General features: G+C 33.4%; 1 protein-coding gene across 1 annotated transcript; it reads right to left on the bottom strand.

Moving 5' to 3' along the window:
- Positions 1–66,655: 66,655 nt before the first annotated feature.
- LOC123528240 (G-protein coupled receptor dmsr-1-like) lies at positions 66,656–119,127 on the bottom strand. Its single transcript, XM_045307968.2, has 2 exons — positions 119,009–119,127; positions 66,656–71,107 (listed from the first exon to the last, which is right to left on the bottom strand). Exon 2 carries the CDS (start codon positions 70,505–70,507, stop codon positions 69,341–69,343), a length of 1,167 nt encoding a protein of 388 aa, XP_045163903.2. The 5' UTR covers positions 70,508–71,107; positions 119,009–119,127; the 3' UTR covers positions 66,656–69,340.
- Positions 119,128–144,179: the final 25,052 nt, after the last annotated feature.

Here is a 144,179-nt window from a genome sequence, read left to right as displayed (position 1 = left end):
GTGAAATGTTGTTAATTTTCCCATTATGCGTATGACGAACGTTAAGAAAGAATTCGTTTTAGTTTTTCCCGTTATGCGTCTAAAGGACAATACGAGTAAGGTTTCGTTAGATTTCCCGTTATGCGTATGACGGTCGGCAGGAGTGAAGTATTGTTAGTTTCCCTTTATGAACATGACGCACACTCGAAAAGTTTGTATGAAGAAGAAGAAGTTGATTACGAGTAAGGTTTTGTAGTATTCCCATGTATCACGAAAATTCGGAGAGAAGGTTGTTACGAAAAGGTTTTGCTAGTTTTTTCGGACTGCGTTTTTTCTGTGACGAATGGTAGACGTGATATGTTATTAGTTTTTACAATATGCTTCTGCCGTAACTTCGGAACGAAATGTTGTTAGTTTTTTCCATTACGTGTACGAAAAAGAATAAAAGTGAAGTGATAATATTTACGTTATGCGTATAACTTAAGTTACGAAAAAGGTTTTGTTAGTTTTGTCATTAGGGAAGGTCAAGCAAGTTTTTTCGGGTTAGACCGGCAGTGTGCACATGTTTGGCAAAATGTAAACAAACAAAAACAGAATTTAAAAAAAATACAATTTTACACTAAAACTGGAAATGATGAATGAAATTCATCTTGTATATGATCTTTAATCTAAAATCGTACATTGGTCTGCATCTGTTCTGTTTATTTTATTCATTTTGCACATTTATGCTGCATTTTCACATTTTAGCGAACATGTGTAGTAAATTGACGATTGACATACATTTTCACAACAGCCAATCAGAATGGTTTTATAATCTAGAACGGAACTTCACCAGGGAAGGTCAAGCAAGTTTTTTGTGTAACGTTGAAATAACTATAAACTACGCGTTGTTTTTTTAAGATAAGATGTATTGAAGAAATGTGACCGGTACACAATGAAAGATAAATTACAACTTGTTTGATATCCATAGTACACATTTACCGAACTGCGTGTTTTAAGTATGAAATGCACGATTGAAACGGGTTAGTAAATTTTCCCCATCATGACCATGGTTCTTATAGAATACCTAGGGGTAGGGTATAACATGTACAGAGACATTTTCTTTCTGATCTGGCGCCAGTGGTTTGGAGGAAATAGTTTATGTCTTATACGAACGTTCAGAGTGAAGTGATGATAGCTTTCACGGTTTGCCTTTGATGTACGTTAGGAGTGAATTGTTGTAATTTTCCTGATATGCACATGACATACGTTAGGGGTTGCGTGTTGAAAGAAGCATTGGTTGATTCCATAAGCTGCACCTTACGCACGCTAGTAGTGAAATGTTACAAGTCTTCAGAACGTTAAGGACTGAAGTTTTGTTAGTTTAATGTTATGCGTACGACGTACGTTAGAAGTGACGTGTTATTAGATGCGTCTGAAATTTTCAACATTAAATTGGATGTAGTTTCAAATATAAATGAAAAGATAAAAAATATGCGGAAGAACGAGACCCTTCTGCGGAGGCAGCCCACTACCTGAACAAATCCGCTATAACTTCACTATTGTCTTTCTATCTGCCGGAAGCATATTAAAAATAACCAAACGCACAATTAAAATTCGGCATGCATTTAGGTACCTTCAGCAATAACGTGTCGAAATTTCAATCAGACCGAGTTGTAACATCACAGAATTTAAGAATAAAAAAATCGTAACATAAACTATATATGATAACAATATCGTTGTCCTGCAAACGCACTATATTGGATTTCTCATGGCGAGGGTCATTTGGTTGTCTTAGTGGGAAGCATCATTAAATTCATTGTTTTCTTTTATTTTCTTCCTTTTTCGTTAGCAGCTCTGGCCGTAAAAGCTCATCCGTTACGCTGACAGTAGTGCTTTTCTTGCCATGTAATTATACATATTCGCTGTTTAGATGTCAGTAAATATATCGTTTTTGCCCTTATAACACAATTTTGATTAATAAATTCTTAACATTGCAATGTTTTTCCTTGAATTTCTAAAACTGAATCGGGTCCTGAATTGGATTCAATTGGAAATCTGGATAAGTTTTTGTTGTGAAAACTTCGATGTGCCATCAGTTGTACATTTTCTGAAAAGTACACAAAAGCTCTTCTGAATGCGCTGTTCAGCAAAATGGAAAAAAGTATCAAGTCGTAAGTGTTTATTTGTAAGCAATTATTGTGCTGACAACCAAAAGTTGTACCAAATATTGAAATGATAGTTACCTTACACATTTATTTTTTAAGATTCTTCTTGTTTATAACCCGTAGATAGAAAAAAACTCAAACACAAATATTTTTTTAGTGTTTCAGTAGGTTAAGTGGGTTTCCTTATTATAATATACATATCGTAGGCTTAGTGCAAAACGGTTGTAACTCCTTCTTTATTTCATATGAGTTACAACAGTTTTGCGTTGAGCCCGAGATATACATATAAAAAAGTACTTTTAATTATTAATCTAGAATGTCAAGATTTCAGTGGATACAATCCTTTAGAAGATCATGTTCTCTACGGCTTCGTTTATTTCGGATTTCACAAAGGGATTTCCAAGATACGGTTTTAGACATCACTCCCTCCTACTTGTTCGAGAAAAAGATACACTGACATTCTGTCGTCTTAGTACAAGACGCTTGAAATTGCGCACATTCGTCTAGAAATAGAAATACACTAGAGTATCAGGGACACGACATGCGAAGATCACGCTGATGGTAGACAGTATCTTTTCAGTAAAACCATGACCTTTAAATGCTTAACAGTACGTTTGGTGTTATCTAGACATATTCTCAGAATTTCTTCATAGTTTAATAACACAAAATTCCGCTTAATTACGATTGCTACAGCGACTTTGTAGTATTTTCTGGAAATTTCATCAGATTTTAGATGAAGTGTTATTGAAAGTATAAATGTAAATTCCTTCTAAAAAGGAATGGCTTTGCCAGTTGTAGAACTTGAGTCCAGAGAGGGAAATTGTTTCAAGCTAGTTTGTGTTCGGTGCTTGCAAACGAAGCATGTGTACATATATACAAATTTTAGCTAAACCTGTTTGAAGAATTTGGTTTTTCGCTTAACACTACCCCTTTACAAACTAATGTGGGATCGGCCACAATTTTAGAAAACATTTCCTCTGCGATTTGGCAGACTGCTTCGGCCAATATCATCTTCTGGTTAATATCACATCAGATTCAATGGCTCAAAATTCAGCTATTGTTTAATTATATCAAAGTTCCTTTTTAGGCTAAATGGTAGTAAGAATAGACAAAAATATTTAAATTGTTACTTTTAAACTTAATATATTCAATAAGTGTCAGGAAACTGTCATATGTAGGTCAAGTTGCTTTTTTCATATCGGGAACCTCTTTTAGTTAACAATTTTTATTTTTTAAGGATAAAGTCTTATTTCTTTGCTCATGTCGTCTGTTTTGCTATGCAGTTTGATAACACAAGTCAAGTAGCACTAAACTTTATTACAGGCAACAATGAATGTCAATTGGAAATAAATTAGCAAACAGTAAAAGAGGAAGTTGCTGTTTTTCATTTAACAAAAACGTTTTGGACAAAGCAGCGTTTCAAATGTGCTATTTTTAGACAATTTGTTACATAGGAAGAACCCAAATATGATATCTGAACGATATGATCAATCTATTTTAGAAATTTAGCAGGTTTAAGGTGAAAACAATAAATACAGTCAAACCTGTCCATAAAGACCACAGCTGGAAAATGATAAAATTCAATGGACTGCAAAGGTAACGTTGACCAACAGATAGAGGTTTAATGTTTTCCCTCTTGATTGGATTTTGTTTCTTGCGTTTCCTTTTACACTAAACTACGTCCAGCAAGATGCAAACTAAACGATAAAAATGGTCTAAGCTAATAAAGCAATAATGTTATTTGATCCAGTGTAACTTGTTTTCGTATAATGTTGATCTGACAGCCAATTTAAGTCTGTGGTATTTTATGTTTTACATTTGGACATGTCTTATTCGTTGGGCTATTCATAACATGTATTTTCGAAGGCTTTCAATCAATGTACAAACGATTGTTTGATGTAATTCATTGAAATAATAAGCTGATAAAAAATAATTTCAGAAGTTTACATCACACAATGGTACATGAGAAACAATTTGCTTTTTTTTTAGAGCTTTTATGTTGCAAAGAACATACATGCTGCACAAGAAAATTAACTAGACTTTATTCCTTTGCATGTAAATGTTTGCACAAAGTGTATCACAGAGAAAATTCAGCTTGTCTGTATAATGCATTGTTAATTTACATGTAAATTATTTTAAGCTACCCTATTAATCCACTATTAGCACTTTTTATAAATATGTTTGGTAGAGCTCCTTTTGTGATACGTTAATCGGCATAAATGTAACTGATTAAATTTCGGCTGAAATCTATTAAATATCATGTTTGTTTCCAAATTTTACACATTAAACAATTAATAACTTAACAAACTGTTAAGTGAATAAAAGTAAAAATAAAAAAAAATGAAATAAAAAAATAAACGAATATACTTACTTGTGGTGAGTGCAGGTAAAGTATACACGCTTTAGTCCGCAATGTTAGGTGAAATTATGTGTGGTGTTTAAAAGGTATAAAAACTTCGGAAGACAACAAATTAAAAAAAATAGATTGATTTGATGTGTTTGAACCCATTAAGAACAGTTACTCAACTACATATCGATTTTCATTTCCATATCTCAAATATTTGTCATAGCGTCCAACTATTTCTTAGCATAGGTAAATGACCTTACTTCATGATAACAAATTGCAAAGACACTAACCTTTGTGTTGTTTCTGGAAGTTTTTAAACATAAACACAAATCTGTCAGGTATTAACATTTGTCTTGTCTTGTTTAGTAAACACATTTATTCATTTGGCATACAACATGATCTCTTCATTTATTTCTCTTCTAAGGTATAAAAAGTATTACGTACAAGGCTTATCGTGATGATTAGTCTAATGTTACATGTTGCGTAGAACTGACACATAAAATACTGACACATAATGATAGACACTTATTTTGTCTTAATTATTTCGCTGGTTACGGTTGCTATTTTAGTCCACCCTCTATAAGCACATGTATTTATTTCACTATCTGATTTTGTTCACCGTCCTTAGTGACACATAAATATACTATATACTGATGCTATGTAACGAGAAACATATTGTTTAAGTTACTGGAAATAAAGAATATGTTCTGTTCTCTTTATTCCAAACCATTTTGTTCTACTTTGAACATTTCATTCTTTGAGAAGGAAAGAAAGTTACTGACGAAGATGTGATACATTATATCAAGAAAGTATTAATCATTTTCACCACAAATGTGAAACGACTTCATCATGTAATTTATACCGATTACTTATACAATGAAAAAGGCAAATATATTTTAGATTAAAAAATGCTGATCATTACATACCACAGTATGATATTTAAATTTTATTTAGCTGGTACCAATTTTAGATTTGATTAACTTAAATATTTCCGCCAAAGTGCCTTTCCACGCAATTACAGTTGCATTTTCCTAGAGCGCTTTCTTAATTACTGTCTATGTCGGTCTCAATATTGAAAGACAAATTATTCATATCATTTGGATTTCGGAAAACTAACCTGCAAGAAAAGCTTATGCTATGTATCAAAAGTGTATGTTTTTCTACCAAAAGTGTTCCAGTAGTACAATTTAAATATATTGACACTATCTGGTAATATCATCGCTTACAGAATGTCTTAAACTGTCGTAATCAAATGTGTCGGAAATGGTGTTTGTTGGCGTGAGTGGTTTTATACAATTCATTACCTCTCATGAACAATCTTAGTCAAACAGGGTCTGCTGGTATATAGTTATGCTGCTTTCTTTGCTTCGAAAAGATTTTTCGCAGCTTTTTTTATCAATATAACACTCTAATAGCAGGAACTTTGTTTTTTCTACTAGAAATGAAAAGCCCTGCATAAAATGATGTTTTGTCTTATTTACTGAAATATGCAAATTGAATGTTTGAGTGAGAGTTGCTCAAGACAGCAAATATCATAACGACTACATGAAACACTGGTATGGAAAACAATTGTTTAAAGTTTTATCATATTATCTGAACACCACATTTTATATACTTTCGTCGTGAAAATATTGCATGTTTAGTATTCAATCTTAAATTTTGATTTGATCTTACACTAAAACACATATTTATACTCGATATATTTTGAAGGCTGAGTGATAAATGTCGCTGGTTTCAAATCAACCGCCCGTGTATGCTGTGGGTTCGAAAACTCGCTAGTGTGTAGAATTCTTCGAGTGAAGAAGCCATCAAGCTGGCGTTCGGTAGGTCGGTGGTTCCACCTAGGCAACAACCCATGCTTGAAACAATTCCCGAAGGGACATAATGGATCTTTCTCCATAAAAAAAGCTCGAAGAATCGCCATATGACCTAAATTGAATCGGGCTTACTTTCTTTTGGTCTATCTACTCCTACATGTAAAAAGAGAAATAAATTATGGAACAAATGCAGTATTTTATTTTATTTGCTATCAATTGTCTTGTTTCTGATACAGTATAAAGCAAATAAATAATTCTGAAACAGAAATATTACACGTCAAAATTCCGCCTAATTTTATAGCTAACATCCTTAATAGTAACCAGAAATGACACTTCTTCAAGCGGCTTGCATTTTATACAGATTCATTAGTTCAATTCACCTTTCTTTACTAATATTTTTCCTGAAATAATTTGGTTTCAATTCCCCTATATTCTGTCACGAATTGATACAAAAAGAATGATACATGGGAAAGAAGGTCTATTCGACCGGTTATTAACTTGTTCTAAAAAGAAATGTTTCCTTACCGCCTACTTAATATACAATTTATGATGTTCTGCAATTCCTTAATATATTTATTGCTAGAAATTTTGGAAACCAGATCCTAAAAATTATATGCTTTGAAAATGTAATAATATTAGGCTATTAGGCAATAGTATCATTTTCAATGACTACATGAAATGATATTACATTTAGAGCTAAATGATAAAGAGCAGTTGGCCTACAAACAATGCTATTTTAAACTTGATATGGTGCCTGCTTTTTTAATTTTGTCTTTTGGTCGTTCCTGTGATATGCAGGCTCCAAAACCTCAGATCCCTTTTCTAAATTCCAGTTTGTTTAGTTCTGCTCATTGTTTTCTCGTTTAGGGCAAACCCATTACTTTAACTGGGGACCGTACGCCGCTTTTCATGGAATTACACGCTAGTGTAGCATTAAAGGGTTCCATGTGCACCGCCGTACGAACACATCTGCGGATGTCTCTAAATAGTTTTTTGTACTTTTAGCATGTGTAAATGTTGAGTTCTGCTCAACCCGGGGCTAGAGGGCGTGGACGGGAGCATGCATTTTAACTACCGTCCATGAACAGGCTCAATCAAACCGAGCCTGCAACATTTTCGTTTTTGTTGTGTTGAGCGACCTGTGGAGTTTCCACTTTTTCTATTTTATTATCTGAAGCCAATACGTCAACTTTTGTCCTTGTTTATATAACATTTACAAGAATACAAACGTTATCAACATAAATGTACACATTTTACTCGGTTTTATCATTTCATATATGCATGTATGTTAAATATAATTAAAGGATAAACGTAAACAAATAACCAAAACAAACAAAAAAGGCTCTGAACTTCTGCTGAGGGTAGGTGAGGAGTGGGTTGGGGTGGTTGGAGTGGCATGCGGGGTGTTGAACTTTGCTTTACCTATCATAAACAGATTCAGGATCAGTCAAACCGAGACTGTTGTTCTATCTGGTTGATTGTGTTCTATGTTACATTTTAAGAGCTATTCTTGTAGCTGGTTTAATTATATGCCGTCCAATTTCTTCCATGAAATGAGCCGTGCCATGAGAAACCCAACATAGTGGCTTTGCGACCAGCATGGACCCAGACCAGCCTGCGCATCCGCGCAGTCTGGTCAGGATCCATGTTGTTCCCTAACAGTTTCTCTAATTACTATAGTCTTTGAAAGCGAAAAGCATGGTCCTGACCAGACTGTGCGGATGCGCAGGCTGGTCTGGATCCATGCTGGTCGCAAACCCACTATGTTGGTTTTCTCATGGCGCGGCTCAATTATGATTTTGCAAACTTTCATTTATTACGGGCTCTGGTGTTGTTTTATGTTCAAACTGATTCGGAAGACTGATACACTTGTTATACTTTGGAAGTGACTTTCAATGACAAATACACAAATTTGGTACAGAATACATTTTTTTCAGCACAGATACGCGACATATGAGACACAAGATATGCTTATTATACGCTAGTTTAGAAAACACATCATGTGATGGTGCGCGAGTCTGCCCGTCTATTTGTCTGTTTGTCATGCCGTCATAACTCGTAGTCCGGAGCATAACCTAATACCCAATCAAGGTACTGACTTTTAACTTGGGTATATAGGTACATGGTGATGAGACAATACGCAGGACACATATATTAGGTAGGTAGGTTAAAATTCAAGGTCACAAAATGAGCCTAGATGTCAAATTTGAACCACATATTTTAAATCCGGTGCATGATCTATTAACTATTCAGACTTGAATCTTGGCATATACGTAGATGGTGATACGATGATGTGCAGAGCTTATAAAACTGGTCGGCTAGTCAAAGATCTTGGTCAAAATTGAACACAAAGGTCAAGTTTGTCCTTCGTAATATGTGAAACATAAGTTAGTAACCATACATTGTATCAACTTTAATCTTGGCATATATGTAGGTGGCGATAAGACGATGTCTGGAGTGCATAAACCAGAAATGCAAGTCAAAGTGAAAGGTCACAGCAAGGTCAAATCTCCAGGGCATAACTTGATTTCAATTCAATGTATTGACATCAAAGTATGATCAGGTGATTTGAGGAGTTCAATAATGCACGTTACTTCCCATCTCCTCCCCCCACCCCCCTACCCCGCCTTTATCTCCCCTACATCTGTTATATTTTTTGCCTTATTATTCAGTTCAATCGCATAATTTGATAACCCTTCAAGATATATTGTCTTCAAGCTTAGCATGTTGGTAAGTGGCGATGAGTTGATGTGCATAGCGCATGTACTTGGTCGGTATGTCAAAGGTCAAGTTCACCAATTGAATTCAGATCTGTCGTTTGTACTTTTTGTGTCTGAAGCACAACTTTAAAGTTATTCAAGGTATTGACTTTAAATGTTGAATAAATGTGGGTGATGTGAACAAAAAAGAAAAGAAATAAAAAAAAAAAACATTACCAGTTTCTTGTAGCTAAGTATTCCGTAACCGCTACCGCACCCACCTCCCCGAACCACAGCCACAGCCTTACTATATCCTTCTTCCCACAGACACACACACAAAAGAATTTCTCCTCCTCCTCTGATCGAGAATTTCGAGCGCATACTGCCTAGCTCTGTGGATCTCGTGTTTGTTCATGTACTTCAAGAATAAAAATACTTCGGTGGAAAGTTGAATTTTACATGATTCTGTCGATAGTTAAGGTCCGTTAAATGGAAGTATACTTAAATCATATACTCGTTTATATTTGTTATATACTATGCTGTTAAAGCAGAGATAATATATGATTTTCTAAAGAACAAAGAGACAAAGTAAAATGTATATATATATCAATTCCCATGTCAGCCCGACTTTGACAAAACCAATGTTATTGTCTTTGTATTTCCTTATACTTGTCATCAGCTTAGTTTTATGACTTCAGTTTATCCGTTTAGATGAGGTAAAAGCTAAAATAAACAGCTATGCGTTTACATGCCACACGCTTAGAAGAGCAAATGAAGTGCATTCAATTAAAAGAAATCGTAGAACCAAAATTATTGATGGTATGGGCAAAAAAGACATTTTGGATCAACACATTTAGATACTGGGTGAAACATTTACAATGTTATAGGTATTTCATTTTCTAGTAAAACAATTTCGATTGTGTTGATTAAAAGGAGGCTATATCGTTGATATAATGTACGATATTACTCTTAAAAGCCTTCACTCATTTGTACAGTTTTGGGTCAGTGTTAGAAACCTTAACTGATGGATCTCTCTCTCTCTCTCTCTCTCTCTCTCTCTCTTAGTATTATTTCATAATTCAATATACCCAGGCAAGAAATGTTCAAAATATCTAAACAATATACCAATATTCATTTATTAAAACATATATATGATATAAATGTATGTATCTTAAAATAAGGACATACGTTTCTCTTGAAATAATACACCTATTATTATATGTATATATTGTATGTGTATTTAGGTCTATCATAAATATATTCATTGAAGTCGTTGGACTTATAACTATGACATCGATATGATACACAGGACCGCCCCGGTAGCCTAGTGGTAGAGCGCCCGCTTCGAGTGCAGGAGGTCGTTGGTTTAATCCCGGGCCGCGTCATACCAAAGACGTAAAAAATGGTACTAGTAGCTTGCTCGCTAGCTTGGCGCTCAGCATTAAGGGGATAGTACTAGGACTGGTCAGCCCGGTGTCAGTATAATGTGACTGGGTGGGGTATCGTGCCACGTGTCTACGGCGTGATATTCCACTGACAGAGGCAGCACTATAAAGTTGGGCATTGTGCTCACTGCTACAAGTAGACATCGTCGTTTATATGACTGAAAAATTGTTGAAAAAGACGTCAAACCCGAACACACACACACACACACGCACACACACACACACAAACAAACACACACACAGGACTTCCTTCCGCATCTAGAAGGTAAAACAAAACGCAAACTACATTGTAAAAACACCAAATGTAGCAACAGATTTAATAAAGCACACGATAATTGTGTTCCAGTGCCCTTCTCTGTATAAATTATAACCACAAATCCAATTGCTTACAGCCGCCTGCATTTCACAAACTTCTTCAAATTTCATTAGTTCACGTCATTTAAATCCAGTTGCACATTTAAAAAAATCATCTCTTCCACAATAAGTCACCTTTTTGCGAATTCTATAGCATCAAGCTCGTGCTTTGTATAGATTTTGTTTCTCCAAATCCAATATCAATGAATTACGCAAATTACATGTGTTACACACTGGGTTATTTTCAACCAGCTTGCCATATCACAACCAAGGTGTTTCTAGTGTAATACCCTGTAGTGTTATGTCTAAATCTTTGAATTTGACAAACAGACCCTATTAGACCTTTGCTCTTATAACAATATTTCACCCTTTAATAGCATTGGGAGAGTGAACAATTTTCCACATGAAATACGATTGGAAAATGTTATTTTTATCAAAATGCTCGTTACTCAAAATTACGACCAAATAACGAGACAAGCATTATCGAATCATAAATGTCATTAAAACGATATTCCTCTTTTTTGTTTGTTCACGGTACAACTGCATTTCTTTGTAAAAGTAATACGTTGTTTGTCCTATAGTACAGTGCTGTTTTCACTAGTTTCTCAATAATGTAATGTTGCCAAGTTAACGTCATCAGCTTTCTTTCATGATTCAATAATTATAGCTCGAGGGGAATTTAAAAGTCATGCAACTGGGGTAATAAAAGCGCGCGTTTGATAGATCTTAATTTATTTACGCGTCATAACCTCAAAGTAATCACCCTTGCTACGTACACAAAGCTTTAAACGTTTGATCAAATTCTTAAAGGCATTTTCATATCACATTCAGGTATACCCAGCATACACTGATATACAGCAGATTCCAGTGCCTGTCGGGACCTATAATGTCTACGAGCTAAATGTTTTTTTTTTCAAGGGAACAAAAAATGTCACACGGGGCTAGGTTTGGGGAATATGTTGCATGTGGAAGAACTCGAACCCTTTTCTTATTTAAGAACGAGACACACCAGCAGACTTATGCGCAGGGGCGCTTTCGTGCAGCAGGTGGAAAGGCATGTGGGTGTCGTCTAAGACGTTGTTATTTAAGTTTCTTTAACAGTTTCTCTTTATAAAATATTTCAGTCACAGGTTTTCTATTTGGCACAACCAGTTACATAATCGTACCACGAATATCAAAGAAAATAACAAACATTGCTTTCACAGCACTAATCAAACTTTTGGCAATCGAGGGGCGGTGGCAGTTTTTTGGAAGCCCATATTTTGTTGTTAATTTTCCTAGGAAGCTCAAAAAAGTGTACCAATGTCTCATCTCCAGTAATAATGTCAGAAAATTCGTTCTATGGTATTTTGGAAATATTTTAAGCAGATTTCTGGCAGTTTTAAGTCGTGCACGTTTTTGCTTGTCCGACAATAAATGAGGAATCCATCTAGCTGTAATGCGTCTCATTTTTCAAATTCGGTTTTAGTATGCGGCTGAGATACCAACTACGGTAGACATAACCAAAATTAGACTGTGCGTGTACAGCTGCAGTTGCAAGTTAACTAACTGTGCATGTAGAGTTGCAATCGCAAATAAACTTACTGTGTGTGAAGAGCTGCAATCGCAAATAAACTTACTGTGTGTGTAGAGCTGCAATCGCAAATAAATTAGCTGTATGTTTAGAGCTGAAATTACAGTATGATCTAATTGTGTATGCAGAGCTGCAGTACTATTTATGTAGAGCTGGAATCGCTTCATAAACTAAAAGCGTATCTACAGCTGCAACTGACCTATAACTAACTGTGTTTTACTAGAATCACAATTTCAATTCCAGTGGTAACCCATTATTAAATGCATTGCACATAGTTTACATATTCATACTGTGGTGCATATAATACCAAGGTTAAAGAAACTATGACATAACTATATTACACGTGAATGTTGCCAATAAGTATAGGTAAATGCCAAAATTTAGACATGTCATAGTTGATCAAATCATCAAAAATTTAATATATATTTTGAATATTTGTTTTAATTAATGACGTGCTTTCGTCAAAATGAGTAGAGACATAAATATTTTTCTCTCATAAAGATAAACAAGTATTTAATGTACATAGCTTGACTTAAAAATAAATCAGGATGCGTTAAAATCTACTTTATGACATGAGACATCAGATTTCTTTTGACGTTTGAACGATTTAATTTCTACAATTTAATTTGTTTGGAATTAAAAGTATTGACCTGTCTGAAGTTTAGATGTAACTTACTAAACATAATAAAAAGTTCATGTTATGAAGAACATATTTAATCAAATAAATGTCTGGGGATCAAACTTAAAGATTCCTTTAGTCCCACATCTTCGAGTTAAAGTTAAGATAATGGCATATTTGCATAGCAGTATTCTCCTTTGTACTCTTTGTTGCAAGTCCCCCTAGGATTAAAAAACTAAAAGTAATACGAAGAATATCTAAATAGAGTTCATTGACCAATTTCTTAAAAAATGACTAAATGATGTTATGACGCTAAAGGTTAGATCATTCCCGTATAGTCGAAAAGAATAGAAACACACGAATTGTTACGTTTCATTATACTAAGTGACTTTTATATGGCAGCATTTTCAGCTGCTGCAACAAGTAAGTCTTAAATAAACACTAATTGACAACTTCCGTGTGGGTCATATTAAATATGTTGACATTTTAAAGAGCTACTGTAAAGGCAGAAATTTTAGCTAGGGTTTCATTTTCGCTATATTATCGAGACCGTACATCAAGCGAAACTTAATCCTCGCGTAAATATTCACCATTTGTATAATTGAAATTAAAAATAGGATACCACTTTTACAATTTCACGAATTTTAAACCTCGCAAACATACTCAAAGTTTCAAATTCGCGAATTATTTTAACCTACCAAAAATATTTGCGTTTACATTACTGGAGCATTGTACAGTAAAATTGCGTCATACAAATGTAAATACTTATTATCACAACCAAAGTCTGTAAAGCCTTTACTTTTAGTCTTGTCATCTACGGTCAGTACCATATTTAAGAAACGTGCATACAATCAGTCCTATCCATAAAATTATCCGCCTGTACTTCTGGAAGAGTTGCAGCTTTGCTTAGAAAAATAGTTCTACAAATAGTTCGTTTGTAATAAATCCAGCGAAATTACAATTGCATATCTCTTGGTTCATTTTATGATTATTACTTTAAATCCTACAGCCGTTGGCTAAAAATATTTACTTTTTTTCCTACGAACACACAACGGATAATTGAAATCTTTAGCTGCAAGAAAATAGTGACTATACTACAGTGTTCTGATGGGATGTGTTTATCGCTTGAAGTATCAGTTTTCAAAAAAACTTGGTGTATTACAATTACTGGATTATTTCAGTTTATCATTTGCGTCTGTGCATCCATATTGACTCTGATTGGAATAATTGACATTTACGTAGATTCTTGCCTTGCTTACATCCGTTACACGTGAGTCATATTGTGAATAAGCGCATACCGACCAGTATATGAAGAACTGTACGTCTCATGCAAATAGATATATCTTTAAATAATTGTGCATTATCTTTATTCTGAAACAAGAAAGGTTCTTATACATTGTGAAATATCGATTAGTTTTTAATAAGATTGTATCTAACTTAAAGTTTATGAAAACGTTACTTTAGTCATAACATCTTTTAAAGATTTCTGTAAGTACAGGTTTCTATATATATTATACCATAAACACTTTTATATGTGTATTACTGGTTAAGTCATACGTATTTTTAATCTTTGTTTTAACTACATTTTAGATACATGTATTTCTATTAATATATAAATTAATCAAGGGTTGCAAATATAGTTAAAAGAAAGATTAATAAAACACGGATGACTTACGTCATAAGTTAAATGCATTCTTTGCTTCCAAAGTATCTTTTTTACAGATTTTATTAACTATCACAATATCAATCTTTATTTAAGTGCCGTGTGGCGGCTGTAAAAGTTTCCCTGTACTTTGATTCAGTGTTGTTATATTTTCTGGTCCTTTGGAATCATGGAGTCCATTCAACATATGTGTAATAGAGTTCCGCTTAAGCCAGTGCTAGAGGGCGTGTGGTAACCCTAGACAATTGATTCAGTAATATTTTCTACTGTATTTCGCAATATTCAAACCATTGGGAAATACACCAGAAAGAAATTTTTTATCAAAATATAAGGTTTAATAAGAAAGAGACATATTAATGCTAATACCCCCTCCACCCTCCCCCACCCCACCTAAAACAAAGGTGACCAAAGAATGCCGCATTGTGAGCAAAGACATTATGTCATTGAGTCTTTAGTAGAAATGTGATGTAATAAAGAACATAATTCGACCGAGATTTTTGTATTAAACTGGTAAACAATTAGGAAGAAAATGATTCCTTTCAGTCATTTGAATGGAAATAGAAACAAAACATCTGTGTGACAAAAATAAACGTTTGTTTTTTCAAATCATAAATTTGGACAAGGTATGTGTCAATATTCGAGATCAGTTATAAAAAGGACAATAATCTACTTCACGAGCTATAACTAGTATTAAAGGGAATTCCTATAGTTTTTTTATGCGCACCTTTCTGCGCAGCCGACTCTTTCTATGGAAAACTGAAATGAAGTCAACATTTGTTGAAACATGTGACAGACAATCTTAAATATGAGGAATCTTGAATGAAATAACATTTTTTTATCAGTAACCAAATGTTGATACTGGTTTATGTTGTATTGACAAGTATCATGGCTGACCGGTATCTTGCCATTTTTGTTGTTGTGTTTTCACATCGCATTTTAGTACAAAGACAGTGTTGTTAATATAATGTAAGACAACTGACTTAGTAATGATAAGACAATATCACCTTTCAGATTACTTAGTATCCAATCATAGAAAGAATTGAGAAAATTAAAAAACTTTTTTTAACTTCTAGCAGGTATACATGTAATCAATTTGGTCAGGTTTGCGCTATTTCTTGTTCGAACAGGTGTTGTATTCAAGCGGTCTTAACATAAAATTTAGCCTGGTGACCCATGCATTTTAAGCCATTTTTATGCTCACAATACAGTTATTTATACACAAGAAAAACAGGATTTTTTTTCAAAATTTAAAAGTATATTCTCCACTATGGGTATTTTTCATTGAAAAAAGTTCACAAAAGTTAATAAGAAACATTTTTTTTTATTTGTACCTATTATTGCAAGGATATAGTATTACAAATATGATTACGATGTCAAATAAGTATATAATGAAATATGTAAAAAGGATAAATCTTATTGTGCTGTCTTGATGTATATTTTGGTTGGTATTTATAAAAAAAAGAAAATTATGAAAATGTCGAAAAATTGCTGGCAGTTTCAGCAACAGTGGGTGTATTCAAATTTTTTTTTGATGACCCATTGTTTTTATTTGTTCATTGTTTTCAGCACAAATTTTCCTATCATATATGTGAATTTGAAAAAAAAAATATAGGAAAGGAAAAACAACTATAGGAATTCTCTTTAAGGTACAAGAGCCTAACACCGTAATTAAATTTTGGTCTGTGCTAAATTAACTGCTTGCATATTACATAAATAAAACGTTTGCTGTTACAAATATGAATGTGCTGCACCTCCCTTTAGCACTCAGTAGAGGTTGTGTCTGTATGTTCTTATATAATATATTCCATAAAAAGTATCACATCTTATTATCACTGTATTAAGTTCATACCGGCAAATGACAGATCATTGTTAGTTTTGATAATACCCGCTCACATAAACTACTTATTTGGACTACGATAGTGTGCTACTATATTATATATTCTATAAATATTTTATTATATGTTCTAAAGAAAACCTAAATTTCATTGGGCGAAACCGCTTATCTTTTAAAATATATTTGATATTTAATGGTTAGTGGGTTTTCTCCATTAAACATACCTTTCTAAAACTAGAATGGAAATTAAACTGACATGTAGTTCCAGATACGATATGAACAGTGGGATAAAATCAGCTACATATGTTACTCCAGCCAATGACAACTGACCAAAATTCTCAGTTTACAATCAACTACAATATATTTCAGCGATAAGAAACTGTATATACAATGAATGACTCCGGGAATTTTAAGTGTCTTCATTTCGACTTTAATAAGTTTTCATACAGTTATTGTTACTTTCAAACATTAAATATGTTGCAACACATTTTTGTTACATGTTCATAAACCTGAACCAGTATAAGAAAATAGTCATTGACTCTTTAGCAGTTGGATATGATGTGATATTCACCGGAGAGAGCAAAATTGACCTCTTCATATGAATACTACATCATATCCAATCAAGTCAATAATTGTATAATATATATTTAGCATATGATGACCGGATTTTTTTTTATAGTGGAAAGGATGGTTCATTATTTGTTTACCACTTACGGTTGAAGTTTGTTTTTCTTAAAATTTCTAAATTCCTTTGACATTCTAAGACATGACAATGATGTTTCTAACATGCTGAATTCCTCTGACATTCTAAGACATGACAATGATGTTTCTAACATGTTGAATTCATCTGAAATTCTAAGACATGACAATGATGTTCCAAACAATCCATATATCGGCTCTTTCTTCTAGTCGATGTCTGTATTTCAAAGTAATTAGTGTGCAGCTGCACTTATGAAGGCAATCATAGGAAAAACACAAAGTAGCTTAAAGGCAACGAAGTGAAATCTTTAGCAGTAAGATAAAAAAGTAATGTTTCCTTCGCTCTTCCCCTTTTGAACACTTAATGCATTATATTTCACTTTATAGCCCATACCTTATACTTAATGCGTCTGCTCAGATCTATCACGGGACAATTTTAAGGTAATGGACTCGTATTGATGATTATCGGTTAATTCTGTGCGGTTACGATTTCTCTGTGTAGGACTTCGGCATTCTCCGCCTGGTTGCTCAAACAAGCTACAACAGCAGCCGGAATATGCCGAGTTGATATCGGGATATTTCGTAATATCACGTGAATTGCCGATTGTCATTACGGGTCCGTTATCATTACCTCAAAGTAAGTGAAAAAACTGTCATGCAAATTAGAATATCACGCAAATATGAATCATTCTCATAAAAATTCAATTTGTGTTGCCACTATCCGGACGTGAAAAAACATCATCATTAATTTAGTTGTATTGTTGTCTGCATGGGGTTTAACATACTCCTATTCGTCAAAAAAATAGTGTTTTATCGGATCACATTATCAAGGGACAGAAACATTGTTTGTCCATATAATATGCAAAGAAGACATGAAAACATGAGTGCGTTGAAACGTTAAACTTTTTAGTCTTGATGATTTCAGATAGTTTACTAAAATGCCAACCTTTTCGAAAATGACCTAAGAAAGCAAATCCTATTTACTATGATATTGACCTTTACCCTGCTAAATTCCAAAATAAACAGGTTCATCATTCAATTTGGACAATGCCATACATTAATCAAAGGGGTGTTAACTGAGAATTAACTGACTGAATAACGAACAGTGTAGACCATGATCAGACTGCACGGATTTGCAGGCTGATCTTGGTTTGCACTGACTGCAAAAGCAGACTTACTTGCCGCAAGCAGGCTAAAAGTTAACTATCATTGTTTGAAGATAAAAATAACTAAAACATGCCGACAAGACTGGCTTGAGTTGGACTATTTAATAACGAATATTTAATGTTTAATTAATTATTCAACATCAAGCCGAAAGTCTACCTTTAAAGTAGTCTGCCAATTCGGATTCCCTTCCTTGAGGATTCTTCCATTTATCATTAGGCAACATTACTACTACCTGTTTATATAGATATTTCTGCTAATAGCTAAACTGTTTTACCACAAATACCTTTGCATAGTTTTTTCTTGACATATTTGTTATAGTCATTACGTTCTCGTAATGCAGAATATTTAGCACTGTAGCAGTTAATTACCGTCGTTCCTGTCTGTGCATTTTTACAAGAAGACATAATATGGGTTTTTGTAATGCATTTAAATTGATACGATATGTATATCATTCTTAATGCCTCTAATAAAAAAATGTTTCACAATGAACGTTTTAATTATGAAAATTATGCATCTGGTTGAATATGAACAAAGTCTCAAAAAAAATCAAGACATTTAATGAACAGAATTGATATTCAATATGGAATGCTTTTGCTGTTTGCAGTTGTTTGTGAATGAAATTCAAATGACTCGCAAATGATCTATCATTAACAAGTTTCACGTAGTGAACTTTATTTGGTGTATATGCTGGCATCTGAATCATGTACTTTATCTATTTTGATGGCTTGATTAGTTGCAAAATACACTGAAACAAAGAAAAATATCAAACAGGGAGTGCCACGCACCAAAAGCGCTTTGAAGCCACATAAAACAATATAGAGACACGTGTTTCAGCTTATATATTAATTTGAATGTCAATTCGACCTTTGTAAAATCGATGAAACTTCCCAAGCTATTTCCTTTAACATGTTATTACCTTAGTTTTATGTCTTCATTATATCCGTTCAAACAACGTTAAACTTGATTAAACAGTGGCAATTATGTGATGTGCATCTGCCTGCTCAGACAGACGAGCCTTAAGATACTTAAAATCATGAATGCTATTTAGTCGTTTGTTGCTAAATAATGAAAAATATTTACAGTATGGAAATATTGGATGAATCTTTAAAAAAAACTATCAATGCCAATTTTATATGCACAAAGGACATCAAGAAAATGTGGACTGCTCCATTGCTCAAAATTTGAATTAGAAAAGTGTTAATGTAGTAGACAACTTAAAATGTATTTGAAAGTACAACCTTTAATGTATAACTGAGAAATCAATTTTATGATGTCTCCCAAACTATTGTGACATGATCTTTAGGTATTAGAAGAAGTCTAGATTTTAGTCGCCCTTACACGTGCATTTTGAATATCAAGATAATAGACCAAGGGGCTTGAGGGGTGTTGCACATTGTATTACCTCTAACCAAACAGTATCTGATATTATTTAGAACTGTTGTATTCTATGTTACCAAAGGACCGTCTTATAGATTTTATTACTTGCGAGATAACCGAAATTCGAGTTATGAGGAAGACGTAAATGGACGATTGAGAACATATTACGAAAAGATTTAATAAAACATGAAAACGGTGTCCTTGATGCCTCCATGATTATTCGCCGAAAGACATTTGGTCGAAAAGGCATTAGACAGAAAGGACAATTAATCGAGTGTACAATTGGTCTCATAGGACATTATGTCGAGTGTATATTTAATCGAATTTTCGTCGAATTTGGTCGAATTTAACTCACCTAATTTGTTGATTGTAAGAAAAGGTATTTGTATGCAGTAGACTTAGTTCATTTCAATATGTTCTCGCATCTCCAATAGATTTTCCTACTCTTGGGATCGCTTTTATCCTTATTGTAGGAAAATCATTCGAAGGAAAGTTTCCTTCTACCTTTAGAACTAATGAAAAACGTTGGGTTTTTTTCCATGATGGGCCTTATAGAAAAACTTAACAACGTACAAGATTATTTTTTATTTAAAGGCAAATTCTAGTTCACTCACTGATATTTCTATAACTATCGCTCTTTTAATATTATAATAATGAATACATCATCATATATAATATAAGCCATGATTGTTCAGTTAGTCTATAACTATTGTTGTCGGTAGGCTGGATTATTAGACATAATGTCGTTTCGTCCATTTGTCTGTTCGACCAAACGTGTTTCAACGAAATGTCGTGCACCCGTCCTTGATGCCGGCACTTTACGCATACACGATTCCGTACGGTTGTGTTAATCAAAGTTTTCAGTTTTTCAAAGAATAAAAGTGATACTAAGCTCAAATGTGTTTTAGTAAAATTTCCTTTTGCCCCATGTTTCTTTCCCGGAGGATTGACAGCCTTTAGATTTGACATTTTGAACGAATGATGCTTTCCCCCAAGAAGAGTCTAATCGCGATTACCTCTAATTAATCCTTATTAAAGATTCCAGCTGTTCAAACTAATTAATCCATTTGTTTAAATTAAAAGCAGTTTTAACGTCTCAAAAACAAATTAATGCTAATTAAAAAACCTAATGTTTACATCAAATTGGTATCATTATGACACGTGCAAACAAGTATAACATCATCTCACTTTGATAACCGCCGCACCTGTAATATGTCGGCATCACGGCTTTCCGGTTAGGCAATAAACATTCACAATGACGTGTGAAAATTAATAGAATGTTTTTCACACTTTGACTTACCAAGCTTAAAATGCACTCGAATTTTTTCGACCGGGCTGAAAATCCCTTTCGACACATCCGGAGTCTTGGTAAGTCAAAATTTGACGTAACCGAAGTCGAATTACATATAGAAAGAAGGAAATTTGACGGGACTTGAAACTTCTTCGACTTAAGCGGAATTTCGAGGTAAGCGAGTTGGAGATACCGAGATTCGACTGTATATATATCCAATCGTTATGTGTTGAGTCTTTCTGCATAGAGTGCAGTGGTGTTTCCATGTTAGTCTTTTGGGGCCACGATGTGCATTAGACGTTGATGTACATTGAATACCGCCTAAATCGTTGCTATGAGGTACAAAAATGTATGATGACTGTTGCACATTTCATAACCTCTCATAAACCGAGTCTTTTGTCATACTACTTGTTTATGATCTATGCCTCTAGAGATTATTATTATTATACAAGATTTATATAGCGCCCTTTTCATGATCAATTTCACGTTCAAAGGCGCTTTACATAGTTCTAATGCAGCCACACAGGGCGCATAATTCATCCTCTACTAGTACAGACACAGAGCGATCTGACCAAAGGGACAGAGTGAGACAAAGCCCCCGCGACAGAGATATCAGAAATCAGATACAGGCTTGTCCGGCTGACTTAGCCTAGTTCGTTTCGAATAGACAGCCTGGTTCTTTAACGTGCCCAGTGTCAAGCATTGATACACGCAAGGTTCCTGACCAGTACACCTCTAGTTAGGTGGGAAACACTGGAAAGCGTTTCTGAAAATTCCCGAGTAGCTGCCGGGGATCGAACCCCCGACCTCAGGATTGGAAGGCCAGTGTGCAAACCACTGAGCTATCTCCTGCAAAACAACTATCACTGATATTTACGTCTCTTTAAACTAAAAGAAGAATGTTATTGTTATTTTAAAAGTCATTTCTAACAAAAGACCCTTATGTGACGCAATATAAGAGGTGTAAGCCTAACAAACAGTCATATTCTCACGCCCAAAGGTAGTGAAGTTATCACGTTATCATCAATTTTCATTTCTGTCAACCGCTCTCGTGTTTCGAATGTCGGTTCATCTTAATATCGTTCGTCAGTTACATTTAGTTACAGAGTCGAAAAACTGTATCTAACTTCCGCTGTATTCAGTCATACATTTATCCTTAATAACATTAACTTGTGTAGTGCAGTTTCTTTAAATTAATTCTACTGTCAACTTGTCCAAAACTGCGAAAAACATTCATGTTTTACATATAAAGTGATTTTTAAATCACCTACGTATAATAATGTAGATTAACCACATGAAAATGGAAGATATATATTTTAGTAAATTAGTTTTTGCACGCATCTGCGTGCTGTAGGTTTCGTTTTTAGGAGGCTGCGTTTTTGGTGCGTGGCATTCCCTGTTTGATATTTGTCTTTGTTTTCATGCTTGACATCGGCTGGCCTCATTTAACGAACTCTAAAACCAAATATTATCGAACGTTTATATTACACATGTACTGCCCTACCAAAATTTAACATTTTACGGTGGAAAGGCGGTCTTAAGTGTCTTTGTTACAAATGATCGAAATAAGTGGACATTAATGCAATATATCTCATAATGTGCAACTGTTGCTAAGAGAAGAATAATACTGTAGTAATAAAGATTTGCTTTCGCTTTAAAATACTTGCAGAATGTCGAGGGATTGGTTGCTGCCTGAACCTTTTAACATATCCCGAGGAAAGCCTGTCAATTAATGTATAATATATATCAAATCGTATGTCAGTTCGACCTTGACTAAATCAATGATTTCTGCAAAGCTGTTTTCAAAATTGTCATCAACATACCAGTTTTATGACTTCATAATTTCCGTTCAACTGATTTACGAGGAGTGTTGATATGAATGGCTTATTGTCCTCTAGATCGATATCCACGTGGTGCACGATAAAAACCAATACCTACCTGTATAGGGTTATTCAATACGTACACAACGGTGTATAAATGTACGTGTTAGACTAAGTGTAAGACATAAAATTTGCCATTTGAATACACGCAATTATTGACCACTGTAGCAAAAATGGTTGGTAGAAGCGTCGACAAGAAAGATGAAATACGGGCTTACATCAAAGCTCGCTCAAAACTTAGTTGTTCTTTGAAGCAGCTGATGACTGAACTTTCTACTGCTTATGGACCTTCTTGTGTGTCTTATGACACAGTTCGGCGGTGGAAAAAGAAATTTGAGTCTGGTGTAGAGTCCATCAAAAATGCACCGAAATCAGGTAGGCCAAAATCTGCATCTCTTAAAGAAATCGTTTCCAAAATAAAGGAAATCATTGAAGGAGATACCAGATTTACAGTTCGTGATATTGCACGAAAGGTAGGCATATCACTATCAACGGTTCACCTTATTTTGAAGAAGCATTTGAAAGTCAGAAAGATTTCTGCTAGATGGGTGCCACATCTGTTTACTGATAAGCAAAAGAGGCAACGGGTTAAAGTGGCCAAAAAACTGCTTCAAATGTTTCCAAAATATGACAAAAAGCAGTTTGCCAATGTCGTCACAGGTGATGAAACCTGGGTCCATTATTTTGAGCCCGTCAGAAAGGTTAGCAATAAGATCTTGGCCGTGACAAACTCTGAACTACATGCAAAACATATAAACAATAAAGAGCTGAATACAGTTTACTACTTTTTTTCGTTTTGTCTTCTTCTTCTTGTCGTTCGCGTTTTCGTTTTGTGAAACAAAAGCATTTTGAATTCAATAACATATATTCTCGAGATATAGAATGAAAGTTATACACATTTAAATCAAGCAGCGTTAAATTTCTTAAAATTCGTATATATGTATTACATAATCCGGATTTCAGTAGTACTTGTTTCACAAGATTTTTGTTTTCTTTTGGGTTTAACGCCGTTTTCCAACAGTATTTCAGTCATGTAACGGCGGGCAGTTAACCTAACCAGTGTTCCTGGATTTTGTACCAGTAAAATTCTGTTCTCCTCAAGTAACTGCCCACTTCCCCACATGAACTACCGGAGGTGGAGGACGAATGATGTCAGACATAATGGCTTTTATCAAATCGTGATGGAAAACATACGCCACGACCGGGGGTCGAACACGCGACCCCGCGATCCGTAGACCAACGTTCTCCCTACTGAGCTAAGCGGGCGGGTTCCGCAAGATTTAACTATGTTTATAAAATAAAGCGATTGCCTAAAACGATATTTTTGATGGAACAGGCGAATGAATTGGGGCTGAGCTGTTCTACACGTTTGTCTTCTGACTTGTTTCGTTGGACCCTCAAGTGTGCTTCTTGATGATATATCTTTTGCAAATGCATCGAGTACAAGTTTTATTCTTGGTTGTTAAATTTTGCTTTTTGTATTAATTTACAAGACCATTTTGACCTTGACTGGACATCTGTTTTTTTGAAATTGTAATTTCTAATCCCTTCTTATTTGCAACAGCTTTTTCAATTTGATTAATTTGTGTTTTTGTTAAAAGCAAAGGGAAGTTTCCACGTAATTGTTCATGTTTTAATCTAAAAGTATATGGAATTTTATTATTATAAGCTTGTGCTAAATTTTTCTTTTGTCCATCTGTTAGGTTTACTTTATATTCAATATAATTTGATGTCATTATATTTTAAATTTCTATTTTATTTACACAATAACAAGTTCATTTCCAATAGTATTTATTTTAACTGTTTCTTCATATAATACAATTGCATAAATACGATATCTTGCAGTAGGAAGTGTATTTAAACGTAAGTGTACTGTGATATGCTTAGGATCTTCTGCCATTCCTTCCTTTTTGAATTCTAAGTTAAAATGAACAAATCCAAATAAACTTTGAAAATTAAATCTATTTAAGAGACTTCCAGTAGTCTTGTTATTTTGTTTATAATAATAATTAAGAACATCATCATAAATTCTTGATATGCTTCTATATTCCGTTTCCGGATAAAAAAACACCATTACCAATTTCAAGACGGCAAGATTCCAGCCTACAATCATTATCTGCAGCATTAGCTTTAAATGTATCTAATAAATGTGGATTATGTTCTTGTGAATTACTTTTATCAGGTCGTTGTAAACAAACAAACACATGCTCGGGTTTTGTTACACCAGCTGTTATTCTAAAAGTTGTATTAACCTGTTGCGTATCAGTTGACTGTGAAATCATTTCACGAAGGTATTTCCAACTTGTTGCTTTCATAGATCTTTCAGAAATTAAATTAATTCTATATGGATTAAAAAATAAACGCGGAACCCACAAAATTAATCTAGTTACAATTACCCTACCTGGATCAGCAGCATTAGCTCTAAAAATAATTCATCATCATTTGTTAATTGAAGTGTTATTTGTATTTGGCTTTGTGGTAACATGTTTTGTTCCAAACCCTGAAAAAATGAATAATTATTTAGTGGAATTTTAGCATTTACCTCTTTACCACCCTGGATTAATAACTTTCTAGAAGCAAAACCACTATTATATGTAGCTTGGTCTTTTCTGCTTTAGCACTAACGTTAACGTCTAAATAAATAAATTCATTTGTTCCAGTTGTTTCTGCATAATCCTTAGATAGTTCAACTAAATCCTTTACATTTATTACCTTGTATAAATTATTACAATCATATACAATTTTTCCATTTTGTTTTACTATAAGCTGATCAATTAATGAAGCTGCATTATTAATTAAAGCAATTTGATCTCCGTCAACATAATTATTACCATTAGCAAGCTTATTTACTTTAAAACTTACTTAAAAATAACCATTAAACCAATCAAAATATGAACTTCTATCATTAATTGTAAAGTGATATCCATTTTTTTGTTGTTTAACATTATTTCCCAAGACAGATATTAAGGCTGTATCTAATTGAATAGGAGTTAGTTCGTATCTTTCACAATATTGTTTTGTTCTAAACATGTATATTATATATTATTTTATTTTCTATAAATTAATCTGTTAATAGGTTTACGCGTCCCCGATCCTGACAATAATCTATTTAATATTATATTAATATCCTCCACCTCCTCATTATTTTTACTGTTATTCTTTTCTTGTAATTCCTTAACAATTAAATCACCAACTGCCGGAGCAGGTTTCGTTTTAAATTTTTCAACAATTTTATTAGCAGCTAAATTTCCAACTTCCGTTCCAACCGTTTTTGTTCCACTTTCTAACGCAGCTTTTCCTGCTGTTTCCAAAGCTTTTTTTCCAGCTGTGCTAATTGAAGATGCAACTCCACTTGAAAACAATTTCGTTAAAGTGTCAAAGATACCTGTACCAAGGACTGCGTCCTCGGAGACCACAGGTATACCATGTATATTTTCTTCTCCTGTGTGAGCATCAACATAAATAAATATTCCTTTATTTTTATCATAAACTTTCTGTAAAACTTGTTTCAACCCCATTAAAATTAATTATTCTACCAAATATGTCTGTAATATATATTCTTATTGACTTTATAATATTTTTATTAATTTCAGAATATCCAACTCTTTGTGGTTCTTTTGTAAATGGATAAGCTCTTGTTAAATCTGCAGTACTTAAAGCATAGATAATATCACTGAAATTACCATTCACAAGTGAATTATCAATAAGATCACAATGAATATAAATTGTATCCACAGAGTTAGATATATTTGGTGTTGTAGTTCCCCATTCAGTATTTCTCAATGCTTTTTTTCTCAAATCCAAGTAATATATGAAAATTTGACATTCTTAAATCCAACATAAAATTATCATGAATTGAAATTAAAATCTTAAAACTACTTAAATCAAATTCTAAACTTATTGGAGCAATGTCTGATTTATCAAATTTAAAGTCATCATTGGTTATTAATGTTTCCCTTATATAATTATTAATGTCTGTGTAACTGTAAGAACCATTTGTAAAAATGATATCTTTCCAATCCTTACCATTATTATAACGAATTCTTTTATTATCATATTCATCACTAATATTATGCCAAGAATAAGTCATAGTGTTAATACTATCCAAACCGACAACATAAGTTTTATTTTTATCTAAAATTAAAGAACGACCAAATCTGATTGTAAAATCACTCGGAGTATTTTTATTATCATCTTTAACTGTTTCAGAACTTAATACTATTTTTTGTTCCATTTATATAATTATTAAACATATCTTTTTAATAAAAGTGTAAATTCAAGAAAAATATTTTTTATATAACATTTCATGTTGTTCTGGTAACAATTTATCCATTTTTAATAATTGATCTACTACCCTAATACCCTCATTTTTTAGTTCTTCATTATTATTTCCAGCATCAATCGGACCACAAATTAACTCCAAGTCATTAACCAATTCTTCTGGATCACATGGACAAACGTCATAATCCTGTCCCCTAATTACTTTTTTAAATTTCATAGATCTTTTATTGATAGGTTATCCTGATTTTTCTGTTAATTATTTAAATATTTTTCTAGAATGAATTGAATGTTTTTTATTATTGTTATATCTTTTATTAATCAAATCAATCAAATCATTATCTACTTTAGTGTTAATTACTTCTTTTCCAGTTATTCTATCCTTAGCAATTAATTTGTTTTGACCATTAAGTTTATTTAAGTTAATAATTAAATTACCATAATGTCCATTTGGTGAAACTTTATATGGATTGTGATGTCTTATTCCCTTTCCTACGTACTTTCCTTGATTAAGAATATCATTGAGCGCACCTCTATATTTTTTGAGATTATTTACTTTTTGTCTTAAAACTGTTGCCTCCATTTTGTCTTCCTCTGTGGGATTTTTTATATATCCTTTTGACACCGCCTGAGCGTTGAAAATTTTTATATCCCCCATTGCCTTTTCTATGATATCCTCTACTTCTTCTCTAGTCATTTTTTTCTTGGGGTCTTTAGATTTACTGTGAAAAAAGTAAAAAACTTCTTGTGGTGTTTTATTCATCACCTAAAAGTTTTAAATTAATGTCTTTATTTAAATCAAGTTTAAATTCTTTTGGTCTTGCTCCCAATTCTTCTTCTTAAGTAGTTTCTTCTTCAGTATCTTCTTTTTCTTGTTCTTCTCTTATTCGATTTTCATAATCTTTCAATATCTCTTCAATATTTTCAACACGTTTAGAGGTGGGTAATGGTGGTAATAATGGTTTTTCTTGAAATAACTGTGGTAAACCTTGATATGTTTGTATGTCTTTCAATTCATTACCTAGTAACGCTAATTGCTCTTTAATTCCAGGTAATGCTTTTAACTGACTTGATAATTGTTCTTTTTGACTTTCTTTTCCTTCAGTAATTGGTTTATAAATTTCATTATACATTTCTTGACTAGTAGCTTTTCTTATTTTTTCTCTTCTTATTTCTTCTCTTTTAGTTTTTACTTTTTGTTCAACTAGGTTGTTTAGTTCTCTTATTTCTTTAAATTTTGCTAACATTTATATAATAATGTAAGATAATGTAAGATAATGTAAGATATTGTAAGATAATGTAATATTATTATATAATGGAAATCCCAAATTATGATACAAAAAGTAATGTCAAGCACAATAACTTTAAACAAATTAAACAATATCCTTTTATGCCAGATTCATGTTTTAGAATGTTAATATGTGGATCTTCTGGATCTGGAAAAACAAATACATTAATGCATATGATACGAGAACCTCTTATATATTATGATAAATTATACCTATATGCTAAAAACCTAGAACAATCTAAATATCAGGATTTAATTAAGCTCTTAAATGGAATTGCAGAAAAAAATAAAATGGATCCAAATGAATTACTTGAATATTCAGCTGATCCCAGCCAAATTGAACCTTGTGAGAATCTTGAATCAGAAAAACAAAAAGTAGTAATATTTGATGATTTTGTATGTGAAGATAAAAAGGTTCAGAATGAAATAACAAAATACTTTATTCAAGGACGTCACAAAAACTGTTGTGTTATTTATTTAAGTCAGTCTTACTATAAAGCACCAAAAGATATTCGGATTAACTGTTCACATTATATTTTATTTGAAAGTCCAAGTAAACGAGAAAATGATATGATTTGTAATGAACAAAATATTAACCCTAACTCTTTTGCTAATGCAACAAATCAAAAATATGATTTCTTATATATTGACAAACCAAGGAAGTTTTTAAGAAAAAACTTTACTGGTAATATATAGATGGGAGTTTTTAATGATGTAAAACAAATTAATCAACCTGACAGTATAAGTAAAGTTAAATTTGATATTGATTTAAGTGATTATGCTACTAAAAACCAATTAAAAAAATTAAAAAGGAATCGGAATCGTATCTTCACAGAAATAAGGAACTTGGTAACACAATGAACAGAGCATTGGATATGGGAGGTAATAACCTTATAAACCTAGGAAATCCCGATAAACCCAACGATGCAGTTTCAAGACGGTTTATGTTTTAAAAAAGTTCAAGGTGTAATAGATGACTTTAACCTTGAAGATATCAAAAGTATAAAACAGACATTAGAAACAGAAGTAAAGAATATTGAAGAATTAACAAAAGATTTTAAAAAGAATTCATTATAAATAGTTCAATTACAAGATAAAAATGAAAAAGAAATGAAAGCTATGGTTGATTCTATTAAAGAACTTGAAGAGAAATCTGATTTGACAGACGAAAACATAAAAGAAGTATTTAAAACAAATTTTGAAAAGTTATACACTCAAATTCAAGAATTAAAAGATAGTATGATTAAACATGAAGAACTAAAAGACAAGATTATTGAAGCCGAGAAAAAGTTACAAAATATGTATCAGTTAGAAATCAGAACAGAAATAAATAAACTAAATACTGAAACTGAAAAAAAAAACACCAAGATTAACTCGTTACATTTTCAAATAAATTTGCAGAATATAAATCTGAACTGGAAAAGGCAGCTTCGCAAAGAGGTGATGACCATGACACTACATTAAATAACCTTAAAAAAGAGTTTAATTCTAAAATAGATGACTTTAAAAAACAAATTCGAATTTGGATTAGTACTGTTGACAACCGTCATAATTTAAAGTATGCAGACTTAAGTAAAATTACAAAAAAATTACAAGAAAATATTAATGAATTTAATGCTAAAGTTGAAGAACATAAAAATGAACTGGACTTTGTAGTTGAAAAATCAGTTAAACAAGGAGAAGCAATTAACACAATTAATGATCAGCTAGTAAATTTTAAGAATCAACTCCGGATCTTGATTAGTACTGTTGGCACACGTCATAATTTAAAGTATGCGGAATTAAGTACACTTACAGAAATATTACAAAAATATATCAACGAGTTTAATGATAAAATTAAAACAATAATAAATGATCTGGATTCTGTAGTTGAAATATCAGCTAAACAAGGAGAATCAACCACTGCTAATACCCAAGCAATTTCTACTAATGCAGAAGAAATTACAAAAGTAAAAAATGTTTTCTTAAAACAAGAAACACAATTAACCAGAACAAAAGGTGTTGTTGACAATTTGTCTGCTTCTGAAGTTGCTACAACAAAACGAGTTGATGATTTATCTGAAGTAATTCTCGAACATGAAAATAAATTTGCAGAATATAAATCTGAACTGGAAAAAGTAAAACGTGAAGTGTTTCTTTTTGAATATAACAGCGGTTATAATAAAGGAGAACCAGATTCCTTTGCATCACATTCATATATAAAAATGAAAAAGTATTTTGATCGCCACGGTGTCTGGATATATTTATTATATGAAAATATAATTAGAAGTGGTCAGGGATATTTTAATGCATTTAATTTGGAATCTGGAAATATCGTAGATTATAGAGATTTTATAAACATAAACCAAGAATATAAACTAGCTGTACCGGATGTACTATTAAAAATGTGTTTTTAACCAAAAAGCTGGAACTTATATAATAGATATAAGGTTTTATTTAACGTCGATTGGACATGGGGAAAAATGCCAAATATCACATTTTATTTTTAGGTGGTGACAAGATGGTTTTACAGGTACATTTCCCGGTGGGAGTGTAAATATAACATCCAAGTTTGATGAAAAAAAGCTCGTATTTAACAATGTATGTGTGTATCAGAAAAAAATGAAAATTTATTTAACAGAAAGGACAATGTTTGATATTCATCCTTATGACGATTCATCATCTACAGAAGTATCATTTATTCTTATGACGGAGAGTTATGTCAAATTCTACATATTGGAGGAATATATAAATTATAAAGAAAGTAAACTTTTGAATTGAAATCTTAATTAAAACTTTAATTAATTACTGTATTTTTATTTAACTGGAATAATTAATATAATGGGAATATTCAATAATATAAACGAAAAAGTAAGTAAAATAGAAAGACAAATAATAAGAAAACCTCCACTGTTTTTAACATGTTATACCGAAGATACTTAGAGTGGATTATTTCAATGGAAAGTTGTAAATGCTAGTCCTGGTTTAGTTCAAAATGGTAATAATGTAAGAATCAAGCATGATTCTATTTTAATTATTCTTGTTGATGCAATTAAATTAGATAAAGGAGAAGCTAAATTACAACTAAAAAACAAAGAAAATATAATTCTTCAAAGTTACGATGTAAAAAATAACAGAAAAAATGAATCTATTTCTATTAATTATGCTAATAAATTTAAAATGAATGATATTATTTCTATTACTGGTTTAAATGTAAAAAATATTCAATTAACAATTTATGGTTCTATAGTTTAAGAATAAGCTAATGTATCAACACCATTATCAAGAATATATCTTTTATCGTTATAACATGATAATTTATATAAAAGATGTTTTATTTATAACATAACTGGAAAGATTATGCTTATCAGAACGAATAACTTTAAAGGTGTGATTACTTCGGGTTGAATTAAACAAAGTATCTTTTTAATTTTTATGAACTATTGTTTTCTTTACATGTTTTTTAATTCCTTTACATTTTTTAACATTAACTTCGTTTTCTAATAAATATGAATACAGTTTACTACGTAATCCAACAAATTCAACGATTTGAATACTGGCAGCTTCATCTTTAAATTTTCCAATTACTTTTTCATTATTATCAAAATAAAATTTTGAGTTGTTATCGTAATCACTATTATCAAATAAATCTTTGCCTTATAAAAATCCTCATATGCATCTTCAGTATTTATTTCATAACATAATGAATCAGTGTCAGTGAATAAAAGCTTTGCTGAACTTCCGTACTTTTCCTTAATGTAATTATAATGAAAATCATTCATTAAATATTTTGATAAATCTAGAATACACATTCCAACATAACAAGGTCTGTTTAATAACAAGCTTTCTTTTATTCTATGAATACCAAATAAATTCTTGTTAAACATCGTTGAACTAACAAATGAAGGTTTTGCTATATACTTCAATAAAATATTTTCATCATGTGTCAGCTTAATATTAACCCTCTTGCGTAAATTCTCCATCGTCTTACCGAATACAGAGTTGTTCATCAACTTAAAAAAGTCCTTTTCAAATGAATTTTTTGCTTCAGATCTTTTTTGAGCATTAAAATCAATATACGTTTTTAACCAAGAACTTTCGTCAAAAGTTAATATTTTGTGTATTTTTGTTACTTTTAACCCTAATTGTGTATATAGTTCAAGATTTTTAAAATGAACAACATAATTTTGTTTTTTCATTAAAGTTGCAACTAATTTTTTTACATTACTTTTTCCTATTTCAAATTCTTTTTTAATATTTTTACTATAATTTGAAAGCCATTCGTCTGGTATTTTAATTTTTTCAGGAGCCAAAGGATATTCATTATGTACAGTATGTAATTCTTTTGGATATTCAAGATCGCATTCAACCATAAAGTTAGTTTTACCTTTTGCAATTAATTTCTTGAATTGTTTTTCTGATATGAATTTAAAGTTTCCAGAGGGCAAAGGTCGACACATGGCCAAACCGTAAAGATTATTAGCATCTAGGTACATAATGTATTTGCTGTCAAGTTTAAGATCATAATCTTTTATATACTTATTGTTTGCTTTATTGTATCTGTTTGAAATATAACTTATTCCTCCTCTCAGTCCTTTTTCAATGAAAAGATACATATCAATATCAGTTATTAAATCTAACTGAATTCCAGTCATTTTAAGCATTGCATCCCAAGCTAAACCAGGACTATCAGGATAAGTTAAAGTTAACAGTACCTTTATTTAAGTTTTTACTGGCTTTGGTTGGTGTCATTTTATACTGGAATGTTTAGTGTTATTATATTTATTGACTATTTCCTGTAAATTGTCCAAATAAGTATAAGTATTATTTGCTGTAAAATATTTCCACATTATTCTTTTTAAACTTTTATTAAATCTTTCGATTACGACAGCTTTTCCTTCATTAAATGTATGATACATATTAATCTTATTTTTATTCAAAAATGATTCAAACTTTTTATTATAAAATTCTTTTCCTTCATCTACCCATAAATTTTGTGGAATCCTTGAGGTCTTCGGGGACTTTCGTCCCTGAATTCTACCTTTTAAAATTATTTTTTCAAATGCTTCAGTAACAGATTCTCCGGTTTTATTCTTTAATGGAATAACCCAAGCATATTTACTGAATATATCAATAACGGTTAACAAGTACTTTACTCCTTTATTATATTTTGGAAAGGCTTGCATATCAACTAAATCAGCAGACCAAGTATTATCAGTATCATTAACAATCACCCGTCGTTTCCTAAATTTTCTTTTAATTGGTTTGTGTAATTCTTCTGCTAATTCATCACTCCGGCGGTAGCTTGGTACAGTTATTTCGAGGGTGTACTCTACCCCCTTTTCCCGTTTTTTGACTTTTGTCCCAGCCCAAGTTTGTATTTCGTTTTAATTATAGGTTTCACAATTAAATGTTTTGCAATCTTTTCCCCAAATGTTTTTGATTTAGTGTTATTTAAGTCGGAAAGCATTTGCTTATCGCATTTTTGTTTACTTACTTCTGAACTATAACAGATATCGTGGTCCCTACATGCTGCATCTAGTTCATTTATGGGTTGTCCATTATCTAAAGCCTTTCCAGGCCCGCAATAGCGGAAGCCGCCTGGTAAAAGCAGACCTTTCTTAGGTAATAAAGGTAACATTGCTTTATGAATATCAAATGCACCTCCAGAGCGTTTAATAAATTGTGTTTTTATATTACCGCAGGATGCACATTGAGCTCTTAACATAAGTCTACCATTTTTTGTTGTAACATATTGAGGATTTATACTATCAGTAAATTTCCTTTCTTTTACACAATATATTTGTTTTTGATTCATTTATATTATATGTATTTAAAATTATTAAAAAAAACCCACTTTTACCAAAAAACAACAGAAAAAAAACCTCCTGGTACTGGAATCGAACCCCTGACCGTGGCGGTAATAAAATCTATTTCGTTTCATCTAACCGATTGAGTTATGAACGCTTGTGTATAAACGTGTGTAAATATCGATATTTATAATTAAACGGTTTACCTCTAGCATACTTGGAATATTAATTTAAAAGATAAATTAATCTTATGAAGTTATGAAAACTGTCCGACTGAAGTACGGATCTGTGTGATTGATAGCTTTGATCACGTTATTGTTCATACATTTCACTACTTCAGGTGAACCTTCCGTGCATTTCGAGACTGTGGAAGGTCCACCAAATGGGGTAGGGAACATTTCTCGCTAGTGAAAATTTTTGTACTAAAAGAGGTATTCCCAGGTATATTTGCTTGTCCAAGCTTTTAATGCTTTCAACACTGGCAATAATGATACTGATTTCTCTCTAGTGAGAAATGATTGACAGCTAGTATCGATTGTCACTCCGCATGATAAACTCTCTCTTTGTCTGACCAATATTTACTACGCTTTATGAATGAATAAAGGTAGTAAAAATCTAATGCATTGTGTTTTATCAATAAGGGCACTTCTATTGAAAATTGTTTCTTAGTGTTTTAAATGAAATGGATTTAAACGTGTGGGGGTTTTTAATTGTGTGGCAGATGCTTTTTGAATTGCTTGGTATTGGATTTTTAGAAGATGGTGAGGGATCGGGGGGAGGTCAGATTGGTCCTTCAACCTTACGTACATCAAAGATTTTCAGGGTACAAATACGCCGAGTAAGTATTTTAAAATAGAAACTGTGTTTCTCTTAAAGACTGGCTGGTTTTGGATTTTTTAAATTTGAATTGGTCGGTGTTGGATTTTTTAAAAGAGGGGCAAGGGGTCAAGTGGGGTCAGATTGACTTAAAATCGGTAGTTTATACACTACTAATGTCTAGTATTTGTAACATGTACAAATGTTGAGTTCTACTCAATCAGTAGCTAGAGGGCGTGGACGGTAGTTGCATTTACATGACCGTTCATTAACAAGCTTTGTGTTTGTGGTAGTACTACAATTCTTTCTATCGTTTTTTTTCACATACTTTAATTGTGTACGTCTTTTAACCTGTAACACATTATTTTGATACACACAAGCCTGTTTATTTTGTGTTTATATAGATTCTGAGTAATATGCTTTTCACTGTTTCAACATGTGGGCATTAGATCCTTTTAAAATAAATGCTAAAATTGAAAGAGAGACAGACTGAGCCCTATTCATTTTATGAATAACTGGTAAAATACTCCTGCTTAAACAACAAATGTAAGAAGTTCGTTTGATGTGTAGAACGCATTAAATACTAAGCCGTTGTCACATAACCAATTGTTTGCCTAAGATATGTTTATACTCTTACAAAAGAAAAGAAATGTTGAGCACCAGACGTAATTCAATTATACAATACCCTTGACGAACATTCGTTATAGGCAGTACCACTTCAGAAGAACATTTCCCAGAACAAAGGAGAGAATTTGCGCTTAATAACAAACAATGCATTAGTAAGACTTTTATACATATTGTATACTAATTCTTTTGCAAAATTATAACAAATAATGGTCATGTTCTTGTACATTTGACAAGTCGATTTCATTTTCAATAAAAGTCTTTCCTTAAATTTGCAGATCCTGAAGAAAGCAAGTGCCTAAAACGACATCAAAGTCGGTCCTCATCCAGACTGTTTTAACAGATTTCTATTGTCAAAACATTCACAACAAATAGGCAAATGATAATTCGTATATGTAGTGAAAACCATATCAAGTAAGATATGTTAAAATGGAAAGCACATACATGTATATTTCACATTTTTAAAAGCTTTATTTATTTTTTCCATTAGATGTTGACATTATATACTTCCATATTCAGGAAAAATAAACTAGGTATCCCTGAGAAAAGGGATATTTAAACATCTATCTGTTATTTATTTTCTCTGTTTAGGTTAAACACAAAAATGAAACAACAAATATGTTAACAAGTAATTATTTTCTTTATTTTTCAATCTTTTAATGAAGAAAATTATTGCTATGTTATGTACCGTAGGATTATATTCCCTAATATTAAGACGAACTTTATATGTAGCGTCTTTTCAACAATATTTCAGTCATAAAAATGACACTATCTACGTGTCACAGTGATTACAATGCCAAACGTTATAGTGCTATCTCACTAGAATATCACTAAATAATACAATTATGATACGCCATCCTGTAACATACTTCTACCGGACTGACCAATCCCAGCGTTATCCTACTAAGGCTGAGGAAGGTAATACATGTAGTGCCTTTTCTTCACGTCTTCGGTTTTCGCGGCCTGAGAGCGAACCCAAGACTTCCCGCCGTAGAAACGGGCATACTACCACTAGCTTATCGTGGCGGTCCAATAATGTTAGTGTACTTTACGACTGAAACATTTACCATTTAGATAGCAACAATTAAATAACAGACATTGTATAATTGTATTTAGAATTAGCTGTAACCGTTTGATATAAAACAATTTAGATAAATTGTAAAAAGCATTAGGATACCGGCATGAATCTGTTCGCTGAAAGCTACATAAAATAACATTTAATTGTGTGCATTTATGACAGAGGTTGCTATGACAACTGTATTAATACTGTGATTAAGTTTGCAAAGTCAATGCATCGTAACTGTTGTAGATCATGCTTCACAAATAATGTCCAATTTGAATTTTCTATATACAATTACACTGAAATGTACGGTGGTATGTTAAGGACATATGTTATTTTTTTAAGATTAAATTATCTCGTGCGCACGGCATCTTATCTTGAGCGATCAACATCTTATCTCGTGCGCACGACATCTTATCTAGAGCCATCAACATCTTATCTCGTGCGCACGACATCTTATCTCGAGCGATCAGCATCTTATCTCGTGCGCACAACATCTTATCTTGAGCGATCAACATCTTGTCTCGAGCGATCAACATATTATCTTGAGCGATCAACATATTATCTCGAGCGATCAACATATTATCTTGAGCGATCAACATCTTATCTCGTGCGCACGACATCTTATCTCGAGCGATCAACATATCATCTTGAGCGATCAACATATTATCTTGAGCGATCAACATCTTATCTCGAGCGATCAACATATTATCTTATGCGATCAACATTTTATCTCATGCGCTCGACATCTTATCTTGAGCGATCAACATCTTATCTCGTGCGCACGACATCTCATCTCGAGCGATCAAAATCTTATCTCGTGCGCACAACATCTTATCTTGAGCGATCAACATCTTATCTCGAGCGATCAACATATTATATGGAGCGATCAACATCTTATCGCGAGCGATCAAAATATTATCTTGAGCGATCAACATGTTATCTCGTGCGCACGACATCTTATCTCGAGCGATCAACATATCATCTTGAGCGATCAACATATTATCTTGAGCGATCAACATCTTATCTCGAGCGATCAACATTTTATCTCGAGCGATCAACATCTTATCTTGAGCGATCAACATATTATCTTGAGCGATCAACATCTTATCTCGAGCGATCAACATATTATCTTGAGAGATCAACATCTTATCTCGAGCGATCAACATCTTATTTCATGCGCACGACATCTTATCTTGAGCGATCAACATCTTATCTCGAGCGATCAACATATTATCTTGAGCGTTCAACATATTATCTCGAGCGATCAACATCTTATCTCGAGCGATCAACATATTATCTTGAGCGATCAACATCTTATCTCGAGCGATCAACATATTATCTTGAGCGATCAACATCTTATCTTGTACGATCAACATCTTATCTCGAACGCGCGACATCTTATTTATATATATTAAGGCCCTTTTTGTGTGCATTTAGGTCATCGGTAAAACATACGGACACGTTGTTAATTAGGGTCCCGCCTATTCCGCTGTTATTTGAACTTCCCACAAGTATATGTACAAGTTTATCACATCATTTGGGAGAGCAATGCATATAATTGGTCATCCTATCTTCAAAATCAAACAAATGTAATCAATGATGCATACTGCATGTTAGAATAGCAATAAATTGCAGTTCGACTGATAAATTCGCGCAGAAAAGTTGCATGCATGAATTAAAGGAAAACAAGGAAATTCTTGAATATATGGGCGATGCCTACATACTAATTTTTTTTGTCAACGACTTAAATTTATTTTTTTGCATCATCACTGATTTTTTGCTGCCCTTTTTTTTATCAGTTTGCGTATTTAAATTTCTAATCCTGCAAACATGTGAAACGGTTATAAGTATAATCGAAACAAAAACAGAAACGGTGGCAGCCGTATGTGTTTACTAATGATCTGACTCCACACAAAGGTCCTTAATATATATTGATAAGATGACCGAGAAAAGATGTTGATCGCTCGAGATAATATTTTGATCGCTCAAGATAATATATTGATCGCTCAAGATAAGATGTCGTGCGCACGAAATAAGATGTTGATCGCTCGAGATAAGATGTTGATCGCTCAAGATAATATGTTGATCTCTCAAGTTAATATGTTGATCGCTCGAGATAAGATGCTGATCGCTCAAGATAATATGTTGATCGTTCAAGGTAATATGTTGATCGCTCAAGATGATATGTTGATCGCTCGAGATAAGATGTCGTGCGCACGAGATAAGATCTTGATCGCTCGAGATAAGATGTTGATCGCTCAAGATAATATGTTGATCGCACGAGATAAGATGTTAATCGCTCAAGATTAGATGTTGATCCCACGAGATAAGATGTTGATCGTTCAAGATAATATGTTGATCGCTCAAGATGATATGTTGATCACTCGAGATAAGATGTCGTGCGCACGAGATAAGATGTTGATCGCTTGAGATAAGATGTTGATCGCTCAAGATAATATGTTGATCGCACGAGATAAGATGTTGATCGCTCAAGATAAGATGTTGATGGCACGAGATAAGATGTTGATCGCTCAAGATAATACGTTGATCGCTCGAGATAAGATGTTGATCGCTCAAGATTGTTGATCGCTCGAGATAAAATGTTGATCGCTCGAGATAAGATCTTGATCGCTCAAGATAAGATGTCGTGCGCACGAAATAAGATGTTGATCGCTCGAGATAAGATGTTGATCGCTCGAGATAATATGTTGATCGCTCGAGATAAGATGTTGATCGCTCAAGATAATATGTTGATCGCTCGAGATGATATGTTGATCGCTCGAGATAAGATGTTGATCGCTCAAGATAAGATGTCGTGCGCTCGAGATAAGATTTTGATCGCTCAAGATAATTTAATCCTAAAAAAATAATTACATGTCCTAAACATACCACCGTAGAAATGAAGTGCACAAAACATTTTTTTTCCAATTGCATTAAAATAACTACATCAAAATACAAGCAAACACTCCATAGTCTGGTTGGAGTACACTAAGCATATATACCAGTATTTGTTTCAAAACACGAAAACTGCAAATAAGGCGTTAAAATGTTTTCGGGAAAGTGTTTGCGTTTTTCTTCATGTAGAAGGTTTAAACAACAACAACAACAAAAGCAACACAATTTGTAGATGCATAATGAATATTATATTAGCAGTTTTCTTTCGGAAATGTTGTTTAATGCTTGAGAGTTTATATGTGAAATATACAATTTTTCTCGGATATTAATATCAACTATCATTTTCTAAGTACAAGTATTCAAAAGTACGCAGCAATGAAAGAAATGTCGTTTGGTTCATTTTTTATTACCCGAAACATTAGAATTCCAGGCAAGTTCACTTTTAAATGTGCATATGCATCTGCTAAGATTTAAAAGTATAGTCACTTTGGTGAAGATTGTCTGGATCTAAACTTAAGGGAACAGTAAATGGAATCTTGAAAACATTTGAAGAAGATATTTTGTATTAGAAATGTATAGGGAATATGATCAAATTAGAAGATCTTTGTTTTATTCACTTGCTTTGATATGAATGTTGCAGGATAGTAAAATCATCTTTATCTATTTATTTATTTATAATTATGATAATGTCTTCTTTTTGTTGCAAGTCCAATGGTAGAAATTCTATACTGTTTTGTAATGTATTTAGAAAACGATTATATTTAAAAATTTATCTTAAGTGTAAATAAATAATGTTACAACACAAGCATAGAGTAGAATATTTCAGTTTGCTTGTTTGCAAGAAATCTATTTCAGTGAAGATAGCATGGATTTGTAAGTACAGTAACTACTACTTTAGGGTAAACTTTTTCGTTATACCTGAGTCTTTAAGAGCACCTAACATCAAGTTCATTTCAGTCATCGACATGGATCGTCAAGTCACTTGAAAATGTTCCAATTTAGTTTAATAATGAACATCAACTTTGACCGATGCTTCACGGCATAATTTGTATTGCATTTTTACATAGGGTTGTGTTATAGATTGCAACAGCAACACACAACATCAGTCTTTTAGTACCATGTGGCGTGTGGCCGCCGTAAAAGTGACTCAGTACGTGGTCTCAGTGTTGTTATCATTTCTATATTTTGCAATGTTGGATTTCAATTAATGCCATTTGTGTTTTGCTTAAACTGTATCTGCTGGACCATAAAGTTGTTGCACATTTTATTACCTCTTGCAAACAGCTCAATCAAATGGAGTCTTTGTCAGTATTGGTAGGTGACGTTCTGTTATTTTTCGAGACAATGCTACCTTGTCATACGAAGTTGCAACCAGTATTACAGACATTAATGCGTTACAAAAGATACGTTTGCACTTATTATGTTAATTTTAACTTTCTTCCGGAAATTACTTGGGACAAAAATCATTATGAGCCTTCGAGTAATATACTTTTATTCTATTCTTTAGGATTAACCGAGATATAAGTGAAAATTTTATTGATAATTTTACTGTGGGAATATCATACTTTTCAATGTACTCCAGTTCTGACTGCTTTAAATATTTTCCTCTTCGGGTACCTCAAACCTATCATTTATTCTATATCTATTTTATCTATTCAATCGAGAACGTTCATTTGCAACACGTGACCGTACAATAAATTACCTTATTCGACGCACGTTCCTACAAAACACCTGTATATTTTCTCTATTTGGATGGTTCAAAAAGTCCGATAAAGCCCAAAACGCGAGAAAAAGTTCCGATGGTAAATCGAGTGAAATGGGCGCTCTATGTACAGAGTTTGATTATGTGTCTTGAAATCAGGAAGGCAGAAATACAATATTCTGTGAACCATTTTAATTCAAAGAAAAATAAAACAGATATAGAATGAAAAGTTTATTTAACATTGAACTGTACAATACGAGATATATTTGGACTCTTACCCAGCTAGGAAAACCCTATTGGACTCGCCAAGCGGCTCGTCCAATATGTTTTTCTCAGCTGGGTATTCGTCCAAATATATCTTCGTATTGTACAGAACAATGTTTAATAACATAATATTATTTGAAACTTGGAGCAGATATAAGTGTATATCTTTATTTATCGAAGTCAAGGCTTCCTTAGATTTAAGCTTCCGTTCTTGGTCTGAGCCTGGTGTGAACGAAAGTAAGTGATTTTGGACTTACAAGTAGTTAGTTCTCAGTGAAAAGGCCTGTTCTGTAAGTTTTCTTGCACACAAATTGAATATATGCAGGGATATTCTACAGACTGGCAGAAACAGCATTGAATTAATAAAGCACAGAAACGGAATATTGCCGTGCAGGTAAATAAATATCATTTTACTCATTCAGTGCACACGTCGGCAGCAATCAATTTATTTCTGCCGTCCCATTTCAACTACACTTTGAATGAAACATTATCTGCGTCCACTGACTTATCAACAGGAACAAGATTATTCGCTTAACCAAAATGAACAATATTACTTTACTCTTACCGCGAATCAAATATGCTTAACCAAAACGAAAAATATCAATTTACTCTAGCCGTGAACTAAAACGTAGAGTATTTGTTTCAGAGATGACACAATAATACTTTCTTCCTCAATCTGAATTGATTTCCAATATGGCGGTAATAACAATACTTGATTGGCATATGGATATTGCTCCGCTGTTTTGCTTTAACATACGTTGCAATGGTTCGAAGTTTACAGCTCTTATAAATGTCATGTTAAACATAAGGAAAACGATATTCAATCCTACGTTTTGGTAGAATATATTCCGGACAAATATTTGTTGCTTAGATTTTTCATCACTCTTTGTTTTTCTTCATTAGTATTTGATCACTTGTGCGTTTGGGGCTACCAGCGGGGAATATTTATTATTGGACAATATGAAAAGTGTCAGTATTTTTGTGTTTCGTTTGTCGCGGAAAAGCCTCAAACTAAAAAAGCATTTGTTTGTTTACTATATAAGATGAATTTTATTTCATCTTGTGAGCTTTGAAAATACTACTTTCACTAATAGATTCGTTACTATTAAAAAAAAGTATTTTGGAAAGTCGGTCGCTCGATGAAATAAAAAGTAAACCTTACACAAATGCAAACAATTAACCACTCTGAACCAGCCCTTTTACGAGTAAATTAAAATCAGAACTCTTACTGCCCGCATGATAGAGATCAATTTCCCTATGTTAAGAATGATATGCCATAAAACAATTTCATTTCTGCTCGCAGTCATCTTTATTTCAAGCCAATTGACTCCAGATAATTATTTTCCTTGTAAGTTTTATTAAGATAAATTGCGTACCATCTCTCTTGCAAAATAAAATCATTATAAATAACAAGACTTTCATTTAGCAAGGGAGTAAAAAAACTGCAGGAACTTAAAGATAAATTGATCCAATTTCTGTTACTTCCTTTAGAGTGTTTTTAAACCTTAGCAGATCTGCGGACAAAATGATAACTCAAATATTTAAACTTTTTCTGCTGGAAGTCAATTATATATTTTTATTCACACCTCTTCGTGCAATAGCTATGCAGCATTGGTTTAGCCCTAAGTAAAATTATGTTAGACAAACCATCTGAAATAGAATAGGACTTTGGTTTCCAGTATTGATGGAGGTAGTTCTGGTTTAATTTCGCAAAATCAGGCCATATTGAAATCAGTATGGAATATAGTTATTTTCCAAAAACCTAACAACAAGAGATTGAAACGTATAAATGAAACAGGTTAAACTGATATAAAACTATCACATTTATTAAAAATACATATTTAGCCCACCATCATCAGATAGTGGGCTATTCAAATCACTCTGCGTCCGTGGTCCGTCGTCCTTCCGTCCGTCCGTCAGTCCGTCCGTCCGTCCGTCCTTCCGTCCTTTAACAATTTCTCGTTATCGCATCTCCTCAGAAACTACAAGGGGGATTTTGACAAAACTTTGTCAGAATTATGTATTTGTACCCTAGTTGTGTCCCCCTGAAAATCAGACTGGTTCAACAAGGTTTTAGTGAGTTATGGCCCTTTGTTTATTTCTATAATTTACATAGATTTATATAGCGAGAAACTTTGAAAAACCTCTTGTTCAAAACCACAGGGCCTAGGACTTTGATTTTTTGTAATTGACATCATCTAGTGGTCTTCTACTAAGATTGTTCAAATTATCCCCCTAAGGTCAAATATGGCCCCGCCCCGGTGGTCACATGGTTAACATTGACTTATATAGGGAAAAACTTCTTATCCAAACCACAAAGCCTAGGACTATAGCATTTGTACTGTAGCATCATCTAGTGGTTCTCTACCAAGTTTGTTCAAATTATCCCCCTAGGGTCAAATATGGCCCGCCCTGGGGATCACATGGTTCATATAGATTTATATAGGGAAATGCTTTTAAAATCTTCTTGTGAATAACCTACAACATTCAAATTTGTATGGTTTTGAGTGGCAAGATGAACCTTGACAGGAATTGACCTTGATTTTGACCTTGTGACCTACTTTCACATTTCTATAGCTACAGCCTTCAAATTTGGACGGCTTGCATAGTTTTGTGAACTAAAAAGAACTTTGACCTTGACATTGATCTAGTGACCTACTTTCACATTTTTGAAGGTCAAGCTTCAAATTTGGACCACATGCATAGTTTTGTGTTCCGAAATGAAATTTGAGCTTGATTTTGACCTAGTGACCCACGTTCACATTTCTCAAGCTACAGCCTTCAAATTTGGACCATATGCATAGTTTTGTATACCGAAACAAACTTTGACCTTTACATTAACCTAATGACCTACTTTCATATTTTCGAAGGTACAGGTTTCAAATTTGGACTACATGCATAGTTCTGTGTTCCGAAATAAAATTTGACCTTGATTTGACCTGGTGACTTACTTTCACATTTCTCGAGCTACAGCCTTCAAATTTGGACCACTTGCAGTTTTGTGTACCGAAATGAATTTTGACCTTAAGATTGACCTAGTAACCTACTTTCACATTGTTCTGTAGCTACAGGCTTCAAATTTAGATCACATGCATAGGATTGTGTACCGAAACAAACTTTGACCTTGACATTGACCTAGTGACCTACTTCCAGATTTGTCAAGCTACAGCCTTCAAATTTGAACCACTTGCATAGTTTTGTTTACCGAAATAAACTTTGACCTTAAGATTGACCTAGTGACCTACTTTCAAATTTCTTAAACTACAGCCTTCAAACTTGATGCACATGCATAGTTTTGTGTACTAAGACCTTTTCCCTTGAAATTGATCTAATTGTATTTCAAATTATCCCCCTAGGGTCAAATATGGCCCGCCCTGGGGTCACATGGTTCATATAGACTTAAATAGGGAAAAGCTTTTAAAATCTTCTTGTCAATAACCTACAACATTCAAATTTATATGGTTTTGAGTGGCAAGATGAACCTTGACAGGAATTGACCTTGATTTTGACCTAGTGACATACTTTCACATTTCTCAAGCTACAGCTTTCGAATTTGGACCACATGCACAGTGTTGTGTACGGAAATGAAATTTGACCATGAGCTATTCAGTAAGTCTTGAAATTTGGAACACTCAAAAATGGCACATTGGTGGGCGCCAAGATCACTCTGTGATCTCTTGTTATAATTGTAGTCGTCCTTCGTGAATTTTTAAGGTTTTTTTTTTAAACCATTCACCGTAGACAACTTTCATAGCATTATGAAGGAGGGAGTTCTTCAAATATGAGTTTATCAGTTTTATTTTATGTTCATATTGCTATATATAATGCCATTTCAGAAAATCTAGATTTCCATAACCTTAAAAAACTATGGAATTATTACTCGAAAACACATACAAATTTGCCAGAACTTACTTTGAACTGTCCATTTTACTTTTATAAGCAAGGGAGACTTTTGCAGTACAAAGACACAATACATTTTGTTTCAATATGGCAAAATAAAAAAGTAGTCTACGATGCAACAACCATGGTACAGAAGGTGCAAAAAATAGGTAATACATGTATGTTAAACATTTCATATGTTAGAGCAATCATAATAGATGAGACTTTCGAAGAAAATCCTATCACGAGTGGGTGGTGTATAAAATATTCAGATTATTTCTATTGGTACATATAAAAGATAACAGTATATAGGCAAGTATCGACGAGGCGTAGGTATCAAGAAATTTACAACCTCACATGTAACATTCTATATCTTTTTGTTATTTCAGGGTAGCAATTTCTTGTTACAGTAAAGAAAAGTATCAGAAAGACAAGCCAGCAACTATTATCAATAAAAAAGATATTCATGAATTTAAGTAACAATTCAAATACTTCAAAATTTCAAAGAGCCGTAAAATCCAATAATATGTAAAACTAGTCTAAATCAATTTAAGGTTAAATTCTATTCCAATCAAAATGAATTCAACAATATTTCACAGTTTAAAAGTTCAAAAAATATAATTCCTGTCTTCAAAGATATTTTTTTCAAATCCACAATTCAAATACATCCTTCAAATAATGCTTCAAAATATCAAATATCCAAAGTGGTAATATTTTGTTATAATATAATTAAGAAATACAGGAAAGTTTTCATTAATATCTATAATCTAAGTTCTATAATCTAAGTTCTGGCCTAGAGTCAGACAGCAATCTATTTAAAGTATCATGGAAGGTTTCAGAACTTTCATGTAATACTAAGAAGAAAAAGAACATTCTGGAATCAAGGACAATCTTTTCTAAAAATAATTGTTATACTCTGTTTATCAGTATTAAGGTAGAATTTTCTGGAACAATGTAGAAAACAACCCATGTAAATGATGTCTTAAAATTAGGTCAGTAAACACTGACACTGACAAATAAAAACAAATTAAAATGATAAAAAAGGAGAATCTCATATACATAACATTTTTAATTAGTAGTAAGTCACTTAGTACAATTAAACTGACTCTGAATATGCGAGTTTTTGCAAAGCATTTAGAGAAGATTTTTGGAGTTTTAATTTACTTATTTTGTCTTTGCAAATAGCTTTTCTTCTGTCTTTTCATGTAATCAAATAAAGGAACTTTAAGGCTTATGACTTCCTGCAGATTCATTAAGAAAAAGGCTCTAAGTACCTGCATTTAAGAAATGTCACTACATCGCGACATTTATGCCTGGAAACGGTTCTTTTATTTGCCTTTAGAACTGCCTTTCATTTCATCAAATGAACATTACTTTGGTTTCATTTGAATTGTATCGATGGAGATCAAACAATATCAACGCCATCTGTAATGATGCTGACTGAGACCATGCCATAAGCAAAATGACGTAATGAGAAGGAATAGATTGATCTTAATTATCATCTTAATTGTTTTTATTGAAACGATGTCGACTAATCATTAAACGATTGTTTGAAGTAACGACATGAGAACATTTCCTTAGGCTAGTAGTTTTCATTAGCACCACACAGTACCTACATGTATATCAGTAATCATAAATATGTAATTTTTGCTGGCATGTAAAGTGTAATTAAAATGGATCTAAGCATTGCATGAAATTAATTATATCAAATAAACATTTATACATGTATATTTACTGAGTAGTAACTGACCACGGTAGCCTAATGGTACAGTGCCCGCTTCGAGCGCGGGAAGTCGTGTGTTCGCTGCCTAGACGCGTGATCCAATAGTTTAGTACCTCTCTTGCTTGGCGCTCATCATTAAAAGGATATCTTTAGAACTGGTCGCTCCGATTTTGGTAAATTTTAAAAGAAGGGGTATCAAGCCACGTGTCTATGACGTGGTATTCCAGTGAGGCAGCACCGTAAAGAAGGGCGTTAGGTTCACTGCTACAAGTAGACACCGTCGTTTATTTGACTGAAGACATGTAGACATGTAGAAAGAGACGCTTAGCCGAATAACTCATCATAATACACGTTAGTTGAATCACATAGAGCGAAATAAACATGCAAACATGAATATTAATTTGCAAAGACCTCTGACAGTCTTGTATGAAATCTGCCTTCTTTCTGGAAGTAGTATCAATCATAATCATCTATATATATATAAGTTAAGTTAAATACTCAGTAGCGTTATCGGCAAAACTCTTGGCCCAATGCATAGTTCTACCTTAATAAAGTCAATGGTCATTTGCTCAAAGGTATAATCATTATATAACTTTTTAGAGCACAGTTGTTTCATATTTAGACATTTACACTTTTAGGCGATTCCTTTTTATCTCCCCCCACCCCAAAGAAAAAAAATCAACAACAATAAAACGTTGATATTTTGAAAGTGATCAGTTGTACAATTTTATTGACTAACACCTTTGCAAAATATCCTTTGATAAGAAGTTTATCATTAAACTGAACATACATTAAATGGGTGTATTTGTTTTTCACCACTTTAGCTCTGATATATATAACTATTAAGTATAAATATGAGATGTCTATATTTTATATATTTTAATGTATTTTTGTAAGTGATTATTGACGCATTAAATATACTAATACAGTTCATATTTATAACAAACTGGTTGACATCTGTATTTTACAAGAACACAACGTTTTCATGTATTGGTTAAATGTCAAGCTAGACATTTTGAAATACCTTATTACATTTTACAGCTGATCGTACAATATTACTGTGCATAATTTGACAGCATACATTTTCACGAAATGGAAGAGTGAACTAAACCGCAAATGAATCTTTGTAAATAATTTATAAGCACGTAGGCGAACCTGCCAGAACTGTCTCAGTCAAGTTTTGTACTTCTACCACAATGTGACATTGACAATTTAGGAATGTAGATTTTCTATAGAAATAGCTTTGATAAAAGCCATACTATGTTTCTATCATCCTGCTATCGTTTTCTTCGATTTACCTCACTCTTTCTATAATGGAACCAGATTCAACGACCAAATTGACACATACACAAGAAATACCAACTTCGAAGCACAAAAAATGCGAGATATTTCAGAAACCAGTCTTTGATCCGATAATCCTAGTTAGGTGAACCCTTATCAAGCTGGACACGATTCAATCTGCCTTTGCGATCAGTGTATATCAAGATCTGCACACTATTCGCCATTTTGTCAGTACATGTTTGCAAGTACCCATTTTAGCAGTTAATGGTACTGTCAAATTTGAAAGATGGACACGTTCATTATAAAAATTTAGATGGGTTAGAGTTCAACTATGTTACTACCAAGCTTTCATTCGGTCTAAATTAACAAACATTTCTACTTTTAAACAATGGAAAGCTTTCAATTTTCAATGCTTGCTGTTGGCTTAAAAGGCTTGTCTGTACATGTTTGCTCTCCAATAGTTTTTAATTAGAACTAATAACATGAGATCATGAGTTTAAACAGGTAAAACATAAATAAAATCTGGAAAGTAGATCCTTCAGAAGCACCGAAAACAAGGCAAACAGTGAAAATTGCAGACTCTGTTTGATTGAGTCTGTTCATGGGCAGTAATTGAAAATGCAACACTGCCCACGCCCCCTATTACCGGCTTAAGCAGTATTCAATCTTCAAACCTAAATGAGTTGAAATCAATCTTTTTTAAATTGATTTTTATGATGCAACGTTCTGTAGATACAAAGTCCTTAATAATTTGGAGAAGATATTGTTGTTTTATTTTTTGCGATCACATCCGTTATTTATTGTCTCATTATCATATCGTATAACAGAATCTGTATTCTCTCCAGATCACCTCGATAAAACTGGACACATATTCGGAAGACATACTTACGTTGGTAGATTTAACCAAAACATTCCCTGCTCTTTTGAAAAGTTGCAACTGTAGCTTAATGTGTTATGTTTTTCTATAGATACATAACATCTATTCCAGACTATTCGTTTAGTTGTGATCGCATTTTTCTGATGACCCGGTCTCCTTTCTCGTCAATTAATTGTCCTATTTATATATCTTATTTAGATAAATACGGATAATCTGAGATACATGTCATATGAGAACCAGCCGATCTGTTATACAATGACATATGTACCGTATATCTTATACTTAAGTCAATATGTATAATATTTAAAGCATTCCTAAAGAGAATGCCATGTCCTTCAATTTGCAGAGAAATCTTCTTAAAATTGCTGTTTTGACGAGACACGTGGCAATTACTTCAGTCTGGAAATGACTAAGAGCACTTTATTCATTTACTTCTGTAATCTATACCATTTATCATGAACCTTGAAGCAATTTTATGAATTAACATCAACTGTAAGGCTTTCGTTTCTTTAAAAAATCAGATCCATCTTGAAGCGTTCAATGCTCAAAACTATAATACAAAACTATCTTTTTTTTTTGCATACAATAATATACGTGTGTATAAAATTTCCAAGTCCTCCGCTTACATGTAAAACTTGACCAATGTTAAACACATAAAATGAAATTTCAGACTAACGGGATTACATAATTATACAATTTGGGGTTTCTTTCTACTAATTACATCGTTCATATTGAAACAGACACAAAAATAAAAGTGATAAATAAATGAGGATTGTTGGAACAAAATGCAGTTAGTAGTCACGCGAACAGTTACGCATTTCCTCGTCAAGGTTTTGTAAACAAAATGTACATTTTTGTATAACGACATGACGTATTGTAAAGAATCGCACCCATTGGCAGAATTAACTTTGGAAGATTTCGCCTTTGAGTAAAAAGATATAAATAATTACGGACATAAGAATGCAGTCGCACTTAGTACTTAAAATACCTCTATGGGTTGTCTATAATATTAGGTCGCTGTGCCATGCTAATTGCCAAATGCGAAATGAGAAATATTGTATGCTAACTACCAATTATTTATGCTAATGTACAACTGCTTAATGCTAACTCCTACAAACAAAATACTGCCATATATACTTTATGCTCAAGCTAATGCTTATTCCTAAATGATAAATGGTAATTATCTTTAACTGCATTCGTTTAAGCTCCTTATCTTTTTACTAATGAATGTATTTAATTACTTTTGAAAAGATATAACGTTCTAACATTCTGATTTGAAGCAATAACTTATCTTGCAGCCATGGGAACGTTGGATCGAACCATTTTTACTCTAAATTGTTTTAACGGGGACAAACCTATGTAACGAACGCCCGATTCGTTTGTCCGTTGACATAATCGTCTCTTCATTTGAAAAGGGGCATTAAGCTTTGAAATTAGCAGTTAGAATTTTATTATTTGATAAGCAATATACGACATTACACCTGTGGCAAAAAGCAGTTTGCATGAATTTCTTGGCAGTTAGCATTTGGCAAAAAGTTTAAGGAAAGCCTTGCGCCATGCTAATTGCCAAATGGCAAACAGTTAAATGCAAAATGCTACTTGCTAAATGCTGTATATGAAATATTAGCACACTGGCCTTCAATAGTTTGCCGTTGCGTTATGTAGTTTGAGTCACTACATGTACTTTTCGCGATTGTACATAAACAAACATGAAAGTGTTAAAAGTACAAACATGTGAAAATGCTTCATATATTCTAGTCATATCCCTCTATTGGCTGAATCTGGATAACATTGAATACCATTATCATAAGCTTTGCAAATAAAACTTTTCTTTCTCTAGGGTTTCTAATAAATTTTTAAAAGAGAATATTTGTGTTTAAGTGATTTAATATATATAGTTTTTAACCCGTGCTTTTTTAATCAGAAGTGTAAAAATCAAGGAACAAACTGTAGCCCGATTTGCTTGTAATTCGTACAGCCCTGTAAAGGTCAGTACATCGGCCAATAAATGAGGTAATACTGGACTGGTTATGTTTAGATCTGTGAGATAAAGTATTCACCGTGTTTCTTGAATAAGAAATAAATAAATAAATTTAAAAAAAAACACCCATAAAAAAGAATAGAAACAAAAACAACAAAAACAAAACAACAACAAAGACTGCAACAAACAGAAGACAAGGCAAGGTCATATTTTTGATAATTTTATAATATTTTATTTGTTTGACATGCACAGCGCGCATCATATTTGCGCCAAGTTAGTTTGTTTTAAATGGTTTCGGAGTTTAACTTCTATGGAAATTTTTCCTTGCTGAGAAGCTTACGGGTTCGCGCCCATAACAATAATACAAAGCTTAATTAGTTTCTCTTGACCTAAAATGTATGTTTCATAAAAGTCAGTATCATCATCTTACACCAATGTAAAACATCAGATAAACCCCTTAATAATCACTTTATAGTTTTAGATATGTTTTTCGAATGAAAACTACGAATAATTAGAATCTTGTAAAGTATTCGTATTCTAATGCTTGAGGCAGAAACTTTCAAAAACTTGCAAAAAATGCAGGAAACACATAGACACCACTAAATCGACGTGCACGTCCAGTTACTCTCGGCTTGTCTGATAATTAGTAATAAGTTTTACTGACATAATAACATACATAAGATTTAAAACTAAAAACGTGCAAGTTAAGATAATATTCTTTATCAAAAATGTATATGTAGAAGTTACTAGTATGTAGATTTTCAGCGTATGACTAGATTTTAGACTACAATATCAGAAAGTCGCTTTATCTAAACACTTTTAGTAAAATTATAGAGAATACATTGAAAGATTTTGAAATCAATTCAAGAAAGATTTGTTCGCGGATTGCATAAGACGGATTGCGTGACTAATAGCAAATTGTGCAATTAAGCCCAAGATCGCCGAATAAATGGAGCACGGTTCTTGATAACTTTGGCGTTTTTCTCTCTAAATTTCAAATGATCTGTCAGCAAATACGAAACAAATCAATTTTAGATTTGTTCTTGTTATGTATGCAATCAATCTAGCAGTTCTACTTGCGACAGACGAGGCCCTTGCACGTTTAATCCATCAGTCCCTTGAATGCTTCATGGTGATATATAAATGACTCTTCACAACAAGATAAACAGCAACATAAACTCATAATTTTTATTCGTATCTAAATAACATTTTTACAACATGATACTGGTTACCAGTTATAAAATCTCCCAAAATTAGAACCAAACAGATTTAGAAAAGTAAGACTGATTGAAAACATTCGATTATAATGTCAAGATTATCTTTGGTAAATAAAGCAAAACATTCGATTATAATGTCAAGATTATCTTTGGTAAATAAAGCAAAACATTCGATTATAATGTCAAGATTATCTTTGGTAAATATAGCAAAACAGACTGCTGACTCTTGATGCCGATAGCATCAGGTCGAGGGCTGATATGGGCTTGGAGAAAATTCATCCTCTACGAAACAGTATGGCAGCCATGTCGAATTAAACCGAGCCAATGTTGATAATCTTATGAAACAAACAATAAAATAAACTCATACCTGCGTTAAGATAAAAACAAATCATCCTCTTGAATAAATCAGAACACATGTATGTCCGCATTTCTGAACACTTTACTCAGACAGATGCATGTCCAAAGCATCGAGAATTTCACTTCGAGACTCAGTCAGAGAGACTGTATTCTCTAACGTCACACTGTTCCAAGAATATTAACGAAAACAACAGTGTTATTGTTACTGTATAACTAATAAAACAAAACTACACAAACCATGTATTGTCTCGTATGTATACATATTTCCAAGAATCGGTCCATGCTTTACTGAACATTTTGATGTCATAATGACATCAGTAAGTATTATTGTATGTTCAAAATGAACTGGAGACAGTAGAAAATAATTACCTGAGATTACTGAATCTGTCTAGAAAAAAAGTTAAACTAATTAACAACAGGACTCTGTCATGAATTTGATTCTAACACATTTCAGATTGTCTTTGATAAAGGATTTTGTCTTGTCGATTAAAACATGTTTCGCAATATTACCTACTTTTGGCTATTCCGGGTTGCTCCCTTGTATTTAAAACCGCATTTTATTCCAGATTAGTATCCCTCCTGGTGTAATTCGATGTGTTAGAATGGAAACAGAGGCCTTCGTTATTAGATTACTACGCATCTAAACTCAAAACCGTGTTTTATTTGCCAACAAAGCACACGAAACTAAACTTATTTCCCAAATCTAGAATAGAATTGTTGTAAAACCTAGCCCGTCGATTTTTAATATCAGGTCATTAATTTACGAAATGCAATATCTCTTCAATACCAAGCATGTCTTTTAATTTAAAAATAATGAGTCCCAAGAATACTTCAATGTGTTCAGCTTGTCAGTCAAGATTAGTATCCTGCGCGGTAAATCCTAGAATACTATTATAAGATTCTTTCACTGGTTATAGGTCCAGATGGGAATTTCCGGCCTCGAGGGTAACTGTTTAGGCGGTAACGAGGTTCCTACCGAGTTACCGCCTAAACAGTTACCCGAGAGCCGGATATTCCCATCTGCACCTACAACCAGTGACAGAATCTTTTTCTTGCATACCGATATCAAGATATAATGATAAAGATAAAATCAGTCGAACGGCTTTCTTTTTAGAACTATTTCTTATAGCAACGTATTTAAACAAAGCGCGGGAAATCAACGTCCGTAAACAGGAAAGACGTCATGACGTTTCAAAGACAAATAACAATGTTAAGTTCCGGTTTTGTTTTATCAGTTCCAGCGTAACGTTATGAATTTTTGATAAAATAACGTGTTTTGAATCGAGAAATATACTATCAGGAACAAAGAGGAACTGTCAAGGTATTGGATTTTTATTCCGTTTTTCGAAATAACATATATATAACTACATAAATCTTCTACAAACATGTAGTTCGTAATACGTCATTTAAAGCACGAGAGTCATCTTACACCCCGGGGTGTAAGATGGATCTTTCCAGCACCGGTAAAAATACCGGAAATCCCGTCTGGTATGCAAGAAACACAAATATAGGCTGTGTCGTTCTTTCATAATATTATGTGTTTTAATGTTGAAAAGGTTTTGAGTTTATGTCATAAGACGTTTCATCAAAATTTATATTAAGTGTTCATTGAGATGACATTATTCAAGATATTTCAGAAATTTAGATTCATTCAGAAATTATTGCTACACGCAAAGAAACTTTAGAACACTGTAGATGTTTAAAGAATAAGAGAGAATCATTCAGACATTTTCTTAGACTATCGTGTTAACTAAAGGCTTGAACAAAAGAGAAAAAAATCTTATTTCCGACACTTTAAGTACATTGTACATGACAAATTAAGTACCACTGGAAAGTATTACACACTTTTAGAATTATGTTAACATTATGTGAGGAATATGATTAATTTTAAATCCTTAGAATTATTTTGAATGAGTTTTAGATATATGTGTAAATGTTTGAAGTAGTGTTTTCATACTGATTTTATTTTGTTGAACGTTCCTGTTATGATATCAGATTTAGTAAAATACTATAAGGAGTCTCAGTATGACCCATTTATTTCAATTTTAAGTGCCGTGTGGCGGCTGTAAAAAGTCTCCCCGTACTTGGATTCAGTGTTGTTATATTTTCTGGTCCTTTAGGATCATGGAGTCCATTCAACATATATGTAATAGAGTTTCGCACATTCAGTTACCTCTCATGAACAGACTCTGTCAAACCGAGTCTGCTATTATTCTTCTTGGTTGCTTTCTTTGCTTCCAAAGGATCTTTTTACAGATTTTATGAAATGCTCTAGTTATTCAATTGCCATAATCAATATTTTTTAAACAAATTTAGTTTCTGCTTACAAGTTTGTTCCTTGTTGATTTTTGGCAAAAACAGAATAAAGATAACTATGAAGCATAGTTCAAGCTCGCAAATCAAAAACCTTCATTTACAATATCGACACAGTGGGAGATAATTTAATTACTCCAGGCACAATAATACATTGCTTTTAGATGAAGGTCAAAGTGCAACAACCATAACTGATTGCCACAATATTATTGAATTATATCTTTTTTTTGTACTCAATAATTGTTCTCTTTCTGTTAGCATTTCAATTTGCGGGCAATATTATACATTTTTTTCCGTTTAGAGACCGGTCGATATTCAGTGTTTTTTTCATTCCAAACCTTAATTGCACTCATATCTCGTTTAATGCATCAGCTGAAAGAGGTTTGCAGTGTTAAGTCCTAATTACTTAACACAAATGGTTGACCGAGACGGGTCAGCATGTCTTCGGGCAGGATAAATATTGGCGATTTTGCATTGCTTCTTCACACTTTATAGCAGTTTAATTCCAAATATGATAATCAAAGTGTAAGGTAAGGCTCAATATTTGCTAGTGAAAAGACACATGCCCGATTGGTTAAGCACTCCTTGTAAACACAGCAAAAATTAATACAAATTCGCACTTCTTCCAGAATGTGACTCAGTTATGAATAAGCAACGTCACAGATTTTTAAGCAGTAGTACACGTACATAAAAATCCTGGATCGCATCAAGCGCGTATGCGTAATATGCTTCCTTTCTCTGGTTAATGGAGGTGAGCTAAGTCAACGACAAGCCAACCATCAACTTTGTGAGCAGCACCAGAAAAGTTCAAGTATATCAAAAGAAATGCCATACGCAACCGTTTTTCAGCTGTTTTTCTCAGAAAACAATTTATGTTCTGAACATCTGCAATAAAAATTACACCAAAACGTAACGTACGAATAATTGTACTGCGACTTCTACAAACCAGGTTATTTTACAGTTGATATAAGCAGATGTTTGCTCGTAAAATTACACTTACGTTGGTGAAATTGAAAAACATCCCTACTGTGCAAATGATAACACGAGTATTACATGTTCCAGCAATTCGATGTACATAATTAAATTAAAATGGATATTTTGCTCATGTATGGCATAAAGTCAACTCTTGATATTACAAATAACAACCATTATGTTGACAGACAATCTCTTTCACGTATACAACTTCTTGACATTCATGAACTTTCATTTTCTCCTGGACATTCCCTAACAGTATTTCTATGTTCTGAAACCGTATTAATTCAGACATCATTTCGTTATTGGAGCTGCACTTCACATTCAATCAACATGATATTCAGCACTCAACTGAGAACGTGTCGCTATGGTCTTTTTATTCATTTGCTAAATTTTGTTAAGCTGATTTTCACATTTTAAAGCTTCAACCAATGCAATATTACCTACTACATTTTATAGTCTTAATAAGGTTTAAACTTAGAACCAAAGATTTTCCGGCTTTTTAAATTGAGAGCCTCATTTTCATAAATAGTATTATACTACTGCGTTTACATATTAATATTTATCCAAGTTATTTCGAAATAAATTGTAAAGTCGCAGTACCATTTTATATAGGAATAACACTACCATGCAAGACAATATAAACAAAATACAAAGGCATTAACTATCCATGGATGAAAACAAAATGAATTTTATAAATCATGAATGCCAATCTAAAATAATTTTGTTTTGTTGACCTCCAACAAAAGGACGTTTTTCATTTGTTCACATTAGCTGGGTGAGCTAATGTGTAAAGTATTAGAAAATATATCAATTAACATTCTTTGTTAGTTCAACTTTGAAACTTCAAAGGTATTTTATTCTATTTTCTATAAACAAATAGGTACAAATGATTTTGAAACCAATGTGTCTAACCTATTTTGCACGAGAAAATGATATATTCCACTGCCAGGAATTCAGCTGTTGTAAACCTTGAATATGGTTGTCTAATAAAGGTTTTAAAGACATAGACGTTGTAACGTTTCAGTGGCATGAGGATTCAATCTACAGACAGAATCTGAGAGAGAGAGAGAGAGAGAGAGAGAGAGAGATAGAGAGATTATTTCTGTATTTCTTACTAAAGCTTCTTCATTATTTCTGTATTTCTTATTATTAAAGCTTCTTTATGGAACCGGTAGATGAATTTCCTAGCTAGTCCGATTGTATATTTATGACGTTATATGTTTATCTGTGTCCAAGGAGTAATACCTAACAAATAAAATCCACACTGCTTCGAATGTATAAAACACTAAAATCTAAAATAAAATCGTTTTACTTCAATTAATGCTTCAATTAACCGTTGTTTATGTTTCTACAGAGTAGACTTTATAAATATAAAAATGCATCATCTGCTATAAATTTATTCATTTTACCAAGGATGTAAACGGCAATTAAAAACAAACTTTTTTGACTGGCGTCGATAAACTATTTCAAGTAGGTACACCTTTGTATAAATATCAAATTTAAATTATTTTTCAACATTTAAATTTCTTAATTATGTCATATAACTATGGAAGTGGAAATCGAAAACGGCAAAATAAGCTTTCGTATTAATTCTTCTGATAGCGTTTACGTAATTGTATGCCCCCTGCAAGGATAGATGAATGTATTTTTTTCGCAGGGACAGACCTAGAGACAGACAGAGTTTGAACCTATTCGCAGGTTTTATCGTTGTGAAACGGTAACCTTAACAAACCTGTATCGCAAAGCGCCGGATACGCTGAGTTGTGTTTGAGACTTCGCAACACCATAGACAACAGTGGTCATGGTGGTAGGGATATTATTAGTTACACTGCTTGTTGGTGATACGGGCTATACGCTGTCGATGAAATCCATATCAGGCGAGAGCGAAGCCGTAAGCAGAGTAAATATGCACAAATAATTTCCGTGATAAGACAATGTGCCATGCGCAAAACCCGGATCCCTAACTCAAAGGTCAGGGACATTATTAGAGGTAAATGTACAGCAGGGCTTTTTCCCTTTCGATCTGCAATTCATCCATACCTCAAGGGATTTAAAAATTGCTTTGCACAAATCTTCCCTATGATCAGACAATGTCTCATGCTTAACACCTAGAACCCTTAATCATAGGTCAAGGTAACACCTAGAGGTGGAAGGCCAGTAGTAACTTTTTCCTATACGGTCAATAACAAAGTCATCCTTAAAGAGATTTTTATATTACATGGCATAAATGTATCACATAATAAGATGGCGAGTCGTGTGCAACAACAAGACCCCTAGCCCAAAGGCCAAGGACACATTAACAGGTCAAAGTTTAATAGTTTGTTCCTGTCCGGCCGACACCTTGCCGTTTATCAAGGAATTTCGGTAGTTTTGGCACAACTTTCCCAGAATGAGACAACAGACCCCTAGCTCAAAGATTAAGGTCACACTTTGAGGCCAAAGGTCAAAAGGATGTCTGTATGGTTTGTAATATACAGGTATATAGGTATAACACGAAGCAGTATATGGGGCATGTACCTTTTTCAAAAGTGAATCATAAAACTCGCGATCACGGTGCTAAAACCAAACAAGTTATCATTAACAAAACATACCAAATAGTTGCTGGTAAGGTCTAATATGGTGCTAGCCCACGCAGAACGGTTTTTAAAGAATCTGCCTTTCGGCCTGATGGATGTGCTAGTTTAATAGCAAATTGTTTAATCCTAACAGTACATAAATGAAAGCTAACTATTATATTTGGCACTTGCAAAAAATCCTGTATTTCAATGCGTCTAGTTTCTAAGGAGGCAGGCTTTTAACAGCAAGAACTGAGACCAGTACCACATATAGTCATATTGTAAAAGCATATGACGTTTAGAATGAAATGAAGCCTAATGACTCTACAATCAGACTGGATACATATTTCTTTAGAAATGTCAGTATGTCAACGACAATTATGGTGACAATTCAGTTTCTGTTCATGCAGTAGACCTTGTACAAAGTTACTCTAAATTAATGTTACCAAGAAAAAGAACACCGTGACCTTTATATCTAAATATAAACCAAAGGCTTTGAAACAGTTCTATTTTAAGAAACAAACGTTTCAGCTTTTTATCTGTACTTCAACCCTATCCATGAGAATAAGAATTACAATAACAATAACTTTTTTTCCATAAAAAAGTCTGATGAGAAGTATTGTTTTAGGGATTTTAAGCTTTGATATTTCTTTAAATAAATGCAGATAAAACGAACATATTACTTACTTTAGAAGTAAAATGTTTTGAATCTAAATTTAACGAACTTATTACTAACTTTAGAAATAAAATGTTTTGAATCTATATTTAACGGGAATAATAGTAGTTCTAATTATTTTCTTAAGAAAGTATGTTAAAAAGCAAGATATACGATATTTTAAACAATTCTGTTGCCATGCTTTCTTTAAAGCTTAAGATAAATAAGGAACCATGTAAAGTGTTTGATATTCTGCTAATAATAGTATCCTCCCATTCCATTTTCGTCATAAAGAGAATGACATGAAGCCGTCAAAAACCCGTTATCAAAAATAAGTGTTTAAAAAATAAAAAAAATAAAATGCGAAACACGAATCCCACGACATGTACATTTATGTTAATGTTAGAAAGCCAACACACATTTTAAAATTATCAACTTCGCAGTCCTTGAACTAACCAAAAATGATTTTATAAATGTGAAAGTTATGATGGTTTTGTTAATATAAATAACAGAAGTTTGAATCTTTGATTTAAAGTTGTGATCCGTAAAAAATGACAACTTTTGCCTTATGCCAGAACCTATAAGCAGAGATATCTATTAATTAACTTCCCTTGCAATTACACAATTGAGTGGAAAATTTTTCATTAATGAAAAAGATTTAACCCTTACCCTGCTAAATTTCTATAATTAACTTGTCCGCCTTTTAATTTGGACGGTACCATTAAATGTTAAAAGGGGTGCTTACCAAAAGATACTGACTGAATAGCGAACAGCGCAGACCATGATCAGACTGCACGGTTGTGTAGGATGATCTTAGTCTGTCATGGTCGCAAAGGCAGAATTACTTGCTACCAGCAAGCTAAGGGTTATGACACAATATCATACCTATTTGCACAGCAGAAACATTTAGGATATAGTGATATATGATTAATTTACCCTTTTCACCTGTTTCATATGATTTTGTTAGATTACTTATAGTAAAAGATTAACATCAGTATTTTATAATGTAGATAGTAAGCTTTGCTTGTATCAAAATGTCACAATAGACAGAACAGGTAGGATTGGTAAGGGCACAATTATATTGATCTCTATTTCCCGTGCCTGAAATAAGCAATATGTATAGCAATAAAATCTATACTGAGATACCATGGAAACAGAACACAATCAATTGAAATAATAGCATACCCGGTTTTACTGAGTTAGTCTGTGAGAGGTAATGTGCAACCACAACATCTCCTAGCACCAGCTTAAGCAGAATTCTATAATAGTACAAAGAATTGTTCTCCGTGATACAGAAGGACCAGAAATTATAGCAACACTGTCCGAGTATTCACATTGCCAATACCAAATATGCCATGTAATTTAATAAGATAGTTTTCAAAATAACCCATATCTGAATAGCTGAGAAGAAATAGCGTTAATGAAATTATTGCCTGTCGGGTTTACCTCATTGCGAAACATTGCTTTCTGCTTTAGACAATTTACGACATTAACAAGACAAAATGTAAAATTATAAAAATTCCATACGGAGATATTGTGGACTTATTCGAAAAAACGCTTTGCATGTTACAGAGAAAGGCAGTTTAAACCCAGTTTAAAGTTAACTTTTGACAGACGTATGTGGTTATAGTGAATAATACTGTTTGTTCAAAATGACAAATAGAAAAGTCTGATCAATATAAAAGTATGTACGAACTGCCTTATTTTATGATTCTCTAGATCGTACAATGAACAATATTGCAGCAAGTACCAACAATAATGAGCTAGCAGTAAGCCTGTATTACCGAAAAGGAACAAATAGTTTAACAATTTACTAGGCAAATTGAAAACCATGACATTCCGTATTAAATGACATGTATATACTTTAAGTAAACCTTCAACTGCTAAATAATTTGAAGGCATTACGTTGTTTCAGGACACAATTGCAATATTTGTTAGATGCAACTTTTGACTATCTGTCGTACAGTGGATTAAAGATTTTTTACATTTTTTTCTCTTGCGTATTCACTTTCAAGTCACACACAATCAATGATTATTTATATGCTTTTGACAGTTTAACAGTTCTTTTATCTAGACTTATTGAAAAAATGAGATAATAAGTAAAACCCAAGTGCTTTCATCATGTCCCAAAAAAAACGTATAACTCACAAAATACTCACCTCACGGTAATATTCTTTTATACATTAGGATTTTTATGCTGTATAAAAGCACCATTTAAGTATCGCCTTTGTTAATCCTTCTGGTTGCTAGAATCCTATATTACCGATACTGGTATACATCTGTGAAGCTAGTTTAAATCATCACCTACTTTTCACAAGAGATAATTTTAAAGAAGAATATTTAATACTTTATTACATGGCTGTTTATTAGAAAACCTCCAATACTGAAATCATTTTACTTGCAAAGGGTATTATTCGGAAATTAATGGCTACCAACGACGATAGTGAGTAAACCCCATTATTTCTACCTGAATAATGTTAACGAAAAAATACTGATTATAAGAAGAACTAAAATGTCAAACGTGTTCGGACTCACGAACTATTTTAAGAAACGTCCTTGCAAAAGTGATCAAATGCTCTACAGGTTTGGACAAACTTAAACTGAAAACGCAATGCTAGTGGCGATATATCAAATCAAGTTTAGTTTAACAATAAAACTGAAGTTTCAATGTAAACTTTAAATGTGTTCAGTATTGATGTAGGCCTTTCATGAGACTTAGATTTTATTAACTTTTACGCCAATAGACGGGTGTTGCAAATTTCATTACCTCAGTCAAACAGAGCCTGCTGTTATTTTGCTTGGTTGCTTTCTGTGCCTTCAAAGGATCTTATAAATTTTATTTTTTATGTTTTGTATGACGTTGGTGAAAGATATTTCTGTTTGGCATCACGAAGGCCACTGATATTTTTGTAAAACATAATTTCGCTGAAGGCAATGCCAGTGACAGGATGGTACCAAAATTCCTTTTACTACAGATTTTTATTTAACAATTCGAGAAATATATCAAACAGTAATTAATCTTTTTCAAACTCATGGAATTTCTAAAGCATTTGAGTTTCTTTCATGCTGCATAATTAAAATTGTAAACTCTCTAATACTTTGTACTTTGCTATTCTATCCGCAGAATGCATCTTCCTCCTGACATTCAAGATATACATCTATCAAACGGTGATTATATTTCTAAGAAATATGTATTGTTTAATGCATTTCAGACTTTCCAAATTGATCGTTTAATAAATTAAAACTTTTGTTTTTCTTTTCAATATCATACGATATATCGAAACGCGATTCGGTTTCTAAGAAAGATGGTGTAATGTAGAGTATTTGAAGGTTTACAATTGAACATTTCAGCTACTTTTGTGCTATGTAATTTGAATGGCAAACTATTTTGCGGTTCAGATTGCTAATTGGCATTTTATTTTGCAACTCAACATATGATATGTTGAAACTCAATGTTTGACTTCCCTAGAAAAATACTATTAAAGGGCATTTCAGTCCCTTTTGCGCTTTGTAATTTGGAGTAGAAACTGCAAAATATTTTGAAATTCGCGATTTGAATGGCAAGTGATTTTTCAATTCTCAAATTAAGCCGCATTTCATTTTCTTAGAAAGGGAGTATTCAGGACATTTCAGACTTTAAAATTGAATATTTCAATTGTTCTTGCAAGTTTTGAATCGAATGGCATTTGCAATGTGCTTGTATGTTACATTTTGCGATTCGAGTTGCAAACGTTTTTGTTTTTCAGTTCAAATTTTATTTTTCAGTTCAAGATATACATTGAATTCAGTTTCATAGAAGGTGTTACAGTACTAGTCTGTTATTTACGATTTAAATTTGTGTCACAAAAAGTGACTGGGTTGTGTTACAACATAGATTTCTTGAGCTAACAAAAAATTTTCAGATTAATAACTTTCCTGAGACATTATACATTATATGAATAAATTTTATTCGCGTCGAGGTTCATAGTGTACATGTTCAACGTGTTAACAAAATAAAAATGTACCAGTAACGTGCACTTTTACCTCTGAATCGCAGTTTTTGTATCGAATTTTTCTGCAGTGTAAAATTTTATTAAACCCAGATGTTTCAAAACTTTAGAAAATACTTTAAAAATCGGCAAATAACAACGATAGGGTTATGTTTGTGTTTTTTTGCTAGACTGATTTGAAAAATTTGGATCTATGTTTGAGACCACAAATATAATGACATTTTTTCACAAATAGAAAATTTTCTACAATGTAAATTTTACAGTCGTAAACAATCATATCGCCAATAATACGAAAGGAAATGTATAGGTCTTTAATAGAACCTAAAAGAAAAATCATTCTTCCCCTAGCTGACCCTATTGCAATTTATTTTTAAAGAAATATTTCTTTGGGTTACCTTCGTCAAAATCTCATTAATGTATATTCTGACTGCAAGTGGATTGTATACATACAGTGGGATCTTTTCAGAATCTTCTTGTCAGATACGTATAACACAGAAACACTCCTCGGTCTACCCTGAGCCTCACTGAGCCAAACACGATCGTCATAGGGTGGAGCAGGTTTCCGTATAGTCTATAGCTATGCTAAAAATTTTGAGAATCTTATTTTCAGATTCTAAATTAATTCCTCAGACACCCTTTGCAAAGTTCTTCCAGATCATTAGGTACATGAAAAACGCACCTACCAGGGGAAGAAGGTCTACTCATACGCTATAGCGGCAAATTTAATAACTTCTTGTCATAAGAAACAAGGTAAAAGGTTCTGAATCTACTGTCCGGTTTTCAATTTTTTGAAAGTTATTCTGCAGAAATATTTCTCGAACAGACTTATTACCCTTCCGAGCTTCGGCTAGTTTCTTACATTCTTTTTCGATTTCCCGTATAGCGGGTTATTTCTGCGGTCAAAATATTCTGCGTTTTGGCCCCAAAAAATGTGAAACAAATTTCTGCGTGTTTTATTTCTGCGTTTTCACTTAAAATGGAAGAGAAATTTCTGCGTTTTCGATGCCAAGGAGGAGGTAATTCCTCGCATGATCGGACGTTGTGAGAATGATAGCGTATGAAAACAATAAGCTAAATTACTGTTAACTGCAGTAAAGTATCTTTGTATTTAATGAATACATTGTAGGATATAATAATTTGCGAAATGAAAAAAGTCCAACAACAATAAATCATTGCACAAACAGCAACTACAAAATACGGTATATATATATATAACGGTTACACTTATATAAAGGTTACTAAAGTATCAATTGTTTAGATGATCGCCACAAGGGATTAATAAGAACAACACAAGTGAAATTCACTCAGTTTATTTCATTCACAAAAGAAAAACGTTTTCTGAAGGATTAACAGTTAGGACTTTGACTGACCATCACACCTAATTATCATGATTATACCACTATCGGTAATTATTAGATGACGACGGTAATTTTCAATAATTAGACCAGGCAATTGTGAACTTCGGATTACCTCGGATAACATAGCGTGAAACAACGTTGGTGAAATTTAAAAAAAATGCAGATTTTTTGCGTTTTAAATTTTTGCTGGATGAATATTCTGCTGGAAATATTTTTGCGATTCTACTGAGAGACCGCAGAAACGCAGAAATATTGCCCCCGCAGAAATAACCCGCTATACGGTATTGTTTTAAACATATTGCTCCAGTTGAGAAATTTATAAAAATATGAGCAGGCAAGCTTAATTGACCGAATTGACTTAATATTGTGCTCAGGACATTAAACAGACCTCATTCACTGTTTTATCAGATTATTGCTAAGTATACTGGACGGTATCTGTTCGCTTCAATCAGCTGCTTCAATCGTATTTATTTTCAAATTAAGATGAAGGAAAGAGGTTGAATCACTGGATTAATTCATCATGCTTGAGAAGTAAGAGTGCTTTTTTTTCATGCTATCCGCAGTTTCTAACATAGTTTATGCCGAAAATAAATGCTAACTCATTAAAAGGTGGCTAAAAGTGTACCGTTCACCTATAAAGATTCTACTTGTTGCGAAAAATAGTGTTCATCCTTATATTTGGCCGGTATTTGCATTAATCTGATGTAAAATGAAGGTAGGTGTCGATAATTTCAAATATCTTATTTACATAGATCAGGTTTAATTCTAATACTTTTCTGATTGATATAATGATAAGCTACAATTAAAATAAAAGTTTTTAACATATCACTTTACGTTATCCAGGTAGTATAATTTAAAGTAAAACGAAGAAAAAGTATTAAATTCCACCAGATTTTTTAAGATTCTTTTTCTAAACACACCCTTTATACGCGGCGACCCAAACTTTTTTCTTTTCATTTTAGAGTATTCTTATGTGTCATTAAAATAGGAAAATATTTTTAAAATCTAAGCGAAACATTTTTTTTGTAGATTTAGATACGTTTCTTTTTCATTGAAGAGAAGTTAGTGTGGTAAGTAAGTCAACGTGTAAAGATGAAAACAGTTATTAATGATATCTATTATTACAAAATTCTGATATCACCATGTTTACACAGTAACCTGTAAGATAACAGTAAGTGGGATAATATATGTTTTGTAAAGTATCCACATTTTCAAAACTAATTTCAGAAATGCTTAAACAGTGGGAGAAGAACATGCCCTATGAAATAAAAGCGAGTGCGATGACATGCATTTTTTTCTGCCCTTATTTGTCTTAAAAACTAATGTTCTTCAAGGTCACAGAGTATGAACAAATTTTAAACTGTAGAAAGAATTTGATCCCATATCCTTAACCAAACCTAGAGAATTAACAACATTATTAATGGAACTTGTACCCTTTCTTTTATTTCATGACTATTTCCTTCACCAAATGGAATCCTACTATTTGTGTTGTTAATGACTATCATTATTCTGACTATTATGATATTTACGTTGTATTTTTCTATAAAATATGAAACAAATACTGTGAATGGTTGACTTCCTCATGCAATTAACACTAAAGTAACTTTTACGATATCGTATGAGGGGCCAATGGGTTAAGGTCGTTTACTTTAAATCACTTGCCCGTCACCGATGTTGGCTCTTGCGTGGGGCGGATATTTTTGACATTCAGCTGGCTTTCAGAAGGTTGGTGATTTCACTCGGGTTTTCATCTGTGAATAGTGCCCAGAGGGCTCCTTGGGTCTTCTTATACCACCAGAAGCTGGAAAGGTACCAAATAACCAATAATTGTGACGTTAAACTAAACACAAACAACACAAAGATATATAATGTAAGTTAAAAACCATAAATTTCTATGTTTTTATTTGTTCTGATGACAACTTAACCATCTCGTAATCGGTTTAGTTAATATCAATTCAATAACCAATATCAGCTGAAAGCCAAAATCTTTGTACTTCGTCAATTTTATATAACCAAATAGTTTGAGAAAGTCCCTTTAACATACTTGAAGTCAGATTTGGATCCGATATCGGAATTTGCAAATGTGTATTACTGCGCACTTTGAAATGTCCACTAAAACTTATAACACTTATTAGGCATTGGTAATACAATAAGGTTATAATGATAATAGTTTGATTTGGGAGGCTGTGTTCCGTTCGAGTACATTTTTGCCAGATTGGATCCCACGAGGGGCGCAAGCGCCGAGTGTGATCCGATCTTGCAAAATCCACGGGAACCGAATACAAAATCTCACATCTACATACTGTTATAATGACCCTTTTATTATATACCTCCATCTTTTTGCTTGTTGTTTTGTTATCGAACAAAATCTTCATTGTCTGTCGATGTTCAACTAGAAATGAGTGAAGTTTTTGTGTGCGCTATTTATAGAACTGTCTGGTCATACATATTAAATGAAAATAGTCCGGCAGTATACACAATAAAAGGTACTGTACGGATTTTATTTCTGTCTGTTAATATTTCCTTGTGAAATACCAGCCGTATGTCAACGGAATTGATATCGGAATATATTACAGATCAATATAATCACATCTTTATTAATCCTACATGTCATATATTACAACACAAATTCAAAAATGTGACATTATTTCAAGTAAAAATGTAGACTAAGTCTGTATGTAACATTCATTTTAACCCTTACCCTGCTAAATTTCTATAATGACCTTGTCCATCGTCAAATTTGGCCAGTACCATTAACTTATAAAAGGGGTGCTTTCCAAAGAGATACTGGCTGAATAGCGTTAATACCCTGCGCTTTGTTTAAATGTACTGCCATAAGAAAAGTTCTAAATAGAAAGTCTTTTTTATTTTTATTATCATTTCTTGAATGTGGTATACAAGAAAAAAAATCTATCACTGGCGGCTGTAGGTGCAGATTGAAACATGGCTCTCTTTACGTGGTAACTCGGCAGAACCTCGTTACCACTAAACAGTTACCCTCGAGGCCGTATATTCCCATCTGCAAATACAACAAGTGAAAGAATCTTATAATCTACACAAGTCGCAAAGGCAGAGTCAATCGTGTCCAGCATGGTAAGTGTTAATATTGAGTAATATTTCAGTTTATTATCGGATTGTTCAAAGTCATACACATATGAATATATTGTAACAATAAAATTATGAAATACTGTATTGTGTAAGTGTAAGACATATCTATTTTGGTAAATGCTTGCCTATGGCGAGAGGTGCCATTCTTTGGGAGCCCTTTTGTGCTTTGATTATGTATGTTGGAATTGTTATTGTAACAACTTCATATCATAGAGTAATAAAATATGATTAAATCAAATCTTTGTGAACGCAGGTATAGAATGAACATCAGAATTTCAGTTATTGGTATAAACACAGCAGTCAGAAGGTCCACATATGTAAATCTATTCTTTCTTATTTCAACGACTAAGAAATCAATTTCTAGAATTTATTCACTGTGTTTCTGTCTTTCAAGAATATCTACAAGGAATGACTTTGCGGCGAATCGACGCAAAATGATTACATACCACAAACATTATTCTAGGATTGGTTTAACACGCTTTAAAAGACTTTTCTAATTTCAATGATGTATCTCTTTTAAAATTCATTTGCACTGGGGTACTATGTTTCATTTTGCATTGCGCGACTGAAATTACAAAATGCGGTTTTGCTTTGCATGTTAAGACATATATTGGTTCGATATTCGCTTTCTGAGAAAGATGTTATTATACAGGGCAGTTCAGGCTTAATATTTGAATATTTTAGTCTTTATTGCGCTTTGTAATTTGAATTGCATTTTACAGTTCTAATTGCAAACTGTGTTTTTTTTTATATTTTAAAATCTAAGATATACACCAAGTCGTTAATCAGTCTCCGAACGATGGTAAAGCCGACAGTGTCACGCACATTGCAATTCGAATCGCGCGATGCGAAATGTAAAATGTTTCGCAGTTTGTAATTCAAATTACATATACAAAACTGTTCTCTGTAAGTAACTGCTAACATTTCCACACGAATCAAAGGTGGATATCAAATCATTTGAGACACAATGCCTTATTGTCATACGAAGACCGCGCCCGGGGATCGAAGACAAGACGGCGATATCCATAGATATGTGCTGTCCCTGTTGAGCGAGCAAAGAGGTCGGGCTTTCTGAAAGTATATGTCTTGAATTTCGAATACAAAGTCAGTTTGAAATTAGAACTGCAACATATTTTAGTTATCATTTTAAGTTACAAAGCGCAATAGAGACTCAAAATTTAAATTTTAAAGCATAAAAGGCCTATACAGTACATCTTTATCAGAAACCAACCGATTCGCAGTTAAATGTACATCTTGAATTGCAAAAAGGTAAAATAATCAAAAAATGAATGTGAAATTAAAATGATATTGCAGTATGTAATTCAAATCACAAAGTGCCGAAAGGACTTGAATTTTCAATTCCAATAATGGGTGTTTAATTATAGAATTAGGTTTATCTGGGGACATGTCATTTTAAAGTATCAAATTAAGGACCGCAAATGTATATGCTGGCAAAACGTTCTCATCCTGTATGTTCTACACTGTTGAGCGTAACAAGCAAGTGGTCACCATTGTAATGCGAAGAAATGTACGGCTTCCGTCTTTCATGTGTACATGAAAATGAGCAAAATAAGGCAATAAACGTACTTCTAAACTCCTGACTCATTGTACAATACAAAACAAAGTTAATACTGTTATTGAGTAGAGCTAGCATATCCATCACATCACCAAGTGGAATGTAGATATTCTCAAAAAAGTTTTGCAAAAATATACAGCACATTATCAAAATTCCTTGCGGTAATTCCGTGATTAGGAAAAGAACAATCACCACGAGTAACATGCTAGTCGTCCTTGACGGGTCAGCATGTCTACGGGCACTTATGGTAACGCCGTTTTCAGACAAATGTCGGCGATTTTGCATTGTTTTATTCAGCGTTCGGAGCAGTAGGGACCCAAATATAATAATCAAAGCGCAAGGCAAAATCTTTGCTAGTGAGCCGTAGACTATTAGAGACACAAGTCTGATGGGTTTTGCATGTCCTGAATTTATTTCCCAGTCTTCGAACACATATCCAGTAGTATTGTCACGGAATCGGACTTCTTCCAGATTGTGACTCAAATAGTTTGGAATCAGCAATATCACAGATGTGCAAACAACTACACATACAACCAGCCTGGCTCGTATTAAGCGACGCATGCGCGTTATGCTTCCTTTCGCTGGGGAATGGAGATGGTGGTGACGCATAATTGCTAAGGCAACTGCAAGCCAAATAGCGATTGTGTGAGCAGTACTGGAGAAGTTCAAGTATATCAGAAGAAAATGCATCCATACCCAACTGTTCTTCTCAGAAGAAATTGTGAACGCTGAAAACCTGCAGTAAAAATGATACGAAAACGGAACGTATGAAATCATTGTAGCTGTGTCTGCAACTGCAAGCCAAGTTAATATACAATTGATAGGCGTTTGCATATTTTTCCTCGTAAGTACAATGATGTTGATAATGTTGAGAGGTATTCCTATGGCGCAGGTTATTAAGCTGATATAGCCATGCCAGTTGCTGTACGTAATACTGAAATACTCTAAATTCTCACTCTTGTATGGCGTGACGTTAACCGTCGAATTCATCGTGGCGTTTCTGCACCTTGTTTCAAAATAAGGCTTCGAAAACCGTTCACAAATAATGTCCATTGTATTTACAGATAAACCCCTTAACGTATACGATTAATTGACATTCACGAGCTTCCATTTTCTCCTGGACACTGATTAATGGAAATTCTGTGTTCTTAAACCGTATTCATTCTGAAATCCATTCTTGATTGGAATTTCACTTCACATTCCGTCAACTCATTGAATAATAGTTAAAAATTCTCGCGTCCATATTCTCATTTCTATGGTTTCAATTTCCTAGTTAAATTTCATACCATTAATCCTTCCACAATGAAAGTTTATAACTTCCTCCTTGAAAAGAACAGCATATAGAAAACATTATTCCTGTCTTAAACAAGATACCAGAGTGCGTCATTATATATATTTGATTTTCTGAAAAAGGCGTACTGCAAATTAATGATGATATTGGTTGCACAGTGACTATTGACGTCTGTAACGGTTTATTTTATCCTTATTATCAACTTTATCTGTTTCTATTAATGCTCGATAATTGTACAGAGGTTTCTATGGTGACATTTACAGGTAAGGTTACTTTTGACATGCGTGAAGAATCATTGAAGTTTATTTTCTGTGACATCTGTTGTTCATGCTCGCAAGACTTATACATCTAGCGAATTGTACCTGAAAAACACAAACATATATCAATTAAGAAAACACTATAGAAACAAGAGTCATGTTAGACATGGCCAATCCCCCCGCCGGGCATATTATAATTGAAGGCTAAAATTCCTGGTAAGTTAGTGTCTGAAATTATTTTTTTGGGGGGAGAAGCTTTGAAAAACCGTTTAGTTGTGGTCCACATCTCGGGTTTTAAAGATGTGGAGGAAAGAATTATTCAGTGGTGAAGTGGTTTACTGCTAAATTTTATTAATTTTCATGAACAGTATAGCTGTATGATGTTTTTCTATATGGCTACTGTAAAAAGAAGGAATGGAAAGCTAACAGGGAAAAAGAGTGCCAGAATGTCACAATATATGCCCGTCACAGCAAATTTCTTTACTCTAGCAGCTGTATTTGCAAATGGAATTTTAATTTTGTGGTTGTTTAGTAATCATTGTAAGTCTTTTGTTTTTCTAAGTCCACAAAAAACTCCTTACCAGGTAGAGATGTCTTAAAATACACCTAAAATTGGAAAGTAACATCCAGGTTGTACCACAGAAAAGTGGTCTTGGTTTTTCCCTGTGGTCAATTATAAAAATGTTACAACGTAAGTTATTTATAGTAACAACTAATGGAAGTTAATCTTAAAAAAAAAAAAAAAAAAAAAAAAAAAATTGTAAGTCCACACAAAAATCTTTACTAGGTAGAGACTGGTCAAAATACACCTCAAAATTGGATGTAGCATGCATGTTGTACTACTGAAAAGTGGTCTCGATTTTTCCCTACGACTAGTAATGAAAAAGTTACAATAAAAGCTATTTAAAGTAACAACAAAGGGAAGTAATTCTAAAGAAGGGAACTGCGCATGACACTTCGTCTCATGATGGTGTATAATTGTGCCAAGTTACATCCAAATCCCTCCATGCATGAAGAAGAAATGCTTCGGACAAAGTCATTCTTGTATCTGACCTTTGGCCTCTAAGTGTGACCTTGACCTTAGACCTAGGGACCTGGATCTTGCACATGACACTCTGTCTTGCGGTGGAGAACATTTGTGCCAAGTTATATCGAAATCCCTCTATGCATGAAGAAGAAGTGCTCCGGACAAGGTTTTCATTCTTGTATCATTTGACGTCTAAGTGTGACCTTGACCTTAGAACTAGGGACCTGGTTCTTGCGCACGACACTCCATCTCGTGGTGGTGAACATTTGTGCCAAGATATATCAAAATCCCTCCATGCATGAAATGATATGCTGCAGACAATTTTTTTAAGAAAATATGATAAATGGGAATAACTCAAAAAGTAGGCAAGGTAGAGTTATTGTTCTTGCACACTGCACTTCCTCCTAATGTGTTCTATCAGTGTATGAAGTTTGAAGAAAATCCCTCCAGTACTTTTGGAGTTATGCTCCGGACAAAGATCGTTGCGGAGGCACGGACGGACGGACGCACGCACGCACGGACGGAGAGCATTTCTAATATCCCCTTCGCCTTTGGCGGGGGGATAAATAAATAAATGCACACATATTCATACTATGGAGTATGTTTGTTTTTCTATTAAAATGTCCAATAACATGTATATAGACGATGAGTCAAGTTTGTAGCTAAAGGGTAATAGACATTTACGGATTAAGTCTACGTGGACTGTGGACACCTAAGGCGATAGATTTTTCAAGGGGACCGTCTCAACATAGTTTAATTATATTATGCGCGATATGAAAAAGAGTTTATAACGGCAATAGGGTTTGAGTTATTATATCATCACTATGCGGTAGGTGATATAAATTTGGATGTGCCTGTTTTTAGCTCGACTTTTCGAAGAAAAAGTAGAGCTATTGCACTCGCTCCGGCGTCGGCATCGGCGTCGGCGTCTCCGTTGGGTTAAATTTTTTGATAAAGTCAAATATCTCTGTTACTGTCAAAGCTATTGACTTGAAACTTAAAATACTTATTTACTATCAAAGTATACACAAGGAAGAACAATCCCCATAACTCTGATTGAACTTTTACAGAATTATGCCCCTTTTTAATTTAGCATTTTTGGTTAAAGTTTTTGATAAAGGCAAATATCTCTGTTACTATCGAAGCTATTGACTTGACACTTAAAATAGTTATTTACCATCAAAGGCTTCACCAGGAGAAACTATCCGCACAACTCTGATTTGATTTTGATAGAATTATGCCCCTTTTTAACTTAGAATTATTGGTTAAAGTTTGTGATAAAGTCAAATATCTCTGTTACAGTACTATCAAAGCTATTGACTTGAAACTTAAAAAAGTTATTTACTATCGAAGTCTACACAAGGAAGAACAAACCCCAAAACTCTGATTTTAATTTTTACAAAATTATGCCCCTTTTTAATTAAGAATTTTCTGTTAAATTTTATTTTAAAGTCAAATATCTCTGTTACTATCAAAGCTACTGACTTGAAATTTAAATAATTATTTACCATCGAAGTCTACACCAGGAAAAACATTCTGCGTTACCCTGATTTGAATTTTGATAGAATTATGTCCCTTTTTTACTTAGAATTTTTGGTTAATTTTTTTGATAAAGTCAAATATCTCTGTTACTATCAAAGCTATTGACTTGAAACTTAAAATACTTATTTACTATCGAAGTCTACATTTGGAAAATTAATCCCCATAACTCTGATTTGAATTTTTACAGAATTATGCCCCTTTTTAATTAAGAATTTTCTGTTAATTTTTTGATCAAGTCAAATATCTTTGTTACTATCAAAGCTATTGGCTTGAATCTTAAAATACTAATTTACTATTTAAGTCTACAGGCGTAGAAACAATCCCCATAACTCTGATTTGAATTTTGTTAGAATTATGTCCCTTTTCAACTTAGAATTTTTGGTTAAAGTTTTTGATAAAGGCAAATATCTCTGTTACTATCGAAGCTATTGACTTGAAACTTAAAATAGTTATTTACCATCAAAGGCTTCACCAGGAGAAACTATCCGCATAGCTCTGATTGAATTTTGATAGAATTATGCCCCTTTTTAACTTAGAATTTTTGGTTAAAGTTTTTGATAAAGTCAAATATCTCTGTTACTATCAAAGCTATTGACTTGAAACTTAAAATAGTTATTTGCTATCGAAATCTACACCAAGAAAAGCAATCCCCATAACTCTGTTTGGATTTTGACAGAATTATGCCCCTTTTTAATTAAATGTACTAAATTGAACAAACATATATGTCATTACAGAATAACTGTAGAGCATTCAATCGCAGAACTGAAGTGTTACAAGAGCGTAAGCTCTGTATGGAGGCACTCACGACAACGACTTTCAAGAACCGTACACGTCTGTGCATTCCTTGTGTGTAGAAGAAAACATGTCGGATTGATTGTATAAACTGATAACTGTCAACAAGAAATGAACTTCATTTCATTCATGTTTATGCCATAATACAGTATAAATGGGAAGATTTTTTATTTTGATTATTTTCCTATCTTCTGTTCATTTATCTAGTAAAAAAGCTGTCCATCTCTTCGTCCATCCACTACTGACATATTAAAACAATAAAATTATACAAATACAAAGTCTTTAACGCTAATACAGAAATAACAAGTGCTCCGCCAAGCGGGGCAATATACGCCCAAAGGATTATATCAGGGGATGGGAGCAAAATTTAAAGAACTTTACTGTTGAAGGCCAAACGAAAAGAACAACAAAGGGAAGAAATTCCCCGAAAAAACTCTAAGTCCACTAAAATCATTACCAGGTATAGATATGTCAAAATACACCTTTTCTTTGCAGGTACCATCCATGTTGTACCACAGAAAAGTGGTATCGGTTGTTTTTCCTACGGCCAGTAATAAAAATGTTACAAAATAACCTATTTATAGTAACATAAAAGGGAAGTAATTCAATAAAAAATATTGTAAGTTAACAAAAAATGGATATGCCAAATAAAATCAAGAGCACCGCAATGCAAAGCAACATAAACACAAAACAAAGTCATGTGACCTTTGACCCCTAAGTGTGACCTTGACCTTGAAGCGAGCCATTTGCTCTGCACGTCGTCTCAATGTGGTAAACATTTGTGCCAAGTTTCTTTAAAATCCTTCAGGCAGTTCAACAGTTACACATCGCATTCGAAACAAAGTTATATGACCTTTGGCTCCTTAGTGTGACCTTGACCTTGTATCTAGCCATCCAAAACATGCGCACTGCACGTCGACTCGATGTGGTGGACATTTGTGCAATGTTTCTTTAAAATCCCTCATACAGATTAAGACTTACAGAGCGGACACGAAACAAAGTCATATGACCTTGACTCCTAAGTGTGACCTTGACCTTAAAGCAAGCCGCCTGATACAGGAGCTCTGCACGTCCTCTTGATGTGGATAACATTTGTTTCAAGTTTGTTAAAAATCCTTAAGGAGCGGAGTCGACACGAAATTGTTAACGGACAGACGGACAGACAGACAAACAGGCAAACAGACAGCCAGATGAACACCTGTGGTATCCCAAAATACGTCCCTTCAGGCGTATAATAACCACAAAGGAATGGAGACGCAAGATATTACGTTTTCAACAGTTTTCACAATGTTTTACCAGCTGACCTACATTTTGATCCCAACTGACCCAGTTTAGACTTTTTCATGTTGGACGACGACGACGATGGAATACGGATACATTGCGATCAGACTAGCTCATCTTTTCAACTTTGTCGCAGATGCGCAACTTATAATATTGAAGAACATTTCAGGAAAGTGTTATGACGCTAGATCAAATACTTTTTGCGATATGTATAACAAAACATTTCTCTGGCGAACAGACGGACGGACAGACAAATCCAAATATTATCCTGTGCAGTGACATATTAAGCCAGACCTTACCATCATTATAGGAATGTTTTCCTACCAAACATAAATTAAAATTATCATGTTGAGACGGTCCCTATAAAAAATCGATCGTCTTAGGTGTTCACAGTCCACGTAGACTTAATCCGTAAATGTCTATTATCTGTCCACGTATGTAGAAAAGCGTAGAGAACTTGTATACGCATCGAATAATAACGAAACTCTACCAAAGTTTTGATTATTTTGCCAAAACTCGCCATGATTCGGGGAAAAACCAGTGTGTGTCTCGGGGTGGGGGAGCTAAAGTTGCTAAACACTGAGTTTTGAATGTTACATTGCTATTCGAATAAGCTGACACAACAACAAGAAGCGTATGATTTCCAGTCAAATTATGTACATCTCTATTTTTATATGTTATAATAATAATAATTGGCAAAAATTGATTCTGGGACCATAACATATAATATGTTACTATTTAAAAGTTAATTTAACAAATGTTGACAAACAAACAAACGCCTTTGCTGCACAAGGAAATCATTGAGATAATAGATCTGCTTAAAGTCAATTGCCTACCGATAACAAGTTTTCCATTAATCTTGATATAATATTTACTGATATAAGATATATTCAATTCATTTGTTGAACTGATGATATGTCTGCTTTTAAAGCGAGGGCTCTTGCACCATCTATTACCGTAGACTCCAAAATGGCGACTTTCCAGCTTTGGCGTCGGGGAAAGACCCTAGGCGCCCCACCGTGCATTATTTCGACACGAGCGGGTACCTAGGTAGAACTACCGATCTTCCGCAAGCTAACTTGACGGCTTTCTCACATGAAGAATCCGTTGCCCAGAGTGAGGCTCGATCCCACATCGATGATGGCAAGCGATTTGAAGTCAGCGACCTTAACCACTCGGCCACTGAGGCCCCTTCAGTTATACATGATGTGCCGATATTTGATATGCTATAATATGCTTCAAGGAAAATCAAACCAAAATAATATTAAGAAATGCTATCATGCTGAACTGAGGAGTGTAAAAACCCAACTATTTCAAGAAATAAGAATTATTCAGACATAACAACGACAGCCTCAGTTACACATTGAAATGACTATTCATATTATGTATTCATCAAAGCAGATACGGAAAATACGGGAATCTTCAGCCAAACAATATTTTACCCTGTCAAAGGTATTGTATTAATGGAAATGTCATTACCTTCTGTTTGTGTATGCAAGTGAAATAAAATATAGAAGCAAACCCTCAAGCTTATGCCCTACATTAAAACACTAATACAGTAAAATCGTTTGGACGACTACGAGGGGCGTTCAATATGTAATGTTACTCCGTATGTAGTTCCGTAACCGCTGGTTATTTTAGATGTGGTTTTCGGCACATTTTAGAGCAATTTATTGGCAACACAATGCTATATAAAGTATAAAAATCGGCAAGTTCAAAGTTAAAATATGATTATTTCAGCGAGATGTACTCAGGTATACTAGACCATAATTATAATTTAAGTTTGCCCTGGGCATCTAGAGTCTCAGAAAAATAGAATAACTTGTAAAATCACAAAATTCTATCATTTTTCTACGAGGTACAGCAATTTGTGATGCGTTTCCGTTTGTTTTAGACTATTTATTGCATTTTTAATTTTACAACACAACTAAAAAATCTTAACTCGAGGTTGATTCCATCTGGATTTGGTGTTGAGGGCGATTATTCAAATTGTAAGAACTAGTTTCGCAATAGAGAATTAAGGTACTAGTATCAACTTAAAATATAAGAATGTTTTAAACGATGATTATTGCGCCTGACAAAATTGCAGAGGCTTTTTGTACTCATCTTATAATTTTTCGAGTAAAAATATACACACTCAATTCAAAACTGTAATATACTTCTTTTTTAAGTTTTCATATGTTTTTGAGAAGATCATGATTTGTTTTATCTGTTTGAACTGAAAATTGAACTATACTTCTAGTTGTTGAATAGTAGAATCAAGGAATTGCATATTACAATCTCAATATTTTGGACATAAAATTGTCTAGTATACCCGAGTACACCTCACTCAAATGATTATATTTTTACTTTGAATCTACCAATTTTTATAATTTACATAAAATTGTGTTGCCAATAAATTGCTCTATAAAGTGCCGAAAACCGCATCTAAAATAACCAGCGGTTACGGAACTACATACGGAGTAACATTACATATTGAACGCCCCTCGTAGGTAGTCTAGAAATATCGCTACATTCTTGAGTTCTTGACTATTTTTTTTGTTTCATTCATTTGTTTTCCACTGCTTGTCATCTAATTTTAGTTGAAATGAACTGAAGCGCATTAAAGGAAAACGACAAAGTCAAATCTGTAAGAAGATCCCTTTGAAGCGTACAATGCAGTTGCAATTTGAGGCAGAAAGCAAATTGTTTCAATAAATTAACGGAATAACGTTTCACTCGTTTGTAAAACGATATATAGAGGTTAACAAAGATATTGTCGCAAGCAAATGAGGTGATGAAATGATTTTCCTTGAACAAGAGTCAAGTGCAGAAAAGTCGACAAATCGCTTGTTTGAAGATAATGCTTTTAGCAAATGTGTTTAGGTCGACTGTTGTTAATGAATAGCTGCTTCGGATTAGTTGAAAAAATTGTAGAAAACAAAATCTCGTATAATTCAATGTAACATAACCTAAGTGGATAACAATGCAATTTTGACAGTAACAAAAGTCGTTTCAGGATCAAGCAATATAATGTTTTCTGCGAAAATCTAAATACTTTGTAAATGCCTGGCTGGATGCAAAGCCTTAAAGAAACAGATGTCAATGGCCATTTTGCCTACAGGCGTGCTTGAAAAGAAATTGTAATCAACTGGATCAGGTAAGCCATATAAATTGATACATATTTCGTATCTGACATGTAATCACATCTTAGTTGCTGTCTCTAAATGTTCGGTTAAATCACGGGACTTTTCTTGCAACTGAAGCCTGAAAATTAGCATAAAAATCATATAATTTCTACATGTACATTAACAAGTCCACCAGTATGCATTTTCTACCAGACACGAACAAAACATGTACATTTTAGCAGTGTTATATAATGGAGATAAGTCTTCAGATTTTGTTTAATGATATTTCGTTAGATATAGATACATATACATATATATTCATTGCAACAGATACACACATACACCTATATATATAGCAAAGTGGTTGTCTTTTCCTTGCAACAGATACATATACATATATAGCAAAGAGGTTGTCTTTTCCTTGCAACAGTAACATATACATGTATAGCATAGTGGTTATCTTTTCCTTGCAACAGTAACATATACATTTGTAGCATAGTGGCTGTCTTTCCTTGCAACAGGTACAAATATATGTGTAGCAAACTTAATCACTTTTACTTGTAACAGGACTTTGTGTTTGTTTATAATATTGTAAGGGGTCTAGCATTTGAAAGAATGGTCGCTAGCATACGAGCATACGATCAAAGGGGTTTAGAACTGAAATAATATATACACACGTAATAATCTTGTTCAAAATATACATCTGAGTCAAATCATCAAGATGATAACGTTATTTTCATTATCTTAGTTAACTCGTCAAGATGATTGTAATATTATCGTTATCATTATATGATTCAAATCATTAAATGATGGCGTTATTTTATAATCTAAGACAAATCATAAAAATGAATATGCCTTTATTATTATCTGAGTCAAGTCATAAAAATTATGATGCTATTAATACTGTCTGAGTCAAATAATGTTCTCTTACCACATGACTATTTCAAGCTATGCCAAATGTTGGTATTCCAACGAAATATTTGTCATTATTAAATCCATATAAGCTTTAAACGTTCCTTTTAATTGTTCAATAATATTCAAAGCCTCTTGAAATGAGTAAATTATCGTACATTGGGACAGTATACATTTGTCTTTTATTAAGTTATCTAAATTAGCTTGAACGATTTAAATATGAAGTTGTTTTCAGTTGTTATTGCACTATACAAATATAATTGAATGCGAGGAGAAAGACCGATCGTGTGTTTATAGCCTCAAGGTTTATTTTATCAGCGGTCAGTTGTTTTATCTGCATCGCGATTCACTCGACAGATAAAAGTAGAGGAGATACAAGTTAACAGCCAAGTTAGCAATTAAAATATTTCTGCATTTTATAAAATTAATCCAGTTTCTTTAAAAAAAAATCTAGTAAATATACTGGTGTAGCATAAAAGTATAGCCTGAACTTTTAAATTTTGCATGAAGAATGAATTGGATTAAATCGTAACGATCAGAAATAACATGAAAGTTAATAAATTTACAGTTTTAATTTTGCAGTTTCAACAAAGTAAACAGGAGAGAGTATGTTATGTAGGACTTTTTTTTATTTAACGAAACGTGTGATTGCATACTATTGACAAAGTCTCATTCTGACATGAAAGATGTTGCTGAACATAAAATATGTTTAACTGTCTTTTTTATTTCTTTTTGTTACGCCTAGCCTGGGACTCCAGTCTGACAATTTCTAACTTTCTTTCTACCTGCAAATTGACATTTGATAATATCAGAAACTCGATGAATGCCAATTAACACTAATTAGCGCAAATTAAGTGGTCTTTATTGCATAGGCCTTCTTACAAAGCACAAATATTATCAACGGCTTCCCAGGCTATGTTAAGCCATGAGGCGTCGGTCTTTGAAATTTCAGGTACAATGTACGAGTAGACACATTACATAAATGTCAAACGTAGTCGCACTTTGCTATGACCTTGTCTCCAAAGATATCTACCATATCTTGATTAATACGTAATTAGACTTATGTCTAAAGAGACACTTATTTTACATCTGCTAATAATTGGAGAATGAAACTATGTCGTATCTCTTATCTCAAACGGTACTGTACAAAAGACAGACATGTGTGATCAATACCTGTAGCCTAAGTGTCCTTAACTGTCCATAGTACTGCTGTTGCTGCGTGACCGTAACAACAGTACAAATGTATTTAGACTATTGACTTGATATTGATATTGAAAAAGAGTATATTATTGTTTCTGGGTTAGATTTTTTAACAAGTTCGCGAACACAAAAGAAACAAAAAATAAGTGAACATTTTAAAGTGCAGTTGCCTTATAAAAAATAGTCATTTAGAAACTTTCTTTATACTCGAGGATGTTAAGCTTCTTTGTTTTTGTTGTTTGCTTTGTTGTTTGTACAGAAAACTATGGTATTATTAATTAGGGCACGGTTTTATTTAAGGCGTTAAGTAAATGTCATATTGCTTTAATTTATCCAATATAACGGATAAACACACAAGAAATAAGCAGGGGCATTTTTGTTTTGCTTTGTTTTGATTTTTAGCATTAAGTTATGTTACCTAATTTTAAGAGATGACTTCCGCAACTGTTTGTCTTTCATAAAGAAACAAAACACCGTAAAAGAAGTGTATGGTACACATATGTATCCAATGTTCGAAGCTATCTACTACTGACAAATTCGACAAATCACTGCCCAGGTTATGTTTGATTTGCTTTCAGGAACTGACATTTTTATGTTTAATACAGAATTTCATTGCTTACACATAGCAATTCCTGTAGTTAGACTGAGCACATTGACATACTTTTAAGATTCTTTCACTGATGGTAGCTGCATATGGGAATATCCGGCTCGAGGGTAACTGCTTTGCCGTTAACGAAGCTGTGTCGAGTTACCGCGTTAACTGTTATCAGAGAGCCAGGTACTTCCATCTGGACTTACCACTGGTGATTGAATCTTTTCTTGCATTTCATATTCATCAAATTAAGTTTAAATAAATTCAACACTTTGCTTTTTTCTTATGATAACGCATTAAGGTGTTAGGCCCCTAATAGTAATGTTTAAGAAATGGCATTTGCTTGGTATATTCTTACAGTTGACCGTGCTTCGCACTTAGTTGCAAATATTTAAAAAAAACTTTTACCGTGCCGTTTCTTTTATAAATTTTAAGTAATTTATGGTATTTCCTCACGCTCAAGTAGAGACAAATTTCAAAGTGGTGGCCTTCATCCAAAACGTTTGCTGAGATTTCATTATACCATTATTTTTTATGAAAGAAACATCCAGCTATTGGTAAACAATTATATAACTTAAAATAAAAACTGTCAATATCATTTTTTCTAGGGTGCCTCGAGTAAACGTGTTAATGAGACAGAATTCTAACTCCAACATTGAAAAATTTAGGTCAAATCCTGTGGGTCTGTTTTGAATTTTGCTCAAAATAACCTTGGGGCAGAAGTAAAACCTACCTACATTTCTTCCAAAATATGTATTCTAAAGACTGAAGGCAAAATAGAGAACTTCTACCGCATGTAAGTCAGTATTTGCAAAGATGTCTAACTCTGCTCCTTCTGTTTCAGAGGTAAATACACTTTGAACAGCAAGAAATCGTTTATCAAATGAATTTTTTTTCCACTTTTGTACAATAAATCAATAACAAGTCTTGAAAGAAGTAAAAACTTACTAGAAAAAAGAAAAATAAGGGAAAAACATCTGGTCCCAGTGGGGCCTGAACCTACGCGCCCTTGAAAATTGCAGTTAAAAAGTAGGTTTATGGCAGGAATTGAGTACTCTTCAGAAAGGAGATACTCTATTATGGGCCTAATAATTTAACAAAGGGCGTCAGTAAACAAGAAATATGTCATGACGTTACAAAGATAAATACAATAAAATAGTACCAGTTTTGTTTTATCATCTGCAGCGAAACGTTTTTGAATGGGGGAATAGATTGTAAGGAAGAGAGAGAGGAACTATTAAGTTATTTTGTTTTTATCCGGCTATACAATTACTACACAAATCTGCTAGAAAGATGTAGTTCGTTATACGTCCTTTTAGGGCACGAAAGTCATCTTATTCACCATGGTGTAAGATAAAATTGTTCAAAACCGATGAAATAACCAAAAATCCCAGTCTGGTATGCAAAGTTATTCTCTCTGTGCCATGTTATTAACTATTTGTCTATTCACAAGTCAGCTAAACGTTATTTCATTTAGTTGTACTGTAAATAATTTAGTAGATTCATAGAAAGACTGGATTTTATAATTATTGTACCAGTTTTCATCAAATTGGAAACTAATTGAACTGTCAGTTTATATATGTCATATACATATTGATAAGTTTTAAAGATATACACTGTAACTAATACTATGCCTACATTTTTGGAATACATTTTTTTCTATACTGTAGATTTTAATTAAACTTCTGACAGTTGTAAATAAACATATGCTCTATAATAAAATGTATAGGTCCGTGTGCTTGCTTTTGACATATTTGTCCCTGATTAAAGTGAACCGCACGTTTCAAACTAATTTTAAGATATTATTTTGACTTATTTAACGTGTAAGATGTTTTAATATCACAGTTTAACTTTAGAAAGATAGTATTAGTGCCATTGTAAAAAAAACTTACATGTTTTCGTTAATGCACAGAATGATTTCCATTTCCGTTCGCCGAATCCAGGCTTTATTCTACGTTTTCCGGATAAATAACGTTATGTCATCACTCCCGGTTTATCAAACGTGCAGAACTGCCTTAATTGTGTATGAGTAGCAAGAGTCAACATTAAATGTAAATCAGTAATTTCTTAAGAAATATCTGACAGTTTTGTTGGTTTCTTGTTTATTTTGGGTTTTTGTGATAAGAAAAAAGAAAATTCAACGACAAAAATATACTATCCAGACAGTAACAGTAACTGTAGGCGTTTTGTCGTATTAAAACTCAACTTTTAAGGGTAACAATAGAAACGTATGAACTAAACAGCCAAGTCTATGAAATAACATGGTAAATTAATGTTACCTATCGTACCATCATAACTACGGGGCATGTTATAAGGTATGGTTTGGAATAAAGACAAACCACCTCGGTGGTAGAGCGTCAGCTTCGGGTGCTGGGGGTCCTGGGTTTGCTCCATGATCGCGTCATTCCAAAGACGTGAAAATTGATACAAGTAGGTTTTCCGCTTGGCGCTCAAAAGGATATAGTTCTAGGACTGGACAGCTCGTTTTTTGTCTAATGAGACTGGAAAGGCTATCATGTCACGTGTCTACAGCGTTATATTCCAAGAGGCAGCATCAAAATGTTGGGCATTGTTCTCACTGCTGCAAATAAACAACGTCGTTTATATTGCTGAAATATTGTTGAAAAAGACGCTAAAATCCCATTCCATCCAACCGATACACACACCCTAAGTAATTAGTCTAGACTTTAAATTCTTCAAGAGGCCTATTGGAAGTGCTGGGCATATATTTTTGGTTTAAACAATGAAGTACATAAATGACAGGTTATTCTATTGCATCTGGCATAAGCGAAAATAGCAAATATCAAAGCGTCAAGTGTCAACGAAGGTTGGCTTATAACAGTAAAAACTAAAACAAATGCAATATAATGTCACATTGTAACGGTATATGTCGTTTGAAATCAAATGAAACCTAATGGCTCTAGTATCGCGGCGGATACAAAATTTCTTAGCAAATGGCGTAAATGTCACTAGCGATTATGATTAAAAGCCCAGATGTTGTAGTTCTCGTACAAACAAATTGCCATTCGATCTGGGACCTGTTACATTTATTTTTGCTTGTTCTATTTTTTGTAGATCATCTGACGACTTTCCAGATTTTAATGACAGAATAAGACTCTATGTGCCCATTCAGGTATTATTTCATGTAAGGACAGGCACTTGTACAGACATATAATTGAGAAATAGAATACAACATTTATTCAGATTAGATCATATTTGATAAACTGTCTGAAACGTTTTTAAGCTTCCAGAATGTAAAGCGGCCGCATTATAGAAAAATACCAATGAGAAAGTATTTTTGTTCTTTTATAAAAGCACCGGAACAAAATTTGATAAGGACGAATTCTTACTGTGTCATAAAAGTGAATATATTGTAAATCGTGTTAAATCTCCATCGCGCGAAAAATCGAGTCCTGGAGATAGATTATTACTATGTTAATCTTTATTTTTCATATAGTTTTAAAATCTAAATTACTTTCAATAGGGAATATAGTGGACGCAACTTGACCCCGATGGTTGACCTTTACATAATAATTCATAATAAGGCACAACCTCAATCTGACTAAAGTACTTGATCTTCTAACTGAAGATCTGAGAACGACCCATTCACATTCGTCTTCTGTATAGTTTGGATTTCCAGTATTGCTATTTTTATTTTTGAAAATCTATTTTGATTTTAACCAATCAGACGACTTGTTCGAATGTGAAAGAGTAAGACAAGAGGACCATGATGGTCCTGAATCGCTCACCTATCCCCACATGACCCAGTATGATGTTGTTATTTCTATTATTTGACATAGTGACCTAGTTTTTGAACACAGGTGACCTAGATATCATCCAGATAAAAAATTCCGACCAATTTTCATGAAGATCCATTGAAAAATATGACTTCTAGAGAGGTCACAAGGTTTTTCTATTATTTGACCTAATGACATAGTTTTTGAAGGCACGTGACCCACTTTTGAACTTGACCTAGATATCATCAAGGTGAACATTCTCACCAATTTTCATGAAGATCTCATGAAAACTATGGCCTCTAGAGAGGTCACAAGGTTTTCCTATTTTTAGAGCTACTGACCTAGTTTTTGACCGCACATGACCCAGTTTCGAATCTGACCTAGATATCATCAAGGTAAACATCCTCACTAATTTTCATGAAGATCCATTGAAATATATGGCTTCTAGGGAGGTCACAAGGTTTTTCTATTTTTAGACCTACTGACCTAGTTTTTGACCGCACCTGACCCAGTTTTGAATCTGACCTAGATATCATCAAGTTAAACACTCTCACCAATTTTCATGAAGACCCATTGAGAAATATGGCCTCTAGAGAGGTCACAAGGTTTTTCTATTTTCAGACCTACTGACCTAGTTTTTGACTGCACGTGACCCAGTTTCGTACTTGACCTAGATATCATCAAGATGTACATTCTAATCAATTTTCATGAAGATCTCTTGAAAAATATGGCCTCTAGAGAGGTCACAAGGTTTTTCTATTTTTAGACCTTCTGACCTAGATATTAACTGCACGTGACCCAGTTTCAAACTTGACGTAGATATCATCAATCTGAACAATCTGACTAATTTTCATAAAGATCCCATGAAAAATATGACCTCTAGAGAGGTCACAAGGTTTTTCTATTTTTAGACCTACTGACCTAGTTATTAACCGCACGTAACCCAGTTTCAAACTTGACCTAGATATCATTAAGGTGAACAATCTGACTAATTTTCATAAAGATCCCATGAAAAATATGGCCTCTAGAGAGGTCACAAGGTTTTCCTATTTTTAGACCTACTGACCTAGATTTTGACCGCACGTAACCCAGTTTCAAACTTGACCTAGATATCATCAAGGTGAACATTCTCAACACTTTTCATGATGATCCATTGAGAAATATGGCCTCTAGAGAGGTCACAAGGTTTTTCTATTTTTAGACCTACTGACCTAGTTTTTAACCCAATGTGACCCAGTTTCAAACTTGACCTAGATATCATCAAGATAAACATTCTGACCAACTTTCATAAAGATCCCATGAAAAATGTGACCTCTAGAGTGGTCACAAGCAAAAGTTTACGCACGCACGCACGGACGGACGACGGACGACGGACGCCACGCGATCACAAAAGCTCACCTTGTCACTTTGTGACAGGTGAGCTAAAAAATGTGCAGTCAATCTAGGGCTCGAACCCAGGACCCTTCGCTTACAAAGCAAGTGGCCTACCGACTGAGCTAACCGGCTATCTGACACATATTGACATAAGATTTGTAAATATAGAAAGTCAAGGCTAACTAAGATTTGCAAAATGTTGTAAGTTTATCTCTGATTGGCTAGGGAAAAGTCGTCAGAACGAGGCCATCAACAGCTCGTTCTCAGATCCTAAGCGTAGCGTAATAGGAGATGTACTTTAGTCAGATTGGGCACAACTTATTATTGAAAAGGAGTCAATCTGACTAAAGTGCATCTCCTATTACGCTACGCATAGGATCTGACAACGAGCTATTGATGGCCTCGTTCTGACAACCCTTCCGCTAGCCAATCAAAAGCTAACTTACAACATTCTGCAAGCTTTAAAAAGCCTTGGTTTTTGATATCAACATTTTTTATGTCGAATAATGTCAGATAGCCGGTTAGCTCAGTCGGTAGAACACTTGCTTTGTAAGCGAGAGGTCCCGGGTTCAAGCCCAGGATTAACTGCAAATTTTTCTTACTCTGTGACATTCGAACAAGTTGTCTGATTGGTTCAAACAAAAATAGATTTGCGAAAATAAAAATAGCAACATTGGAAATCCAAAATATACAGAAGACGAACGTGAATGGGTCGTTCTCAGATCTTCGTTTAGAAGATCAAGTACTTTAGTCAGATTGGAAAAGGAGTGCACGTAAAACACGAGCTGCACGGGAAAAAGCAAATATAACTTTCTGTAAATATGAATTAGTGTATTGGAAAGTTTTGACTGATCAAATGTTATTATGCATACTTTGATACTGCATTGTATACATATTCATTCTATATAAATATACACGGCTACCCTAGGCACCCTTGATTTCTACAATAAAACAATCGATATGAGTAATCAGGCTAAGGTCAACCATCGCGGTCAAGTTGCGACTACTATACTTAGTATGTTATATTGCTAAGTGTCAGTTTGTTTGTTTATGTCTTAGGTTTTGTTGCTGTATTGTTTATTAATCAAAATTTGATTCATTGACCAGAGAAAAATCGATAGAATGGCAAACAGTATATAAATACTGCAATTTATGCAATCTTGGGTAACATGTTTTTTTTTCTGCAGTTAAGTTTCCTACAGCGAAACGAAGTTGATCATCATAGCTAACAGAACGAATGTGAATAACAAATTTCCAGTCAAACATTCAGTTGAATACTATAATACTATTAGAAAATAATGTTTCGGATTTCAGTGTCTACTAAAACATCGATATATTTTTGCATAACAAGCCTCTGGTCAATTTGAAAGAAAAAAATATAATATGTTATGTTACAATCGCGTGGTTCCGAGAAATATAATTGATTTTAATTGTTTTGATATCTGTCTGTCAGGAGAGAAGTTTAAACAAAATGTATAAAACAGCAAAATAAGTTGTCACAACAGCCATTGAGGTAGTAATAATAATACGCTGTAGAAATTGCCTTTAGAATAATTCTGATGTCTTTCACTGTATTCAAAGTCTGATAAATGGGAATTAAGCGTTCAAAGGAAGCGACGGTATCTAGAGACCGAATTAAAAGTTCTTCGCGTACTTTGATTTTTGAAATAGCCTGTTATATATACGTGCACTTGTAACGAGTAAATATCAGAACGGAATTAATGTCTGAGAATGAATGGTCATTAGTAATCATAATACTTATTGACAGCAACTGTTAATGAATTATATCAGTTTTCCAAACTTTTAATGAACTGTAAACGTGTAATGAATTTATCAAGAAATTGTAACCAAAATAGTGATGTCATTGTTGAAATTTGGACAAAGCTCGCTGTCTTCGCCGTTTGCCTACTGCTAAATGTACAAAGAAGATTCGGAGAATGTTACATTTCAGTGCCACTGCTAGTAAGAATATGAACAAGAAATTTAGATAGGTTTGACCTCAGTAAATGTTTAGATAACAAGATTATAATTTTTGTTTTTCCAAAAATTGACATTGCCGTAAATAGGTCAACACGTCAATTAGTAATGAAGTGGTTCCTGTCGGGAAAAGAATTTTGCATTTGCACTGCCTTGCTTAAGAACATGCTGCTACAGCGTTGTGGTAGTGTCCGCTTTAATTGTGAAAGGTTCTGGGTTCGACACTATGTCAGAGCTCCAATATACATGTATATACAGTCTGTTATTGCAGTTTTATTTGCCGGGTTACAGGCAGTTCCACTTCTCTGAGAACAACATTTTAGGCCATTGTTTAGCAATCAAGATCGCTGCTGTAAAATAATGCTTTTGAAAATTCTGTTTCTGATCTAAAATTAGAGTTACACTACAAAGTTATTACGCCATTTTGTTCAAAATATTATATAACAATCATTTTGAGATAAATACATTTGTTATTTTCGATAATAATACATATCTGTCGTATGTCACCTTGAGAAAAAAAATGATTAAATTTTTTACACTTTCGGCATTTCTAAATAAATCACTTTATGCAAATGCAGAGTGGTAGATTTTCAATATGGATATCTTACGATTACACTTATTTTAAATCCATAACTTTTGTTTCTGTGCATAATTTGTTCCTGTCCATTAGTAAAGTTTTAATATTTCCTGCCGTCTATAAAAGTTTAATACATTAAACACTTTAAACCTGTTGTTCCTTGTGAATTCGTGGGGAAAACAAGAATTATCCTGTTAAACATTATTATTTAAAATATAATCGAGTCAAGCACGAACTGTGCTTATAGACCTTATTCTCTATACACTAAGAATTTAAGGTTAGTCAAAACTTTTATGAAGTAAAATTTGTTACAAAGTGTCTGTCAATAAAACCAGAGATTAGCAAACGTTCTCAAATTAAAGCAAATGAATAGTATATGGCGGGGGGGGGGGGGGGGGGGGGGGGGGGTACTTAAGATTACTGTCGCTCTAAACACCACCATTCCCTTGGACTCATCGTCAGTTCCCAGTGAAATACCTATAAATATAGTTTGTTCTTCGGCTCGAACTACTGATAACTCAAACAAAATTTGCTGGTCCCGACGAGTTCGGGCGAAGGAAGTTCAACTAAATGAGTCGCGCCAAGCGAAAATCAACATAGTGCGTTTGCGACCACCATGGATCCAGACCAGCCTGGGCATCCGCGCAGTCTGGTCAGGCTCCATGCTGTTCGCTTTTAAAGCCTATTGCAATAAGGAACCGTTAGCGAACAGCATGGATCCTGACCAGACTGCGCGGATGCGCAGGCTGGTCTGGATCCATGCTGGTCGCAAAGCCACTATGTTGGTTTTCTCATGGCACGGCTCAAATAACATTAAAAACATTAAGGAAAGACAAAGGTGCTGATTACAATAAAATTCCGCGTTTTCAATTATCTGTTAGAACAAAAATGCTTGGATATCAACCTCTTATGATGTTGAATTTATTAAGGATTATATAATTGTTCTCAGCTTTTTATAGTATACACTGAATGACAATGAAACATATTCATATTGCAAGTCATGGTGCAATGTACCAAGGTTGTTCAACCTACTAATGATACATTACTTCGTGATCGAAATATATTTTCTGGCACTGAGTCTATTGCATCCCTTAATTAAACGTATTCTAGTCTGAGTATTGTCAGTACAGGTAATATTTCAGCCGTATTATCTAATATTGCTTTCTCCAAAGAGATCAGTTTTTTTTTCTGTATGTGTAAGATAAGCAGCAATGCCAAGACGACCAAAGTGCCTTCATTTGCTTAAAAACATTACTATCCGCTCGAAATATATTTTCTGGCACTGAGTCTACTGCACCTCTTAATTAAACATATTCTAGTCCGCGTTTTGTCACTACAGGGGATATTTCAGCCGTATTATCTAATATTGCTACATCCTAAGAGATCATATTTGCTATCCGTGTAAGATCATTAGCAATGCCAATATGACCAAAGTGCCTTCATTTGCTTAAATACACTATAAGCTGACCAGAACACGCAGATGTACGAAGGGTCTTGTTTAAAGAAATGGTAGATAAAATATTCCAGAATTATCTAATACAAATCTCACTTTATAGAATAGCGGGTACTTCTGTAAGTAGAAAATGTTCTTTCTGTGTCATCAAGCACTGAGTTCCATACTGTCTGAAACACTAACGATCTACAAAGCGTGAATCCTTTGAAAACAAGACCATTGCTGTTGTTAATCAAATCGTAAACTTAATATCACGTACTTCTTTTTTTATTATTAAACTGCAACCCCAAATATCAAAACCAAAATTTCCATTGTTTCGTTCTGTATTTTTATTTTGAACTAGCACTAACCGTCCTTGTAATTACATTTATACGCTATTCATTAAAATGTGTCAAAAATAAAATCTGGTATGACCTTATATAATTTATTTTGAACACAAGATTGTATTTGTCGGTTCTGCTTTATCTCTAATGGAAGTGAGTATATGTGTAATATATAAAACAGCGTCAGCCTTCTGTTCAGATTACAAGAGAAACAATATCAAGTTAAAGGAGGATTTAGAAGACGACATAGATATTGTAATGCAGTATTGGAGAAGCTTATTTAAATCCTTTCCGTTCAAGTGAGTTTGTCAACTTCAATGTACGTTGTATATTGTGTTCAATAAGGTTATAAAACAAACTATTTTCGTATATTACTATTGTGTAAATATGAGCAAATACAGTGAATAAATTTAAATAGTATGAAAATAGGGATTTGCTTTTTTGACAAAAATAAGCTTTAACGTAGAAAATTATAGAATTGTGTTTTTAAACAATCTTAAAATAAAATAGAATACCATTAATTTAGTAACATGAAAAAAATATAATAATGTCGATTTAATTCAGAATATCGCGTACATACAATGACTAACTGATAATAAACAAACTAATCCTTTCATATCATAAACTTTCAGGCTACAACATTACATCATAACTGCTAGATATCTCTAACTGCCATACAAAAACAACGCATCGTACGTGTTTTGTAAGTTAAACATCAACACTACCACTTTAGGTCATAACAGTTTTTTTTATCAAAAAAAATCAAATTTATAACAACGTATTATAAACTTCCACACCAAAACAATATATCAACGTTTTATGTCTCCAGCTAATGCGAATACAACGACAGTTATGTAAGATCAATATCTGTAGATTAGAAACTTCCTTTCATAGAATATTTATTAACTATAGTTATACCAATCAAGTCTGAAGGATACAGTTTTGTCCTGAAGTGATTAATTCTAATCTTCATCAACATTTTTCATCGGAATTTGAACATAACAATATCTCATTGTTTAGCTTAAGGTCGTTCTGCGTGTCTATTTTTTTTACCATTAAACACAATGTCATTTAACCCGAATATTTCAAAATTTTCAAAAAAAAAAAAAAAAAAAAAAGAAAAGAAAAAAAAAAAAAGAAAGAGTTACTGACATAAAAATCAAACATACAGAACATACAGACATCTTATACACTGGTTTGTTGTGACAGGCATCTTAATTATCACCTTTAACATTAAATGTGTAACGTTTTAATATTGCACCCATCATATACACTAAACCCTGTAGTTAATAATTAAGAGCTGACTGATCTGAAATACAGTGTGTAATGTATGCGTTTCTTTATTTTTTGTGATACTGGTGAGAATCAACATTGTAATGCATGGAGTTTACTAGAAATGTAGAACAATACGAAAATGCCATACATAACAATATCCTCCCGGCTTTAAGCCCTTGCCTCACTGCACCAGTCTCTCCGAACTGCAAATTATGATTATAGTGACAAAAGCTAAGATCAATATCTATTTATTAAATGTGTCTCAAGGGAATACTGATCTGCTCATCGCAAGGTTAATGAATTATAAAGATATCAAAAATACAGCTTTGCAATAAAGTTTCGAGATTGGAGTAGGTGTATTTCGTACACAACCTATAAACTTGAGTGCAAAAGTCTTCATCTTAATTTTGAATATCCTTCAAATATGTTTATACTGCTATAAGTAGGGTTCGGTACAAATTTAAACAATGACAACCAGTGTGAGATGAATAAATGCTAGTTTATTCCTTACTATGTGTGTATTATCTGAGTTCTCTGTTGTTTGTTCAAGTCATATATACAGTTGAAATTCGATATCTAGAACTTGCTTATCTCAAAAGTGCGGCTATCTCGAAAACATTTTCAAGGCACGTCCCGGAAACACGTGTACATAATATCACCTTTCGCTGCCTACAAGTCGGATATACCCGTCCACTGCTATGTAGGCCTATTTGCCTACAAGACGTGTTTACCCGTCTTGGGATTTCCCAGCATTCCAAACTATAAACAATGCAAATGACGTCATATCAAAAGAATGTTTCCCATCTGTGTTTGCTGCAGTATTTTTAGAATACTGTACATAGGAAAGCCCATAATGACCTTAGTGACTTGTAAATTTCCACATTTCAAAATGACAGACGGCGATTCAACTGCTGGGTAAAGTAGAGAAAACAACTCCAATATTTCCTCTTCAGGTCGAAGATCCGATAAGGAAATTAGGTATTTCATATTGCTTTGTTTTCTAAATATTGGTTTACAAACTAAGCAGATTTTTCCAAATTTTTTAACTGTTCATAGTGATTCTTCCCCATCTAGTCCCGTCGCTGTCTACATGTAGGACGGGTATACCCGTCCCACATTTACGTCAGCATATTTCAAAGTAAAACAAGACGTTTTGTAGAATAAATTTGTTCATTTGTATGCATTCATTATTTTTCTTTCTAAAAATTATAGGTTTTGTATACATTCTCTGAACAATAAAGCCTCTAAACTCTTCTGTCAAAACCAAGGTGATTTCCAGGAATGTGCCTTGGCAAATAAGTGTACATAACGTTATTGGTTCCTCGGCAGCGAAAGGGTTTTAAGTCAAATTTCTTTTATCTAAAAGTAAAACACTAGATCCTCGGCATTCGAGATATCAAGATTCAAATGTGATCTCTCAAGAATAAAAGAAAATAACTGAATATCATACACAACATTAAGGGTAAGGAGTACAAAAATATTAAGTTAGACGGTTGAAGGGTGTTTTCCAGATAGGTCCAGTGTATGTTCCCGAAAATGCTCTATAGATTAATGAACACTGCAATGTGGTAAAACATTTGATCATGGATGTTCTGATACCCACCCGCGAAGTGCAAAATGGAGAACGCTGACTTACAGCCCCTGAAGTCGCGATTTCGGTCTTTAGTTACGATTTCATTAAAGACACTGTGTCTGAAGTCATTTTGTCCTTCATTTCTGATAAATGTGGAGAAACTGGCAGTTAATTGCACAAACAAACCTCATCCTGGCAGTATATTTGTTATAAATAAAGTTTGTAAATCATAGCTTAAGGTAAATTCCATAACTTTAACGGGATTTTCAGCATTTTAAAGGCACTGACCTCAACATTTTGCTAAAAATAATCTTTCTTTCAAATTGAGGTTTGGTTATAATTTGAACATTAGAATATGAGTTTTTGTTTCTTACCTATTTAAAAAATTCCAAATAAAGAAAAAATGATGACCGCGTTGGGAAACGAACCCCAGACCGCCGCGGCAACAGACATTATCTCGTCGTCGTAACCAATAGAGCTATTATAGCGGAATTAGTGAATTATAACTTCAAAATATAGATATTTATGTGTAAAGAAGTTACCAAGCGTTGCAAACGCATATCGATTTTCATCGTAATAAAGTAGTAAAAAAAAGCCAATTCTCATGTGTTTCCGTAACATATAGTTTGTCAGTAATTAAGTTTTAAAGCCTTCTCTTGAAATATAGCATTTATTTCCAAATATCTAAACATTGTTTTTGTTGTTTTCGAACGATCTGGAGTCAAGTGCCTTTAATATATTGAAACAGTTTAACAATTAGGTAAATATGATTTACTTGTGCCTATACAATTGTTTACGAAAATATGAATTAAAGTTTTTAAAACAACTTCTGCAGTACAAAATGGGGGAAAAAATGCAACAGTATATGTGGGATTCAAAAAATAAGGCAGCTGAATAGAACGTTTGCAATTTAAATTGATTTATGTAGTATTCGGTAAACTGAAGATTGTTTTATATATAATTATATTTTATCATTAAATTTTGATGCGACATGTTTAAAAAAGGATCGAAAATGTCCTTCTTGTACTGTTTTTAAATTCGGTGACAGTGTAATATATTGAAAAAAAAAGTTTTTTTACTTGAATCCATGTAATAATTACTGATACGTGTGCTATTTGTGCTTGTGTTGTATCCATATCTCGTAGAACTCCATGGAAAAGTGGATGGAAAGGATATTTCCAATACTGTAACATTTAATTTAATGAAGGCGTTAATGTAGCGACATTTTATTGTACAAATACGCTATAGTACTGGTGCCAGATGGTTGATTATAAAATAAATAGAAACCTTTGTGGTTGCCAGCAGTAATATAGCATAATTAAAACCACTGTGATTTCATATCTACACGTAGATAATCTATGGTAATTGCAAAAATTGTCGTAGAAATAAATCTGCAGAAATGTCCAAGACTGCTCTTTACTAGTAAGCCTTAAGATCTTGTTAAACGACATGCTGACCGAGTCTGATGCGGTTGAAAACGTCTAGAAGTAGGTCTGTGCAAATGTTTTTCTGAAGCAGCACGGACTTCTTTGGAATTTATTAATATGCTTGTAATGATAATTTCCAAAAATCAATCCACCAACTTGAAATACGATTTAATTTGTTCAAACATTGACCTTTCTTTATTACACAGTATAAACACTTTGTGTTACTTCCAGAGAGGCCGCCAATAGTTTTCAGTTTTAGAACATCACCTTATAAACAAGATATTTAACCATATTTAAGCAAAAACAAACATTCAACAAGAAAACTGTATTTTTAATGTTACCCGCAGTGCCATACGTGTATAATGCTGAAACGTACCATTCGGGAAAAATAAATCATCCTCTGTATTTCGATATACAAAGTACAATTTGATGTAGAAGTACAAAAGCTAAACCAATTAATATGATAACATAACGGCGTAAAGGACACCAACTCCATATAACACGTTGTACTGTAGGTAATTATTTTAATTTAACGCAATTTGCTTCCACTAAACTGTAAATCAAAACAAATGTTTAACATCTATGAATTCATTTAGTTATGTTATTTGACGTCAATTAACGTTTATTTAATTAAGCTTATGTGTTGATACCAAACCGCATCAATTCAACAACATTATGAGTTGCAGTATTCCCCTACATTCCACAAGTGTATCAAATTACATTTATGATAGCGAAAATGAATACCAGTCAGGACGAACAAATAATGAGAACGAGAGAAGCTCTCTCATACTCATTACAGTTACATTATATTACTTAACCCAAACCTTTGATTAATAATGGTAGTTCATGGCAACAAGATGTTAGGGAACTCTGACAAGTTTTCATACTGGTTATACGAGAGTATTGTTACCACATTCAATATCCATTGAAAGTAATACAATAGCTGTTATGTAGTTATAGCTATGTAATGTTCAGTATATATTTTGTTTAGTATCTTTCAATGGACATTCAGATAAATGCATTTGTATGACTTACTTTGAAATCATTCCCTGTCGTCAGCATTAACATTCCCTTAAGATTTCAAAATCGATTAAAAATACTAAAATAAAATTATCTCTGAAGATTATTAATTGAATTCATTGTGATACGATTTCATGTTTTGGAGTTACTTAATAGTGCAAGAAATTCGTGTCATCAAAGTATAAAGTTAAATAATTGATTTGTAATACTTTGTCTCGGTTATAGTATCATAGTTTTCGCATCATAGAAGTAAGTAAGAGTAAATTTAACCGATGACAATGGAAAAACTAAAAATAATCAGCTGTTCAGTGAAATGATAACCTTTGATAGAGATATGTAAAGTTTGTTGACTAAATGGAAATGTGTTTGCAAGTTCATGCATTGTTACTAAAACATTAATTTTTCTGTAAAATACTTAAATTTTGTTTTAGAGAACCAATCTTTATGAGGGAATCCATGGAAGTTTGCTAACAATTAAATATTGTCTGTAATTGTTTGTGTCATTTCACTAGTTGAACACAGCATTTTCCATTCAGGAAGCGAAGGTAATGCACGTGGAATGTTTTTTTAAACAGAGAGACGAATACAAAATCAATATCAGCTCATTACAATCATTCTTTAACTGTTTATGTCTGCTTAGATAATTCAAATCCAAGTTTGATGATCATTTTATTATGTATGTAAATTTGTGACAATTTAATAATCCGAAATAACTGGGTTTATCAATTATTATTTCTTAACTTGCGGAAAAGCGTATAATTTGTACTACCATATATTTTTACTTACGTTTCTTATGCTATACGCATATCCTAACAACTTATCCTATATTTCATTATCCATTTATTCGCACTGTTCGTCTGGCCGCAAGTTACTCCAGTTGGATCGCAGAAGTATGCTAACAAGGCGAGAGAAGTATTATATTGCTGTTATCAACTGTTTTATGCCATTGCGTATAACTAAATAACAATGTGTCTGAGCCACTGATATGTTTTATTGAAGCCTGCATAAACAAAGTTATCAACATCATCAAAAAGCTTTAAGGTATAAAATCAATGACTAATCTACACTTACGTCTTAATTACTTGATTATTTGCAAACAGGCTGGTACGAGTTAGTAATTGCATCTATTGGCATGAAAAGTCTTGTCTTTTTTTCAGATTTGAATCATTTTCTCTAAAAGGAATTACAATTTATGCAGTTGTCTGTTATGATACGTAAATACACTTCATAATTTTATTATGTAAATGCACTTAATAGGTAATTTCGCCTAAATACACTTAATATTGCCTTTATGTCTTCTAAAATTACTGCGACAGCTTTTCCACAGTGGGGAAGTTTGTTTGTTTGTTTTGTTTGTTTTGGGTTTAACGCCGTTTTCCAACAGTATTTAAGTCATGTAACGGCGGGCAGTTAACCTAACCAGTGTTCCTGGGTTCTGTACCAGTACCTGTTCTCCGCAAGTAACTGCCAACTTCCCCACATGAATTATCAGAGGTGGAGGACTAATGATTTCAGACACAATGTCGTTTATCAAATAGTCACGGAGAACATACGCCCCGCCCGAGGATCGAACTCGCGACCCCGCGATCCGTAGACCAACGCTCTTACCTACTGAGCTAAGCGGGCGGGCTGTGGAAGTTTGAAAAGTACTTGATGTAGTAGTCAATCGTCTTAAATATGACACAGTTTTGACACTCGCCGTCACTATCATGACATTACTTAGTCAATTACTGTTCGGCTATTCCAAATTATTAACAGCAACAAACGACAATGTCTTTTTTTTTGCACTGTTGGAACGGTTTCTGGTATTATTGTTTTCATCAAACTACATGGAGATGTACTTGAATGTCTACAGAAAATTCAACTATCTCAAGGAAAGAAATACAAAGTCAATCTGACGTTTCCAATATGTCTGTTACCACTAGTATAACAAGTTATAGGGAACACTAACTACAAAGCTGTAAGTCCATCTGCATTGCGGTACACATAAATAATTTCCGTTAAATCAGTAATGTTTATATCTTAAATAAAGTATAAAGAGGCTAATATAGACTAAGAAGTAGCCATTGACTCTCTTAGAGAATTTATTTTTAAACAGGTATGCAAAATCATTTTAGTATTATATAGGCAATTGTTCATGACTTTTTTTTACGAAACTGATGGTTAAATAGATACTCTTAACATGTTATTCTTCAGATGTGTAGGGGCTAATTACATTGTAACAGAATTTGTCATTAAACGTAAACATGACTATTTTGTGTAAGTTTTTCGTTTTTGTTAGGTTTAACTTCGCACTGACACACATATAGGTCATATGGATTTGATGGTGGAGGAAGGCCCCCCCCCCCGGGTTTCCCTCCTTGCATTATTCCATCACGAGCGGGCAGCTGGGTCAAACTACCGAACTTTCAAAAGCCAGCTGGATGGCTTCCTCACATGAAGAATTCAACACCCCGAGTGAGACTCTAACCCACATCGTTTAGAGACAAGTGATTGTAATAAAATTTGAGAAGTAGTATAGTAAGTCATTGGCCTTAACCACACGACCACGGAGGCAGAGGCATTTGACTGCTTCACTGTATTGTAAACGCACAAATATATAAGTATATGCGTTGTTCTATTTTCGATATCTTTTGCGTGTATTTTGCAAACAAAAAATTGTTAAATAAAAATAAGTTTCATTGCAATTAGTGGGATTGCAGAAAACATTTGTTTATTGTTGATATATGGCATTCTAACAAACCTTTGGGAAAAATATTTACACAAATAGAAGATAACTGAGACAGTATACATTTCTTCCAATATTGTTCCGAACTATTCAAGGTTAAATCTTGTCGAATAATCGCGAATTAGGCAATCCAAACGTCTATCAAAATGCTCTAATTGAGCAGTACAATCTAATTAGATAAAGTTCATGACTGCTTTACATCATTCAAAGGCAACACAGTCAGAATATTTAGCTTACATTTGTAGAGTTTCTATTGTAATAGAAACTTGTATAGAGCACATAGCTAAATTTCACCATGGGAAAATAAAACCCATTTTACTTTTGCCTGATACTATAAATTGTAAATAAAACAGAATATATTATTAGTATTAGACCTTTCTAACGTAAACGTAATTACGAAACGGAATACTGAATCCGTAAAATTTTAGGCTAATTTGTGGTCTATAGGAGACAATTTCATCCAAAAGTAATACAATAGTATCTCCCTTAGACCATTATTTGTAAATAACATTTACGGATTCAGTAATCCGTTTCCGATTTACGTTTACGTTAGAAATGTCTATTTAGAACATGTATTTGTCCTAAATTAAACACATTTTTTTCTGCCTCATACAATTACTGTTAGAAATGGCTTTTATCGACATTTAACCTCTACAATAATTAGACAAAAATGCCAAAAATGGAATGTTTAATCAGTTTTACGTGCAAACATGGCTGCAAAACGTATAAATATTTATATTTCGAATTTTGTTTTAATTTCTAAATTACGTTTTCGTCAAACGCCTTATAGAAACTTTGGATCTATTCTAAAATATGACAGAAACATTATCTATGACTAACCAATTTCTGTCAAATCGCATTTTGTCAAATAAATGCAAATGTTTGATTACACAAAATGATAAAGACACATTTATAGTATGTGTCCTCACTGTACGTGATTTCCTTATGAAAGTTAAGACGTTCGTAAATTATGTCCCTTTACAGAGAAAACGGAAATGTTAAGATGACGAATACCATCAGAACAATAGCTGGTACACTTTGTACAGACCTAGATTTAAAGTACCATTTCCACATCAAGGTAGGCATCATGCGACATTTAAATGCACTCAATATGATGCCTCTGCATTGATTCCGATTAAACTTTTTTTATTTTAGTATATATCTATGAAGTATTTAAGTTCTTTTCAGAGATTCAATCTTTAAGAACATGTGAATGTTTGGACACAAGCTTATTTGTCTACACTTATATTGTGTGATTTAAGTCGCAATGTATTATGAATTCAGGAAAACATAAAATTATAATGCATATTACTCAGACTTATACTTGAAGGGCACAGTCACGTCGGAATAGAGAGATAAAAATGTCCGCATCTTTACCGCATCATTATGTACCATGTTTAATTAAGTGTTTATGTGTCAGCTGTTTCAAAGAACGTGGACATTTCAATTCCTGTTTGTAATATGAAAGTTAATGTCAGTCTGATAGTCTATTATAACTGGCTTTATCAATTATAATTTCTTAATTTAGGAAAACCTCAACTGGAAAAGCAAAGAATTTGTACTACACATACATATTTACTTACATGTTTTCTGCTATACGTATACCCTAACACTTTCTCAGTTAACTACATTATCCTACATTTTATTATCCATTTAATTGCACTCTCCTTGTGATCGCCAGTTACTCCAGAATGATCGCATTTCGATACTGTCGACTTCCAGTGAGAGCGAGGTGTAATATTGCTGATATAAGCTGTTATTGGTTTTTATGCAATTGCGTATAACTAAATAACAATTAGTCCCAGCCGTTGTTATATTTTTATTGAAGATTAAATAAGGAAAGCCTTATTTTATAAAATTGCAAAACGTAACGATAGGGAGTTATCTATTTCATAATAAAAAGCATATTTACAAATAGGCTGGTGTGAATAAACGCATCTATTTGTACGTATAAAGAAAGTCTTAGACTTTTCTTTCTTTTTTCAGATTTAAAACATTTCTCGAAAAAGAAATTAAAGACAAGTAGTTGTTAATTTTAATATGCAATTACACTTAACAGTCCCGTTTATGTGTCCTAGAAAGACTGCGACAGATTGTCCGCAGAGTGGTTTGAAAGTTCTTTAATGTAGTAAATCTAGCTAATCGTCTGATTTTGAAAAATTCACTTTTTTTTGTTGGATTTAACGTCGCACCGACACATATGGCGACTTTCCAGCTTTAATAGTGGAGGAAGACCCCAGGTGCCCCTCCGTGTATTATTTCATCACGAGCGGGCACTTGGGTAGAACCACCGACCTTCCGTAAGCCAGTTGGATGGCTTCCTCACATGAAGAATTCAACGCCCCGAATGAGGCTTGAACCCACATCGATGAGGGGCAAGTGATTTGAAGTCAGCGACCTTAACCACTCAGCTACGGAGGCCCCTGCAAAATTCACTTCACTTCATATGGACCAGCCCGTTTCCGTCTACAAATATGTGGTCAGGTTTCTGGAAGACCCATATAAGATAATAGAATTGTAAGTGAAGCGAATCATCAACATGATATCAAACGTTGATATTATATTCGAGAACTATTACACAGGGGTTAATATGTCTCTAACAGAAACCACTGGTTTACTTTGTACTTTGCAAGGTTTGGTGAAGTCATCGCCAATACTGAATTTGATACTTTCTAGTTTACTAGATCTTTTTGAAGAACAAAGCGGAATTAGCCGAATTGTGAGAAAAGTCATAACTGTTTTTCATATTGATTATCTGGCTACGATTAGGCAACTCTTTTTCAAAACACTTGAGCTGCTTCTTCTCTTAAACAATTGGTCAATCCTAAGAGAAGAAAGGTTTTGTAATAACATACCGTGATAAATTGCTCGATAGGGCTACATATGTATGTGAGCAGTACACCTATATTTTTCAACATTTCTATGCTATTTATAGAACACATTGCCGGTCTACAAAGAGCACCTGCTCGCTCGGGCGATTCTTTGGTTCTCTTTAAACATTGAATAAGATATGATACTTAGATAGATGGATCAGATAAAAATATTATGTTTTCCGATGCGATTTGATAAAAGACATTGTGTCTAAAATCATCATCCTCAACCTCTGATTCTTGTGGGGAAGTTGGCAGTTATTTGCGGAGAACAGGTTTGCACTGGTACAGAATTCAAGAACACTGGTCAGGTTAATTGCCCGCCGTTACATAACTGAACTACTGTTGAAACCAAACACAAACAAATAAATACCCAAGTTACATTTTTATTGATACAAGTGATCTATGATACTTATTGTGAAAAATGAGAAACAAGTTTCTCTAATATCTTAAGCGTTATTTTAAAGTATGGCGTACAGTAAACAGGCTGATACTAATAGTTCATTGCCTTACAGAACTATATCTACTGACACTGAGTTCATCTCTTAATCACACGTATTCATGTCTGAGTATTGTCACTGCAATTAATATTTCACTCGTGTTATCTAATCATGCTAATACTGCTACATCCTATGAGATCGCTTTGTCTGTCTGGGTAAGATCATTAGCAATTCCAGAATGACCAAAGTTCCGCCATTTGCATAAATGTACCATTAGCTGACCAGAAGACTCAGATATACGGAAGATCAAGTCAAAAAATGTTACTTAAAAATATTTCACTGAAATCTAATCTGAATTTCACTGTATGGAACAGAGATTTCTTCAACAAGTAGAAGTTGAGTCTTTTGCGACATTTCCGATGATAAACTTTAAACGTAGATTTCGGGATTTTGTAATGATTTTTTTTAAGAAATACGGAGAATGTCGAAATGGTTTTCAGAGAATACATCATTTGGCGATAGTCATTACAGGCTCATTGCCTTTATATATTTTCCGGTTATGTTCAAAATAGCCCAAATAGTTGATTATATACTGATGTCAATTTATAACAAGTTTGAGCAATATAAAATTTGAATAGAAATTAATTTGGAAGAATAAATTTTATGAAAATAACCTTTTTTTTGTGAAATAGACTCGTTTCAGTATTTCAAGCGTGACGGGTGTTATACTGGTAATTTCTGAAAGACTGTGGGCGCAACGTACTCGTATAAACTATTGTAGCACACCTTACAATGGACGGATCCAAAACTGCCAATCATAAATGTTTACATAAAACAGACTGTCCAATCAGGACTGTCAAATACGACTGACCTAGTTTACACAATAGACCACGTGCGTTTTGTTTGTGATACCGCTTGTGAGCAATTGACCTTGGTATGAATAGAATAACAATACAGGTAGGAGTTAGATGGAATTTATCGACAGAAACTGCCCTGTGCATTCACAGAATAAGGTAATGACGTAACGCTCCATGTTGAGCTGTAACCATTGTAAAATTGACTAAAAATACACTCACATGTACTTTAAATTGTGCGTTTAATGTAATGCCGTAGCTGTATGCGCATAACTATTTTGTTGTTTCGGCCCGAACCATTTATCAGGCAATTTAATTACGCCATCATTCCCGGTTTATCATACGTGCAGAACTACCTTAGGAGAAAGCTTTCTGCTATGTAGCGATAAGGTCATTTGACTTTCTTCACATTTTATTTACATGGCAATGAGAGAAATCATACACGTCACCAATTTTATTTACGGACGATTAATTGGCTATACAAGACAACGCCTAATTAACATTTGGTACCACGTATAGACCAAATTTAGCTGCAGTTTTGTTCATAATAGAAAGCGACCATTCAGCAAAGATACGCTAATGCCAAAAGTCTTTATATATGATTATATACTCAGTACGTTTTTACTTGTTATCAGTCAAAACAAACAATGTGACGCTTCAAACATAAAACCTCTACGGTAAATAAGGATTAGATTTAAAAGTCCTCTTTGAGCGAGGCCGTAATTGGAAAGTCAGACACTTCCACAATACGTCGTAAACTGTTGTATTCCTCAAAACTTCCAAACTGTAGCAATCTATCATAAATAATTTATATCTCAAACTTCCACACTAAAACAATACAGTCATCATAAAAGATTTATATCTCAAATTAATGCGAATCAGCAACAGTTATGTAAGATCAATATCTGTAGATTAGAAACCTTCCTCGAGGGAATACTGCTCGCCTTATCTCAATGCTCGCATTGGGATTTTATAAACTATATTATACCAATCAAGTCTAGAGATATGGGATAAAGAATTATTTCTAAAATTCACCAAAATTTCACATCGCAGTTTCAACATGAAACATCCGTTATAACATACTTTTATTGTTTAAATTGAGGTATTTCTGCATCTCTGGATTTTTTTTCTACAAATCAAAATGTCATTAAACCCTAATACTTCAAAATGCCCAGAAAATACTGAGAAAACCAAGCAGTTTAAAAACTTCCTAGTTCCTTATATTGCAATATCCAAAGTTCTATCAAGTAAAAAATTAAATCAAATATAAAAATAGATATACATCTTTCTAAATAATTTACATTTGTGGGAGGTAATTACAAAATTTTACAAACATACAAACAACAATAAATACATCTCTAAAAGGGAGTTAAATTAAATAAATTCCTAACAGAATATTATTATGCGAACGGTTCAAGATGTCATTAAATGTTGCTTCAATGTAATTGATCACCTTAAAACATTATGAATACATGGATTGTCACTAAACAATAAATAGTTTTACAGTAACTATGAGTCTCAGAGTGATATGATTGACACCTCACATAAAGTGAAAGACCTAAAACATTTCTTGTTTAGAAGAATGGCCTAGAGTTCATGCTAGATATGCAACAATTAAACTTAACTTTATCAAGCCAGGGGACATAAAATGTCATCTTTTTATGAATAATTGAAAACGTGACTAGGAATGAACCTTGTTTTTGTTGTTGTACAATACAATGGTTGTGTTATTTCTAAAGATAAAAGCAGTATTTTATTATGAACCACTTTCACTTGGGGAGAAACCTGCTTCCCTGGCATAAAAGCTTTTGTACTTCTACTAAGTCCACCCAAGCCAACCATGCTAATTGATCAATATGCTCAGGTCAACAAGATTCTAATACATGCTCCCTGATAAGATAAGAGGCATGTTGCCATGACAGTTAAGCTTTATCCAAAATTACGGAAACTGACCAATTAATATTGTCCTTTACTGTTTAAATCTCAGTATGTTTGTCTTATCCGATTTATGTCCTTATATAATTGGATGTCGGCTGACTTCTGAAAAAAAATCCACTAGGTACTAATCCTTAGACTGAACGTTCTACAATTATAACTGGATACATTTCTTTGCCGTTAAAACGTGAGTAAGAGGGTAAAGATTCCTAACTGTTTTCTTGCCTTTTGAATTATGTCAGGCCCTTAAAGACGAGCATTGGTGCCCGCTTGCTGTTCTCTTGTTGAATGATTAATTCTGTAGAGTTATATTTCTAACAATTAAAATTGGCACGTTTTGTCTTTCAGCTATTAAAGTACCAGCTGCCTTGCCGACCAGAGAAGAGAGGGACCAATTCATGCCTTTTTATTGCGTATCCATTCATTGATATATATACTATACATATTTAATGGTATTAACATATACAGTCAAACCTGTGTTAAAGACCATCTCTGAACAGAGACCACCTGGCTCTAAAGACCACATTTTTCGTCTCCCATTTGATCATTTACAGTGTAATTTAACCTGTGAATAAAGACCACCTCCCTACAAAGACCACATTTTCGCTCGCCCAAGGGCGGTCTTTATAGACAGGTTTGACAAGAATTACCAAATGCCCTTTATTAATTATTATTATTGTTGTTGTTGTTATTATTATTATACAAGATTTAAACTGGTAAAACGAGGACCTCCGTGGCTGACTTCAAATAACTTGCCCTTCATCAATGTTGTTCGAGTCTCACTCGGGGCGTTGAATTCTTCACGTGAGGAAGACATCCAGCTGGCTTACGGAAGGTCGGTCGTTCTACCCAAGTGCACGCTCCTCATGAAATAATGCACAAAAATGTATCATTGTTGATATCATTTAAGGCTTAATACAAAATCATCCCTACTGGAATCGATAATGTCATTTTTTTCTGATTTAACTCAGTAGAAAGTAGGCGATCCGAAGTAAACAGGATACGGTGTCAGCATGACAAATGTCATGCAGTGATATTGAAATTGAGGATTTATGTGATTAGCCTAAAAAGCAGTTCGAACTCTGTTCTATCACAACATCTGTCAGGAAAATGTTGCGGTGATTATTGTAGAGAATAAATGACAAAAATAGTGGATGTGACAAAAATAAGAAAATATTGCATGAACTTCAACGTTGTACGATTCTTTAGATAGTGCAGTGTTTCAACAATATAAGCGCAATTTAATGTTTGAGGTATAAACAGACCCGCAAGTATGGAACGTAATAAGGGTGTAAGGATCCATTCTCTTTTTCATTTATACATGTACACACACATCATTTATTGCGCAAAAGAAGTAAACATTATTATAATAAGTTTAATGTGGTTAGGTAATTTGTAAAGGCGTTGATTTTGTCGTTGCTACGCACTGTTGCAAAGGGATGCAGAGTAATTATTAATAATACATCAGTAAAATAAAACATGTTTCTGTACATGTAGTATAACACCGTAGATTGCATTATCTTTCTTCTGTGGAAACATACTGAAAATAAAAAATTTGTCATTTGCTCCAGAATGTCTTACTGGTAACATTATGACTTAGTGTGACTTCGTTGGTTACAAGTTATGCCTGTGTAATACTCGTTTTATTAAAAACTAGCACTTTCTTAGTCCGTTTGATACTGTTTGTCTAACATTTATCATGCTGTTTGACAGAATAATAACAAAGTAATATTTTCAGTTTCTAAGTAACTAATTATATAATTAATATAAAAGCAAAATATTACATATATTTCTGCTATTTAATGGAACAGATATCAACGGCGACTGAATAGAACGTACAAACTATACAAACAACAAGCAACTACAAATATATCATTAAGAAAGATCTATTCTCCGGCAAGGAAAACGAACCCTAGAATGCCATTCTCTTAAAAAAGGAAAAACGTAAAACGTGTCTCAAAATCCATTTCAAGAGTGTCTCATTATGTTGACAGCACCATGAAATCGGGGAAAACTTTCATCGGAAGGATATATATTCAATTTAGGAACAAAAGAATATTCATTGGCACAGATGTCAGGTCCATTGGCAACGGAAATAACTGCCATATACAAATAAGATCAAAAAGAAAAGTGATTAATAGCGGACTACAGAAAAGTCATCGGGTTAGTGGCCGTTCAGAAATCATTACTGAAACCAGCGGTATTTCCTAATTAACAAGAAAATGGCTGCAGAAAGAGCAATACTGGTAAGATGATTAGATTCATTATTTTAACGCTAACCAGATCAGTAAGGCTATGTTTTAGAAAAGTGAACAATCATAGCTCAAATCTACACTATGCAGCTATGTACATTCGTCAGACTTACACATGTAACCGGTATATAACACAGATTTTGTATTGACATCAAATGATATTCAGGTAGTTAACGGCTGTAAACTGCTAATCAGAGTGATGTGACTACGCAGTTAGCTATTTAAACACAATAAAAAGACATGAATTGATTGGACAGTTTCAGTATAATTTCCAAGTCATTAATATAACGAAAATTTCCAAGCACATTCTAACACATCGGACTAAGGTTTATGAGTTGATGGTGAGGGTAAGAATTGTGCCTGAACCTCTGAAAAATACAGAGGGGATTAATTACATATCTTTCTTTGTATTCCATATGCATATGTTCTTAAGCGCATTCCTGATATTTTATGGTATAAACAGATATATGTACCAGGCATAATTAAAGACTCTTTAAACTTGCAAATAAAAGACGAAAATTGAAATGGTAATGAACGATACCAGAAAAAAAATAATTGTTAGATGTGAGTAGTATTTAATCATATATTTACTTTAAACGAAGGAAAACTCCATCTTCCTCAGTTATTTCTAATTCAGTAGTAGGATTTGTTTTTTATTTCATAACTTAACATTTTCTTAAATTATATAAAGACCTTGTGTTAAAATTTTTAAAACGTACATGTACAATATTCTGTTCCTCTGATAACAAAGTAAAAGTCGTAAATCAAAGTTATTGAACTGTTTATAGTATTTTAGGCCTAAAGCTACCATTTTGCCGACAGGTTAGCTCACAATCTAAGACATTACATAGTGTTCATTCAAAGATCTTCCATAGGGAAGTAGGTAATAATAATTCATTAAAAATCACTCTTTTATTGAATTTTCGGCCACCTGGCCTTTATCAAAACATGATAAGTCATTGATACAGCTATGTAACATCCATATTATAATACTTGTTTTGTCTCAATGACGTGACGTCATTTCCTGTAAACACGACGTCAAACGACGTAACGTCACTTCCAGTATTATTTCACATGTGTCTGTCACTCAATTAATGTGTTATATTTAACATTGCAACCATGTGGAAATTTCGTTGCAAGCTTCTTCATCCATTTCTCCTCTATTATCTGTCTGTAAAGGCGGCCTTCATGGTATAACTTTTGCAGTACTACCACCTGCAAGTCCCTTTCAGTATGACCTATAAAATGACGATTAATAGGCTTGTCAACCTGTTGTCTGATATCACGCAAATGTTCACTTATTCTTTCTTTCAGACTCCTCTCAGTTTCCCCAACATATATTGTTTTATTGCATGGTTTGCATATCAATCCATACACTAAATTGGTATCACTACAACTGGTATGTGTTACTGTCTGGTATGTGTGTCTCTTTGTGGTGTCAGCTACCTCCCCTTTAAATATCAGTAGGCAAATGTGGCAGGAACATATAAAGATGACAGTAATAGAAAAAGTGAGGATGACCCAAGAGAGCGCTTCAAACTACGCAAAAAGAGCTACTTTACACCAAACAAAGGTAGGGATATGTGGTTAGACCTATACATAGAATTGATCAAGCATGATATAGTTAATAGTTTGAAGAGATCAGGAAACTTGAACATCTCACGTGATGAACAATCTGCATTCCAGTCATTACTTCATAATGATGATATCATCATCCGCCCAGCTGACAAAGGATCAGGTATTGTTATAATTGACAAGGCGGAATACATAAACAAACTCTATGCAGAAATGAAATCCAATGAATCTTACATGGAAACCGAAGAAGACCTCACTCTGAACTCTCTTAAAATAGTTAAGCAGCTAGTGAACAAAATGTATAGGGAAGGAGCTATATCAAAAGAAATGCAGGCATACCTTATTCCACGATATCCAAGGGCAGGAAAATTAAATGGCAACCCAAAACTACACAAACCTGGTGCACCATTAAGAACCATCGTCAGTGGAATAAACACACCAACTGAAAAATTAGCAGAGGTAGCTGAATATGAATTGAATGAATATGTCACGCAGTCACCAAGTTACTTACGGACACAACAGATTTTATAGACAAGATTTCACAGATTAAACAGCCCATTCCAAGTGACACCATTCTCTTTTGTTTTGATGTTTGCAAACTATATCCATCAGTACCAAGAGTTGAGGGCCTACAGGCATGTGAAGAGGGGTTGACAAAGAGATCTAAGCCAATAATCCCAACTAGATATGTCCTACGAATGATAGAAACTGTACTGGACAACAACAATTTTAATTTAGGCCAAAAACACTATGTACAAACTGACGGAGTAGCAATAGGTTCGCGACTAGGAAAGAATTTTGCATGCAGCTACATGCGGAAGTGGGATGAACAACTGATGAATTTTGAGGTGCAGCCATGGTTCTACAAAAGATTTATTGATGATGGATTTGAACTATGGACAGGTGGCATTGAAAAGCTGAAGCAATTTAGTGAATTTGCAAATAATATTCACCAGAACATAAAAGTTGAACTGTGATGGAGTCATCAAAAATTGGAATTTTTAGACACGCTGGTTAGGTTAGAGAATGGTAATATCTATACTGAATTGTACAGAAAACCATCAGACAAACAGCTCTATATACAGAAAACTTCATGTCATCCGGCACATACCAAGAAGGCATTGGCCTATGGCCTAGGTATAAGAATTAAAAGAATTTGTGAAAAAGAACCTGACTATATCAAACACAGAGGAGAACTGAAACAACAGCTAAGAAAAAGAGGATATAGTGGTAGAGAAATTGAACAACAGCTGCAACGGGTCGATAAATTAGACAGGCAGGAATTATTAAAAACAAAAAAGAAGACTGAACCAGAAGAAAAGAGGGTCCCATTAGTGCTGACCTATTCCAAAATGTTACAAGATATACGAAACATCCTGCGAAAACATCAAAAAGTACTCTATAATTCAGAACGTATGAGAACTGACTTCCAGGAACCACCATTGTTAGCCTTCAGAAGAGATAAAAACATTCGTGATGTATTGGTACATGGCAAAACTAATAGAGCTTTTAGATCTTCTCCTGATATATGTTCCTGCCACATTTGCCTACTGATATTTAAAGGGGAGGTAGCTGACACCACAAAGAGACACACATACCAGACAGTAACACATACCAGTTGTAGTGATACCAATTTAGTGTATGGATTGCTATGCAAACCATGCAATAAAACAATATATGTTGGGGAAACTGAGAGGAGTCTGAAAGAAAGAATAAGTGAACATTTGCGTGATATCAGACAACAGGTTGACAAGCCTATTAATCGTCATTTTATAGGTCATACTGAAAGGGACTTGCAGGTGGTAGTACTGCAAAAGTTATACCATGAAGGCCGCCTTTACAGACAGATAATAGAGGAGAAATGGATGAAGAAGCTTGCAACGAAATTTCCACATGGTTGCAATGTTAAATATAACACATAAATTGAGTGACAGACACATGTGAAATAATACGGGAAGTGACGTTACGTCGTTTGACGTCGTGTTTACAGGAAATGACGTCACGTCATTGAGACAAAACAAGTATTATAATATGGATGTTACATAGCTGTATCAATGACTTTTCATGTTTTGATGAAGGCCAGGTGGCCGAAAATTCAATAAAAGAGTGATTTTTAATGAATCATTACATAGTGACTCAAATATTTATTTGAGAGAAACTTTATCAATTTATAAATAAACTTGAATACCAGGAAATATCTCAACCTACACATAAACAATAATCATATATTCCGAAACGTTTTTTAAACCTATTTAATCGAATTAATTTGTTGCAAGACTGCGTACAAATTGTTGAAATGTGGTTTAGAGTACCGCAATGCACATGCTGTTATCAAATAAAAGAAATTACTATAAAGTGCATAGCAATATGTACCCGAAGTTTTTAAAACCTGCGTAGCAAATTAATGGTAACTTACATTACATGCAAGTCAACAAGGTCAATTAAGAGCTTTGCAAAGGTTTCGTAATTGTGAAACCTGAAATTCCTCATTTGATATTGATAAGGACTTTAACTTTCAGTTTAGTAGTTGCTAATGGTCAACTTTATGTTATGTTATGCCAAAGTTAAGATTTCAGATTAAAGTGTAATAGAGCTGATGGTCCTTGCCTTAAATGACAATGGTTACATTAACAAGGTCAGAATTTAGAAAGAAGAAAACAGATACACTCATAAAAACATTAGTTGCAGGTAAAATTGATTGAACTATGTTTTCTATTTCGCACTGATTACAAGCATTAATAATTCCTATTATTACCTTATGAACGAACATGTATATATCTGGTGACATTATACCATGGATGGTTTCAACTGTCAGACAAATATTGTCGTTATGCTGTCATTTATCTGTGATTGTAATCATAAATGACCCATTATTTCTCTTTATTCTGAAAAAGTGTTCGTTCAATCAAGTTAGCTTATATTTATAGTCTCCTAATGACCCCATTTGTATTGGAAAAATGATCTGGTGCTCACAAATACACATCCTCTTGGGAACATAGAACTTATATAGTATCACAAATGACAGTTACTTACATTGATATGTATGCCAGTCTTGCAAAAATGAATTTGCATGACTTAGTATGACACATTTCATTACTAAAACATATAAACGTGTGTTATTTCATTGCCATACGAAAACTCATGTCATCACGCATACCCTTCAATATTTCACATATCAAGGGAACATGCCTGTTCCTTTGCTTTGTACACGTACCCTGAATATGGATTTTACAACAATTCTTATCAATTGCAATAGTATTAATCGAACGTTTAGCAAAACATTTTTTAATAAAAAAAATATTGTCCTCATAGATAGCATATACCTATATTGGAATTTACACAATCACATTAAAGCGTTTTGTATCAACGCTTATACAGAGATTTATATACACTGGTACTCTATGATATCAAATACCTATACTGGAATACACAAACTCACGTTAAAGTGTTTGTATCAACGCATATACAGGCATTTATATACACTAGTGTGCTGTAACAGTTTCTCAGTTATCAAATGAAATATCAGATAATACAAGAAGTTCAACATTATTCTAACTGAAAAAAAATACAGTATATAAGTGATTTTTCCTTGTGCATTCTCATGTCCAGTTATTCTACAGTTAGTTTTTTTATGTCTTTTTGCAGAGAATCATAGATTGGGAAGTATGTTACATTCTTCATATTGGCTGCAATTATTGAACTAGTTTGTTACAAAAACAAGGCAACTTATCATCTTTAGCATTAAGAAAATATAACATTGTAATATTAAAACCATTATATACCATTTCCGATAAACAAAATCTTAAAGAGCATTATTATTTTTCCAGGAACTAATTATTTGAACTGATATTGTCAACCGATGTAACTCATTGCAGACTTGGAGCGGTCTTCTGCGCATGCCCGAAAGTGATTATCAGTTGTAGCGCACGGCAAAAATATGCATATTTTTGCATGTCCGCATGCATTTAGTGTACAATACTCATAAAATACTGACTAAAGGTTAGGGTTAGTATCACCATGGTTACAAAATATATACATTTAAGATATTTTCGTTCAAATTTAGTTAATTCGGTATGTACCGGAGCCTGTAATTTATACCGGCGCTCCAAGTCTGCATTGAGTCACACTCATTGTCAACTCGAAGTGTAAGGTATGCTGTTTTCTTTGAATGTTTCTCATTGCAGAGTTGGTGCAGCTTTTCGGCGCATGCGCGGAATTATTATCAAATGGAACGCACGGCAAAAATACTCATTTTTTTGCATGTCCGCATGCATTTAGTGTATAATATGCATAATATATTGACTAAAGGTTAGGGTTAGGATCACCATGATTACAAAATATATACATTTAAGGTATTTTTGTTCAAATTTAGTTAATCCGGTATATACCGGAGTCTGTAATATATCACGGGCGCACCAACTCTGTATTTAGTCACAGCCGTTTTCATTACTTCGGATGACACTGGTTAAAGCAAGTGAGTTAAATGCCTTTACTAAAAAATTCTCAAACAGTACAGAGCATTAAAGAAAAAGTATGGATTAAGATACTCTACAGAAATGTAGAAAGATAGTAATTGCCTGTAGGCTGTATGCGCTTGCCTTAATGCGCCGCCATTTTCCATCTGCAAACACTGATAGATTATGCTTCATCCTGTAACGACAATTGTTATGATCAATATCTGTTTATTAGAAATGTATATTAAGGGAATACTGATAAACTTATCATAAGATTAATGAATTACAAGGCTATTAATATACATAGCTTCTCACTTAAAGACTTAAGATTTGAGTAAGTGTATTTTGTACACAACCAATAAACTTGAGTGCGAAAGTCTTCATCTTAATTCTGAATTCAGAATGTGATTACACTGCGCTAAGTAACGTTCAGTACAAAACAATGACACCTAATGTTACGTTAATAATTTCTAATGCCAGTATATTGCTCTTCTCATAATTTCAATTTCTTTTTTGTCTTGGAATTCTCTGAATCTCAAAATTTCGGTTATTTCGACGATATTTTCAAGCCACGTCCCGAAAACACGGGCATAAAATATCATTTAAATCGAATTTTGGTAATCAATGTCGGAGTTAAACGTTTGATCCCTTGAAATTTAGGAGGAGTTTTAACTGTAACCACTCAACAACAGAAAGGAATCGATTGAATAAACAACACGAATCGTAGGCGAATAAAATATTTGAAGCTAGACAGTGGAAAAGGTTTGCTACCAATCATGTTCTGCAGATAAATAAACACTGCACTGAAGTCAAATATTTATCAATAACTACACAATATATTGTGTTCCCAGCCGAATATGAATGGGTCACGCAAGGTTCAATCCCCATTTCGTCCTTCATCTCTAATTAATGTGGAGAAGTTAGCAGTAATTTGCATAGATAACAAAAGCCATGTAATGGCGGGCAGTTAACCTATCCAGTGTTCCTGGATTCTATATCAGTACAAACCTGTTCTCCGCAAGTAACTGCCAACTTCCCCACATGAATCAGAGGTGGAGGACGAATGATTTCAGACACAATGTCTTTTTTTTCAAATCGTGAAGGAGAGCATACGCCCCGCCCGAGGATCGAACTCACGACCCCGCGATCCGTAGTCCGATGCTCTCTCTATTGAGCTAAGCGGGCGGGTTCAAACAAACTTCACACTGACAGTATATTTGTTATAAATAAATTAATTGATAAAACATACATTAAGACAAATTCCGTAATTTTAACTGGTTTCTCGGCATATTCATACATTGTAACAGTTTTACAGTCATGTAAATATGACTCTTCGCACTTTCTAATTATCGAATATGGAGTCGTGTAAGAAAAATTAATATAAATTGCATTTTTAAGGCAATTTCTGCGGTACAAAAATGAACAAGCACAACAACAATCGTGAGATTCGCTGATCCAAACGGTTGAAAAAATTAAATTGATTATAGGTAAAAGTTGGTAAACTGAAGAATTATCTTTCTCCTTCAACCTCCTCCCTCACCCCCTTTCTACCCCTTACCACTTCCTCCCCCTCTATCTATATTTGGCATAAATCTATATGTGCTTGTTAGATTTTTGAAGCAACCCGTCTAATATTTTTTTCATTACAGCTTTTTTCTGTTGTTGGCCTACTTTGCAAATTCGTGACTCTGAGGCTGTGATAGTAGTGATTGTTACCTATTATCTTTTATATATATTTATATATCACTAAATGCACCATGTTTTAATGAGGTTCAATTTCCCTTTGTACTGCTTATCAGTTCGGAAATAAAAGTATGTATTCAAAGAAGTTATTTTTTCTTGAATCAAATCACTTATGCGTGTGTTCCATAAGATTACGTCTTCTGTTTGTATATTGTGTATGAATATATTGCATCCACATCTTGTACATTCTATGAAAAAAAGAAGGAAATAAGTAAGAATATACCCTACACAGTTAATTGAATAAATCTGATAGAAAATAGAATTACTGTAATGACATTTTATTGCACAAACAATTAATTATTCTGGTGCCAGATGGTCGATTATAAAATAAATAGAAACCATAGTGGTTGCCAATAGTAACAGAGGATAGTTTAACATTATAATAATAACAACAACTGTAGTTTCACGTATAAAGGTAGAAAATCGTCGATAATCGTAAACATGCTTTAGAAATCAATCAGCAGAAAGGTTTCTATCAGATCGCTAAAAATGTTTATTTACTAGTTAAGGCTTAATGTCTTGTTTGACGACTTGTTTACCGGGGAGTCTGATGCAACTGAAAGAACCTCCATGTAGGCCTTTAACTTGTTGCACTGTATATAACTAAATAAAAGCCAGCTGCTTTCATTAAAATGTAAAACAATATATATGTTTAGCATCTACGAGCTTATCTAGTTCCGTTATTTTGCGACAACGTTTGCCAGTTATACTGATCATTAATTATACTAAATAAAATTAGTAAATTTGGATTTTAACATGTAACAAAATCATGTCGATAACAATCTATTCAATCAAGTTAGTACAAAATCGCATCAATTTAATAACATTATTATTTACAGTATGCCCCTAGGTGCAACAAGTGCATCAAATTATATTTTCATGATAGAAAAAAAATGTATACCTGTCTGGTCGAACGTCTAATGAGAATGATACACAAATACAGAAGCCATCTCGTACTCATTACAGATACATTATATTACTTAATGACATATTCGTTTGATTAAAATATTGATAGGTCAAGGCAACAGGATGTTAGGCGACTCGGACACGCTTTCGTATTGGATTTTAAGAGAATATTTTTACCAAATTCAAATATCAGTGGGAAGATAGCTGATTCTGCTATAAAGCTCTTGATACAAAAGCATTTGCGAGGTTAAGTGCTTTCGGCTACACCTATTTGAGAGAAATAGTACTAAATGACATACCAGTCTAATGATTATTATTATTATTATTGATAATATTATTACTACTCAAACTATATCTATCTATAGCACTATTTACATGCAAATAAACATGTTCGAAGTGTATAATAAAATCAAAACCTAAATCATTAAAAATCAGAAACAGTGTTCCTCCGCCGCAGGAATAAAATACACTTCGAATCACTTGCTACCCACCACAACTGTTTTGTTACCTCGCCTATGGTGTTGGATATTTAGCATGTGCGGAAGTCAAGGTAGGTGATTCACTGAAGGTACCCATCAATGCCCGGAGGTACAGCTCAGGTCCTCCTCCAACATACATAACCGGATTGTCGCTGACTGAAGCGTCATTTTGTCGGCGTGATGGTAACCCAACAAAAATAGGATTAAGATTATATGTTTCACATTTTCATATAGAATATAAATCGGACGGTTGTAGAATATAAATCGGACGGTAAGCAGTGCTATGCAATGAAATGCTTTTCACCAGACTTAAAGCAATCAGTATATCAGCTTCCCATATTTTGATGGAAAGATCATTGCCTAAAACAGAACAGTTTATTGCCATACATCACAGTTCTAGTATCCGGCACAATTTACGCAGGAGAGTCATGTGACAACACTTCTATCACATCCTTAATACTGTTTATTTGCACGGTACTCTATAGTTCACTGATAAACAATTTAGCTTCCTCAATACGGGAGTTATAGTCATGACTAGGGCGGGAGCTGTATTGTTCTAAACATCTGCAATTTGTCTCATATGGTATTTTGATAATCATTCAAGAATGCGTACTATATTATAATCGTGATGTAACCAGGCAGATGAAAGAAAATGAGTTTAGTAACATTACCAGTAAGATACCGTCTGATATGACTAATTCTGCGAAGTTTTGTACATCCAGTCCGGTATAACGGTTTGATCTCCTGTCTGACATTGTCCAAGATGTTGAACTTATAGCTGAGTCACCGACCATCATTGGCATATGGCATTTATCTTGAGTTATACTTTAATGCAGACCATTTTACTTCTGTTTCTACGACCTGAGAAGTAGATTAGCGAGACAACAGGCGGTGCAATGTCTCCATCAAAGCTGCAAATTCTACAAGCTTTAAGGAGCTAAGATTCGTCTGGGTAGAATGTTGAAGCAGTCCGTGGCGTCATCAATTAGTAGCCGATTTAGTGTACACTATGTTGCTCTTGGAACCAATTACTTATCCCTGGGGCAAATTATATTTTATCAACACAGGCATCAATAAATTACCGTTCTTATGCACATTGTATGACAGCTATCATTTAGATATGACGATACTCAAATCAAGGTCATACAATATGAATAAGCTTGTTGAAGAAATAATATATCCCAGTCAGTGATTTGTCGTTGAATAAAATTTTAATTCATTGTCTGTAGTTAAGATGCGGAGGAGTTATATCGTGAGGGCACAACAGAGTGATATAATAATCAGCATCGTAACGACAAACAATGATTTATGCACGTACATGTCACAGTTTGAGATATAGTGTTTCGATACTAACATTGTATCAAGGATTATTATGTACGTACTTTCCAAAATCCATCAAATATTTGCCGATTTCTGTTGATTTCTTTTTTAAAATTCAGACTAGCTTTGAAACATAAATTCAGTTAACATTGTTAAGTCTAACATTAGTATACTTTATTCGAGAAGAAAAAAAAAAGATAAAGAATAGTAGTATGTACATCGCATGTGAAATGATTATAATGAATATGTATGTAAAACCGTAATTCATACCAACTAGTTGTAATTAATTATATCTTGCAGAAGAATAAAACGTTTCAATTTATACACAGTATGTCATTCGTAGCAGATTATATGTTCTTTACAAAGAAGTACAGTATGTGCTGACATCTTCTAATACCTGTTCGCAATATTGCAAAATGCAGGAATTCCAAACTATACTTTGTTTATCGATTAAGCATTTGGCCTAATACAAGTGTTCAGCAGAACAGTTGGCTCATTAGTAGCTAACGACAAGTTCTTCTGAAATCAATTCTTTGACACTATTTTCACCGCAAAGAGAAACCTTCAAAATGCTGATCATATGACTGGAAAATTATAACCGCCTTTTTATCAAACATCTGTTTGTCTAATAACTATACTATTTCTCTAATCAAATGTCGGAAACAGTTAACATGACGAAGGGTTACATCAAATATTGAAACACTGGACAAAAGGCATCATATGTCTTAATTGCACTAGTATTTTCTCATGAAAGTTAACATGTTAATTAATTCCCTTTACTGAGTAACTATTAAGAAATATTTAAGATGACGAATACTACCAGTATAAATGTTTCATCATGTCTGCATCGCTTTAAATGCATCTAATAAGATGTATCTGTATCGTTTTAGTGTATATCAACGTAGCGTTTAAATCGTATTTTAGAGAATCTATCATAAGGAAATTTGAATATTTTGACTATTTACTTAACTTCGCTACCATTTTAGATATTTTCAGCATTTGTTTTGTGTCATTAATATTATTTTAACAGTTTTAGATGCATTCTACATTCAGGAAGCAAACATAATGCATGCGAAATGTTTCTTTTTTTATTGAGAAATCATTCCAATTATGTTTAACTGTTTATACCACACCAAGTTTGATCACATGTAAACTTGACAAGATGTTAGTCAAAAATAACTGTTTTCTACTATGATTTTTTAAATGACAAAACAATTAACATTAAAAGCGTTAAATTTGTATTACTGATATTTTTACTTACGTTTTCTTTCTTTATCCTAACACTTTTTGATTTAATCACATATCCTACATTTCATTATCCATTTATTCGCACTTGTGATTGCCTGTTACTCCTGTAGATCGCAGAAGTGTACCTCCTAGCAATACCGCCGACTTGCAGTGAGAGAAGTGTTATATTGCTGTTATCAATTGTTATTGGTTTTTATGCAATTGCGTATAACTAAATAACATTCAGTCACAGCTTAAATTTACAAAATTATCATATCATCGAAAAGCATTAAGTCATAAAATTGAGTGACATGGCAATATGGAGTGATTTACTTCTAATCAAAATTAATGGAATATTTGCAAACTGGCAGATATGAGTAAACGCCTCGTTTAGTACAGTTGTCTTTTTTTAAGATATGAAAGAAAAAAAGGATAAATATCAAACAGGAACTGCCACTTCCAGTACAATGCAATCACTGCAAACGAAACTCACAGCACGCAGATGTGCTCGCTGCCAACACACACACACACGCACGCACGCACACACACACAAAGCAAACACACGAGGACAGAAACAAACAAATAAAGGAGCACAGCGTGGCACACCTAGGAAAGGTCAATGGCAAAAACACCACTGGGGAGCTTAAACCGGTTTATGGTTCGTTTTCAACCTTCCTCTTACCTCCATCATGTTCCAAAATCACGGGACAGTGTAAATAAAAGTAATCCCCGCCAGGTGAATCTCTAACTAAAGGCATTGCATGTGAAACACAAAAATGCTTCTGTATAATTAAAGCAAAGCTTAAGAACCAAAATCGTATGTACTCGATGCTTTTGCAGAAGACAGAGTATCAAGAGAAACACCTTAAGTCCAAGACAAAACAGATCAGGAGACAGAAATCAAAACAGTATAGTCCTGGTGGAATTTTAAAACTGCTTATCACAAAGTGCTCTCCCTCTTCCGTCAGAAGCGCGCTTGGATGTACTATGCTTCCCTGTGATGAGACAATAAAGAAGGCTTGCGGAAATGTTTTGAGAAAATCTATAAACAGGACTGTCACTATTTCATGAAATAAAAGAAAAATTAAAACAATCTGAAATTTTGTGAAAAATGGCGTGTCTAAAGTCATGCTAAATTTATAGCGGACAAATATTGAAAGGAGAATGCATGTCAGATATGGCCATCTCTTAAACCAATATGAGACAACATTCTTTCATCAAAGGAATTATACATTATATTTTCAAAAAGATTTCAAAAAATGTAATCGTAGAATTTACGGTTTTCAGCTCATTATATGGTATTTGATTGCACACTGACAGTAGCAGATCAAATCAAATGCGTTTATACTCGGTGCAAATTGTTTAAAAGTAAATATTTAGATACGACATGAGCAAAGCGTATTTGATGTACAGCAGACAATTACGCGGGTTATTAAATTAGAAGTGCAATTTTGCCAAAGAACGAGCGACAATTTTATTGATGCAGAGACGATAATCTTCTTATTACTGTAACAGGAACATCTGTTCGTATATGTTCTATATAAATGATATAAATTTGTTTTTAGCCTATACCTTTAACTTGAATTACGACGAGAGCGTGTAATGGAGACGGTAAATAATATTTATTTAATAAAGTAGACGTGAACATACAGAGCCGCATTTATTCGACAAAATGGCTTTGTTTTCATTTGTTTTCAAAATTCAAAAAGAAACTGTTAAAACACCCACTTCCAATTAGATAAGATATATTTGTCGATACTATATGTAAAAGACTGGCATTTGAAGGCAAACTGTAGCCGATATAAAGCTGTTAACTCTAACAAAAGACAATACATAGGAATTGATACCAAGCCAATCTATCACTGTAACAATTGATACTTTCTACAACGCACAGCTTTATCTGTTTTCATTCCTAGATTAACTTTTTGCTCTGGAACGAAAGATTGTCTGCTAGAGTTATTAATCATAAATAATGTATAAAGAATGACCTTTTACCGCTTACAAATGTATCACACTGACACATTAAATGTACCAGAGCAGGAAAATGATGCCATAATACCAGTAAAACGCGCTTGTCTGTTTAACATTCAGGCTAATTAGAATGCTACAGCATTTCCTATAAAGCAAGACAGCATGTTTTACTCATTAGATTTGTATGCTATTACCTAAACCGGAAGCTAATGAAAGCAAGTTGATCAGTTACGTTGGCTTTATTTCATGTTGCTTTCAGAGTTTTTACTGCATTCATTTTTTGTAAGAAGAAAGTACTAGTAACTGATTTTAGTCATACTTCTTTGCATCATAATTTTTGGTCTAGTTGCAACACGTTTGACCCTTAAAGCAGCATGCCTCCGGATATGGCTAAAAAATAATCTTTCTTTCAAATTGACGTTTGGTCCTATTATGAATATTAGAATATGAATATTTGTTTCAAACATATTTTAAAAGTTCCAAGTCAAGAAACAAAGATTACCGCGTCGGGAATCGAACCCCGGACCACCGCTGCAATAAAGACAATTTCCCATCGTCGTAACCAGTAGTGTTATAGCTGAGTAGTGAATAATGACTTCAAAAATAGATATTTATAATGGAGACAGTATACCTGGATTAAAAGCCATCTTAAGAAATATAGCATTTATTTCAAGATGTCTTAAATATTTTTTGTCGAACGATCTGGAGGCATGTTGTTTTAATCGAAAGGACTTTGATTCAAATCCCAGCATTTAAAATTTCTAGCAATTTCTTGAATTTCAGCTTCCTTACTTAGAGTCAAGTACTTATTCTTCCCAGGAAATTAATACAGCTTCGCGTGTATGGATGTAAACACCGGATGAAAAACAGATTTTCTAGGCTAAATTAGCCTGATAGGTCTTACCCAATTCTGTAAATGAAAAAAGTAATAATCTCAACACAAATGTGTATTAATAGGTACTTCTTTGCTATGCTTTGAAAATCTGACATTTGAGCAAGATAGTAGATTGTTTTTCAGAAAAAATCTCTTTTTGAAAATTGATCGGACAAGCTATAGAACGAGTACTTCTCACTGCGTCTGAATGGTATGTTTGACAGAATAAATGTTTGCTGGAAACGGTAATGCGTGTTTGTTAATCCCGGAAAATACAGAAAGAAAGAAAGGATCATCAGGAAATGCTATGCCAGTAGACAATCCTGACAATAAGATCAATCTTGTTAAGGTGAATACTAATTAGTTACAATCCATAACTATTTCCCATAGTTGAAAGGCTACTAGGTCAATTAAGTTATCTCGCATTTATAGTGTTCTTAGTCTAATCTATCTGGTTTTAATCTTTAATGGAAACTTATTCAGGAAACACCAGTAGGTTTCGTCTAAAGAAAATGATTGTTTCTATTTTTATTTTATTCTTATAGATTTATTTCGTTTATATTAATGACACTATTAAAAAAAAGATTATGTTATTATAGAAGATGATTTTCAAAACATTTTTACAATCAAAACAAAGCAGAAAGAACAATACGATGAATCTTTATGTAACGAAATGATAAATAAAAAAAATGTGAACAAGAAACTCCACGTTGGACATTACAAATTTTGCAATGTTGTAGTGCGACTTTCGTTTTATGCTGTATTTATCAACATTTTGATCGACTCGTTTATTACACCTTATCGGCGAAAAAACATATCTCAACAATTGTTGAAATGTGTGTGCTTTTTGCTCCAATCTTGGATATATATATATATAAATATTGACGGAAATAAAATACTTTGTACAAGTTCATGAATGTATCTGCTTTCATCGGAGAAGATATCACATGAAGCACGCATAAAACTCTTCTCGTGCTTTATACAGTTTTATTATACAAATATGTGTGTAAGATATTCTTATCAGATTTTACATTTGTACACATTCAGTTTTGACGCAAAGTGGGATTGTCTTAAATAATCAATTTGTTGTTTGGGTATTGTTTCGCTAAAAATCTAGATATGGTCTGAATACATTCGCTTTTAAAGTAAAAAGCATTGTACATTTTTATATTTTTAACAATAAATTAGTTTAGTTTAAATATTGTTTTGAATACGAAGCATTAAATTTAGTTAAACTACGAAGAGACATGGCGCAAATAGAGTTATGTGCTAGTTTCAAGTTCTTTATAATTCTCTTACGCATTTTAGCACGAAACATAGTGTCTCCATTGTTTGAAATAATACGACTATCAAACCATTCCACTGTGTTACAAGAATATTTTTGACAGATGAATAAAAAAGTAGAGCATTTAAAAGAAGACACTACATAAAAAATGTTAAATATATATTATTAATGTTCTTAAAATCGACTAGTCGGTAGGACTCTACAGCAGTTTTTCTTTCTAAAACGAGAACCAGAAAATAAATACTAAATACAATATTAGGCTGCATAATTCTAACCTCAGACTGGGTGTCAGCTACATGGAATTCCTTCTAGCGATTCATGTTTAATTCTGTCGTTAATTTCAGATGAATATCGAAAAAAGGTTACATTTCTTATATTTAGATTATATTTCCGTTCCATTTATAAACAAGATTATATTATAAATTGCATACATTGTGTTGCATTTAACTTAAAAATAAGCTTCCCGGCTTTTCTGTTCAACAGGGGGAACAACCACCACGTCATCTCATCTAAACGAGAACCATGGTGTCAGCTACATGGAATTCTTTCTAGCGATTCATGTTTAATTCTGTCGTTAATTTCACATGAATATCGAAAAAAAGGTGACATTTCTTATATTTAGACTATATTTCCGTTCCATTTATAAACAAGATTATATTATAAATTGCATACATTGTGTTGCATTTAACTTAAAAATAAGCTTCCCGGCTTTTCTGTTCAACAGGGGGAACAACCACCACGTCATCTCATCTAAACGAGAACCATGGTGTCAGCTACATGGAATTCTTTCTAGCGATTCATGTTTAATTCTGTCGTTAATTTCACATGAATATCGAAAAAAGGTGACATTTCTTATATTTAGACTATATTTCCGTTCCATTTATAAACAAGATTATATTATAAATTGCATACATTGTGTTGCATTTAACTTAAAAATAAGCTTCCCGGCTATTCTGTTCAACAGGAGGAAAAACCACCACGTCATCTATGGAACGTCCTCCCTGACTATACGCGGACGTCGTCAAAACAGCAGCTCGTTATCACCAAGCAGCTTTGAAGTAATGTTCGCACATTGGTTTTTGCTGTTCATACAAAATGAACGTCATACTTTTCAATGGTTAAGAACAGGACGAATGTGAATATTTACTTGTGAAAAAATAAAGAGAAATAAGATCACTTGGGATTTTAAATAGAATAAACCTTATTGACTGAAAATGTTATACTAACAGTGCTAACACATGTAAAGATGTATGATAATAATAATATTGACCGCGTGCATATGAAATTATATACACATATGTGCTTAAGGAGTCTAGCGTATGTAGATTTGTCCTGAACACGGCAATTTCATTCGGATCTGTATCTTTTCTTAGATGTTACATAAAAGAGTTACTTAAATCACACATGAGAATTTTACATCAAACATACATGTAAACGAATAGGATCAATGGCTAAGCCATCTATCTCGTCATCTAATTTTGCCCGTTCAATTAAAAGTTTATGAAACAATGTAAAAACAACAACAAAATATAATTTAATATAATAGGCTTGTCAACTCTAGTCTTAGATACAACATTATCTTGCAAAGCTGTGTTATACAAAGCTTTCTGTGTGGTATTACAAGTTGTTATGAACAGACTTAAATGAAACCATACGCCATTACAATCAGGACATATACAGAAAATGTGTAGGAACACCAACTTACAACTTAAGCAAAACAGTTAAAAAAAGCCTTGAACAGAAAATGTAGATGTTTAGACAATAATACTGGCAATTAAAACCAAGTTCCAGTTTAGATTTACAGTTTTTTGAAAAACCGACTCGTCTAAGATATTATAAGAGATGATGGCCGAATTCTGCAAACGTTTCGTTTTCTCGCCTTTTTGATTCGCAAAATACGATTCTGATAATGAATACCATATATTTCTTATAATGTTAAAACATCCAATGTATTGCCTAAAAATCTGAAATCAGTCCTCTTTCGCTGTTGCTTCTTACGTCGGTCGTCTTTTTGTTCTGTCGTTTTAACATTCCACACTTTAACGAAATGTTCTCATTTGCTGTGAAATGATTTTTGTGTAATGGTCACGAAATGGAAATTATCTGTCTGCTAACAAAATGTCTCGGGTAGAATGCGCGCGCATGCGCAGCAAGTTGGGGTTTGGGACAGCCATTGAACATTCATTTAAAAAATACCCCTTTTAACTTTTGATATTTGAGACATTATTAAACTACTATTATTGTAGGGAACGCTAAAGTGAAAGTGCTCCAATATCTCTGTATAATCGAGAAAGAGTATCCAGCAGACAGTATCGCTAATTTCTTATTAGATTGTGTTACGAAACGGTTCTGATCTGTAATGGCTTTTCTGACAGGAGAAATAAGCAGGTCATGTACATGTAATAGCATGACTCGACATTAATGATATCTTAACTTAGACATTTTAGGTCATATTAACAACATGAAGTTTGGGAGTGAGGAATTATAATAGCCTTCAGTCAATCCGATTATAAACGAACACGTTAAGAGTATTTAATAGTAATACATCTGTATGACGACATAGTTTGGTTGAGTCTGGTCATGGAAAGTATTGGAAAGCGCACAACCCTTCACACCTCTCTCCCTCCCCACCCCACTAACACCGGTCGGCTCAAGCAGAATTCTTTTAAATAGATATTGAATGGTTCGCCCTCCCTGCCAGAAACGTCAAAAACAACATTTTATCTTGTATTTAATCGGAACTATGATCATCGGGTAGGAAATAAACTAACTAAGAAAATGAGTGCTCTCACTTATACAATGTATGTTTCGTTTATAAATAAGTACGTTATCGCCGTTTATCGAGTGTTACTGCTGTCAGTTTCGGCAGTGAACGTAAATAATTATTATAGGGGTCAACGATATGTAATCGTCTCGGCTAAGTCTATCATATTGCTTAAAACACGTATTTCTTTACACAGAAAAATCGCCACAATTTCTGCGTTCTAACAAATAAAGAGTCCTTTTTGGTTATTAATAATGTTTGGACCTCAATATAGTTTCTGTATAATAAAATAAATATTGTCTTCCTGTGAGGGTAATATGAAAAATTGTTCATCTCTCGAAATGTGAATATAGTTCGCGGCTGAACATTTTTTTATATCACACTCTCATGAATGCAATGTTTATACATTTTTGTTAATACATGTAGAACATTCATCAGATATGAATTTTATGTATACACGCATATTATGTAGTGATGTTTAGGTTGCACACTGACAATAATAGATCTAATTAAATACGTTAAAAATCGGTGCAGATTGTTTCAAAGTAAATAATTAGACAGGACAAGAGCACAGCGTATTACAGCGTATTACAGGTACATGCAACAGGATACAATTACGCGGCCAGTTGACAAAAGATTATGAAGCTATTATATAAATATGTGTTCGTATTAGTATTATATATTTTTTAAAAAATTTCCTTTAGTCGTAGTAATACAAACAAACTTGTGCTAGCAACCACCCGTAAATAGAGACCACCTGTCGACAACGACCAGTCTATGGTCCCCCGTAGAAAAATGCTCATAAAAAGGCCGTGAGTAGCGACCACCTGGCGATCGCGGCCAGCGACCGGCCTTATTGATTCAAAAGGGATATATTTGCCCACTCCCCCCACCCCCGAAAAAAAAAAGAAGGACCTTTCCGGGATGATAATATTTGAAATCCGCCGAATTTTCACGACTTTTGCATTATAGCAAACATAATAATTACTGCTTGATCGAAAATTTGCAAGTATTCACCGGCCAAATTAATACATAGAACATAAAGAAAGCAAGAAGCTGTAAAATACTTTTTATCAGCATGATAATGGCAAACTGAGAAGTGACACTTCCCCCAAATAAAGACCACCTGTGAATAAAGACCACTTTTGCTAGTTCCGAAGGGTGGTCTTTGTTCACGGGTTTGACTGTAATGATAATATCGCGACGAAAAAAATAAAACGTTCAGAATGACGTCACACACTCAATATGAAATTTGAACGTCATTATGTATATGTGTTGACGTTTGAGAGACGTGGGTTATAGATTAGTATGTAATAATACTTGTTATTTAAGTTATACATTGCTCATCTTTCACTACTATTCTTTCTTTAGATGACTACTTCGAATGTAGATGTTTCATTAGTGGTAGTACGCATTTTGGTGTGTTTAGCTATGTGTCTGTACAAAGTTAATCTTTATACATGATACTGTAAATACACATAACAAAGTTAATTCTATGCTTACATAAGCTATATTCAGATATGAAATTGTAGTCAAATATACCTTTGAATTTGAATTACAGCGAGAGCACGTTTAATGGACACGGCAAAGAATATTTATTGAATAATGTAGACATGTACAGAGCCAACATATTCGCTTTTTACAGTTGTTTTCAAAATCAAAAGGAAGCTTAAGAGACTCTATTAGAATGACCATTCTTATTAGATTAAACATATATGTCGATACTATATGTGAAAGACTGGTATTTGAAGGCAAACCTTAGCTGACATATTTGTCGATATATATATGCCGATATTTGCCGATATACTTGTTGATACTATATGTTAAAGACTGGCATTTGAAGGCAAACCTTAGCCAATATATCTGTCAATATATTTGTCGATATTTGCCGATATATTTGTCGATACTATATATGAAAGACTGGCATTTGAAGGCAAACCTTAGCCGATATATTTGTCGATACTATATGTGAAAGACTGGCATTTGATGGCAAACAATAGCCGATATAAAGCTGTTAGCCCTAACAAAAGAGAAAACATAGGAATTTGTAGCAAGCCAATCTATTACTGTAACAATTGATACTTTCTATAACGCACAGCTTTATCTGTTTTCTTTCCTAGATTAAGTTTTTGCCTTGGAACAATAGATTGTCTGCTAGAGTTATAAATCATAAATAATGTATAAAGAATGACCTTTTACCGCTTACTAATGTATCACACGGGCAAATGAGTGTAGGAAAATGCTGCCATAATACAAGTAAAACAATCCTGTCTCTTTATAAGTCAGACTTCTTAGAATGCTACGACATTTCCTGTAAATCAAGACGACATCTTATACTCATTAGATTTGCATGCTACTACCTAAATCGAAAGTTAATGACAGCAAGTTTATCAGTTACATCGGCTTTTTTTCATGTTGCTTTCAAAGATTTTACTGCATTTAATTTTAGTACATGTATGAGGGAAGTAACTGGTTTTAGTCATGCTTCTTTCCATCGTCATTTAAGGTCTGAGTTGTAACTCTTTTGACCCTTAATCAAGAGGTCTCGGATCCCGGCATTTGGAATTTCTGTCAATTTCTTGAGTTTCTGCTACTTTACTAGGAGGCCAGTACTTATTCTTCCCGGGAAATACAGCGTCGCATGTATGGGTGATAAACACCGGATAAAAAACATGATTTTTATTCGCAAAAAGCTAAGCTAAATTAGCCTGATAGGCCTTATCCAACTCTGTTATTAAGAAAAACTAAACAAACAACAACAAAAAAAAAAAACAACAAAAAAAACAAAAAAAAAACTCAATTTCAATTCTCAACCCAAATGTGCGTTAACATGTTTTTCTTTGCTGTACTCTAACATCTGACATTTGAACAAGATGATAGAAAATATTTAGTAAAAACATCTCTAATCGACTTTTGAGCGGACAACCTATAGAGCGTGTACTCACTGCGTCTGAATGGTATGCTCGACAGCATATATGTTTTCTGGAAACGGTAATGCGTGTTTGTTAATCTCGGAAAATGCAGAAAGAAAGGACGGATTACCAAGAAACACCATGTCAGCAGACAATCCTGTCAATAAGATCAATCTTGTTAAGGTGAATACTAATCAGTAAAAATCCATTTCTATTTCCCATAGTTGAAAGGCTACTAGGTCAATTAAGTAATCTCGCATTTATAGTGCCTTTAGTCTAATCTAGAATGGAAAATTCTCCAGAAAACAGTAGTAAGTTTCGTCTCCAACATGCACCTAAAAAAAATAGTGTTTTCTTTATTTTATTCTTATAGATTTATTTCATTTATATTAATGACACTATAAAGAAAAGATTATGTTATTATAGTAGATGATTTTCAAAACGTTTTAACTATCAAAACAAAAAAGGAAGAAAAATACGATGAGTCTTCCATATTTATGTACACCTTCTACTTATATTTACAAGAAACTCTAAGTTGGACATTACAAATTTTGCAAAATATTGTAGTGCGACTTTCGTTTTATGCTGTACTTATCCTTATCGGCGAAAAAATCTCAAAAATCGATGAAATGTGTGTGCTTTTTGCTCCAATGGAGGATATATATATAAAATAAATAATATTAACTACAGAAAGAGTTTGTACAATTTCATGAATGTATCTGCTTTATCAAGGAATTTATCATATAAAACACTCCTCGTGCTTTATACAGTTTTGTTATACAAATATGTGTGTAAAATAGTCTTATTAGATTTTACAAATTCAGTTTTGACGCAAAGTTGGATTGTCTCGAATAAACATTTGTTGTTTAAATGATGTTTTTCAATAAATCTAGATATGGCCTGGATGCATGTGAAAGAGTAATAAACACTGTACTTATTAAAATTTTTTATCCATAAATTCGTCCAGTTTAGATATATATATATATATATATATATATATATATATATATATATATATATATATATATATATTGAATTTAAATATGAAGAATTAAATTTAGTTAACTACCAAGAGACATGGCGCAAATAGAGTTATGTGCTACTTCCAGCTTTTTATAATTCTCTTACGTATTTTAGCATGAGACATAGTGTCTCCAATGTTTGAAATAATACAACTATCAAACCATTCAATTGTGTTACAAGAATGTATTTGACATATAAATAAAAAGTAGATCGGTTAAACGAAGACACTGCACACATATTTGTATATATTGTAACAGTTCTTAAAATCGACTAGTCAGTAGGACTATACAACATTATCTTTCTAAAACGAGAACCTGAAAATGCATATACACTTAGTAAAAGCAGTATAAGCATGATTAGGCTACAGAATTTTAACCTCAGACTGGATCTCAGCTACATGAAATTCCTTCAGAAATATTTCTCGGTGTCCATGCGAAATGAACGACAAAATAGGATCGGCAAAATACATGAATCGCGCGCGATTCATGATTAATATGCCGATCCTGTTCTAATATTGACCCCTATAAAAGTATGTACACAACTATACACATTGTGCTTAAGGAGTCTAGCGTAAATAGATTTGATCTGGGAACACGACAATTCCATTCGGATCTGTATCTCTTTTTTTTGTTATTACATAAGATAGTTACTTCAACCACAGATGAGATATTTACTTCTATCAAACATATACGAATACGATCATTGACTAAGCCATCTATCTCGTCATCTAATTTTGCCCATTCAATTTAAAGTTTATTAAACAAAGTTTAAACAAAGAAAATAATTCTGTACTGTTAAGTTATAAGCTTGTCTTAGATAAAACATTAATTTGCAAAACTGTGTTAATGTACAAAGCTTTCCGTATGGTATTACTAGTTGTTATGGACAGACAGACGGTTTTACAATCAGGACATATACAAACAATGTAGGGACATCACCTAACGACTTAATCAAAACAGTTTCCAAAACCCTTCCAAAGAAAAGGGCAACAATACAGCCGACTAGAATCGATCATGATTGTAGATTTACAGTCAATCGAAGGCGTAAATAAATCATTTGATTTTGATATATATTTTTAATTCTTGGTATGCCCTAAGAGGACTTTTACAGTAAAATATCCTTGTCAGAGGGGATAAGATGCCAATTCAACTGTGTTTTCGATGTGTGACGGTTACCCTTAAGACCATTAATATCGATTTTGAAAAGCCGACACGTCTAAGGTACTGTAAGTTATGGTCGCCGATTTCTGCAAACGTTTCATTTTTTCGCCATTCGAATGCAAAATACGATTTCAATAGTGCATACGATATATTTGAAATATATCAGAACATTCAATATTTTGCCTAAAAGTCTGAAGTCAGTCCTTTTTGGCCATTGGTACTAACACCAATCGTCTTTTTGTTCTTTTTTTGTGTTTTTTTTTGTTGGATTTAACGTCGCACCGACACATGATAGGTCATATGGCGACTTTCCAGCTTTAATGGTGGAGGAAGACCCCAGGTGCCCCTCCGTGCATTATTTCATCACGAGCAGGCACCTGGGTAGAACCACCGACCTTCCGTAAGCCAGCTGGATGGCTTCCTCACATGAAGAATCCAACGCCCCGAGTGAGGCTCGGACCCACATCGATGAGGGGCAAGTGATTTGAAGTCAGCGACCTTAACCACTCGGCCACGGAGGCCCCTCTGTCGTTTTAACATTTCACACTTCAACGAAATGTTCTCATTAGCTGTGAAATGATTTTGATGTAATGGTCACAAAATGGAAATTATCGGTCTGCTAACTAAATGTCTCTGTTCAATCGAGAAAGTATATCCAGGAGACAGTGTCGCTAATTTGTTATTAGACTGTGTTACAAAACGGTTTTAATCTGTAATGGCTTTTCTGACAGGAAAAATAAGCAGGTCACCTATTAGCATGACTAGACATTAATGGTTTCTTAGATAAGATATTTTAGGTCATATTAACACCATGAATTTTGGGTGTGAGGAATTATAATAGCCTTCAGTCAATTCGATTATACTCTAAACCGATAAGGGTGTTTAACAGTTATAAAATCTGTATGAAGACTCAGTTTGATTGAGTCTGGTAACGAGAAGTAATGGAAAGTGCAAAAATCCCCACGTGCCCACTAGCGCCTGTCGGCGTAAGCAGAGCTCTTTTTCAGTAATCCTACACGTGTTACCCCTGCATGGTTTGGCATATCATTAAAGGCATACTGTGATAAAAGCCTTTCTCTATAAACATTCAAAATCATCAAAACATGTTTTGAATCACTAGATGAAAATCAAACCGTATAATTTGAAGAAGTTTCAAAAATGAAAACCAACAAATGATCAATTTATCAAACGCAGTGATTCATGCAAGTAAGAATCGTTTGTCAAATGTGAGATTTAAACCGTTTACGCACACTAACTGATCTCAATCCCAGTAGTATCAGTACTGTTGTCAAACTACTTTTTAACTGATTCTTTGCCAACTTATTATCATCATGGATTTAATTATACGAAACGCAGTATTTAAAGTCGTAATATTTCACTAAACTATGTTATTTTTAGATACTAAATATCATCATGAATTAATTTAAGCTAAGCATATATATAAACTTACTGTCTTAAGTTTGAAGAGCTGCGGTCACGTTTAAATATATAACATTCATTTGTTCAAAACTTCCAGTTTTTAAGCGGTATTTCACATTTTTATTGTGCTTTCCTAAGTATGATAATAACAAATCTAACATACAGTACTATTTATATAAAAACAGATATGAATTTTTATGTTCACACTCATATAAGGTAGTACCTTTTCATATCTTCAAGTATAAAATTAGGTGTAATACATCTTTTACAAACTACATCACTTTATTGCTTATATTTGCAGCAAAGCCCTTTGCAAAATTTCCTATCTTTTAATAATTATTTTAAACGCTTTCCTAATTTAATTGTCTAATCGTCGGCTATAGCATAAAAGATAATGTTATTGTCATCATAAATGTGTGCAACTTGTCTGGTACATGTGTTAACAAACTGATAGGTATTTTGTCTTCTACTCTAAGATACAGGTTGTCTGAATGCCTCCATTATTTACATTACTGAATGTATTCATTTCTGGGAAAAAGGGAAAGAACTGCAGTTCTGTCCTAATTTTGAAACCCGTTTTACAATGTAATACATGCGTTCTTCAGGCTAAATAGCTTTTTAATGTTCTGATAGTGAATTGACCAGTCTATAAATGTTTCATCGTAATATATTGTATCTACAGTCTATTGAATTTCGTAAATTATCTGATTTGATTCCTTGTATACAAGAAACATTTAGAAAATCAAAAGTATCAGAATTTACTCTTTACATTAACAATATAAACGAAAAACAAAACAGTATCCTCTAACTTAAACCAAGTGAAAAAATATTTCGATGAGATAAGAGCAGTACAAATACACATTCCTTCGGTCTAATACGCGCACATGCATACAGGCAATGACAAAAAAATGCAAACAGGGAAATTGCTCTTTTGTTATATAAAGCAGTGTCTTTTATAGCGACATCGGAATTATATCAATGCCTCCTTATGTGCCATGTCTAAATAAGATCTGCTTACGTCAGACAATAACTCTTGTTTTCTCGTTAGTTCTATTTTTGCATTTTGTTAATGATCGGAATCATGTCACATACATTTTCTGTTGTTTTCTTGTAATTGATAGGAAATGTGTCCTCTTTTAAGTTTCTACCTACGCGAAATATAAAACAAGAATATTCTATGGTAATTACGTTTTTCATTGACATTAACAATGTATAGAATATACACACAATTCATTACACGTCGTATATTAACCGTTCTTACATAATTTATTTGTACTTCTTTCAGAAAAAGATTCTAAGTCTTATATCAAAGCTATAATACGCTTTAATTACATTTCGATTAGAAGTTAAAACACCCTATTGTGTTGTCTGTTTTCCAAATAATACACTGACATTCTTCATCGATCATTCTTTGGGGAAAATTTGTTGTTTGACAGAAAAAAATACTTATTCGTCGAGGAATTCTGTGAGCAACGTTTTTCTGCATATACGATTGTTATATAATATGATATAAACGTTCGTACATATCTCTACAAAATGAGGGTATTGCTGTACGATCATCTGGAAACATGAAAATGCTTGTTTGTAATCTTTTATTATCCAATAGTAAACTGCAAAACTAAAATGACTTAACAAACATCTATTCTGATATATCAAAGTATCAAGCGTGCATCGTCGCCAGTTTCTTTCAAACAAGGCAATACCGATGTATTCTTAGACTAATAAATTTTAGACACGAAATAGTCAAGTATTTTATGGTACTGTTGGTGAATGTATGGCATAAATCATAGTACAAACCGGATATTTACGCAGTGCCAATAAGAAAACAATCGACGTTGACACAACAACAACAACAAAAGCACAACCCACGTGCATGATAATAACATTTGTTAAACAAATGACTGATCTTGTGTAATTTCCTACCTATCTAGTGGGCAAAGACAATGATATGCTGGTGTCATATCACCATATCTTTTCTCCTGGGAAAAGAACAGCTACACGTGCTCAAAGCGGTATCAAAGTAATAAGTTTTAAACGGCACACATAACATGCGCGATTTTATGATTTAAACATAGCTGAATACTTTGCAATGCTTGTCAAGGTAAAAAAGGTCTTACATTGTGTAAATATGTAAGACAAGAGTTCTTCCAATCCTCGAGTGATCGCTCAAAAGGCACCTCGGTAGCATTCTCTTTCTTATTCCCCACTGCCCCTTGGGGTTGTGAAATCCTTGTCGTACACGTCAGAATCTGACACTCTCAAAAATAATTTTCTATTATCTGGCTTGCTTGTGGTCGATATTTCTAAATGATATTATTTAGATATATACACAACAATTGTCTCTTGTGGACGCGTGTTATGTCTGATCCTTTGAACTATAGAGTCAATGCATTTGAATACGAATGTTCAGTCTAGGTCGTTCAGTAGGTTCTGTCCGTTGTGATATAATACATGTAAATCTGAACTACAAATAATATGACTTTGATCTGACGCTGGCATATATCTTTTCTTTAAGGAAAATGCAATATAGGATTTCTTTTCCAAATCATTATGGAAATATCACAAGTTTTTAGACATTGTCAAACATAGGAAAACAGATTTATAGTCACATACACTATCGTTATTGTACTGTACACTATTAAATCTATCCTTTCTGTATCGTTTATACTTTTAGCAAGAATACAAGGGAAAATGTGCAAAATCAATATGTCTTCCTCCAGAGAACACAGCACTCATTATCGTAAAGCTTGCTATACACTTGTGATGTAAACTGTATAGCATAGCAATTAATTCTTAGAGTTGTAGTGGGAATACTTACGACACTATCAGTAAAGTGATATTATCGCCTGATCATTACAACAAAGCCCTTTGAGCAGCAAAGTTTTTATCATCCATATGGTAACTTCAAACCACAATATGTATTCCTTAATCAATTTCAAAAATTCAACCAACATATTATTAGTTTAGATATGTAACGGTGATGTTACTCTCTCTATATATATCTTTAATGGTCACTAAGTTATTGACTGAAATTCATCATCATTTAGAATGACGAAAGCCTGTTAAATGTTAAGAGTAAAGCGCTCTTTATCAAAAGACACTCTATTGTTAATGCAGAAACTCAATCATTCAGCATCAAGGGATTTCCTCTCAGATATTTACTATGAATTACCAACAGGAGAATTAAAGTTCAACATTCTTTACTTTACAACATTTGTTATCGAAGGAATAGTATATGAAATTGTTCTCAATACTCTACCATCAACATTGAATTCTTCTTTGATTAAAACAAACCAAAGTTCTTATTATATATCATATTTGCTTTTCGGAAACAAACATATTAATCTATATAGGAAAACAGACAATAATTATTGTTGAAGCAGAAAATACAAGACTTAAAAATTTCAGGCTACGGTGCCTTAAGTGTTTGTCGTTTTATGGGGGGCTCCGTTGCCGAGTGGTTAAGGTCGTTTACTTCAAATCACATGCCCTCATCGATGTGGGTTCGAGCCTCACACGGGGCGTTGAATTCTTCATGTGAGGAAGCCATCCAGCTGGCTTACGGAAGGTCGGTCGTTCTACCCAGGTGCCCGCTCGTAATGAAATAATGCACGGAGGGGCACCTGGGGTCTTGGTCCACCATCAAAGCTGGAAAGTCGCCATATGACCTAAAATATGTCGGTGCGACGTTAAACCCAACCAAAAAAAAAAAAAAAAAAAAAAAAAAAAAAGAAAACAACAACACAATGACAATATATCTTTGTATTAAGACACTGAAATACAATAAGTTGTGCTTTGCAGTCTAAGCAATTTATAAGTGACTTAGTTTTGACATATTAAATTGAAATTTTAGAAAGCAAATATTAATATACATTTATGGCTTATCAAGCATATTTTGTCGGACCGTTACATAACTCATATCGCTCAACACACGCAAAACTGAAATTTAAAACCGAACAAAGTGAGAACATCACACTATTACACGCCTTAGAATATCGGGCCAATTTCTAAAAAAATTTCTAGTGTATTGAACTACAATTATCTTTTTGTATTTGCTTCTCCAATCGGTGTAGTTGTTACGACAGGGAGGCGGGATCAATATAGAAAAAAAATCAAATTTTACATAGTAATAATAATGAGTGATAGACTATAAAGTAAATATTGTTCTATTCTGTTAAAGAACTCATTTTTATACAGATCAATCCACTAAAAATTGAAATTTAAGTCGGAAAATGTAAGAACCACGCACTGTTACAAAACTAATAAGCACCGTGCCTCGGTTACTAGAGAAACCAGAGCTTTGTACTAAGCTTGCAAACTTCAAAAGATGACACCAATTGTAAGATTACATACTTAGCAATTATAGTTAACAAACATGGCTTTTGAATTTGATACTGTGCTTCAGCCTGTCAAATAACCCATCTTTATAAAGCTCAAAGCACTCAGAACTAGAAATTTAAACCGGCCAAAGTGAGAATTAAGCCAAAAGTAATATCGGACCCGATTACAAAATCCTGTGCCGCTTTTATTGCAATGAAAATATATTATATTATGTGTCTTAATCATGTGAACTACAATTAGTAGTGTTTAGCTGCCGAATCGGTTCAGTTGATAGGACAAAATAACTGTCTCAGTTTGGTCAAAAATTAAAAACCTACGGTAGCAAAATATATTGCACATTGTCAAACATACCGTGAACAGACTGTATATCTAAAGACAAAAATACCATCTGACTTATTTCAAAGATAAATGTTTTCACGATCTGTCTTCAGATGATCCGCATTTAACTTCACGTGAAAAATCCCGCTGTGTTATATCATGTCTGTGTTTTAATATCCTTGTCAGAGAGTATTCGCAACTAGCACGTTGTGTCACTTGACGACTTAGACTGCCTCTAATTGGAAATGTAAATCTAGATGCGGAAATGCCATGAATAATTGATGTGATGTAACAGAAATACGTATGTATATAAATAAGGCTTAATTATATTTGATCCACAAGCTTTTTTTTTTCTTATAAGTTTGGCAAATTCTTGCTCTCAGTCTCGCTGTAATTTGAAAACAAAATATTAAAAGATAAAGCGATTTTAATTTAAACTCAATACGTTAGCCTTGGAGACATTTCACGTGATTAAACAAAGCCAAGAGTGTGGTATGACCTCCTATTTAACACTAGGAATACTATTTACCTATGCCGTAGTCAATGAATGATATTTGTCACCTTCTAAATGATAAATTCAAGTTTCTAGCAATACTTTCCTTAAACAAAAGCATCGTAATTTAACGATTGTGTTGCATTTATAGATGCGAGTGTTTTTGATTATGACAATAGTACAAGTAAAATAATCTCCAAACACATGCAAGAAAACTTGTTGCAAAAATGTGGCACACATGTCTGAACCGAAACTTAAAACTGAATTGAAATTTTAAATTCTGTTAATAGTTTTAAATTGAATTTTAACACAGATGGATTCCCTACGCAGATCTGTATACATCAATGTACATTTTGTTGTCTATTTTATGTTATTGTCAACGAACAGGCCTTCGCAAAATCATTCACACGTAAACAGCCAATTATTAATTATAAATGTTTTAGAACTATTAGAAAGAACTGTTTTCTTCATAGAGTTTATGATCCACTGGGTGAAAGTGTATCTTTTTTTAGCCCCAATAACTTGATAATTGTTAGCAAAATAACTGTTGAATATAAATGCCAAAATTAGCATTTACAGAAGCTTTTTCGTGTAATTCACCTCTAGACTTATTCACTGAAAATAGTTTTTAACGTTTGCCGTAAAGACGTTTTGCATTTTACAACATGTTGATTCAAATTAAATGTCACAGAACAAGTCCTGGTTGACAAAGTTTAGCCTTTTACAAGATCTTGATACATAATTATTGTTTTATAAGTAGACGTGTCATCAAAATTCATGCTGTCTATATGCAAATTTATCTACCAAGTATATTTAAAAAGTAGATTTTTATCAGTACTACAAACTGCAGACAGAAAATATAAAAATAACAACAAAACAATCAAGATATAACGTATCGAAAATTTAACTAATAGCAGCATTCTAAATTGCTCGATACGGGAAATATCTCTCTCCGATACCGCAATATCATAGTATTATCTTTGTTTGTTTGTTTTGGGCTAAGTGCAGTTTTTCAACAGTATTTCAGTTATGTAACGATGGACGGCAGCTAACATAACCCATGTTCCTGGATTCTGTAGCAGTACATACCTGTTCTCCTGAAGTAACTGGAAACTTTCCTACATGAATCAGCGATGGAGGACGAATGATCTCAGATGCAATGACTTTTATCAGTACGTCATGGAAAACAAACGCCTCGCCCGGCGATCAAATTCACGGCTCTACGATCCGTAGATCTGCGCTCTCCCTATTGAGCTTAGCGGGCGGTATCTACCGTACAATTCTAATGTAGTAAACAATGTGAATATCGCCTTATAAGCTTTGTTACGAAATTGCTCTGTAACGGTTTAACTGAGAGCAAATGTCACTTGATCAATCTAGTTAGCTGATACCATAACTCATGTCATAGCATGACTAGACATAATATAAACAGATTCAATGTCTTTTGGAGATATTTACAGGGATAGTTTGCTTAATTTTGATCATAAACAACTGTAATAGCCTTTCATGTATTTCAGTAAGGTAAAATATACATTATGTAAGTCATTTTTGTTAATGATATTTTGTCTTTGACACGAACGTAAGTGTCAGGACTAAATTTGCTGTTTTAAACTATTATTAAACAAAACAGTCAAAATTCTTACATTTTTATAGAGTGTTTAATTTTAAGGTCACTGATTTCAAATTACTTGACCCTCATCAATGTGGCTTTAAGCCTCACTCGTTGAATTCTTCATGTGAGGTAGCCATCCAGCTGGCATACGAAAGGTATGTTTTCTACCCAGGTGCCCGCTCGTGATTAAATAATGCACGGAGGGGCACCTGGGGTCTTCCTCCACCGTCAAAGCTGAAAAATTGCCATATGGCCTATAATGTGTCGGTGCGACGTTAAATCCAACAAATAAAATACATTTTTATAAAAACAAGACTTAAAATTTTGAGAGTTTTAAAGCAATCCATCAAAGAATAGTTATGAAACATTTAATGTCCAATATGGTAAATACGCTTATACAATAAATCAGGAAATAATCAAGATATTCCCAACATTAAAAAATATCATATTACCATTATGGGTTTATGTTATTAACATAAATGTTTATATATATATATATATATCTAAAGACAAACTAATGAAAAACCTTGTCTTGTGAAATGGGATGTTGATCAAACATTAATGAAGAACACAGGTCTAGAAACACTAGAATTGTCAATATTTAATATTGCACACCACAAGTAGTTTGTACGAAATATCTGATATGACGAACGTGTAGTTGGTTTGACGTTATTTGTACGTCTGTGGTTTTATGTTATATCGATTCGATTATAATCAGACGGTTTGGGGTAGATTACGGCTTACGATTTTAAAACCTAAAAGTTTTATTTACGTTTATAAACATGAATACTATCTTTCCTAGTTGATGTCATTTCCATACGAATACTTCAGTACTATTTACGTATCCTAAATGCTTGCTCGCAGACATTTCCGATCACTTAAATAATCATATGTCAGTATCAATCGCACATGCGATTTTATATGAGAGAAATTAACTAACCAGATATTTTCAGGTTAATTCTTTAAACATGTTTGGTCATAAAAATGAGAAGTACCACTTTTATGAATGGAGTATGTCTAAGAATCCAACAGGACACTAATGTAATGATTTTGTTAAACAATCCAGTTTGGTCATTTTTATTTATGTTTACCAATGTTATAAATAAACAGACTCGACAACAGCCCACAATCAGTCTCTTTTACTGTTTACTTTGTTCTTGCAGAACCTTTATACAAACTATGAAAGTCTAATTAAAGCAGAATCGAATAAGTCAAAACAAAATTTAAAAAAGTTATTATTGACAAAGGGACATTTAAGCGTCTATATGCAAAAAACGCAACAAATTGACAAAGGTGGGAATTCTAACATTCTTCGTACATTTTGGAAACAGAACAGTATTGTATGTAAACTACAGTGTCCTATTTTATAAATATAAAACGTAGATTAGGAACAAAATTATATTCATCAATACATCTCAATAAGGATAACTCATGTATACCAACAATAGGTAACGTCACTGTCTGTCTTCTGTATGCACCTTGAAATCTCCTTTGTTTTCGTAATAAAGATGTTATGAAATTTATCTTTCTTTTAAGTACTACTTTCCTAACGTATATAGGTTGCCTAAGGCTAAATTAAAGTATCCAGACATTGATTAATATCTAAAGAAAATTACTCTTTCGCATGAACATCTACATAGACAGAAATAATTTCCTTGTGCAACTGATATCAATTATTATATTATGATATAGATGTTCGTGAACGCGTTTGGGTATGACATCTAAAACTACAAACTCAAGTAGGCAGACATTTGTAGTTAAATGCATCAAACTTGTAAAAAAACACAGAAACATTTTTTGAAAAGAGTAACTTGGACCGTTAAGAAAAATAAGTTCCTGGGTGGGAAATTATTTTAATACCAAACGGAGACAACTTCACCTAAAATTAAAGTCTTAAGTGTAAAAAAAGCACTTCTACAATTTAAGAATGAAAACAATGCTTATTTGCTACAGATGGATTCAAGGAAAGTCTTAAATTGGCTGTTGGTCAGTGATATATAAATTAGTAAATTCCCATGAGATTGCAACATTTCTGTATTGAATTTATCAACGCACAGGACATAGCTACTCCATATTGTAACAGGTGATTAAGCTATCTGCAGTGCGTGAAGGATTTTGACCACCAAAGAGTCATTCCTGTAAGATCAAAACAGCTAACTTGTGTTTGAAACCAAGACTAATATTTGAATCAAAACTGACGATAAGAGCTACTGATGGAACGAGAATTATCTGTATAGCCTACACATAAGTCTAAAAGCCATGTATAAAAAAAAAATGAAAAAGTCAAAGAAAACAATTTGACTGATAGGTGTATGACTACGATACTCTGCCTGTACTACTAGTAAAATAGAATTATAACAAGGATATGATAAAATTTAGCAAATGGTGTTAACTTAAAATTTTCCATGTCGCTCTTGAGTAAACACGGTTTAGCGCAAGGATCTAGTAAATGTTTGTGGAAAAGATGTCAATAAGAAGAAACATTGTATATTAGGTAAATGTCACCTTCATTTCCTGCGTAATATATTAACAGAAAGTTTGTAATAAAAAGTACATGTATACTTTAGATATAGGGACTCCCCATATGCTGTATATAAACAATGATATTTAAGAGTAGCGTTATAAGTTTGTAGATAGAATTCCGGAAAGGACGCATGCATATACAATGTATCTGCCAAGCATTTTATCTATAAATATGTAATTAATATATATAAAGAGGAAATCGAAAGCTAAATGTATATAACAAATCGTGTACATTCTTGTTATGACACACAAATTAATTCATCAAGTATAAATGGAAAATAAACGAAAGTATCATTCTTTCTAGTACAAAATAAAAGATATGTTTAATTTCCCATAGGTATAGGCTGATTTGTTTCCTCAGTACAGAACATAAGAGAAATTCCAGATTGGTACGAGTATATAAACGTTTCTCTATTTGTCTGATCAGTGTCGATATGCATACAACATGCAAGATTTGCCTGCAGACCATTTGTATAACTAAAACTGTAATATCTATTTATTCAAGCTATTCGATTGATTTCGCCGATACATATACCCATCAATGAATTATTTGTTTGTGTGTTTGTTATTTTCTTTTATTTTTTTTTTGGCGTGTGTTTATTTGATTACTTTTTTAAACGTAAACGCCGAATCATGGTATATCAATTATTTTTAGCTGATCATTGGTAGCATTTGTTTCACTTAGATTTATTGGTTGAATCTTTGTACTTTGAGACTGTTGTATTGTTGACGTGTACAGAACATAGTCTTTAGGTTTGTAATATTACAGCAAGAAATAATTCATGTTTCGCTGACTTTTTAGTGTGCCTTCAATGATCATGACGTCAATGTCGAGTTTTAACAATTAGCATTTGTTCAAAGTATAACTGTTACATTGAAAACAACATTGCTAGGTTTTATTTCTTAAACATAACCCAACATTTTGTTCATAATACATACTTCATATTTTATTGACGTTTGCATGAATATCTATGTCAGGTCAGTTAAACGACTGAAAGGCGCGACGCAGAACTTTCTATGCTTGACCTTAACAACGACAATCAAACATCATTTGCAATCATCCAAATACTTCAAAACTGTTGTTAAGTAAACGCAACAGAAAAGGTTTTCTCGTAATACTTGAAAAGTACACAAAACGATATAACAAATCACTTTTTATCTGTGTTTTATTTTTGTCAGTAAACGTGATGTTCGTCCTATAGAAAACAAGCTAATAAATTACATTACAAAACAGAGCACTGAGCGACTTGGTAATATTAACATTGTTTAAAATGCATACAAACGGTTAGATTATGGTTATGAAAGATAATGCCTTCTAGATTTATAGAAGGCAAATCTCAGATGGGTATATAATGTACAAGTGTTTCTGCATTTGTTTTGTCTGATCATTGGGTAAATGGGTCAACTTGTCATTAAAGTCCGTAAAATATTGGTATAGAAATACAGGCCAGACAAATGTTTGCCGACATTCTCGTTGGCGGTCTGGTAGAATAAGAAGTTAAGAACGTACGTTAGTCGCGGGCAATATTAACATTCGGACATACCTCTTCAAAAACTAAAAGAAGACTTTTAATATAATGTTTATCGGACATTTCTTTAACATGAGCCAAAGAGAATCCTAAATTTGACGCGCACATCTTCAGCTTTTTTCTTGATTTTTCTCAGTAAAGAATTGCTTTGTGTGTATGAGCTCCCTGCATTCATGAACGCTGGCTTCACATAGTTTCCCTGAATCCTGATTAGCGCAGGTTACAAAGCAGTCCTTTAGAAAATATTATTTTGTCACGTACAATGGCTAGTTTTAGTTCTACAGACATCGATAAAGATGTTATAAAGATAACTCATTATCAACTTTTATGCATGTGTCTGAAACAGCAATTATATCCTCACTTATAAATCATTACAAATGTCAAATAAAAGAAAATTTTACAAGAAACAGTTGTCCGTATTCGATAACATTTTTACTCTGACAGTCTTAATAATTGCATGCCGTTAACCTAAGAATTAAGACCTCGTTTAAATTGTTTAAAGACTTTTTCAGAAGAATGTGTTTACTAAACAGTGGTTTTCTGAGAATATTGTGTGTCACATAATCACCGTGTGTAGTGCATATACACAACATAATTATATACACGTGATGCAATAAATATTTAGAACTTGGAAATGAAAACATTTAGGTAACGATTCCAAAATGATTTAATTGTCTACCTTTCATGTCCAGACAATTTCATTTATTAATAGTAAAAGAAATCGAGATAACCCTTTTGTCTTGCAGAGAACAATAAACGAGTGTGATTTCCCACAACGGCAACAAGCATTGCCTTAATACTGTACCACAATATGTGATGGTATAGGACATAGTTACTAAACAGAGTTGAATATGTGTCAGGGAGCCGGTTAGTCTAGTCGGTAGAGCACTTGTCCTGTAATCAAGGGGTCCCAGGTGTGAGCTTCGGACTGCATCCTGTTACATTTTACACCTAACCGTGACTACTTGTACTCGGGATTAT

Source organism: Mercenaria mercenaria, chromosome 14, assembly GCF_021730395.1.
Source record: "Mercenaria mercenaria strain notata chromosome 14, MADL_Memer_1, whole genome shotgun sequence".
Lineage (NCBI taxonomy): Eukaryota > Metazoa > Mollusca > Bivalvia > Venerida > Veneridae > Mercenaria > Mercenaria mercenaria.
The sequence above is the reverse complement of the archived record's forward strand: the minus strand, read 5'-3'. Positions and strand labels throughout refer to the sequence as shown.

Coding starts and splice junctions, on each gene's coding strand:
- LOC123528240 (XM_045307968.2), bottom strand. CDS start 70,507: ATGGACATTATTTGTGAACGGTTTTCGAAGCCTTATTTTGAAACAAGG.